Source organism: Dama dama, chromosome 16, assembly GCF_033118175.1.
Source record: "Dama dama isolate Ldn47 chromosome 16, ASM3311817v1, whole genome shotgun sequence".
Classification (NCBI taxonomy): Eukaryota; Metazoa; Chordata; class Mammalia; order Artiodactyla; family Cervidae; genus Dama; species Dama dama.
In genome coordinates, this window is record NC_083696.1 from 20,768,858 (window position 1) to 20,913,036 (window position 144,179).

Below are 144,179 nucleotides of genomic sequence, written 5' to 3' on the forward strand. Positions count from 1 at the left end.
ACTCTCAATCTTGTTTTGATGCTGCTGTTTGTCTTGCTGATTTTGCCATTAGGACCAATTTCAGGTTCCCGTCCACTTTTCAGGACACGTCCATCACTCCTTACTTGATCTCCTGTGGGGCCACCCAAACTGCCCCTGCTATCATGTCACTTTACCGCCCTCCATATTCTCCAGCTGTGTCTCCTCCCACCTTCTATAGACAGGTCTGCCTCCAGGCTCCAGCTCTTCTTCTCCCTGTCGCCTCTGCAACTCACTGTTCTGTGCCTGCCTTCACTTACTGCTGGGCAGACACCGCTCCACAATCCTGCCATGGGTCCAAAGGGCCATAGGGGCTCAAGTTTCTGCAGAAATATGCAATTGCTTTAAGCTTTTTGTGGGAAAAAAAATTGCATTTGTCTATCAACAGTGCAGAAACTTGCTTGACTTTTTATTTTTTTTTTGCATGTAAAAAAGCCTCAGTGTCATCCTAAGAGTATGATTTTTGCTGTTCTTTCTTACCACCACATTTCCCCCTAATCATACTGAATACTGGCATATTTAAGAAGCTGTAAAAAATTTCCTATTAAGAATGCAAATTGAGAGTCCACGGGTACATCTGATCTCTGATTTGTAAAGACCTTGGGATGATACACTTTCTAGTTCATCTTAGAACAAAATGAATGATCTATTTCCTGCAGGAAAATGAAAAGCAAACAATCATCCTATACCTCTTATGCATTTCACTTTCTTGTTGCTTCTCGAAAGAACATACATCACTTATAGCGTATGAAGGCAGAAATATACAAAAGTACTGACCTGGTTTCTTTACATTTTGTTTGGTTTGGTTTAGCATAGTTCTGATTTGAGTAAATCAGAACCAATACTGAGGGTTCTCACTGGAGGCTACTGCAACATCCTCCAAGGTAAGAAGCATTAGAATATTTAAGGATGCAACAAAAGAATAAAATTCTCATCACTTCCTGTCCCACTTCCAATTATCATTCTAGCACCTCCTAACCTGACTGTCTAAATCTAAAAGAACAAAGCAATCAAGCTGGAGGTTCTAGACAAAGACAATTGCCCTCTCCTACCCCCAAATAGGTATATCTCTGAGGATTTGTCAATTCTCCAAAGAAGTAAAAAACTGGAGGAAAAGATCCATCTTTCAAGCCCCCAAACCATGTTCACTGTAAATATGCAAATATCAGAGGCAGATGTCTGAATGGTGAGGTCAGTTTACTGCTTCATCCCATGAGAACTGACATGGGTTTCATCCCGCTGAGTTTCTTTCAACGTAAACCATAAACAGACAAGCAAGCAAGTGCCACCACCTGGCATTGACAGTGTGAGGATGAAGTTTTAACCTGCTCAGATGGTTCTGTGGATAGACAGCTGCCAGCATCATTTCCTTTCTCAATGTGGAGGGAAGAAAGTGCGCTCTCAGCATTCTCCCCTTCCCTATTTCCCCTAGTGTGACATGCCATATGGAAACTGTCAAGCTCAGCGCTGCACTGCTTGGGGTGACCAAGTAATGATGCAGGGCTCCTGTGTGCCGGGGCAGACAATGATTAAACGCAGGAAGAGAGAGTTTCTGTACTAAAGCACTGAAATTACTGCTAACAACACTGTTTGTATTTGAAGCTGTTCATCCGAGATATTTTTAGATGAGAATAGTAGCCAAACTCCCAAGTTCCAAAATTACATCTTATGGAAATGGAACCCAATACTAAATTAATAAGGACTGCATAAGTGGCAAATCTTAGCTAAATGTTATTTATAAAATTGGGCTTATATTTCCGCCTATTACCCACCTTCAAATTCTATGTGTGGAACAACTGTTGCCTATATATGTAAATATAAATAAAGCTATATATGCACATGCTTCATAATATAGAAATAACAGTGTCTGAAAAGTTGTCCTTACCACCATGAGTGCCTTTGTGGGATGAAGTCAGTGTTAAGCTAACATGCAGATAGAGTGGTCAAACAGGACTGTAAAACTGCCTTATCTTTGAGCATGATTATCAATTTATTAAGTAGAAACTAATGGTAAGTGCAGAATATTAGATTTCAGTTGATATGACACTTGAAGCCCGCACCTCATATTTCTCTACAAAAACTGTAGCTCACAAGGCAAATATCATTCTCAGAGAGAATTGACAGGATGGCCACCAGAGATTCTGCAACAGAAATGATCTCCTTATCACAGAATATAGAGAGACAGAGTGTGTACATGGGGGCACAGAAATGCCAAATTATTTCCTGAGCTTAAATTTGTTTAAATAAAGCACCTTATAAAGTTGGAAAGGAGAAGTTAAAGTAAAGCTGAATGTATTTTAAAGCATTGTTTGAGTGCATAAGTTCTATTCATTTCTCCTACTATAAAGACTTTCTAATATTTGAGTGTCCTTCTAAATGTATCTTTATTAGTGTTGGGTTGGGTTGGCAGACACTTTTAAATGACATGGTTCAGTCCAGCCTAGAAGAGGACAGCTCACGCATTCAGCACCGCTCTGTGGTCAGGGAAAATCAGAAAGTCACGATGTACCATTTTTATAACTGTGCAATTAAGGTTCTACCACCTAGTACCTGAATTTTCATTAAGTTAATAACAGTGCTTCACAGTTTTTCTGTCTTACCAAAATAAATAAAATCCATCCCTTGGACTGCACAGAGATCAAATCCAGTCAATCCTAAAGGAAATCAACTTTAAATATTCATTGGAAGCACTAATGCTGAAGCTGAAGCTCCAATACTTTAGCCACCTGATAGGAAAAGCCAACTCATTGGAAAAGACCCCAGTGCTGGAAAAGATTGAGAACAGGAAGAGAAGGGGGTGACAGAGGATGATATGGTTGGATGGTACCACCAAAACAATGGACCTGAGTTTGAGCAAACTGTAGGAGATAGTGATGGACAGGGAAGCCTGGAATGCTTCAGTCCATGCGGATGCAAAGAGTCAGACACAACTTAACAACTACAACGTAAAATGCCAGAGTAGCATCAACAGAATATTGACAAACTATATCGAATCGCATAGATCATTTAACATAGTTTAGGTACACAAATGCAGGTACAACATAAAAACACTTTCCCCCAAATATCTCACGACACAAGCTCCAACATATTTTTATTAAAGGAATCAACTGCTGAAGAGATAGGTTTATGAATACATCAGTTATATGGGAATTCCATGGCATGTAAGCCAAGCAGTAAGTAGCATTACTAAACTAGGAAAATGGAGTCAGGTTATGAAAATATGGAAACAGATGTTCTGATGGTGCTAAGAGATTAATTTACTCTTAACAATATCTAAATATCTTAGCTTTTATTTTTATTTTTTAAATAACCTGAGTTGTATGTGTGTATGTGTTTAGAGCACTTGGGAAATACAGAAATTTTTTTTAAAAAAAAAAGGAAAATAAAAATCACTCATTAGTCCACCACTAATCATGTTTGGATATATCTCATCCCAGATACAGAGAAGGCACTGGCACCCCACTCCGGTGCTCTTGCCTGGAGAATCGCATGGCCAGAGGAGCCTGGTAGGCTGCAGTCCATGGGGTCGCTAAGAGTCGGACACAACTGAGCGACTTCACTTTCACTGCTCATTTTCATGCATTGGAGAAGGAAATGGCAACCCACTCCAGTGTTCCTGCCTGGAGAATCCCAGGGATGGCGGAGCCTGGTGGCGGCCGTCTATGGGGTCGCACAGAGTCGGACACGACTGAAGCGACTTAGCAGCAGCAGCAACATCCCAGATATCTGAGCTATAGTGCACATACTTTAAGGGGCACCATCTAACAATACAGTATAAATATTCTCTCAAAATATCATTTTTAATAATACTATAAATCATGTAACCTAATTCCATGATTGATCACTTACATTGCTTCTAATATTTTATTTAGTAACTGCCAAAAGACCATTTTAGGACCAGGGCTCTTAATAATACATAACCATTTCTATAAGGTTAGTTCCATAAAGTTGTATTCCTGGATCTAAAAAGATAAAAATTTAAAGGCTTTTATCAAAATGTTTTTCATTATAGGAACACATGAACATAATTTATCAAAAGGCAAAAGGCTCTTTTACCTTCTTCCCTGACTCCAATCTACAGATTATCCTTCAGATGTAACCAGTGTAGACAATTTCTTATTTATTCTTCCAGAAGCTTTATATTCATACACAGAAATACATGCAATTTACTCATACACCCTGCCTCTGATGGCTCAGATGGTAAAGAATCTGCCTGCAATGTGGGAGACCCAGGTTCAATCCTTGGGTTGGGAAGATCCCCTAGAGAAGGGAATGGTCACCCACTCCAGTATTCTTGCCTGGAGAATCCCATGGACAGAGAAGCCGGAGGGGGCTACATTTCATGGGGTCGAACACAACTGAGTCAAGAGTCGGACACAACTAGGCAACTAACACTGTGTCATTAAACAAACGGAAGCCTGTTATATCTTAGCAACATATCTTGGAGATCAGTGCCTATATCGCTTCTTCTTCAATCCTTTGAATGATTTCATTAGATTTGGTTGCCTGGATATAATAGAACTTACTAAAAAATGGTCCCCATTGATGCATATTTCCATCACTTGATTTTTACTGTTACAAACAATGATACCACATCCTTGTACAAGTATTTTGCAAACTTGCATAGATGTTTCAGTACAGAGGGAATCTGTTCAGTAAATTGATATACATATATGCCTTTTAATTTTGCTAGACATCATCATATTGCCTTTTCTAAATGGTTATTTTTATTTACATTTCTTAGCAACACTATGATGCAACCTTTTAATCCTTGCTGAGCTAAAAGCTAAGACACCACATTATTTTTACTGTATTTTCATTTGTATTGCTTTAATTATGAGTGAGATTAATCACTTGAACCTTAAATTCTAAATTCCAAGTGAATCATCATATGGATTCTGAAGACTAGGGAAAATCTTGCCCTTGTTGTTCTTCAACTAATTTGCTAGCTAAGAAACTGTTTTGTTATTTATGTCCTTCCCTTCACATGCATAGTCTCCTGCTTTTACATATGATAATTTAAAGCAGCAGCAAAAGCTGTTGTGTCTTGGCACTGTTAACAATGGCCAAACTGTTTACATGTTTGGGATGCTTTGCTGGGAGAATCACTGAACAGTTTTCCCACCTGTCCTACCCCAAAGCAGAGTTGCCCAGCAGCACATAACAACCACGGGCATGTGCCAAGAGTTCAAAATAGCTTTGAAAGTGCTGCCACAAGCACATCACCCAGTTACAGGTATTACACATGGCTAGCTGATTATGATTAAAACTCACTAAAATATTGGGTAGTACTCAAATTTGCAAAACCACACCAAAAAAAAAGAATTAGCCAAAAATGTTCACAGTGATTTTGCCTGGGTAATAGGATTGACTATTACTAAATTACTCTTAATCTTTCTGTGGAAATGGTAAAAAATCAACACCAAGTGCTCTGTGCTGGAATCTCCTACATATATCCTTTGAAGAACATACTAGAAGGATTACTACAAATTCATAATAACCATTGAGTCAGTGAGTATATTTGAATACTTTCTGTGAAGCTATGATCATGCTCTAGGCCAGAAGTATATATGGCAGCACCACAGTACATATCTACATGAGAAATGATTAACAAAGTCAACAGAGAGAAGAGAACAAAATGTTGATTTAAAGGCAACATCTACACCCTTGAGAAAGTCAAGGTTTCCATTTCTTTACTGCAAAATGATGACATTAAGTTAAAATAGATGAAAGTTTCTAAACTTTATTTTTTTGGTCTCAGGACCCCATTACACTCTTAAAAATTATCGAGGACTGAAAAGAGCTTTTATTTTGTGAGTTATCTCAATCAATTTTACTATGTTAGTAATTAAAACTGAGAAATTTTAAAACTATTTATTAGTTCAAGAGTAACATTAAAAACACCAATGCAGGTTAACATAAAAACATATTACTGAAAAATAATGAGATTTTTCAAACCAGAAAACAATTGTAAAAGCAACTCTCCTACATTTCTGCATATCTCTTTCCTGTCTGGTAAGTGGAAGACAGCTGGATTCTCTCTTCTTTGTCTACATTCCATCTGTTGTGATAACACATGCCATGTAGCCTCTGGGAAACTGACTGAACGCTAGTGAGAGTAGAGAGACAGGTAGCATCTTAGTATTATTACAAAAAAGATTTTTACCTTGCAAAGGTCTTATGGATCCATGAATGAGAAGTTTTTTAAGGTTTCATACAGTTCTGACATGTATGACTGTACGATTTTCCTCATTTTAAAAATGCCAGAATGAAAAATACAGAAAAAAACTACAGCAAACTAAGGTCTAACAGGAAAAATCATAGCAAAGACAGGAAATTTTTCTCTAAGCTTTGGTCTTCTGGAATTTGCTCTTTCTTAAAATTTATCTGACCTTTCAGAAAAGGAAAGTCATCTGTACATTACAAATCTCCAACTTAATGACCAACTAAGATTTTATTTTGTTCTATATGTCTGTGTGGGTGGGGTAAGGTGCTATAAAAAGTACAAAAAATGTTAATTAGCCCTAAAACTGAACCAGAGGCAGGAATTGTGTGTGTGTGTGCACAAAAGCATGTGAATATTCAGACTTTATGTATAGGGTTTACCTTAGTCATTTCATAAACAGATGAGATCTTTCTGCGTAGAAAATAATCCTAGTGACTAGTCATTTCCTCTACAGATGGAATTTCTATAATAAAAGAATTCTGGTGCCCAGTGGGGTTTTTAGACATATATTACACTAAATATCTCAGGCTTAGGTTGAAATGAATGCATTAAATACATTTTTAATCATCACCTATGTTAAAAGTAATAGTAAAGCCCTATAAAGCTGACTGGATCACCCAAACGCAGGCATTAAGAAGCACGTTCATTTAAAGTATCTGTGAGTTAATAATAAACAGTTTTGCTTCATGTTGAATGAATGTACTAATCCTTATAAAATGAGTAGATTCTGGCAAAATAGTCCATACAAAGCTTTTCGAGACAGAATGGCAGGAGAAGAGGTGAGCAGGAAGTGCGCTCACATCATTTCCCCCACTGAGACTATATCTGAAATAAAATTCAAAGCTTCAAAAAGGCATTTTAAAAACTCAGGGTTTTAAGGATACATTCTGGTTTCTCAAACTCAAATGGTGCCTTGCAAAATAAACATGTCTTTCATATAGAGTTCATTGCCAGTCTCCACTCCTTATTAGGAAATGTTGAGTACTTAATTTATGAAATTCATGTATGTGATTCAGTTTACTCATAAGTAAAATGAGGATAAAATGAATAGTGCCCATCAATCTCAACAGGATTATTTGGGGGTCAAATAAAACAATGCATATAAAAAGCTTTTAGCAGAGTTCCCAGTCCAAACTAAGCTCTCAATAAATGAAAGCTCTAGTGAGGTTGATTCTTTCTCTTTTTTAAAATGCTACTTGGAAATATAGATCCACGGATACATGGAAATCTGAGCTTACACTGCAAATACAGCAAAGGATGGCCTTTCCAAAAACAGGCATTGGGACAACTAGTTATTCATAGGAAATTTAAATTAAATTTGTCCCATCTCATATCATACACCAAAATTAATTCCAAGTGAATTAAAGAAAAATGCAAAAGGTAACATTCTACATATCTTAGAGGACATTACAGAAGAATATTTTATGAGCCAAGGTAGTAAATGTTTTCTTAAATGTGACACAAATGGTTGACCATTAGAAGAGTTAAATTTGACTACAGGGGAAAAAAAAACAAAAAAGCTTTTTCCAACATAAAAATATTTTTAAATGCACTGAAATTCAAACCACAAGTTGAGAGAAAATAGTTACCACAAACTACTAACAATTCAATATAAAGAGTACCAACAAATCAATAAGAAAAAGATAATCAAGTAAAAAAAATAGGCATAACATGTAATGAGGCACTTCAGAGTAGGGAATCCAAATCGTGGATAAATGTATTAAATAAAAATTACCCTCTTTTGTAATCAGGAAAATACAAATTAAAACCATAATGCAGTACCGTTTATAACCACTAGATTGGCAAATATTAAAAAGTTGAGCAATATCAAGTGTTGGCTAGGATGTGTAGGAATTAGAAAATTCACATGCTGTTAGTGGATATGTCAATTTATCTTCCCCATTGAAGAAAATAATTAGAAATGATCTAGTAAAACTAAAGATGTGAATTATTCATAATGCAAAATTTTCCCTTAAATACTTGCACTTTCACACAAGGACACATATAAAAGGATGTTCATAGGATTGTTGTTTGTAATAACAACAGGAAAGAAAAAGACATGGAATACTTAACAGCACTGAAGATGGGTGAATTCTGTTCATACAGAACAACATGAAATATAATTAAGTTATAGGAATATTATGGTAAAAAGAAGTAAAATCTAAGAACATATAGAATATGACTTCATTACTGTCAAGTTAGAGTATCAAAAAATAGGCAAAATTTACTTATGATCACTAGATTCCACCGACATTTGGTCATCTGATGAGAAGAGCTGACTCACTGGGAAAGACCATGATGCTGGGAAAGATTGAGGGCAGGAGGAGAAGAAGGTGACAGAGGATGAGATGGTTGGATGGCATCACTGACTCAAAGGACATGAGTTTGAGTCACTTCTGGGAAATAGTGAAGGATAGGGAAGCCTGGTGTGCAGTAGTTCATGGTGTCGCAAAGGATTGGGCATGACCTAGTGACTGAACAATAACAACATCATTAACTGTTTTCTAAAGAGAAGTACAGACAGTGTCATAGAACCTGGCAGCACCCTAATATTATCATGGATGATGTCCAGAGCAGCTGTAGGACGCTGATCTGTTTAGGCCTTCACAGCTTCTATACTGCCCTTTACGGTTTACACAGCACCTTCACATCAAGGTTCCCTTAATATTGTGATCTTTACAACATGACTCTACACAGGAGTAAAAAGAGGCCCAGAAAGGGTCACATAGCTATCTGAGTAGCAAACTATGATTTCAGCCCACAGCCTTGTCTTCTAACTCTGAGGTCACCCTTTCACACTGCCTGAAAGTTAGCTTGACTAGAGGATTCTGCAGTCCACAAACAGGAGAAGAAGTCCATAAACCAGAATGAATGTGGTCCCCATTCATTTCCAACATCACCGCTCTAGAGATTAGCTAGTTCTATTAATAGTCTGAGCTATGTAAATGGATCTAGTCCTAAGGTGGATAGAAGTGAAGGCTGTGCTATGATCCAGAGACACCTTAAGAAGAAACTTCAGACCAAAGCAGGCTGGGAACATTTGCAGTAAGCAAGAGTGTTAGGAGAGCAGCATTCCCAGAGGATGTTTATTCTCTTCCCAAAGGCTAGTGAAACAAAACACAAATTGTTGTAATGATTTATGATTTATGTATCAGGCCAGGAGACAAAAGCCCAATTGCTCTCCAGCCTGTTTTGAGCCTGTCTTCCAGTTTTCAGGACTTTTAGGAAATAGAAAGGATCTTGTGATTTCCAAAGTAAATATTAGGTGTAGCTTAACTGTTTAATTTATGGTGTAGGGTGGGATTTTAAAAAAATGTTCAGGGGAACTGCATTATAATGATATTTTCTTGTATTTCCCCTAAACAAAAATCTACTTTGGTATCATCTTTATCCATAGGGTGACCGAACTTCCCAGTGTGTCTGGGAAATTCTGGTCTACGCTTGATATCCTGGCATAATTACTAATGGCCCCTGCCTTCATTAACAAAGAGTCCCAAGTTGGACAGTAAGGGCTTATCCAAGACTCATTTATACATGTTATTTATTTCATTCAACAAGTATCTATCAAATACCTACTCAGGCCAGGTTCCATGGTTTAGGTCAGGAATACAAATGGAATAAACCTTTGCAAGATGTTTATCATCTAAGCCAACCCATAGTCCATGAATGGATCAACTGATTGACTTAATCATCCATTCATCAATTAAATAGGTCTCCCTCAACAAATATTTATTGCCTCCATCCAAAACCTGGAAATACAGTGGTATACAGATAAAAGTTTTTCCTACTTTCATCAAGTGTATTAGCTCACTTTATAATGGAAAAGGCAATTTCCATCAAATTCCATTCAAATTCCATCACAACTAGAAATGTGATAAGTGAGAAAGGGTGATATTCTATAAACAGCATTGAAGAGGTAATGGTGTTATTCTCTTTGGGGCAAATAATGCTCTTGTATTTGGAAATATTCTTTAAACAGCCTATGGCCTGGTTTTAAAAGAAGTTTTAAAAAGGGGCCTTAGTTTTCTCTTTAGTGTACCAATATACTTAGCTAATGGATTTATTCCATTAATATATTCAACAAATAGTTTTTTAGCATTAGCTTATAGGTATACAATGGCTTCCCTGGTGACTCAGATGGTAGAGTCTGCCTGCAATGTGGGAGACCTGGGTTCAATCCCTGCATCAGGAAGATCCCCTGGAGAAGGAAATGGCAACCCACTCCAGTATTCTTGCCTAGAAAATCCCATGAACGGAGGAGCCTGACAGGCTATAGTCCATGAGGTCACAAAGAATTGGATACAACTGAGCAACTAACACTTTCACTTTCATAAAATGGTAAAGAATATAGAAAAAAACTTTGCCCTTAAGGACTTTACAGTCTTGTGCATGGATTTGAACCACCTGGTTCATTCATATTTAAAGGGTCTGTAGATTTATCCTTTCATTTATTCATTCATTATTTATTCAACAAGATGGCTGTATGTCGAGTAGAGTATCCAATGAGAAATCTGGGGGAAAAGAACTATTAGTTTTTCCCCTTTTCCCTCCTTAAATTACCTCAAGGTATGCTCAGATCCTCACTAAGCGTATCAACCACTCTCCAGAGCTCATTCTGGAGCTGTCTGCAGCTGCACCCAGAGGTAACGTGTGGCAACAAAGACTCAGAAGCATTAACAGCAAGCACTGAGATGTTTTCTGAAAGAGACCAGATTTCCCTTATGAAGTACTCAGTATTGAGATACTAAATAAAAGAGTGATCTAACATGTCTAGAAAATCTAAGAACACCCAAATCATATTTTGATGGGGAAAAGGTATAATGTTACATAAGTCATCACTGAAGCATTAATCCAGTCTACATGCCCACACATTTTGCCTGAGAGAGGTCCTAACCTTGATAAATCCTCAAAGAGATTCATGATGGCCATCACCATCTTTTACTGCACAAGAAAATCAAGAGCCATTGATAAAAAATAAAATAAACATAAACTAATAACACAAAGCAATATGTAAATGTAATAAAGGGATGCACAAAGTGCCTACAGCAAGCTAAGCAGAACACAGCAATGGGGAAAAGAATGTGCATTTCTTAAGGTTGAATTCACTTGCACATACTTTTTAGTACACACAAGTATTGCCCAGTGGCTCAAAGAGTAGGTTTGGGAATCAAGCAGACCCGTGTTCAAACCCTACTCCACCACTATTTAGCTATGTAACTTTGGGTGAATTACTTTGCATCACTAAATTCAGCTCTCTCAGCTACAGAATGAGTGAAATAATAATCCTAATTGTGGGCTCTAACTGTATCCTAGTGAGACAGGCCAGGACCTGGGACCATTTGCTGCAGTGCTGCAGTGTTTATACCTGGACAAACCTCTCCTCTGGCAACAAAACAGAAAGAAACTATATGGGAGGGAAAATAACTGCGTGCAGTGCAGTTGGGCAACTTCTGGACAAAAGACACAAAAAGACCAAAAAATCCCTACTACCACTTCAGAAGAGCTAGGAGCAAAAACAGGGTGTTGAGCATGCCCCTTGCACTCAACACCACCAGAGGGGTGGGCAAAACACCTAATCCACCCCTCAGGCCAGACTCTTGGACACATCCCTACCCTCATCCCATATAAGGAACAAGGGTGCTCTCCCTCAGGGAGAGAGCAAGCAAGGGAACCTGTTGTTTTTTCTTGCTCCCCTTGCTACAGCAGTGGCCCAAATAAAGCCTTGACTGAGTTTCTCGTCTGGGCTCTAGTCAATTCCTATTGATGGGGAAGGCCAAGAACCTTGATCAGTATCACTAGGAGTCTTAAGAATGGAGTCCTAACTGTGAGGATTAAATGCTAAATAAGAACTTGGAAAAGCACCTGGTTACTCAATGTGCTTAATAAATGTGAGCTACAACCAAAACTACACACACACACACACACACACACACACACAAAGAGAAAATTCTCTGACAAACCATCTTTTAAGTCCATCCCATGTATTATCACAATATAGTTCCTTAAAATTTCTTAAATGCTAGTGTACAAAAATGTGTATTCCAAAATACATCTCCATAATAACTGTAGTGTTTTCAGGGTTTGAGAGCAATGAGGTTTTATTTTAAGCTGATAAGCTGAGCAAAGTGTGAGGAATTGAAGGGTGGAGGACTTATACAGAGGTGAAAAGCTCAAATAATACCTTGAAATGCAATCTTATGCTTTTTCATAAATAAAAATAAAATGAGTAGAAGATAAAACCTAACTCTTTCTTCTTTCCGGGGTCCTGCCTTTAATCTGCTCAGTCTCATTAGCCTGCCTTTGCGTGGAGATGAGGACGGTTTTGCATTGCAAAATAGTCCCTGTCACCACAAAGGTGAGATCTTCTCATCTTCTCAGTTGCTCTGTGCCATTGGCTTTGAGTCAGACTGCTTTATCTTTCTACCTTGCTAGGTCCTAAATTTAGTTGGGGATCCATATTAATAAGCCACTTTTTGTCAGTCTCACATTTTTCTAGACATTGCACATATGAAAAAATGCTAACCGTGCAACTCTCATAAAAGAAGTAATGAGACCCTCTGACCAGGTGTGATAAAAGAGAAAGGAGTAATCAGCCACCATATTTCCCCCAAGCTCATGTCTCCTTCTCATTTTACCGCAATATTTTGAGGAACAAATAATTACCCGTCCCAGTGATTAGATTGAGGAAGCAATTTATTATAGGTCATTAGCAAAAGATGCTCTTTGGATTCCATGCAGCACAGGCTCCTCAGCTGCCTCGGGGCGGGAGAAGAGGAGGGGCATTGCCTAACAAGCCATATTTTTTTAGTGTATTTGCATTTTATGGTGGTTTTTTCTCCCCATCAGAATTAGTTTTTCTTGCTGTGTAATATATGTCAGAAGTCAGAAACCAAATCCTTTTTCCTAGTCAATGTGTAGGTCATAAATGTCTACTGAGTGTCTCATTTCAGGATCGCAGACAAAAAGAGAAGCAAACACAAATAATGTGGGGCTGGAAAAGACTTCACTGATGATCTAATAATTTGACTTCCTCCAGCATCATGAGTTTTATTGTTGCTGTTGATGGGTTTGTCTGTTTGAACACTTACCCTGTACCAGGCACTGTGCTACGCAGTTTACATGGCGTGTCTCTTTAAATACTCACACAAAACCACCCCACAAGTGTACTATTTTTTGACTTATGTTACAGGAAATTGAGGCTTAGAGAGATTAAGCAACTTATCCAGGGTCAAAGAACTAGAAAACAACACCTTCAGGATTTCAACCCAGGACTGAGCAATGCCAGAGCCTGCCCTTGTAACAAGCATTTCAAGGACAGTCTTTAAATTGTCATTCACAGAGCAAAACAGAAACTACCAAGCTCTTTTTCTCTCACAGTCAAGACTGCCTCAGCATTTTTCATATTTTGAAGCCCATAGACTCAAATTCATGAACCAAAGCCACAAAAGCATCTGGTGGCACAGCCAGGATGGAATGTGAGTCTCCCTCTTGAACCACCCACTCTCAATCCAGGACTGTCTGTAAATCATTGAAATGAAATGAATTTCCCCCGACTTTTAAAAGAACTTGATGTTTCATGGGGTCACACGATTCTGCATCCCTCTACCTTTCCAGTATTCCACCTGATTTTCTTTTGTTTCAGTCTCTTCATTTGCCGACCCCTCAAATGCTGATGATCCTGGGCAGCCCCCTCTCTGGCCTCTATGCTCTTTTCACCAAAGCCTGGCCATTCCCATGAGTGTAGTTAGCACTGACTATTCATTTCCAAATTTCTATCTTTGACCTGGATTATCTCCTGAGCTTCAGCCCCAAGTGTACAACATCACCTTCTGAATGCTGAAGATGCACCCAAGTTGACAGTGTCTAATAGCAAATACATCATTCTTTCCAGTCCATTCTCCATATTCCCGGTCTCACCCATTCATTTCACCTGAGACTCATGACCCACCAGTGCACAGGTCCACAAGTCCTATGGACTTTCATCTCCTAAAATTGATCCTAATTTTGTCCCTTATTTTCCACTGCATTTTTTTTTATAGTTGAAGACCTCATTGTCTGTTGTAAATAGATGTTGCAGCAGATTTCCTGCTCCCTTTCCAGTCTATCTCCCATTCAGGCTCCAAAGTCCTATTTCTGAACATAAACCCATCACATTAATTCTCTACCTAAATCCAATTCATCGGTTTTTGTATCACTTACTGGGAGAAAAAAATCATCAAGTTCCATATCATGGACCATAAGGATCTCCACGATCTGATCCCTTGGGAAACCCTCTAGCCTCAGCCCCTGCAAACCACATGATATTTTATTCCAGAAATCTCAGACTACTTTTGGTTCCCCAAACACACCAAGCTATTTTGTTTTATGCCTTTTCTTAATCTGTGCTCTCTTACAGAATGACCTTCACCACCTACCTCCTCTTGTTAGCCTAGAGAATTCATAATCAGCTTTTGTTAAAAAAAAAAAAAAAAAAAGCCTATAGTATTAAGTATTCCCACGTGGTCTCCAATCCAAACACTAGCCACGCCCCACCCTACTTAGCTTCTGAGATCAGATGAGAAGGGACTCATTCTGGGTGGTATAGCCATAGACCTAACCAGCACTTAAAACAGACCTAAGCGGTCATCTTCCACTCCCTTCTCCTCTAGCAGCTTCTGCTACGAATGTAGCTATTGTTTCTTGTGCATCTTTGTTCCCTGGACATTCATTGCTGCATTTCTCATAATGCACAGTAATTATTTGTACAGATGCCTGACTAGTCATATGAGTGCCTTCAGATGTAAAACATACACACATCTTCTAGATGTTCTATCTACTCAGATGGTAATCACATTCATTCAGATATTCCTCATATTTACACACGTTTATTTAGATGTTTCTGCACATACATCGAGGTTCACTTATGTTCCCTACATAAGTGGCTCGTATAGTTGCCACAGTGTTTGTTCAGGTGACATATATGTCCCTTATACACATGTGTTCACTTAGATCTGTCATGTGTCCATGTACCACTAACCAGCTCACTGAAATGCTATACATAAGTGTTACACATCATTAAAACAGTAGTTCTTAGAATGTGTTTCCTAGGCCAGCAGCACCAGGATCACATTGATGCGTATCCTTGGACCTGACCCCAGATCTTCTGATTCAGAAATTCTTGGGACAAGTTCCTGGCAATGTGAGCTTAACATTGTCCTACAGATGATCCTGGCATATGCTCCAGTTTGAGACCTGTCAATTTAGGTGTTATGCATCCTCATTCAGATGTTCTATTTGCCTGCTCAGATCACATCCTCACTAATGCAGGTGACACATACCTTCACTAAAATGATACACACATTAGCTTGTTAGAAAACATATTCATTTAAGTAGCAAAGAGTTCAAACATTACACATTGATATTCAGATCATGCATGAGCTAGTTCAGAAAGTCATACCTGAGACATCACAAAACCTCATCAGATAGTACATGTGTTTGCTGAGATGACACACATGTTCACTGCACTGTTAAAAAATATTTACCTAAATCTTTCATATGTTAAACTATTTATTCTGATCTTCCATAGTCATGTGTTTATTTAGATGTCCCCTACCCTATTTCAAATAATATACAAATTCACTCCAATCTTACACATGGTCATACATGTTTCACAATGCACAGAGATCTTTTACAAGCCCATTCTGATGTTAAAGGAGCTTATTCAGCTCACACATGCTCACTCACATGTTCACAGGGCCATTCAGTTGTATGCTCACTCATTGAGGAACTGCCCTCACATCCTGTATGCACTGCTAACCAACCCCTGCTAGAGATGAAGGGGATCTACTGCTCTAGCCACTTCCCATGTTGAGGGCGGTACCTTCTTTAGAAAGTTTCCCATTTACTTGTCTCCTATGGCACCCGGCCTCTCTCCTGATGCTGTTTCTGTGTCACTCCCTATGAATACTCTGCTGGCCCATCAGTTGCCTCAGAGTTTGATCACCCTGTGATCTCAGGGTTGCCCAAGTACACCACTGTTTACACTGTATTTATATCTGATTTTCATACTCAAATACCCTCATCAACTTGGGAAAAGTTGTTCCAGCAACTGTCAGCCTTTCAGTGGGTTTAAATGTGCTTTTAACCACATCTTCTGTCACCTTTAGCAATCCAGTTAAATATCTTCAGGGCTTTCCAAGTTCCTTCATTTCAGAGAGCTTTTGATTGGTTCCACTTCATAATTTTATCATTGTCTGGGCCACAATCAATAAGAGAGGCTAAAGCAATGATACTGGCTCAACATTCAAAACAAAGAGTAATGATGGAACACTTATCATGAACTCAACCTCCTTTTGTGGCTCAGAAATATTTCTGTACATGTCTGAAGTGTTTTCTGCTCCAATTTGCAGAGAAAGAGCTATTTTATGCTTGAAATCAGAATGATACTAATTTGAATCTTGGTTCCACCACTTATCGGCTACATGATCTTGCGAGAGTCATGTAATATTTCAGAGGCATAGTTCCCTCACCTGTATGATGATCATGATGTTTATGTTTTATGACTGGCACATAGCCTTTGATCAAGGAAAGTTAGCTTTAAAAAAGATTGTGTTGTAAGTCAAATAATGGGAAGAATCATGCTTTCCCACAGTGAAGTTACCATGGCACATGTAGGTAAGTTTGGGATTGAGAGGTGAGCTCCACTTAAATAGGCAAACCCATCACAGACTCAGGAAAGATCCAGTCCAGGTACCGTGAAGGCAGCTGTGAGGACAATGCTCAGAAGCCAGCAGACAAGGAATATTTATGAAGGGACTATGAGACTGATAAACCTCCTATCAGGGGCACTGGGACAGGGGAGATGCACAGGAGTCTCAGTTATACGAGGTTTTGCTGAAATAAAATCTTGGAATAGGGACTAAGTCAGCAGTTTAGTCCCACTGACTGAGGCACATGAGGGTAGAGGAAGAGGGAATAGCGAGCTTAGAAAATTGGGTACACGTGGGTAATCCTAGAATGGACAATTTCAAGGTCTGAGAAAGGAATAGAAAGCTCAATAAACAGAGACTATGCTGTGGGCTTAGTCACTCAGTCATGTCTGACTCTTTGCTATCCCATGGACTGTAGTCTGCCAGGCTCCTCTGTCCATGGGGCTTCTCCAGGTCAGAATACTGGAATGGGTTGCCATGCCCTCCTCCAGGGGATCTTCCCAACCCAAGGATCGAACCTAGATCTCCCACATTGCAGGCGGATTCTTTACCATCTGAGCCACTAGGGAAGCCCAAACACAGATTATAGACACCACATAATCTGTTCAGACACCACACTCTGGAACAGATGAGCTGCAAAGCCACTGACAACATGGCTTGTAACTCATGGTCAGTACTTGGGCCTGACACTACCACTCATTGGGGTGGAGGGCTGGGGCTTCTTGAAACGTCCTACCTTAATAGAAGATTGTTTAATTGGAGGATATCCTGAGAAAACCTTAATTGAAAAAGAAACATGTACCCCAATGTTCACTGCAGTACTGTTTACAACAGCCAGGACATGGACACAAGATGTGGACAATGGACACTAGATGTCCATTGACAGATGAGTGGATAGAGAATATATTACGGAATATTACTCAGCCATAGAAGGAATTAATTTGAGTCAGTTCTGGTGAGGCAGATGAACCTAGAGCCTGTCATACAGAGTGAAGTAAGTCAGAAAGAGAAATAGCAGATTATTTTACAGTTGAGATAGATTGAAGCCTTCCGGGATGTCTTTAGTGAGCTGAGAAAACTATAGAAGCAAGGAAATGGGGTTCACATTGGTGACAGAAGGGCTGCTAGAGTGGGCTTCACACTTCCATATACATTTAAGTCTCAAAGCAGTGCCTATTAGCCAAAAAGGTGACCAGGCTGTACACATTTACTCCTTAAGTAGGTAATGTGTGCTTAAACCTATTACCTTAAATAAGTAATATGCTCCAGGATAAGTAAGTATAAGTGGTTTCCCAGGTGGCACTAGTGGTAAAGAACCCACCTGCCAGTGCAGGAGACAAAAGAGATGCAGGTTCAATCCCTGGGCTGGGAAGATCCCCTGGACGCGGGCATGGCAACCTACCCCAGTATTCTTGCCTGGAGAATCCCATGGACAGAGGGGCCTGGTGGGCTACTGGTCCATAGGTTCACAAAGACTCAGACACGACTTAAGTGACTTCACACACACACACGTGTTTTCTAGTGAGATGGTATTTATAAATAAATTCATAAATAGAGAGCTACTAAAGGTTTTTGAGCAGCAGAATGACTTGAGTTGATCTGTCTTTTGAAACATCAATCTGGCTACAGTGTGAACACTGTCTGGAGGGAGGCAAAGCAGGAGGAAGAGAGTCCTACTAGAATATTCCAGCTGCAATTCAGATGGAAGATGATGATTTAGATAAAGAAGTAGAAGTAAGGATGGAGATGGGAGGACACATACCAAGGAGAGTTAAGACATAGGAAAAAAATAATGGGATTTGGTGATCACTTGAACAGTGAGTTGGAAAGAAAGGAAGGATGTCCTATCACACATTCAGAAAAACTGCAAGATTTAAGTGGAGGCCCCACTGCAGATGGAACAATGATCTACTCTGATATCCAGCCTTTGTTCAGGACTTCTCCCTTGATGAACAATCCAGAAACACAGACAGTGATTCAGAGATTCCATCATTCAAGCATTATGGAGCCTGACTGGAGCTTCTTCTGGGATGCTAAAGCAGCATTGCTGATCTAATGAAAGGAGATGGTCACAATATCCATTTCATTTAGCCAAGAAGGTGGAAGCACCGCCACAGCAGTGCACTTATGTATCAGATGAGTCAATGAATGGAAATTCTAAAGTTAAAGCAGATAGACCTAAGACAGAATACAAAATTGGTCGGTGGCTATGGTATACTTCCTGGATGTATCAAGACAGACAGGAAAGTAATTATGTGACATTTGAGTGGACAGAAGCTTGACATTCTCAAATTTCAAATCTCTGTCATAGCTGCCATGGCCAAAATAGTCAGTTTAAAATGTCAGGGCTACATATTAAGTGGGCACTCAATTGAGTGAATAAATCAATGAATGGGTTTCTCTGAAATATTAAATCTAGCTTCAAGATTTCCTGGTGATTACATTACCGTTCACATTTTCCACATGGGCTTGGAGACAGCATATTAATAACTGGGAGTGTTGATTAATGGATCAGTATTACCTTGAAGGGAAGTTTTAGTAGCATTCCCAGGTTTTGGTACAGAGCCCAATCCTGTTTAACATTTTCATCTAGTGTGGAGGAAAGCATAACAGGCACTCTTATCAAAATGACTGGGAACGTCCTTCTCTTCTTCCTTCTCTGTTCACTGTGATAATCAGAGTAGGTCTGATATTTAAGAGAAAAAAGAGAACTAGAGATCACCTAGTTGCTTTATATTATTTGGGAAATGAAGTGGGGGAAGGGAAGGGATGGAGAGGAAAGGAGAAGAAGGAAAGGGAGGAGGGAAAGGAAGAGCAGTGGGAAAACAGAAAGACCAGAGAAACAGGAAGCAGGACGGAGGAAGGAAAGAAAGAAAACAGAAAACGAGAGGAGGGAGGGGGAGGAAGGGAAGAGGAAAGGAAAATCAGGGAGAAGGAAGGAAAGGTAGGAAAAGGAAATTGATAGAGAAAGAAGCAAAAGAGCCATCAAACACAAACAGGATGGCGATTGTTGAAAGGAATGGAACTAAGACAAGAGTCCTGGGCAGGGGAGGAGAATCCCTAATACCTGCCCATAATTACATGAAAGGAGTCACTCCAAAGAGAGAATAATTTTATCATGTATTGCTGCAGAGGGCTGAGATGGGATAAATGGGAGGAATTTAAGAAGATGATTGTTGGTTTGGTACATGGAGAGTTTTCAAACAATCAAAACTGCTGAAAAACAGAACAAATTGAAATGTCATGAGCTACCAGTGACTGAAAAAGTCTGTTATCAGTCCAAGCCTCAGGGAAGGTGAATGAATTTCTGCCTGGTATCGAGACAGGTCCAGATGATCTTAAGAGTCTTATGTAGTTATCCTAATGTAGACAAACTCTTTAGTACTCCTGTTTTCCTGTTTTTATAGTAAGCTGCCCTAGCTAGCACTGTGAAGAGTACAGAAAAGAAGAAAGGGAGGGAAAAAGGAAGAAACTCAGAGGATAAAAGGAGAGGAATTCATTCATTTATTTATTCATCCATTCTTTTTTTTTTTTTTTCATTCAACAAATATTTATTGGTGGCTGAATGGGAATACAATGATAAGTCAAAATAGATAATTCCTATTCTTATGGAACATAGTCTATTAGTAAGATGAACATTAATTAAATATACCCTCTAATGAATGTATAAATACTGAGATAATGGCTCTAATATAAGAGTTTTTGAAGAAAATATAACATGAGAGTTTGGGAGAGGGGGATGGGGTGCATCTTAGACTACCATAAACCATAACAAAATATCACAGACTAGGTAGCTTACATGACAGACATTTTATCCTCACATTCTGGAGGTTGGGAGTTCAAGATCAATTCAGTATCTGGTGAAGACTCTCTTCCTAATTGCAGAGGGCTGTATTCACATGAAGCAGAGAGAAAGACAGCTTGATTTCTTCCTCTTCTCATAAGGACACTAATCCCATCATGGGCCCCACCCCTGAAGTGAAGTGAAGAAGTGAAGTCGCTCAGTCATGTCCGACTCTTTGCCACCCCTTGGACTATAGCCCACCAGGCTCCTCTGTCCATGGGATTTTCCAGGCAAGAATACTGGAGTGGGTTGCCAGTTCCTGCTCCAGGAGATCTTCCTGACCCAGGGATTGAACCCGAGTCTCCCACATTGCAGGCAGATGCTTTACCCTCTGAACCACCAGGGAAGTCTCCCCCATGACTTGTCAAAACCTAATTACCACACAAAGGCCCAATCACCACAGTTTAAAGTTTCAACATAGGGATGCAGAGACTTCACAGACACTTAATCTATAAAAGGGAGAGTCAAGAAAAGCTTCCCTGCAGAAGTGACCCCTGGGCTGAGATCTGAAGGACAGGTCTAGGCACAGGAATTCATTCCAAGGAGAGGGTACAGCATAGGCATTGTTCCTAAAGCATGATGGAGCAGGGTCCCTTGGCAGAACTGAAAGGCTAGTGTGCATGAATCACAGAAAAGAAGAGAGAGAGGCAGGATGAATTTCAAGAGGTAGGGCTGGACCAAGAAAGGATGCTTTATTTGATAAAGGCCCATGTTGATTTTTTTTTAACTCAACAAATTTATATTGAGAATTTAATATATGTGAAGCACCAGCTAGGCACTAAAAATACAGCAGGGATGGTAAGCAAGATAGATATGACGCTCACAATGTCAAAATAGTATTGCTGATACAGGGAAGTAGGGACACATAATATCCAGAGGATGGGGAACAGCAAAAGACTTCCTAAAGGAAGTAAGGTTTTAAGTGGGACCTGAAAGAGAAATAAAGTAGACTTCAGGATAGTGAAAACTGAAACACATAACTGTTATTGCAGTTTTAAGGGCCTGCATTTTGGGAGACCTGGGTTCGATCCCAGGGTTGGGAAGATCTCCTGGAGAAGGAAATGGCAACCCACTCCAGTATTCTTGCCTGGAGAATCCCACGGACGGAGGAACCTGGTAGGCTACAGTCCATGGGGTCGCAAAGAATCGGACATGACTGAGCGACTTCACTTTCACTTTCTTTCTTATGCATACCCGGGGGCTTCCAAGGTAGCTCAGTGGTAGAGAATCTGCCTGCCAATGCAGGAGATGCGGGTTCAATCCCTGAGTCTGGAAGATTTCCAGGAGAAGAAAATGGCTACCCACTCCAGAATTCTTGTCTGGAGAATTCCATGGACAGAGGAGCCTGGAAGCCTGTAGCCCATAGGGTTTCAAAGAGTTGGACATGACTCACAGACTAAAAACAACAAAAAGTGTAGACCTGGAGGCAAGAAAGAATACATTGCATTGGATGAAGATGACAGAAGTTCAGGAGTAGCTAACTTCTGACTTCTACATATGTCATTAACATGTGTAGTAACTTACCTGCCATGTACAGGTGATCATCTAGGAAGTGAGAGTTAAAAAGTTTAAAAAGGAAGAAGAAGAAATAGACCTAGTACACAACCATAAAGAGCTCCAGAATTTAGGGGATGGGAGAGAGAAAGAAGCAGGTGGAGCTGAGAAGGAGCAGCCAATGAGAACGGAAGAAAACAAGAGAGGCACTGTCATGCAAAGCAGATTTAGAATATTTTTCAAGATGGAAAGTTGGGACATAAATATGCATTACTGTTTACCAGGGCAAGGAAAATAAAAACTGAAATGAACACTCAATTCAGTGGGAAGGAGGCCACCAGCATTCTAGAAAAAGCAGATACAGAGGAGTGGTAGGAGTGGAAGCCAGATTGTGGTGGGTTGAGGGTAGCTGAACATGAGTGTAACAACCCATAAGAAAATGCACACTCTCAAATCAAAGCATACACACACATCATTTTTCATCTTTTAAATTGGCAAACATGAAATCTCTTTTCATTTGTTAAATTTTGCCCAGTCCTTGTGAACATGCAGGAGAATAAGGACTCCTACATCATACTCACAAAGACTGTTCACCTTGTGTGATGGCTTGAATTATGTCTCCCCTGGGCTTCCCTTGTGGCTCAGCTGGTAAAGAATCTGCCTGCAATGCGGGAGACCTGGGCTTGATTCTTGGGTTCGGAAGATCCCCTGGAGAAGGGAACAGCTACCCACCCCAGTATTCTGGCCTGGAGAATTCCATGGACTCTATAGTCCATGGGGTCACAAAGAGACACAACTGAGCGACTTTCACTTTCCGCTAAAAAGCTGAGTCAAGTCTTAACCACCATTTCCTCAGAATGTGACCTTATTTGGAAAGAGGATCTTTGTAGCTTTAACCAAATTAAGATGAGGTAATTAGGATGGGCCCTAATCCAATGACTGCTGGCTGTCCTTATAAAAGAGGACATCTGAACACAGTGGCACACAGAAGGAAGACCATGTGAAGAGATACAGGGAGACATAGGGAGAATTACACAGCCACAAACCAAGAAATGTCCTGGGTTACCAGAAGCTGGAACAGTCAAGAAAGGATCCCTTGTCTATAGGTTTCAGAATGAGCATGGATCTGCCAGCACCTTGATTTAGGACTTCCAGTCTCCAGTACTGTAAAAAAATACATTTTTCTTGTTCTAAAACATCCAGTTTGTGGCACCTTGCTATAGCATCCTCAGCAAGCTAATACATCTTACAAACTATCTTCTCCAAGGGCAGTCTAGAAATATGTATCAGACAGACTGCTTAATAGGAAGGATCATTGTAATACACATAATAATGGAATATCAGGAACCACTTAGGTCAAAAATAAGAAACTGGCTGACTAAATCACAGGTTCCTTACCTGGAAATAACACCATATGTTAAATACTTAAAATACTGCTCTAGAAAAAAACTAATGATATGGAAAAATTTTCACACATTTGTATATGAAAAAACAGGCTATATAAGGTCCATTATTACTCCAACTTTGTACTTCGTGTGTACATTATGAACGATAATGGTGAGCATTAGAGGAGAGAGAAAGAGAACTCAATTTGCCACCCCCAAATACACTTCTTTGGTAGAAGAATTATTTTAGGCTGCTAAGGTTTAAGAAACAGCAGACACGGGAAAACCTCTAAAACCTGAGTAGAAGTTACCCTCCTGTATGAGACTTTTACATTCATAAGGGAATCCAGTTGCAAGGATTCCTTCCTCTCAGGACTAGCAAGAGAAGGGTGGCTAACTCTCTAGAGATTCTTATCAATGGAGAAGGCAAGGACTTAGATCTGCATGCCCACCATACCCCTCTCACTTGTTACTGTGTCTTTCCTTGTAAACTCTCTCCCCATTAACAGCCCCCAACCCACCCCAACCTCTTTCTTTTGTCTTAAGCTGAAAATAGTATTGAAGGTGATGGCTTGGGCCATTTCAGGGAGTTACTCAGTTCTCCTGTATATCTCCATGTAGACAGGAGGTGTTATTAAACTTCTGTTTGTTTTTTCTTCTGTTAATCTGTCTTTCATTGTGGGGAGGAGGAGTCTCAATCAAGAACCTAAAAAGGTAGAGGGAAAATTATTTATCTCCTCTACAAGATCACAGTGATTTTTGTTTTCTTAATGTTTTTCTGATCATTCCACAGTAAACATAATCATGAAAATACTAATAATACCTTTCAAAACATATGTAACTAAGCTAATATACTTAATAATAATTATTTGGTTAACAAAAATAATGATACTCTTTCTCTCTATGTTTCAGCTCCATCATTCACTGTTCTTCACAAGTCCCTTGACTTTTTAAGCCTCAGTTTAATCACCTGTAAAGCAAGAATAAGAACTTTTTCACTTGGTTGTTGAAAAGACTGAAGAGATGATAGACATAAAACACATTAGCACAATGCCTGGCAAATACTAAGTAATCAATAAATGTTAATGCCTGGCTTTTACAATTAGTTTACTAGGAATCAAAGATCTATGCCACTTTCCAGGAAAGGCAGATCCCTGTGGGTTTTAAATGTTCACCATTTGGAATCACTGTAAGATGTCAAAGTATTTGTTTCATCAGCTGAATACTAACACTCAGGGATCAGTAAGCTAGCACAGCAAATTCCAGCAGTTCTTTTGTGTTCACCCTATGACTTTCCTATAAAATTTAAAATTTCAACATAAAGACATTTCTAGAGAAGAAATGATAAAAGCCTAAGCAGGTTACAAATGCTTGATTACTGTGACAGCAGAAATATCACTGCAAGCCATTTCCCATGTAACCCTTGCTATACTTCCTCAAAGCATTTACATGGGGAGAGCAATACGAAGTGTCTTTTTGCTCACATAGAATTCAACAATGGAAAAGTGTATTGCTGGTTACTTAAGAAGGCTTCCCAGGTGGCTCCATGGTAACGAATGCACCTGCCAATGCAAGGAGATGCAGGAGACATGGATTCAGTCCCTGGGTTGGGAAGATACCTTGGAGAAGGAACTGGCAACCCACTCCAGTATTCTTGCCTGGAGAATCCCAGGGACACAGGAGTCTGGCGGACTACAGCCCATAGGGTCACAAAGAGCTGGACATGACTGAGCACATATGCAGGATTACTTAAGATGGTCTGATATAATCATTGTGAAAATTAGCAGTAGCTCAATGTTACAGAAGAAAATGCTGTGTTTCATTTAAAAAAAAAAAAGTGAGTGATAAGCAAGATATAGATATTTTGATTCTTTTCACTCCTTACTCTTTCCTCCTGGCTGTTTCACTCACCTACCCTTAGGCCTATCTGATTCCCACAAGTGGAGAATAGATAGTCATTTCACAAGCAAATCAATGCTTTCTTGGTCCTCAAAGTCACCTTCTTTAACTGGCTGCATCTGCAGTAATCCAACAGCAATTCCTTGAAGTTTCTTGTCATCTCTAAATTTAATCATTAATCATTTCCATGGGGTTCAGGACGGGAAGATTGAAGGCAGGGGAATTTAGACGCTTCAGTTCTCATTTCAAATGTTAGTAAGGATCCTCTTCTGAGGCTTACTTGAAAAGCCAGGCATATGTATCCCCAGGCAAATACTCTGAGTTGACAAAGACTTGGCCATAAGCTGCGCTCTCTGCTTAATGTCAGCCTCTCAGAGACAGAGATGAATCAGACTCTGTTATTGATGAGTCAAATTTCAGATAAAAGGAGTGACAAATCATTTCATTTGTGGAAGAATGATTTACCTCAGAGAACAGTAACTAGACAATTCTGATAAAAATAATACCAAAGAGTTCCTTCTCACTTGGAGAATAGATTAGTCCATGTTCAGGAACACTGATGGGTTAATTTCTCTCTCTCCACTTCCCAGACAATCCAGTAAGTAAGACCTTAGAGGATTATTTACATGACATGTATTGACACTCCACATTAGTGTAAATGTGGTTTTCTGTTCATTATGCCACATTTTCTGAGAACAAAGAACAAGTAAATTCAACCTAGTCTAAGTGGATTTTAGAGGACCATTGAAAAGAGACCTGAAGTCACAAAGCCAGAGTAAATAAAAGTGAAACCTGGAGCAGAACAAATATTTATTCTAGATTTACAAGCAAGACTTCTTGAGATAGAAACAGATGTGAGTTTTTAATCTCTTTTCCTTTTTGTTTTTTTTCCTAACAGTTTCTGTGTTTCTGGGTCTCCTGAGTTACATGCATGAGATTTTTAGTAGGAAAATGAAGATAAGGATAAGAAAAGACCAACAGTATGAAAAAAAAAAAAATAAAAGAAAACAGGCATATTAAATTATATTTCCAATTAAAACTTCCCTTCTCAAATGAAGGGTGTGCCCGCAAAACTTCACTTACTAGATTTTCTAAGAATTTTCTATCATCATAAATAACAGGAACCTATTCTTGAATGTGTCCAGATTTGCACAAGCCCTGTTCTTCATGAGATAACATTTAAATTAGTCACCAAAGCCTCTGAACACTGTGGGTATAGACTTTTGTGTGTGCCAAGTAGTCCAAGAAGGAGTGTGGGCACTTGCTTGGGGATTTGTGACTACTGGCCTACTGAGTGTGACTCTAACAAAAGTATATGAAGGGTATCCACACTTCTGATCTACTCTGCAAATTAAACCTCTGATAACAGCAACAAACCTTCTTGAGTCAGAATCTAAGATTTCTATGAGTATGGTTGATATGCTGATGCACAGCCCAAATCACCTTCCAGGGAAGATTTATTGCCCAAGTGATCTGCAAACAACCTCCAGCTGTTAGTACCTTCAGGGTCTCTTCAGCCATGGAGAGCTACCTGGCCCCGGGGCACACTCTTCATAGAGAAGCTGACATCGGGATATTGAGCAAGATGGGGGAAAAGGCCCCAGCCACTTTGACCCATTACAGGAGAATTTGAAAGGAAATATCTATTTCAGACTTGCCTGCAGGATTGGCTAAGACTTTGTCAGACATATATGGCAGTTTTTGACCTTTTCCCCTTGTCCAATCTTGCTTTCTCCCAATTCTTTCATAGGTGTTGATCCCTAATAAATCTCTTACACTCCAAATTTGATCTTAATATATCTGCTTCCAGAGAATCTAAGCCATGACATACATTGAGTACCCAAATGTAAATGTTCTCAGGTATTCAAGAAAACAAGTAGACACATTAATATTAACTGATTAAAAGACAAATCACACATGATTAGCTTTTTAAAAAAATCTAACACTCTTTCATAATAGAACACTCAACAAAATAGCAATAAAAGTGAACTTCCTCAACCTGATAAAAGGCATCTATAAAACATCCATAGCTAACATCATACTCCACGGTCACCGACTGATAATTTTCTGCTTAAGATCAGGGAAAGCAAATACTCTCACTACTTTTAGACAATATTATACTGGAGAGTCTAGCCAGAACAATTAGGCAAGAAAATGAGTAAGAAACATTGAGATTAGAGAGAAAGAAATAAAAGTATATCTATTTTCAAATGACATGATTTTGTATATACAAAACCCTAAGGTGTCAACAAAAATACCATTAAAACTAACCAGCAGATTCAGCAAAGTTGCAGAGTACAAGAGCAATATACAAAAATAAGTTTTACTTCTATACACTGGTAGTGAACTATCCAAAATTAGAATTAAGAAAACAATTTTTATTAGCATCAAAAAGAATAAAATATTTAATAATAGAGTAACAGAAGTATAAAATTTATACTCTGAAAACTAAAAAAAAATTGTTGAAAGAAATTAAAGTAAATAAATAGAAACATATTCCAATATTTATTAATCTGAAAACATATTAAGATTCATGCTGTTCTGTTTACAGTAACTAGGACATGGAAGCAACATAGATGTCCATCAGCAGACAAATGGATAAGAAAAGTGTGGTACATACACACAATGGAATATTACTCAGCTATTAAAAAGAACACATTTGAGTCAGTTCTAATGAGGTAGATGAAATTGGAGCCTATTATACAGAGTTAAGGAAGTCAGAAAGAAAAATACCAATACAGTATATTAACACATATATATGGAATTTAGAAAGATGGTAGCAACAACCCTATATGTGAGACAGTAAAACAGACACAGATGTACAGAACAGACTTTTGGATTCTGTGGGAGAAGGTGAGGGTGGGATGATTTGAGAGAATAGCATTGATACTTGTATATTACCATATGTGAAATAGATGACCAGTGCAAGTTCGATGCATGAAACAGGGCACTCAAAGCCGGTGCACTGGGACAACCCAGAGGGATGGGATGGGGAGGGAGGTGGGAGGGGGTTTCAGGATGGGGGGACACATGTACACCTGTGGCTGATTCATGTCAATGTATGGCAACAACCACCATAATTATAAAGTAATTAGCCTCCAATTAAAATAAAAAATTTTTTAAAAATTAATGCTGTTAATATGGCATTACTCCCCAAAGTGATTTAATGCAATCACTATCAAACACTGTCAAAATTCAATCAGTGAGCAAAATAATATAATGCAATCACTAACGAAATCCTAGGTGACTGCCTTGCAAAAATTTACAAACTGATCCTGAAATTTATATGGAAATGTAAGGGGCCCAGAATATACAAAACAACATTGAAAAAGTTGGAAGACACACATTTCCCAATTTCAAATCTTATGACAAAGCTATAGAAATCAAGACAGTGTAGTATTGGCATAAAAATGGACTTAAAGATCAATAGAATAGAACTAAAAGTCTAGATATAACCACTTGCACTTATGGTTAGTTCTTTTTTGACAAGGGTGCCAAGACTATTCCATGGAAAAGAGAACTGTGTTTTTAAAAAACTGTGTAGGAACAAATCAATATCCATATTTCTTGGACCCAACACCAAAAGCACAAGCAACAAAAGAAAAAAAATAAATTCGTCATCTTCAAAATTAAAAGCTTTTGGACTTTAAAGAATAAGAAAATGAAAAGATAATCTACAAAATGGAAAAAATATTTCTAGATAATATAACTGATGAGACATAATAGAAAATATAAAAACCCAATAAAAAGACCATCCAATTTACAAATGGACAAGGAATCTAAATAGGTATCTCTATGAAGAAGATATTTAAATGGCCAATAAGTACATAAAAAGATGCTCAATATTATCAACCATAAGGGAAATAAAAACAAAAACCACAATGAGATACACCTTCATAACCATTAGGAAAACATGTCATAAAACAAGAGCTGGTGAGGTTACAGCAAAACTGGAACCTTCATACTTTACTACTGGTAATGTAAAATGAAGTGGCTACTTTATAAAACAGTTTGGAAATTCCTCAAAATATTAAATATAAAGTTTCCACATTACCCAACAAATTCATTCCTAGGTATATATGCAAGAGAAATGAAAACATACATCTACACAAAAAGTTGTACATGGAATGTTCACAGCACTGTTACTCTTAATAGCCAAAATGTGGAAACAATTCAAATATCTATCAGCTGATGAACAGAAAAATAGAATGTGGTATATCCATATAATGGGCTATTATTTGGCAATAAAGGTGAATTTTTCATGTATCTACAACATAGATGGTCCTTGAAAATATGCTAGTGGAAGAAGTCAATCACAAAAGGCATGTGTAATATGAACCCATTTATGTCTAGAAATGGGTCTAGAATAGGCCAATCTAATGAGATAGGAACCCAAGGCCTAGGGAGTGGGACCACTGAGGGAGAAATGAGGGGTAACTGCTAATACAGGGACAGGGCTTCTTTTAGAGTTGGTGATAATGTTTTACAATAGATTGTGGTTGTGGTTATACAACTCTGTGAATACAATAAAAGCCATTAACTTTGAATGGTGAATTGCTTAGCACATGAATTACATCTGAATAAAGATTTTTCTTTTTTCCATTTATTTTTATTAGTTGGAGGCTAATTACTTCACAATATTGTAGTGGTTTTTGCCATACATTGACATGAATCAGCCATGGATTTACATGTGTTCCCCATCCCGATCCCCCCTCCCACCTCCCTCTCCATCCCATCCCTCTGGGTCTTCCCAGTGCACCAGCCCTGGGCACTTGTCTCATGCATCCAACCTGGGCTGGTGATCTGTTTCACCCTTGATAATATACATGTTTCGATGCTGTTCTCTCGAAACATCCCACCCTCACCTTCTCCCACAGAGTCCAAAAGTCTGTTCTGTATTTCTGTGTCTCTTTTTCTGTTTTGCATATAGGGTTATCGTTACCATCTTTCTAACATTCTAAAGAACACAGCGAGCAATAGAAAGTATGGAAGACGTTCACAGGATATGTTCAGGATGTGTTTTATGTTCCCTGAATACTGAGAAGGTAATAATACCCTTCGAGTTCAGATCCAGATGAAGATGGAGCCAATAAAGCCATGCTGGTCCACTTCCAATGAGAGAAGGGGACCACTCAGAAGCCAGAGTAAGTTCTGGAGACAATCTAAAGAAGTGAGTCCACATACTATTATATATAAAACAGGTAACTAATAAGAACCTACTGTAGAGCCCAGGGAACTCTACTCAATACGCCGTAATGACCTTTATGGGAAAAGAATCTGATTCATTTTGTTGTACAGCAGAAACTAACACAACTTGTCTATTACACTCCAATAAAAATTAATTGAAAAAATAAAAAATAAAGAAGTGAGTCAACTTTATAGGCTGCCCCAGTACCTCCAGCATCTCCTCCTTTTAAAAGCTAGCCCAGCTTCCCCTCCTTTAAGAGTCCTGTCTTTGACCCTCTGAGAAACACCAGAATCCATTTCCTAACAGCTTTCAGGCAAAAGCACGTTAATTATGACTTTGACTTCAGTTTCAAACAGTAACTGAATTTTTTTTCTTATCAAAAATTTTCTCCAATTCCCATAGTATCCTTTTGCCTTTTAATTTCAACTTAACTGTCTGGTTTTGCATACCCATGTCTCTGTGTTTAAGCTTATGAGCATAGGTGCCTTTATCCAGCTGTGTGCTCTCCAGATGGATTCCACTCGTTCATCATTGATTTTCTACCTCCTTCACCTCCCTTCCTGGGTTCACAGGCAACCCAATGAATTAATCAAGTCACTTTTAGTCCTAAGTGGTAGAAATCCCTTAACCTACCTCTGGCTAAAAGAGAAAGGGAAATAACTTGGAAGGATAGTCTAGAGTATTAATTTCTGTAACTGAAGAAATTACTGAACAAATTGTAGGAACAGTACCACTGGGCCTTCGGGAGGATTAGAACTGGGGATAGGAATGCCATTTGGACTTTCCATGACGCTATCTCTTGCCATTCTCATGACAGTGGCATCCTTCAAAGCAGAGCAGGGCCACCAGCAGTTCCTAAGCCTCCATATCAAAGTTTCCATATCACAGAGGTAAAGACCCTATGTTTTAATTTTAATGTGAAAAATCACAGACAAAACATAATACTGGTCAAGAAATCAGAATATAGCTAGCCCATGAGTTGCAAAGTAATGCCAGAGCTAATCCAACCCAGAGAGAGGTTCTGCTCATGTGACAGGAGTTTTTGTTGTTAATGCTGTTTAATTTGAACATCTCCACTTGGCCTCCGTCACACTCACTGATGTCATACTGCATGGCTTCTCCAATTGATTGAGTTGGTAGGCCAGTTTGGAATGAATTTATTAATGACAAACATTGGGCCATTTTCACCTCCCTATCCTCACGGACATAGGAGCCTAGCAGGCTGCAGTCCATGGGATCGAAAGAGTTGGACATGACTGAGTGACTAAGCACAGCACTTGCTCAGTCCCCAGACCAATCCCTGGACATAGTACCTCAAAGAAATTATTGGATCAAAAACTGAGCTGGCTTGTAAAGAGGCCAATGGAACATTGCAAACTTGTAAAGAGGCCAATGGAACGTTGCAAAGTGAGTTGCCATATTCTGTACCAGAAAAATATGACTCCCTGAAGGAGATGTTCAAAATGGCAGAGTAAGAAAACATGACACTCATTCTCCCCCACGAACACATCAAAAACACAGCTACTGCGGAACAATTTACACTGAAAACTAACTGGATCATGTGGAAGCAACCCAAGTGTCCAACAACAAATGGCCACAGAAGATGTGAGATAAATATATATATACTATACACACACACACACACACACATACACAACAGTACATTACTTAGCCATAGAAAAGAATAAAATTCTGCCATATGCAGCAAGGTAGATGGACCTGGAGAATCTTATGCTTAATGAAGTAAGATAAAGAAAGATAAGTACTGGATGATATCACTTACAAGTGGAATCTAAAAAACAAATGAACGTATAAAGCAAAATGGAAAGAGACTCACAGACACATTAATAAGAAACAAACTAGTGGCTGCCAGTGGGGCAGAGGAAGGGAGGAGGAGGAGCAAGATAGAGGTATGGGATTAAGAGATATAAACTACTATGCAAAAAACAGATGAGCAACAGGAAGGACATACTGTACAGCACAGGGAATTATAGTCATTATGTTTTAATCACTTTTAGTGGAGTATAACCTGTAAAAACACTGAATCACCATGTCGTACACCTGAAACTAATATTATAAAACAACTATACTTCAATTAAAAAAACAAAAGATGACTCCTATGAAGCTCTGATTTTTCCACACTTTTCCTTATTAACATAAGCCAGATGGTTTTTTTTCCTGTAAACTTGGTATAATAATAATAATAATATCAACCTCATAGTATATTGTGTTTATTTGGTCTGGGTCTGCAGAGAGTCAGTTCAGTCACTCAGTCATGTCCAGCTCTTTGCAACACCACGGACTGCAGCACACCAGGCTTCCCTGTCCATCACCAACTCCTGGAGCTTGCTCAGACTCATGTCAGTGATGCCATCCAACCATCTCATCCACTGTCATCCCCTTCTCCTCCTGCCTTCAATCTTTCCCAGCATTTTCAAATGAGTCAATTCTTCACATCAGGTGGCCAAAGTATTGGAGCTTCAGCTTCAGCACCAGTAGTCCTTCCAATGAATACTCAGAACTGACTAGTTTGATCTTGCAGTCCAAGGGACTCTTAAGAGTCTTCTCCAACACCACCATTCAGAAGCATCGGTTCTTTGGTGCTCAGTTTTCTTTATGGCCCAACTCTCACATCCACACATGACTGCTAGAAAAACCATTTGTCAGCAAAGTAATGTCTCTGCTTTTTAATATGCAGAGTAGCATTTAATAAAATAGGTCATTAACATTGCTCTCATTGCCATTGTCATCATTATGGCCATTCAGCTTTCACTGTTTCACTGCCCCATCCAAGTGGATCAAGTGACATACGACTAAGTTTTAATCCTTCTCTCCCATGGTAGGAATTGTCATTGTGTACTGCACACAGCATCCCCAACCCTCCCAAATTACAAAATTTAGGAAAGAGAAAAGACCCTAGTAGGTCCCCAAGGCATGGCACAGACAGTTACTCCTTCAAGAACTGGGACGACCTGAGCATTTCTATCAAATTTTCCCTGTTTCAACAGCCTCCAGGCATCCCATACAGGAAGCTCTGAGTCAAAGTCCCCTTGTGTGCAAAGCTTAAAATGGGTTTCATTATCAGTACTGTAGAGATGCCTTTAAAACAGCTATTCAGGGCAAACACAATTTATCGTCTATGTTCCTTAGTTATTAGATCTACAGATTGGGGGACATTAAAACTGCATCTTCCTTACGGGCCAACTGTAAAGATTAATTAGGTGACATCAGCCAAGTGGAGTTCTCTTGTGAAGTACACATAAATATACTCCCTCGTGTTATTACAAGGCCTGGAAATATTCTTTCTCTCCGTTATTTAAGATAATGAATCTGATCATTAATAGGTAAACAGATGAAGGAATAGACCTTTGTATTCAACATGGCATTCCTCAATCAAACAGTCTCCTTTAAAAAAGACAATGGCATCTGTACTAAAGATGCTGCGTGCTGGGCAATCAGCTGTCTTAAGGGGCCACTTCTTCATAATGTGGATGTAGCTTCCAACACCATTTTGATGCCATCTTTTATTAAAGATCTACCTTGAGGAGGCAATTGATTTTTGTTAGTCCCTGGAGTAAATGCTTAAAGGCAGCTTCATCGTATTTACGAGGTTCCTATTCCTTTATGAAATGCATTTGATTTGATACACGGGGAAAAAAGAAAAGCTTTCATTTACTAAGTGCTATTCTTTTCACAGTCAATTTTGCATTACTTTAGTTTTTTTTAAATGTAGGAAACCCAGTTCTGCATCACAGACCCTTGGAATCCTATTTATTTTTCTAGCTCTTTTTAAAAAAATACTCCCTTCAAGTCTCAAAATGGATCAGCTAGATAGTTCTGATAATTTTCCATGTGTCTATTACTTTGTACAACTACTCCTGTGAATATTTGGACATTTTAAAATATTTTCGTTAAAAACAATATATTTCAGGATTTTTATTGCTCTCTCAACAGTATCAGTGTTCACTGCCTGTTGAGATTGGACACAGGTAAGGAAGAAGTTAGTTGCTCAGTTGTGTCCAACTCTTTGGGACACCATGGACTGTAACCTGCCAGGTCCTCTGTCCACGGAATTCTCTAGGCAAGAATACTGGAGTGGGTTTTCATTCCCTTCTCCAGGGGAGCTTCCCAAGCCAGGGATCGAACCCAGGTCTCCTGCATTCCAGGCAGATTCTTTACCTTCTACGCCACCAGAGAAGCAGTCTTGTAAATGGGACTTTGAACTTTTGAAGATTCCCCAAGCTTCTTCCATGGGCCTTATAAGGATCTGGTGTGTGATAAGATAAATGTTAGGTGAACACTCCATAAAGCAAGATTTATTTTCTAGTCTGTGCTGTGGATGGAGAAGGAAATGGCAATCCACTCCAGTATTTTTGCCTGGAGAGTCTCATGGACTGAGGAGCCTGGGGAACTACTGTCCATGGGGTCGCAAAGCGTCAGACATGACTGAAGTGACAGCACGCAGTGTGCTGTGGAACCACGCTTACACAGGTCTTTCACTAGATTCTGCAGGAGAGCAGGCTGAGCTGTCTTGCTTTTGCTCACCCCAAGTCTCTTTTAAAATATCTTTTCTCACCTTTCCACCTAATGATGGTCCCAGTCTTTCTCTGAATAGTAGTAACAGTGAAAATAATTATGGCAGTGACAGGAGCTCTTTGCTTACTTTTGTTCATTTAATCATCACAGCAGTCTTTGGAGAAATACAAACATCATTCTCATTTTACAAATAAGGAGGCTGAGGTTAAAGGAGATTAACTAGTTTGGCCAAAGTTGCTCACACACATCTGGACCCAGCGTCTCACTCCAAAACCCATACTCTTTACTCCTGCACAATACTGCCTTTGGAATCTTGGAATCAGAATGTCCTGGCCAAATAAATAAGTGTTGCACCAGTGCTGGCCTTCCAAATTCAAAACCAGAAAAGGCAAGGAATGGCCAAGCTTCCAGTACAAAGCAGTAAATAATAACTTTATTTTCTTGAGTTTGACTGTGCAGCTAAACATAAACCCAACTCAATTTTGTGACGCAGCTAGGATTGCTTTCTCCCTGCAGCACTGGTTTCACAGTACACGGGGACACACACACCTGAAGGGAACTTCACGTGGGTGAATCAAGCTCTGTAATTCTTTCATCGAAAAAAACAAAAGCTTTCCTGCTCACCACCCCACCCCAACCCTCAAAGTAAGAAAGAAAAGAAAAATCACCAGAAAATGTTCTGATGAAATTATGTTTGTAAGTAAAAGGAAGGATAACAGAAAAATAAAAATAAAAGGCAGATCAGGTAAACCTCAAGGCTCTGTGAAAGTAGGGAGGTAATCAACCACTCTCCAACCACAACCACTTCTCAAACAGCAAATTATAAAATATGTTATTTTGTTAGGTTGTACATGGCATTTTTGACAGCAGCTGCTAGAGTCCCCTCCTCCCCTCTACCCTCCTCACTGAGTCACTGCCCATCTGGCAGCAGCTATGCCCACCACTTTCAAAAATGATGCCCAGGTACTAATTGGAAGCAAGCAACCTGATCTCAGGACCAACTCTGCAATATCCAAATATGCATCAATGAGAGCATTGCATTTGGTTAAAACTGCAGATATTTCTTAATCCCGACAAAGAGAAGAGTGTGCTTGCTCCTGTGCTAATTGCCGCGCCTTACAAAGGAACGCCAGCCAAGTTAAGATCAATGCTTATGCTAGGAGTTCTTTGTCAACTCAGCTACTCGAAAGCTTCAGCGGATTCCCCTGATAACCCATTTCAACATCCCACACACTCAGGAGATTTTATTATCTAATCTCCATTCCCCTTTCTGAAATTTAAATATATTCCTGTTCATCTTGTCTTAAGCAGAAATAGATTTGGACCAAATGTAACACAGAGGGGAAACATTTTTTTTTAATCTAAACATACTGTATCTATTTCTGCTTTCTAATGGGGAAGTGTAGGGGTAGAGGTGCCATAATTCATGTAACTCTCCAATCATTCCAATCCAATTCAGAGACTAGAGGAAAGCAAATAAGTTTAAAAGCACTTGTGATTTTAAATGGTAAATTAAACACAGGCATTTAATTCTGATCCCTCTCAAATCCTATACAATTTCAAGAATTACATTTTTAATGCATGAACTCACAAAGGAAAATGGGAGAGGAAATGACAAAACAAAATGTTGAGGGCTAGAAAGTAGATGAATAGGTGGAAACTGACTTAGACTCAAAAAAGCACAATTCTAAATCAGCAGCAAAGAAAGGCAAGAACAGTCTGTTTTTCACGGCAGAACTCCCAGTGGCTCAGGAATCAATGGCACCAAATACTTCTGGAAGGGGTAGGGAAGATGAGGCTAACAACAGGAAGATCTGTGAACAGAGTGCTTAAGAAGCAGTTGGCTCCCCAAAGTCTTTGGCAATTCCTCCTCCATCCTAGCAGAATCCTGGAGCTTTAATCTCAGGAAGGGTAATAGAGGGTCCCTGAATTAGGGAACCAGGCCCAGTTGAGACTTGGGTCCCATCCTGAAAACAGCGTAATGACAGAGCATAGATTTACTGAATGTTCAGACCTCAGTCCTTTTCTACATCTACACAATTCGCAGAGGTTGGCAGCCAGGTAGGAGAATGGAAGAGTCTTTCCTGGGGATTGTAACCAAAAAGAAAATTCTAAAGACATTGACATCAGAAGTTCCCAAAGAAAGGAGTTCAACCAATTACCCTATAGTGAAGACCAGAGTCAACAAATATCTTTTAGTGCCCAGAGCTTCCAAATAGATTCACATTAAAATAAAACCAAACCACCAGATAGAATGGAGAAAATGGAGACGAAATCATCAGTAAAATAATTCAAGAAAATTCCCTACATATGAAAGACATGAATCTCAGATTTGAAGTTCTGACCACTTAACGGTTGAAAAGATATACACACCTAGGCATTTGACAGTGAAATTTTTCTTCCCCTAGAATTCTGAAATTTCTAGTGGAAGTAAAAAATGCTGGAGACTCCCAGAGAGAAAAAAAAAAGTTTTCATACAAAGAATTAAGAATCCGAATGTCACTGGAAATGAAAAGACAATGGTGTAATACTTTTAAAGTGCTAAGGAAATAGTGACTTTTAATCTGGAAATCTTCAAACATCCAACGTCCAACTACCATTAGACAGTGCAAGGATAAAAGACAATTTCAGACATGAAAATTCTAGAAAATAAAAAACAAAAACAACTCACCTCTCATGCACCCTTTCTTGGGAAGTGAGAAATGTGCTCCTCCAAAACAAAGTAAGAAAGAGTAAGTCATGAAACTCAGGAAATGGAGTCCTACACAGGAAAACTGGGTCCAACATTTGAAAGGAGAGAAGAGAAAGCTCAGGATGACAGAGAGGAATGATGACAGTGATGAATGCATGCCACCTGTCTAGAGTCACCAGACCAGACTGAGGTAGGTCAGAAGACTCCAGGAGAGATTTCTGCAAGAATGTAAGATGGGAATCTTGCCTAAAAAGAAAGAAAGTGCCACGGGGAAATTTACTCCAAAACACGGAAAGTAGATGTCCTTGGGAAGGTAGAAGAGGACAACATTCTGTCTGAGTCTCAAGGAGAGGGGGAACACAAGCAGAAAAGGAAAGCATGGCTTTCTCTCACAATGTCTGTGAGATTTGGAGGAAGCACTTCTTGGGGCTTAGTCTGTCTGACTGACACCAACAGGGTGTGTGAGATTCATGCCTTCAATGAAGGAGACTTATCTGGTCTAACTAGGAAGCTGGCAGAGCCAAGAAGGCATATTCCAAAAGGCAAAACCTCTAGTAATGGGAGACAGTATAGGTATACATGTGGAATTTATGGCACAAATAACCTCATGTGACTTTACTAAGCATATCACAAGAAAGAAAGTAGAGTAGAAAAGAAGGGAAAATGGCTGATGTAAGTGGTGGTTGAAAAGATTTGTTCTAAAATAGTCTTGGATCATCCCTTGAAGACTCTGTAAATATTCAGAGGGACTTCATGGTACAAAGGTTAAGTCCTCATTCTAGGAAGCATGTTTTACACACACACACATCCCCTACCAAATCTGGGCTGGTATCCAGAGTAAAACAGACAACGTATTAATTTACAACTGTTCTAATTCTATTTCACTGCGAAAGCCAATTGTTTGTTTCAACTAGAAAATCTGCCCAACTTAAGACATTAGTATCCAAAGACAACTGATAATGGGTTTGCATTTCCGCAAGTGTGTTTGAATTTCCGTTATCTGACATCTCACAGTAGGGAATTACTATTTGCATTTCCAGGTACCTGACATCTGGAATTCAGGCATGAGATTGAACACAATTATCTTTCACAATAAAAGTAAACAGAGCTCAGCATGAATCTGCTAATTGTTCTTTCCTGCTGAGCTAGTTTTTAGTCAGAATAGACACATAAAAGACTTAAGTACCAATCTGTCCATTCTCCTCACAAAGGCCAAAGTTATCTTCTCAAAGCCTGCGTGCGTGCAAAGTCACTTCAGTCGTGTCCGACTCTTTGCCATACTATGGACTGTAGCCCACGAGGCTCCTCTGTCCATGGGATTCTCCAGGCAAAAATACGGGAGTGGGTTGCCATTTCTTCCTCCAGGGCACCTTTCCAATCCAGGGACTGAACCTGTGTCTCTCACGTCTCCTGCACTGCCAGGCAGGTTCTTTACCGCTGGTGTCACCTGGGAAGCCTACATCACATTATTTCCTTCCACTTAAAACCCTCCCATGGAGAATAAAACACAAATTACTTATCATGGCAAAAAAGGCTCTAGATTGGTGGGTCCTGGGTTTGCGCACACGTCACTAGGAGGGCTAGTTAAAACTCAGAATGCCAGGCTCTTCCCCCAGGTTCTGATGCAGGAGGTCTGGGATGGGACCTGAGAATCTGCATTACTCACAGATTTTTCTGGTGATACTAATGCTATTGGTCTGGGGACCCCACTTTGAGAACCATAGTTCTCCCTGCTCAGTTCCCCATGAAATCTCTAGCTCTATGTCTTAATACTCTCCTTCTTGGATATTCTACTTCAGCCACTCCAGTCTTTCTGACCCTCAACACCTCATACTTGTCCCAGGCCAAGGTATCTGCACTTATGGTTCTCTCTGCCCAAATTCATTCTTTCCTTGATCTTCATCTTCTCAGAAAAGCCTTCTTAACCACCTTAGCTAAAGGAACTCTCTACCACTCTCCACCCACACCATTGTCCTATTTTACCGTCTTGTCATTGGTACTTATTTCTATCTGAAAGTGAAGTGGCTCAGCCATGTCCAACTCTTTGCCACCCCAGGGACTATAGTCTGCCAGGCTACTCTGCCCACGGGATTTTCCAGGCGAGAATACTGCAGTGGGTTGCCATTTTCTTCTCCAGGGGATCTTCCCAACCTAGGGATCAAATCTGGGTCTCACACACTGCAGGCAGACCCTTTACCATCTGAGCCACCAGGGAAGCCATTTCTCTCTGAAGGTATGTGATAATTATTTGCTCATTATCTGTCTTCTCTACACAGAGTAAGTTCTATGTGGACAGGGACCTCTTTTGGTTTATCTGTAGCGCTTGGAGGCAAACAATAAGTGATTTTTGGATGAACAAATAAATCTAAGAAAGAGACCAGATCTGTGGTTTGAGTTTTCTAGTCAAAGAAGACTTTTACTACTAGTCAGCCAGACATCTGATAACTCTCCATCAGGGGTATTTCCAACACTCTCATCCAAAAACCTTTTGTTACCATGTCATCTGTAATTAGAAAATTTATTCCACACATCATTTTTAATTAGAAAATTGGACCAGGAGGTATAATTTAGTACAAAATCAGTGGAATGTCATTTCTGCTAAGCCAGAATACAGTAATATAAGCCTTATTCTAAGAAAAAAAATCAACCTATTTTATAAAAAGAGGAAAGGTATTATAAACAAACTAAACATATTTTAACATGTATCAAAATTAAAATTTATTTTGATGTGAGGCTACATCTCTGATCCCAGGCATCTATCCCCTGACAAATCACCAAAACTGTGAATCTAGAAAATAAAATAATAATTTTCAACATAAAAAATTCAAGAGCCATTTGAGCAATTCAGTTGTCAAACTAAACAAAAAACATAAAACTTCATTTCTCTTAGACACTGGATTATTTAACAACTGTCTATTCCCCTGGCTCTTACAAAAATCTTGATTTTTACATCATTTGAGTGGCTTTTCACAATTGTTGACCATTATCTTTAGGAGACAGCTAATGTTTGTTTCAAATTCAGTGGTTCACAGTAAGTGATCGCCCTTAATTTCTTTGGTTGGAATGAGAAGGAAAACACTGCACTTTAGAATCAAATCACTGCTGGGGGTTTTTAACAGCACTTCATAAACTTCTGTCTGAAAACTTCCACCCCCATAGTCATTGTAACAAGTGCATTTCTATTATGTGGACTTCTTTCTGGGTAATTACTTGATAATTAGCCCAATACTTGCCCCACAGAGTATCTAAACATAACTCACTCTTCTCTTGCTGTCCTGCTAAATGTTACAGAATACCTACCATGGTGATAGTCAGTGGGTACTTAATGAATGAATCACCAATATAGCAACCAAAGAGAACAGGAGAATTATGTCATATTTAGAGAAAGGAAACCTGTTGTTACCATGACCATGATCTCAGAAAAAATATTTTCTCCAAGAATAGACATAACCTTGGGGGGACGGGATAGTCAAGGAGTTTGGGATTGACAGCACATGCTGCTATATTTAAAACTGAGAACCAATAAGGACCTACTGTATAGCCAGGGAACTCTGCCCAATATCGTGTGTGAGCATGTATGTTAGTCGCTCAGTCATGTCCAACTCTTTGCGATCCCATGGTCTGGGGCCCACCAGGCTCCTATGTCCATAGGATTTTCCAGGCAAGAATATTGGAGTGAGTTGCCATTCCCTTCTCCAGGGGATCTTCCAGACTCAGGGATCGAACCTAGGTCTTCCACATTGCAGGCAGACTCTTAACCATCTGAGCCCAATATTATGCAACAACTGAAATGGGAAATGATTTTGAAAAATAGATACATGTATGTCTATAATTGAACCACTTTGCTATACACCTGGAACTATCAAAACATTGTGAATCAATGATACTCCAATATAAAATAAAAAGTAAAAAAAAGAATAGACAGAGCCTTGATATATATTCAAGTCCCATCACTTCACGGCAAATAGATGGGGAAACAATGGAAACAGTGACAGACTTTATTCTGGGGGGCTCCAAATCACTAGAGATGGTGACTGCAGCCATGAAATTAAAAGACGCTTGCTCCTTGGAAGAAAAGCTATGACCAACCTAGACAGCATATTAAAAAGCAGAGACATTACCTTGCCAACAACAGTCCATCTAAGTCAAAGCTTTGGTTTTTCCAGTAGTCATGTATGGATATAAGAGTTGGACTTACTCCAACTAAGTGCCGAAGAATTGATGCTTTTGAACTGTGGTGTTGGAGAAGACTCTTGAGAGTCCCTTGGACTGCAAGGAGATTCAACCAGTCAATCCTAAAGGAAATCATTCCTGAATATTCATTGGAAAGACTGATGCTGAAGCTGAAACTCCTTTGGCCATCTGATGTGATGAAATGACTCATTGGAAAAGACCCTGATGCTGGGAAAGATTGAAGGCAGGAGGAGAAGGGGATAACAGAGGATGAGATGGTTGGATGGCATCACTGACTCAATGGACATGAGTTTGAGCAAGCTTTGGGAGTCGGTGATGGACAGAGAAGCCTGGTGTGCTGCAGTCCATTGGGTAGCAAAGAGTCGGACATGACTGAGCAACTGAACTGAACTGATATTTATTCAAAGAAAGGAACATTTGTGGACCTGTTACTGCCAATGGGTTATCATATGATATGGCAAAATAGTCATTAATTTGCTGGGTCATCTTGGGCAAGCTGCTTCATCTCTCTGGAACTCACTTTTCTTGGGGGTGAAATTAGAGAGTTAAGGTAATTAATGAGATCCAAATACTAGATACATTTCCAACTCTTTCCAAGTAAAAGGAAAAATGCTATATGCCAATGTCATACTTGACTTCTATAATAGCTAATCACCTAAACTGAAACATGAGCATTCACAAAGCATCAAGCTAATGTCTTACATTAATTGATCCATGAAGACACTGGATGTCACGTTCAGTTCCTGATACATAAATATACCACCTAATGCTTCACAACTGAACAAAGACTTGAACCTTAGAGCCACAGTTTATTGCTATGGGCAAGGCCTGGAATCATACTTTGCTTGCATGATCTTTCCAAGTTTCATTTCTTTGGGACAGAAATTATACAGGTGACCTCAAGATCATTTCCTTTTATATTTTGAGATTTTTATGGTGTATGTGTTTAGAATACCATGACATGATAATAGGATTTTAATATTCATGGTCTCATTGTCTGTCTCCATAAATCAGATTCATATAGATTAGCACCGTCTGCTACATACACTGTCTGGAGACCCACGAAACATGAGCCAGGGCATGGAAATCTGTGTAAGGAACAACTTTTAAGTCAGAAGGAGTGAAACAGATCAATCTACTTTTATTTGTCAGGCTGAATACATTGTAAAGATTAAGCCAAACAAAAGTCAAGTGTGACAAGGATTTTAACTGGAGAATATGGTAGATTGCCATCATCAAAGCCCATAGGAAAAGACAAGGCTAATCTTATTAAGGCTATCTGGGTACACGGCAACAACCAGCCCCAAGAAACCCACGGTTCTCCAATCAATTTCTCCGCCAAGGGAACTTAGTTTATTCAGGCTAATGAACTGAGAAGGAAGACACAGGACTGGAAATAATATCTAAGTATTATTTTAAAACCAAAAATGTAAATGATCCAGGTTGTATATAACCAATAGGTTGATTCATTCTTAATGAAACATGCAAATTTTCCTTTGCAAGCAGCCCTGAGAAGTTGCCAACTGAAGAGAGCTTTTTCCCGGATTAGTGGCCTTTTGCATAACACCCTTCAGGATATAGTCATTGAAATGAAATGCATGCTGTGCGCAGCTGCCTCAATCTGTGCAACAGATCGGCTGCAAAGCAAATTTCAGCTAAGACTCCTGCACTGTGAGCTACTACTGAATTGGAAGTCCCTTTGAGAAATAACCTAACAAAATCAGACTTGTAAAGTATCACCATACTATACCAGCATGCTAAGATTTATTACTTGGTGTCTAGTTCACATGACCTAGACCCATCCCTCCCTAACTCTTTGCTATAGCCACATAATAATAGCAGCTACCCTTTATTTCCAGGAACTAAACGCTGTACTGGGTACATCACTTAGGTTTTCTCCACAATCCTCAGAACAATCTGTCAAGATACAGACATAAGCAAAAGGTTTTCCCCACTGTGTTCACGCATTGTTTATCCTTTAATAATCCAGTAAGTGAAGTGAAGTAAAAGTTGCTCAGTCGTGTCCGACTCTTTGAGATCCCATGGACTGTAGCCCGCCGGACTCCTCTGTCCATGAAATTCTCCAGGCAAGGATACTGGAGTGGGTTGCCATTCCCTTCTCCAGGGGATCTTCCCAACCCAGGGTTCGAATCTGGGTTTCCTGCATTACAGGCAGATTCTTTACCATCTGAGGCGATATACCTAAACCTCACGGATTTGGGTGCATGCTTTCTTAAACTTTTCACTCACAGTACACATTGATGGTTAACTTACTTTCTTTAATAAAACAAAGGAGAATAAATAGCTTTCATATTGATGCAAGAGCCTCTTCTCTGTGAATCTTTTCACGAGTTGCTACAACACTGTCTCCTCAAACAGAAGGGATGTGAGAGACCTCTCTTCACCAGCCTCTACTCCCTTAGCGCAGGGTATCATTGTCACCAAACCAGTTTTTCTGTCTTTAGTCTTTAACTTCCCCATACCCAACGTTCACTAGCTAAACAGAGGCCAGGTGGTCTTTCTAAAATCAACAGAAAATTAGATCTTGTCTTTTATCCACTTAAAGTCCTGAAAAGAGTCTTTGTGCATGTCACAGTCAAGTTCTAGTTAAAGTCAGCATGACCTGCTCAGCCTTTCATAATTTGCTGCTGCTGCTGCTGCTGCTGCTTAGCTACTCAGTTGTATTTGACTTTCTGAGGCTCCCATGGACTGTAGCCCGCCAGGCTCCTCTGTCCATGGAATTTTCCAGGCAAGAATACAGGAGTGGGTTGCCATTTCCTTCTCCAGGGAAATTCCCGACCCAGGGATGGAACCTGTGGTCTCTTGCATTTTCTGCATTGGCAGGCAGATGCTTTACCACTAGTGCCTCCTGGAAAGCTTGATTAATGCATCAACTCAACAAATATGTAGGAAGCAGCTTTTTGAAGTGCCAGGTACTGTTTTCAGTGCTGAAGGATGCTCTAGCAAACACCAAACAAAATCTGGGCACTTGCTGAGCTTGCATTCCAGTGTGGATCAGGTAGTAAATACAGACGAAAGTTAAATATATCATTTAGCATGTTAGATAATTACAAGTTCATGGAAAAAAAAAAAGGTAAAGCAAATAATGGCATCTTGGAGTGCAAATTTGCAAGAAAGATTACAGTTTAAATGAGGTGATCGAGGCAGGCCTTTACTGAAAGGGACAGAGGATCATTTGAGGTGATAGAGCCATGCAGACAGAAAAGGTGACCAATGACTAGTACTGGGGCAGAAGCATGTCTGGTCTGTATGAAAAAGTTGATCTTATAATCTACTTCTAGTTCCCAAGTGCACCCTTCTTCCTCTTCCGGGCATATGAATCCATCTGTCTAGAATGCCCTTCCCTTCCTCTTTCTCTATAGAACTCCTCCTCATGCTTTAGGGGTTGGCTGGGCACTGCGGCTCTTTTAAACCTCAGTGTGCATACAAATCACCTGATGTGGAACCTGGCAAACGGCATTTCTAACAGACTTCCTGGTTTCTAAGAGATGGTGCTAATGCTGATCATCATGGGCCACAGGAGTAGCCAGTCATGGAGCGTGGGTCTAGGTCGGTGGTTCTCAGCCATGGGTCCTAGTGGAACCACCAGGAGAACTTTTAAAGACCTCCCTTCTCCACAACAAAGCCACATCAGACCAGTTGAATCAGAAACTGTTAAGACTGGGCTTCAGGAAATAGTAGGTTATCAAGTCTCCAGGTGTTCAGCGTTCAGGCAGGTTGAGAATCTGCGGTGTCATGAAAATCTCTTCCAAGTCAGAAACCTATCATTCGGTTGGCCAGGTCTCTGCAGACAGGGCATCACTGATACTGCCTGGGCGAGACACGGACATGGCCATCCTAGGCACAAGTCTGTAATACAGTGGTTTTGATCATGAGCTCTAGAAATAACAGGTGTGGGTTCATAACCCAGCTCTGTTACTTGACCTTGAGCAGAAGCACATTATGTAGAAAACAAATTTATGGTTACCAAGGAGGAAAGGGGAGGGAGGGATAGACTGGGAGATTGGGACTGACATATATTCACTACCATAGATAAAACAGGTAACTAATAAGAACCTACTGTATAGCACAGGGAACTTTACTCAATACCCTGTAAAGACTCCTATGGGAAAAAATTTTTTAAAAAAGAGTGGATATATGTATAGCTGATTCACCATGCTATATATACAGTAGAAACTAACACAATATTGTAAATCAACTATATATGTTCCAATAAAAATTTTGAAAAAGATTAATATGAAAAAAAGATGCTTTACCTCTTGCAGCTTCAATTTCTTCATCTCTAAAATGAAAGTCACTGTATCTAACATGTTGGACTATTAAAGGATTTAAAAAGGTGATTATACCCAGTACTTTGCAGGTGCCAGTAACTTGGGGCTGCTGTTGATATTAAACATGGGATTTTGCAGCACTAAAGCTTTTTTTAAAAAAACAAAGATGCTAGTTCGTCTTCTTGCTTTTCCTCCTGAAGAGCATCCACATGGAAAATAACAACAGCCACCAGGGAAGCCAGGATCAGCTTAAGTGCCATCAGGGGAACTCTTTCCAGTAGTTAATTTCCTCCTCTGTCCTCAGCTCCCAAAGCTATTCTGGGATGAAACCACTGTTTTACTTTATGAAACATTTGCCTGTTATAACAAATGGGAATTCTAAGCGGGCTTTTGGCAAACAGACTCTTTATTCCTATCCCCTGTCACCCTTGTTGATAGTAAGCAAAGTTGATACACTCACTAGGAATAACGTTCTTGTCTGTTTTCGTTTGCTAGCACTGGATTATAGTTCTGATTGCTTTACATGCATCAAATGCTCTCTTGGTGGAAACTGCAACAGCAATGAAATCATTACAGTGGTTCCACCTAATTAGTAAGCCACGAGAACACTTGTCTCTTGGTGTTTGGGGAAGGGATCATGGAGACAGGGAGGCCAGGTTTCCATTTATTCAGAGCTACGGGCACCCTGAGAAGCAAGAGCATTTCCCCTACATTTTGTTGATGAATCTCACCCACAGCAAATGTCTGAATGTAAGAGCAGTCCTCAAATTCTGCCCCTCCCCACGACACCAGGCCTGGATAGCAAGTTTTCAGAAAAAAGTTATGGAAAATTTGACCACAAATTTAGGTCTGTCAAAACGATCAATAACGGTTTAACTTCCTGCCCCAAAAGACCCCTGTTTAAGACACCCACACGGAGACCCATCTGCTCAGTTCACCCTCCTCTGCTTTCATGCATACACGGGTGTACACATCTCCAGTCTTGACTTTACTCACATTGGGATGTTCCCTTTGCTCTCCCTCACATCAAAAATGTGAGGATTATTTTCCCCTGGAAATAATATTATTAATATGGTTGGACTTAGTAATATTAGTAGTACAATTAATCCAGCTGATGTATGTTAAATGTTTAAAATAGTGACTTGTATACAGTATGTGAGATACATGTTTGGCATTAATATAACTATAAATTATTGTTATTAAAATAGGTCAGGTATGCTATACTTTATAAAGGCTTTTGGGGGCCGACCTCTATTTTAGATACCTTTAAATAAAAATTTAATACATTCTAAGCACAGAGCATTATGTTATAAGCACACTGCATGCTTTACCTTAGTTAATTCTCCCAGCTACCCTATAAACAAAGATGGTGCTATTATTCCTCATGTAAACAGTAAAGAGACTGAAGCTCAGGAGGTTAAGGAACTTAAAGTCACATAGCTGGTATGTGCCAGAGACAGGATTCACACACATGGCTATTCTGTCCTTGAGTCTCTTCTCGTACTCATGATGCTCAGCATCTTAATAGAACAATGTTTGGTCTTCCTTATCCATTTTTGCTATTCTCAACCCAAAACTAGCAAGCTCATCAGAAACAAGCAAAGCGGAAACTTCCTTGGTGGCCCAGTGGTTAAGAATCTGCCTTCCAATGCAGGGCACGCGAGTTTGATCCCTGGTCAGGGAACTAGGGTCCCACACACCATGGAGCGGGTAAACCTGTGTGCTGCAACTAGACAGCCTGTGTCAAGCAACTACTGAGGCTGCACGCTATGGAGCTCGTACTCTGCAATGAGACTAGCCATGTGCCACAAGTAGAGAAAGTCTATGCCCCACAACAAAGAGCCTGGGCACAACAACAAAGACCCATTGCAGTCAAAAATGTTTTTAAAAAGAAAACATTAGAAAAAAAAGACTCAAGGTAAGTGTAGAGAACTTTAATAGTCTAGAAGAGTCTAAGGAGACATGACAAGCAAATGCTAAGTGCAATTCTGGCACAGAAAACAGACATTAAGTAAAAACTGAAGAAATCTAAATCAAATATGGACTTTAGTGACTATTAATGTACCACCAAGATCAAGCCAGTCAATCCTAAGGGAAATCAACCCTGAATATTCATTGGAAGGACTGATGTTGAAGCTGAAGCTCCAAGACTTTGACCACTTGATACGAAGAGCCAACTCATTGGAGAAGACCCAGATGCTGGGAAAGATTGAAGGCAGGAAGAGAAGAAGACAACAGAGGATGAGATGGTTGGATGGCATCACTGACTCAATGGATATGAGTTTGAGCAAGCTCCAGGAGATGGTGAAGGAGAGGGAAGCCTAATGTGCTGCAATCAACGGGGTCGCAAAGAGTCAGACCTAACTGAGCAACTGAACAACAATGTAACACTATTGAGTCATCAACTGTGACAAATATACCAAAGTCATGTTAACAATAGGGGAAACTGGATGTAAGTTATACAAGAACTCTCTGTACTATTCTTACAACTTGTCTGTGAATATAAAACTCTTCTTTAAATAAAATGTTTACTTTTTAAAAGTCAATAAACCCTTGCTCAAGGTTATACTTGGAATGATATAATTTTTCCAACTATAAGTAAGTTCTCATAGTAAAAGGATTACATTACTTTGATAAATGTGCATTTTGGAGCTTGGCGCAATATAGCAGTTTATATGTTTTCTAATCCAAATTACCCACCTTCTAAAACATCCCAATGAGTATGTTCAGGGAGATGGTTATAAACCAGGATCCCAGAACTCATGGTAATTCTTCCCTGTGGAATTTTGACCAGAATAAAGAATGTTTGACTCACTGCTTAGGGGTTAAAAAAAAAAAAAAAAAAGCTTTTAATGAAAACAGAAAATGTGTTATGTAGGATATGAAGGCTGGGAATCCAAGACCAATTATTGTGAGAAAAGCTCTTTTCCACAAATGTGCTGAAGCAACATTAAGGATCAGTGCAGCCTAATTCTAATGGTATAAAAAGCAGCGAGCACTCAATTCAATGTCAGTGTGTTCATAATATGATACAATACCCTACAGAGGAGGCACTTTTCAAATTGGATGTCCTGAATGCATACACATCTTAAAGAGGTCTGTGCAGGAAGAAAGTTAAGTGCCATGGAATTCCTTGGTGGCCTGTGTAAAAAGTAGGATGAATGAGAAAGGCTAGTCATAATAATGCCTTAAAATACTCTGCAAAGTTCAAGGATTCTATTTATTCCTTCCTGGTCAGAGAGGTAGTTTAAAAATATGTCCACCAATTCATTGGCATGCCTCCTATCCAGAGATGGTCTCTTTGTTCTCTAAGCTTGAACCCATATGCTTCAAATAACAGCATACAGTGGGAAGGGATACAATCTCCCAAAGCTAGGTCATAAACACCACAGTACTTCTGTTTTATTCACAAGAATACTTTACCTCGAAACCTTCAGCCTCTAGGCCTGCTGTGGTCCCACTGTCATTCTAGCTCCACTGTTTAACCATAACCACATGAGAAAGTCTGAGCCAGAATAATTTGGTCAAATGGTTATGACCTAAATTTTTGACCTACAAGAATGTGTGAAAGGTGATAAAAATTACTGCTGATGTTTTAATTCTCTAAATTCTGATCTATTATATAGCAATAGCTAACTGGAATATTCAATTAATGATTGTTCAAGAAAGAGGTGGGTTAATATAAAGTGTTGTATCAAACTTGGCCATAGACTCATAAATACCTAAATCTATATTAAGGATAAGTAAAGGGTTTTAGTTTAATATGTAATGATTAACTGATTACCCAGAGCCTCCACCCTAATTTAGAAAATACTTATTAAGTATTTTCTAAAATGCTTAATATATTACTAATATATTAGTAATATATACTAATATATACTAATTAAGCATATATTATATGTGAGGCACAGTGGCAGACATTAGGAATTCAATGATGTAAAAGACAAACATATACATGATTTCATAGAGCTTATACTCTAGTGAGAGAAACAAACAAAAGCAAGTAAATAAATAAATGACTATCAATTATGATAAGTGCTATAAAGAAAACCAGCAAAGTGCATGGGACAATCCTACTTTTGACAGGCAGGTAAGAAAAGTCTCTCTGATAAAAAGACATTGAAGATAAGACCTAAAGGTAAGGAAATAACTGGTCCTGTTAAGAACAGTAGAAATATTCCTGGAAGAGGAACACCATGGGCAAAGGCCCTGGGGTAGAAATATGGCTGGAGCTTAATGTGTAAGAGGAGAGTGGAAGAGATAAGTGTTTCATCAGAGAATGCCCCTCTGTGTTGCAGAGTTGTTTGGGGGAAGTGGTTTTCGAGTAAGAGATTTTATTTCTCAACCTTATCTCCTGCATGCAAGCATAATCACGTGACTGGTCCCTGGTTCAAAGAATTTAGTTGGGACTACCGCAACTAATCATGGCCCATTCAAATCCTCCACCCTCTTTGCTTAAGTGCCAGTTGGATGTTAATACCCAGGGTGTTGATGAGAACCAAATGTGAAGATACCACATCACTATCAACTGAGCCCTGTGACTGCATGGAGCAAAGACCCATCCTCTCTTCCTCTCTCTACCCACTGGATTTACGAGTAAATACATCTCCACTGGTATTAAGCTTGAGAGCCCAAACTTGACCTTTAGAGCAGTGAGTATTCTCTTAACTGAAAGAAGGCAGAGTGAGACAAGATTCCACTGGAATTTGTCATGAGAGGTTGGAAGAAATGCTGAGGAATTTGATTTTTACTCTGTGAGCACTGAGAACCCATTATTGTATGCAGGGTAATGAGATGACCTGGTTTATGTATTAAGAGCACTCTGGTCTCTGTGGAGATTGAATTGGAAGGCAGAAGAGTAAAACTACTGTGTTGGGTTATTACAAAGGTCAACATCAAGTAAAAACATGGAAACCTCATGTCCTGTCATCTGAGAACTCTCAGCTTGGTCCAGGAAAATGAGAATTTCTTTTAAATGGAAAGGAATCACCATCCAGTTCAAGAGGGTGATTTGTACATGACCTAGCAGCTTTTAGATTTTCTGGAACTCTTAATAAGCACATGTTTTAGAAAACATAATCTACTCATATACCATTTTTCCAGCTAAAGAAAGTTTACATCGGGCTTCTCACCACTTGAGATAATGTGTAAAATGATTGACTGAGGCCACACAGAGACAGTGTGATCTGTATCAAGCCAAACCATATGTTACTGCTCCTAAAATCAAACTCTAAGTATGACCTAAGACTCTACAGCAAATTAAGATACCATCATTCAGTTCAGTTCAGTTCAGTTCAGTTGCTCAGCCATGTCCAACTCTTTGTGACCCCATGGACTGCAGCACACCAGGCTTCCCTGTCCATCACCAACTCCCACTGACCATCACTATGGTCATCACTATGAGCATATGACCATCACATATGGCATATGACCATCACTATGAGGAATGAAAAAGTCTGGTGGACACAATGAAGAATAAATATTCAAGTAAAGGATACTTCCCAACACAAGCCTAGTTGGAACAGAGAAGACTGAATATCTTAGTTGGCTGGGAGGGTGTGTAATGGGGAAAAGGAGACAGAATCAGAGGACCAAGAGTTGCCTGAGCACAAGTTTATCCAGGCAAAGAAACATGATGTCATATGATAATATAGGCTCTTTTATTTCTTTGCCTTCTCTTACAATTGCTGTCTACTGGACCTAACTTTCATTAGAATCTTTTCTGAGAAAGAATCTTTGGTCAAACACAAAGTTCATATGATTTTAGCTATCTTTCATGAGTTAATACTCCCAATGTGCTGTTACAATTTGTCAAAAGATACTCTAAACATGTTTCCCAAAGTGGAATGGTTAAATCAGAGTCTGAAACCACAGAGTCTAAAATATGTAAAACATACTATTCCTATCATCTAGCAAAGTATTTGTTGCTTTTTATGTTTAAATCTTAAATGTAAAGTCTATCGAAAGGCTTCTTATTCCGAAAAACTCAGGGTTACCAATGTTAAAGAAATTTAAGCCTCTACGAGCCCTCAGAAATGCTAAACTGAAATAAATTCAGGCATCACTGAGTCCAATCTACACATTATCTGAAAAAAATATACATGTATATTTAAATTATCTTCTTTCAGAGAACATCTGTCAGCTTGAAGGGACTTTTGTTGTTATATTGTGGTAAAATTTTAATGTGGTCTTTGAGATCTACATGAAATCCTCAAGTTTTATGAAGGAAACTACACACAACATACACACATCAAAGCTTGTCATAACTGTGAGTGCTCCAGAAATACCGGAGAGAGGCAGAATATGATTGACAGCTAGGAACTGTGTACTGGCTTTTACTCACTCTAGCTTTGACCCATGCGATTACATGGACCCAAAGGACAAATATGCAGCTGTTCACAAACATTCAAAGTGATTCCCAAATGACATGACAGTTCTCATCCTTCCTGATGAATCTAGACTGAAGTCAGCCATACAGTAATTCTTGATCTTCTCACTTGAAAATTTCATTCAGATGTGAGAGGAGCTCTCATCCAATCATTTAGGAGATTATCATCCTCAAGTAGCTTACACTGATTTCTAGAGACACTGACCAATCACTGGTTCATCCAATCCACAAACATTATTGTCTTCACTATGTACTGGTTATGATACTGGGGACCCTACATAAATATGACATTATCCTTACCCTTGAGAACAGAACGATCTTTATGACAATGCAGTATGTGTTTAGGGAACACAGACAAGGGACAGTCAACTCTGCCTGAAAGACCTCAGGCTTCAGTAGTCAAATGAATTCATCTTAACATGAATTCTCATATTTCGCTTGGAGTATCTTCCCTTGGAGACCCCAATCTTGGGGAAACCCATCCCTTAATATTTCTAAGAGCCTCTAGGGGGCATTGCATGCAATCTTTCGATTCTCCACCAGCCCTCTATGTTCACTGGTTATCACAGCCTGCCTTAGGCTCTGTCACTGGTAGGCAAGGGCGCGTCAGTGTTTCTGAGACACCACGTGGAGGAGGTTCCACTCGCCCATTCAGCTCCATACTCTACGGCCCAGTCATCTAAGCAGCTTAAAGTTTCTGCCCGTGGTCTCTTTCTCCATTGAGCTCATTCTCAGAGCCAGTGACCATAACTGACACCCACTGCCTTGACCTCCTACCCGTTCCCTTATATTTTATTTGCATTCAAATGATACATGTATTCTGCCACTTGCTCTTTTCCACTACTAGTATTTTTAATGCAGTATACTGACAGATGAACAGTAGGCCGTGTCCTTTAATATCTTTGCATCCCTCTGTATGAATACACTGCTTACTCTCCAGAGTGAGTGCCCAGCTACTCCCTGCGAGAACACCAGTTCTCCCACAACCCTGCCAATCCTAGAAATGATCAATTTGGTTTCTATCAATATGATAGGTGAAAAATGGAATGTCGTTATTTATTCCCTGATGAGTAGAGAAGTTGAGCACTATATTGAACATGTCTTATCTGTGTCCTTCATCTCTCAACCTTGCTTGCTCCCTCATTCTGCTTCTGCTGTAGCAGCAGCAAAGGGACCTCGCATGCCCAGTTTCTGCTGTTGTTTAGTCACTAAGGCGTGTCCAACTTTTGTGTGACTCCATCGACTGTAGCCCACTAGGCTCCTCTGTCCATCGGATTTCCCAGGCAAGAATACTGAAGTGGGTAGCCATTCCCTTCTCTAGGCAATCTTCCTGACCCAGGGATCAAACCCAGGTCTCCTGCATTGCATATGAATTCTCTACTGGATTTGTGGTTTTGGAACTGGACAGTGACTCTGTTCCCCAATTATATATATTCTCAGTGCCTGAAATACCACTGATACAATCCTACTGCTTTGAAATTAACTTGTTTATAAATGTTCTGGCACAATAAGCTCTAATGTGGTTGTGAAGATTAGATGAGAAAATTGCAGTGTGGGATTTAGACTCTAGGAATGTTAGGGGCTCCGGGAGGTAGGAGAGGGTTTCTGAAGGTTTAAAGAGGAAGACATCAGCAATAGAATTCACCTACTTCATTATTTTTATTTAGGATAACACCTTCTAAAACTCCTAAGAGAAATCATTCCTTTGCACAAGTTAGTATATCTACTACAATCACACAAAAAGGTACACACACACAAACATACACATACCTTCTCTCTCCTTCTTTTTTTAGTTCAGAGAATACAAAAAGAAACTTCATCCCAGTCTGTGTGAATTACTGCAAATCCAAAAGAAGAACTCAAAATAATTAATTGTGTCAACTGTTTAAAATGTGACCTGTGCTTCATAATCAAGATGTCTGACTGAGCTGTTCTTTAAATCAGGTGTCAGAAGCATATCCTGCAGCCAAAATCTCCAATTACTGAAAGCCTCCCCCAGAAAAAAATCGCAACCTGTGCTACAAGTTATATCTTCATCAAAATGTTACTTTTAAAAAGATGTTTTAATTGCAAGTTAATAGGATAAAGAGTTCAAAAGAATACTTTGCACTGGCTAGAAATCTGCTTCTGGTTTCAATGAAGAATCAAGATCCAAGAATGGCAAAATGAGATCATGGAGTTATAAATATGAGGCCACAGAGTAACACTATTTTTTTAAGTGGATACTTGAATGTGTCCATTCAAAGGCATGCAGGCTTAATCAGGGTATCACCTACTTTGGGAAGTTCCTACATTACTCCCAACATTTTGGGAACTTCTTCTACTGTCCTCTGTATCTCTTCGATGGTGACACTGAGATACTGGTGTTGGTTTTGAGAAAGAGTCAAAAGCAGGTCAGAGCCTGGTTTGGTAAATCAGATGAGGTTATGGGATGGAGAAGCATCACTTTTTGGTAATGAAGGGCGGTTGGTTATAAATTGATGAAAATGACTTTCCTACACTCTATAAACTGACCCTGGGGGAAATTCACCCAGGGGAATGTTCAAAATGTTTTAAGAAATGACAGTGTTATTAGAATAAATATAATAAACTCTAAAGTGACTACTTTATAGAGAACACACAGTGAGACATGTGAGGTCCCTCCAAGTTTGCTATAGAGTGGAGCACTTGTATTCAGTACATAATTTTAATGCAGTTTAAATAAAATAAAATGTGATAAGGATGATCTAAATTCATATACATTTTAAATCTCATTACTTTATAGTTATACTGCATATCCCCTCCATGTAATTGGTGGAAGCATTTTATACACACTGAATTCAAAAGTCTTCTGCAGAAAGGTGGCTGATGAATTACCAGATCTTTAATTCATAAATTTAACTTGTTACACTCATTTGGTTTATTGTGTATAACACACACAAACCCCGAATGAGTCACATAAACTATTTTTTACTCATAAAAACATGCCAAAACCTTCTAAGAGAGTTGCTTTTGTCTCTTTTTAGAGTGCTCATTCTTCAGTGTGTATAAACAAGCAAATGCTTTGATATTCAAATTAATGAAAGCAGTGGAAATGAGAAATGAATCCATCTGAAAATCATATGCTTCCATTTGATGCATATTAATGAAACGCTTGCACACAAAAAAGTTGAGAAGCTATCTACCTCACATGCAATGAAAAACTCCCTTGCAGGTAAAACAAAATGGTTATTTTACAGTTAATCATAACACCTAAATCTTAGTTCTGCCAGTCCCAGAACAGCAAGTGGCTAGAAGCATGGACTTTGAGGTCAGGGAGAAACGGATTTAAACTCTGACGCAGCTGCTTGTTAGCTGTGTAACTTTGAGCAAGTTAATTAAGGTCTTTTGAGCCTTACTTTATTCATCAATAATATGGAAATAATAGCAATACTCATTTCACAAAGTAATTTTAAGAAGTAAATAAAAGAGTGCATGTAACTTTCTTAACATAGTACCTGAGACTGAATTAGTTTTTAATAGGATTATATTGAGTAACTGCTTTTTTCTGTGCATCAGTTTTCTCTCCTATAAAATAGAACCTTGCCTAGTTAATCAGTAAGAAATAGGTGATGTAGAAAATTAAAGGAAAAATTGTTATGCAGTGTAGATATTGCAAAATAAAAAACGCTATTTTGCCTGCATTACAAAGAACAATAAAATGCCTTATTTCTCTTGCCAGTATAGACTGAACAACTGTTTGCATCTCCTCTGGCAGCAATAGGTGTTTGGTAATTTCACCTTGAGGTGGCTGAGTTTTGCCAGGCTGCCCCGACAGATGGGATCCTGGTTGGTAGACTAAACCAAATTTCAGCAGTTCCTATCCTGACTACTCAGGAGGAACTGCAAGCAATGACACTAGCCACACCCTCAGAGTCTCACTCAAGTAGGCCTGGTGGTCCCCACAAGATACTGCGTGTGTGCTCACCATGCCTCTTTTAGCTCCTGTCATCATGTGGCACATGGATTCTCTCTCTCCTACCCAGCTCTCCTGTAACACCTAGGCTGGTGAGGAAAGGGGAAGCCGACACAAACGACCAGTGGTCAGAAGGGAGTCCAGAGCCTACCTATGCTAGATGTCAACACAAACGCATTCCTTTAGCTCAGATGGTAAAGAATCTGCCTGCAATGCAGGAGACCCAGTTTCAGTCCCTGGGTCAGGAAGATCCTCTGGAGAAGGGAATGACAACCCACTCCAATATTCTTGCCTGGAGAACCCCATGGACAGAGGACCCCCCAGTCCATTGGGGTCACAAAGAGTCAGACAGGATTGAGCAACCCTTGCTGGAGAGACCCCCAGAAAGTTTTCACCAAGGCCTGAACCAATTCCTGGCAGTTCTGTGCACCATGGAGGAATTCTGAAATTGATTTCTTTCCCAGGATCTTATGAAAAAAAGAGAGGTGGGTCGCCTCTGCTCTTGTATCCCCAAACCTATCTTTTCTTTTTCATTCTTCACCTGGACTCTGTTTGGAGGAGTAAGGAGTAAAGACCTGTCCTCAGTAAAGCTCTTCTTGTTTTCCTCCACCTCTCCTCTTCACAAAACATGTGTGGAATATAAAACAAAAGTGCTGAGAAAGTAAGAACAGTCCCTGTCATCTCCCCCACCCCAGGGCCTGGGCACTCTGGCTAGTGGAAAAGAGGATTGTCACCTTGGAGAGGTGAAGTGGGTCAGGCTTTTGTACTGTAATACATGGGGTTATTATTCCTCTGCAGTGTCTTTTTAATGTATCTGGAATCTTTCTTCTTTTCCGTATTCTAGCTAAATAATTCTGCTTCTTCTCTTTTTCTCTTTTCCTCAGTTAACTGAGCAAGAGTGCATATGGCCCAAAGGAAAACAAAGAGGGAACTTGAGATTTGGGATCTTCAAATTTCTTTCTAAATATCCTGACAAGTAATCAGGGAGGAAAAGGAAGAAGGGATTAAACTGGATATTTGTCTCTGGGATAATCTGAGCACAAGAGATTAAGGACAAAAGTGCTGTGACCCTGTCTGGTATGACATTTACCAGACTCTGTTTCTTCTTAACTGAGCCCAGAAGCAATGGTGGCCACCATCAGTGTGGCGCTTCCGCAGCTGGGCACTGAGTCATGTAGTGAAGAGCTGCATGACCCCTCAGAGACAAGACTAAGAGATCTTCAGTGACCCCAAGGCATCTGTCAAAGTAAAATTTTACCAGCCTTAGAAATCCTCAAAATCAAAAGGAGACTAGGGTACTATAAGGATCTATCATAGATCTATTTCAGATAGTCCTTAGAATCATGGACAGAAATTGTGACTTGTTGTTCATTTAATCCTAGTTGGGAAGTTCAGATACATATGGGTGGGAATAAGATCTTGGCTCTACTTGGCAAATAGGGAACCTGATGTCCCAAATCAAACTGGCTCCCTGGGCCCTCCATCAAGTTCTCCTGACACTAAAAGTTGACCTCAGAATCTGCAGATGACCTGGGAATGGCTTCAATTTGAAGGTGCCTTTGTCTTAGACACAGAGGATGCTGTGGGTACAGCCTGGTCCAGTCTGATACAGACACATGACCAGAAAGAAGAACTATGAACAGAAGTAACCCAAGACAGTGCTTTTGAAATACCAGGATAAAGAAGAGATATTAAAAACAGTCTCAAGTTACATGTTTCTGAGGAATGACTAACACTTCTATGGGAATATATAATCCTGTGGGTCAAGTACCCAATACACACTTTCAGAGGAATTAGAAATGTTTCATCTATAAAAAATAATCCAGAGAGGGAACTGAAAGCCATTTCTCCTAGCCAAAACTATCAAAATAAGACCAATGAGTAAAAGTTATAGACAGAAAGATTTTAGACATTTTAAATAAAATGTTTTAATAACTGAAAAATAGAACAGGTTACCTTTGGAGCATATATAATAATATGATTAAGAGAATAGTTTTGAGGGTCAGAAATCCATGGACTTGAATCCTAATGTCTAAAATGTACTAGTCATGTTACTCAACTTTTGGGGGCCTCTGTCTTCTCATCTGAAGACTGTGGATAATAACAGTACATACTTCCCCAAAATATTGAAGAATTAATGAGATAAAACATATAAGGCACTTACAGAATCTGACACTTTAAGAAGATTTGATAAATGAAAGCTATTACTGTTACTGCCTTTGTGTTAATAACTGGTGTAAAGTAGACATTGCCAACTACAAATGGAGGACACAGATAGCTTTTACATCATATAACCACATAATGTTTGTTTCTAAGCAAATGTATATCAAGCAAACAATAACTTTAAGTTGACAGCCCAAAAGAAAGGAAGTTAATTGTGTCCATTGGCAAGAGAATGCTCAAAATGAGTAAGTCTGTTCACTGCACCTCTCCATCCTGCCCATGTAACGTGGAACTATGTAGCCCAGCACAATAAACCAGACAGATCAATAAAGTTTAGACAAGAATTCCCACATGAGGTAATGCAGGGAAAAAAATCCCCATCAAATTGGATTATGACATAAAGGGTCTCTGTGTGCATGTTGAAAATATATATAAGTGATTTTATATGACCTGAAGCGGAAGACCAACGGCTAGTGATTACATAAATAATGGAGCAGGAAGATAGCAACAATATTTAAGGCCACTCAAGACAATAAGTAAGCACAAAGCCGCCATTTGACAGTGTCTAACCCAATTCTATAAGGAATTAGCTAATATTCTAATTTAGTTGAAACACTTGACAAAACTGCTTTTAGAAAGACAAACACAACCATCTCAACTGGAGAATTAAAGGTAACACCTGTCTGGAATGAAATAAGAACTTCTAACACATTTAGGTCTATTATTTGGTTTCCAAAGATTGTCTTTATTAGATAGGTATCAAAAGGATGCTTCCTGGATTAGCATAGGAGAGGAAGGACTAATAAATTTAGATCTTTTCATTATTAGCATAAAAACTCAAAAGCAAACTAATGTTAAGATGATCTTGTAACAGAATGCAGATCCTTCAAGGGAAATTGCACTTGACCGTATTCAGAGTGTGGAAAGACCTGTTCCAATAATAACCTCTTTATCCAATTGTTCAGTTCAGTTCAGTCACCTAGTCCAATTGTTGGTTCCAACTAAAAGGAACTCCTAATCCTAGACTGAACTGATGAGCTCAGGTTAAGTAGTCCACATGGAGCCTTTTGCTTATGAAACGGCTATGCTGTTACCAAGAGGCAGAGAAGCAATTGCCTCTGCTCTACTCCCGCCACAGACCATCTCACCTTCAGACTCACAGCAGGGCCAGGTTCCTGCTGTTTCAGCTCCTAATGGCCTTCCTCAGTGACCATTCTGTCTGCTTCACTTTGAGCTGACACAGCAAATGCGCACGAAGAGGTCTGCAGCATAACAGAAGTCAGAGAGTTGAAACAAAGAAGGCTCCTGATATTTATTTATATGCTTGTCTGTAATTCTCTCCATCCATTGAAGGTCAAGGATTTCAGTGGCTGGCACCAGGGAAAGGCATTGGAAGAAATGAATTTTCAATACCCTCAGAGATCACAGGGCACTGGATAATAAGCAGCAAGTCTTTGTGAAGAACAAATCCTGTCTAAAAGAGGGCTACTGGGTTTCTGCAAAGTACAGCTGAAGACAGGTAGGAAGGCCTAATCAGAATATTACCCCAGACTCCAGTAAACCGAAACCATTGTCGATTCTGTTCCAATTGACTATGTCATCAGCACACTTCAGAGTGCTATTGGGACGATTTTCTAAGAGGTCAAAGGTTATGTCCAAAGAAATGAATGCATAAAAAGGGGTTCCAGAAATTACCTTGTGAAGCTGAAGACTTGGTGAAAGCCAGGTAATAGAAATCAGGCTACTAGGAGGATTAACTTTCGTCAGGAAATTTTGATTCAACATGGATGAGAACATTGAAACTAATGATTTTTTTTTGCATTGAAACATAATGTAAATAGGGTTTGATACTTCCTTTTCTAGAAATTATCTGAAGTAGCAGAAGCTGTCATATGTTTCTGGTTTCTTCTAGAATGAAATTCTGTCTTCTTGGTCAGATACACAAGGGCATTTATAAGCAAGTCCCTCATGACCCTTTAATCTGCATCTTTTCACTACAACTTCCAAATCTTTTACCCCAGCCAGATATAAGTACTTCTTTTGTATTCATTGATTCACTTATTGATTCATACACTCATTCATTTATTCAATATGCACAGAGAATTTCATTTATTTACCTAAACAAGCTTGTAAGATGGGTAGAGTGTTATTATTTCGCTTACAGCAGGGATGTGGCTGCTCTGCTACATCAGCTTAACTGCAGAAAGACATGGAGATTCCACAAAGTACATAAAAAATTCAAGGGATTTTTGTTGTGGAATTGACTTGGTCTGATTTTTACTTTGGAAAGATAACTCTAGGGGTATTAGAGTGGGTGGGTTGTGGTAGGGTAAGTGATAGTGGACACAGAGGATATTGTAATAATCCAAGCAAGGAGAATAACCACACCATAAATTAATCCTATGATGATGGGGAAACACGGGGTCAATTTGAAAGACCTTTGGGGGTAAAGTACTGGAGGGCTAGATGACTGATCAAAAAGTCAGGGAAGTGAGGGAGAGAGGGAAGTTCTGAGAGGAGAAGTAGGTCAAGTGATTGGATAACAGTGATGCCATGAACTGAAAAGGGCAGTTAGGAAAAGCAGGTTTTCCTGGGAGAAAATGCATTCTTTCATGCCTTCTAGTTTAAGTACCATGTGACATCCAAGCTGAGATGCCATCAAGCTGTTCAACACAAGAAGCTGGGCTCATCTGAGGGGAAACATCAAAAATGAATTAATAGAAAGTTTTTATTTTGTTCTGTTTCTATCCTGCCCTTTTACTTTCATCTGAATGATCAAAGCCTCTAAGTGCTAATATCTTTTTAACACCAACTTATACCTATTTTGTGAGATAATAAACACCAACAACTGTTGGGTGAGTCAATTGGTACAGTCTTCTGGGGGGAGGGGGGTTGCTGCTGAGCAAAATGAGTCTCAGTTAACAGTGTATCCACCCACGTAGTAGATTTATTTTTAAGCCATAAGGGTTTGCAACTCCTCCCATCATAGAGCAGAATCTACCCCTAGAAGCTGGAATTGGCCATAGAGCTTGTTTTGGCCAATGGGACAGTAGAGAACGTTATACAAACAAGGACTGAAAAGTATTTTCAGCACCACATTGGAGTTTGCCCTGTCACTGCTGGGAAACCTTCCACTACCAAGTGAACAAGCTCAAGTCAGTTTCTCACAGGAAGAATGACAATGTTGAGAGAAGCCCCAGCCACCAAGTCACCTCACCCATCTCAGCTCGGCCACTACTGACAACCGGGCTCAGGTCATTCTTTACTGCGCAGGGCTGTCCTGAGCACTGTACGGTGTTCACCAGAAATTCTAGCCTCTACCCAACTAGATACAATTAGCACCATTCCACCCCCTGTTGTATTTGCCAAAAATATTTCCAGACATTGCTAAATGTCCCCTGGGGGGCAAAGTCACTACCCTTTGACTAGACTAACCACCACTTGTCTAGACTATACTAATCATCATATGGATATATTCAAGACATAGCTTTTTATAATAACAGCAAGCAACATTTATTATATGCTTATACATTATGTCATATGTACTAGGTAAATATTTTACATAGATTATGTCATTTAATCCTTCCCATAGGCATAAGAAGTGGATATTATTAATAATTGCATTTTACAGTTTAGGCAATTGAAGTAAAGAAAGGTTAAATATTACCCCCAAGTTCACCCAGGTAGTAAGTAATGAACCAGGGATTTAACTCAGGCAGTCTCTTCCTGGTATGACTGCTTAACAACCATTTGGAGCCAAGCCATTCAATTCTGACTTTTCATTAGGTAGTAAAACAGGTTATAAAAGAATATGTATACTGTGATATTGTTTTACTTTTTAGAATAAGGAGTACTGTAAGTAGGCATAAAGAAAGCCTGCAAGGACATACACCAAAATGTGAATCATAGTTATCACCATCTGGGTGCTGGAATTACTTTTACTCTTTCTGTAACTCTAAATTAAAAAATAAACATCTACCTCTCTTCAAGGAGGTACACAGTGAATGGAAAAGACTAACACGTGTATATAATAACTATAAAGCAAGAACCAAAAGGACCTCCCTGATGGTCCAGTGTTTAAGAATTCATCTTCCAGTGCAGGGGACGCAGGTTCTATCTGCCCAGGGAACTAAGACCCCATGGGCTGCAGGGCAACTGAGCCCTCTGGCTGCGACGACTGATCCCACGTGCCAAAACTAGAGAGTCCATGTGCTACAAACTATAGAGCCCACACACTCTGGAGTTCACGCATCACAACTAGAGAGAAGCCTGCGTGCCAGGACAGAGAGACCATGTGCCACAGCAAAAGATCCCACATGCCTCAACTAAGACCCAACACAGCCACACAAATAAAAATAAATAGTAGTGGTGAATACTATGGCCAGAACTTCCAACAAAAGAAGACATACAGATGGCTAACAAACACATGAAAAGATGCTCAACATCACTCATTATTAGAGAAATGCAAATCAAAACCACAATGAGGTACCATTACACGCCAGTCAGGATGGCTGCTATCCAAAAGTCTACAAGCAATAAATGCTGGAGAGGGTGTGGAGAAAAGGGAACCCTCTTACACTGTTGGTGGGAATGCAAACTAGTACAGCCGCTATGGAAAACAGTGTGGAGATTTCTTAAAAAACTGGAAATAGAACTGCCATGTGACCCAGCAATCCCACTTCTGGGCATACACACTGAGGAAACCAGATCTGAAAGAGACACGTGCACCCCAGTGTTCATCGCAGCACTGTTTATAATAGCCAGGACATGGAAGCAACCTAGATGCCCATCAGCAGATGAATGGATAAGGAAGCTGTGGTACATATACACCATGGAATATTACTCAGCCATTAAAAAGAATTCATTTGAACCAGTCCTAATGAGATGGATGAAGCTGGAGCCCATTATACAGAGTGAAGTAAGCCAGAAAGATAAAGAACATTACAGCATACTGACACATGTATATGGAATTTAGAAAGGTGATAACGATAACCCTATATGCAGAACAGAAAAAGACACACAGAAATACAGAACAGACTTTTGAACTTTGTGGGAGAATGTGAGGGTGGGATATTTCAAAAGAACAGCATGTATACTATCTATGGTGAAACAGATCACCAGCCCAGGTGGGATGCACGAGACAAGTGCTCCGGCCTGGTGCACTGGGAAGAACCAGAGGAATCGGGTGGAGAGGGAGGTGGGAGGGGGGATCGGGATGGGGAATACGTGTAAATCTATGGCTGATTCATATCAAGGTATGACAAAACCCACTGGAAAAAAAAAAAATAATAATAATAAAAAAAATTAAAAAAAAAAAAAAAATAAATAGATGCACACACTTAAAAGAAAAAAGAAAAAATAGGGGAACAACAGCAAAAGAACAAAAATGAAATGAGCACTTAAGAAGAGAATAAAACAAGAACATTAAGTACAGAATGATTGTTTCTGATTGGGAGCATCTGAGAAGGTTCAGGAAGATTTTAGAAAGTTCTACATAAGAGGGGCATAGGACACAAAAGGTTGAACACGTGGAGAAGGAATGTGCAGGGCATGCTTGTGAAAATGCTGGAAGTCTTACGCAGCTTGAGCAGGCAGGAGATAAGCTGAGGAAGAAGTTCAGGGCCTAACCCTGAAGGATACGGAGTCCCAGAATGAAGGGGCTGGATTTCATGATGAGCTACTGAAAACAGTTGAGGAACGGGGTGACATGACTAGAGATGAATTATCTATACAACAGATCAGACATGAGTACTTACAATGAATTAGAGGGAGCGGAGATAAGAGGCCAATTAAGATATGAGTGAAAAAGTATATTCAAAAATAATGACAGCTCTAATTAGGACAACAGTAAAACCAGAAAGGAGGCAAGGAGCACTATGTAAAGCAGAGAAAGGAAGTTCATCAACATCAGCATTTGAGGGAAGACACGAGTAAGATAAGCTAAAAAGCAGGCTGAAAATAAGAAACCACAGAGACAAAAGGGCAAACCAGGAAAGGACAGGAAAGGAAGCCATGGGAGGAGACAAAGTAAATTCACAGAGACAGTAGGGCTTGAGTGAAACTGATTGACAAAGAGAAGGCTAAAGCGTCCAGGAAAGTGGTAACAGATGGATGGACAGTGAGATGAAAGGTTGAGGCTGTGGTCACACGGGTGTTTCCGAATTTCACATTTTAGAAGTGCAGTTGGTCTAATTTGTCGAGACTCAATCAATACCACCATTCATAAGCATCAGTTTGGACCAATTTTGACTCATAATGTTCTTATTGATTTAGTACTACCAATAGAGAAGCAAGCTCCACTGCATGCTCTCTCTTCATTCTGAGATCCTCCTCTACTCCACTCCACCAAACTTCAAAGTATTCTCACAGCACCCTCCATCTCTGACACTACCCCTTCACTTTCGTTTCCTCTTGAACCTTCCAGAAAACCAGCACCTACTCAATTGGAATATCTTCCTCACACATATCAGGATATCAAAAATGAGACCCAAGTCTTACTTGGAGAGTTCAAATACACGTAGTTTTCATCTTAAAAATTCATGACTTGACTGTGTTTAAAATACAACCTGATCCGTGACTTTCTTCCACCTTGCAGAATAGACATAAATTCTCTCAGTACATGAGTCTTTTGCCAAAAAAGACATTGAAAAGGGTTCAAATCTTATATCTTAATCAAGACTCTTACTAGAAGCATCGCTTTTTAATATATATACATAAATATATACATATATACATATGGTTATTTTTTAATACAAAAATTGGGGTTTATATTAATAATACCCATCATTTGAGAAAAAGTACACCATGGTCATTAAGATTTCCAACTTTGGAGCCAACCCACTAGAGTTTAAATCTTAGCTCTATCACTAAGTGTTTATGTGTCTTAGAAGTCCTTTAACCTCTCTCTGTTTTATTTTCTCAACTGTAAATGGATAGCAGGACATTTGAATGAAATTACACATGCAACCCAGAAGAGTAACTTGCATACAGTAAACAATATATATGTTTTAGCTAATATTAATAATTTTTTTCTTCTACTTGCAAAAGGATAAAGGCTATTACTCCAGATGAATAAACATAAAACCACATTTTTCAAAGAGGCAAAATGGCATATTCCAATATGTTTAGTGTTCCATAATTTATTCAAGGCCCCACTGATAAGCATTCAGATGTGTTTCCATATTTTATCTACTAAATGCTATATTTTTGCACATACATACCCTTAAAAATGCATGCCCTTCTCTCCTTAGGATATCTTCTCCAAAGTCAGATTACTGAGTGACAAGGAGGGTGCATTTTCAGTCTTGAGAATATTTACCAATTAAGTTCTAAAACTGTTGTAGTCATTCACACAACCATCAGCAGTGTACAAAGTGTTTTCACACACACACACACACACATGCCACTTGAATAAAAACAATATTTAAAAATTTTACCAGTCTGATGGCTTCAAAATTGTATCTTGTCTTGATTTTTACTTGCTTTTCTCCATCAACTAGTGAAACTGAACTTCCCTTGATATTGTTATTGGCCATTTGCATTGTGTCTTTTAGGACTTTCTTCTTTGTACCCTTTGCTCGTTTTACTATTGTTTATTTATTATTATTTTGTAGTGCTCTTAAGCTGTATGCTTATTATCCACTGCATGCCATGTGTACTACTAGGATTTTCCTGTCTTTCAAGGTTTTAGCATCCAAGTATTAAAGAAGAGTGACTCTTTAGACAGTGGTTCTGAATCAAAATCTTTCCTGGCCTCTGAGGATTTGTGGCTACTGAAGTACGAGCTTTCAGTGCAAATGCATTAGGAGATACGCTTCCTACCATATAATCAATGTTTCTAAGAACCTCCCTGAAGTAAGATAGCACCACATCACCTTTGTTCTTTACTTTAAGAAGTATAAACCTTTTCCTGAAAAGGGATACCTGGTTCATTCATTGTCTCATCATGAGCCCCATCACTCCAGGACAGCCTTGCATCCCAAAGCACTGTGTTCTCCGATGCTTTATAGGAATATAGCAGACTCAGTAAGGAGTGTGTACCCCGAAGGTTCTAGGATCCCTGCATTTCTCCATTAGTTTAGGGTGGGCCTGGTGCATCTTACCTCAGACACTCACTAGATCAAGGATCATGCTATCTCATGTCTACTTATTTTGTCTTTTCAATGAAATGGTAAGCTGAGTTGTCATTTTTCACTTTGCTTTTCAGGAGCCCTGATGTTTTCTTGGACACAGAACAAGGCTATTTGGCACTTCTCCCTGTGAGTAATGATCTATTTATGGACCTGTTTCTCTGGCCCATTTCTCCCAACACAGTTCTCGAGAAACAGAAAAAGAATGAGTGAAACTGGGCCAAATGGCTTCCCGAGCAAGAAAATGGCAAAGAAGATGAAGGGACAGGTGATTCACTCAGTCAGTCAACAGATATTAACTAAGTCTCCTCCATGGAACAGCCCGGGTGCCCACCTACCAAGACTCACCTAAGCTTTAGGAAAGATTCACTTCCTAAAGATCTTAGTAACATCTTAGTCAAAATCAGGAGCCTTAGAAAAAGAAACACACAAGAGTCATTAAAAGTAGTGAGAAGAAAAACAAGTGGCAGGGCTACTCCGAGATAGTACAATCTTCAAGACAAACTACAGTGCAAATGTATTTGGAGACAGAATTAGCATACAGCATGACCAAGGTAAAGCATTCACCTGCAATGCAGGAGACATGGATTTGATTCCTGGGTCTGGAAGACCCCACTGGAGTAGGAAATGGCAACCCACTCCAGTATTCTTGCCTGGAAATTCCAAGGACAGAGGAATCTGGCAGGCTACAGTCCACGGGGTTGCAAAGAGTCAGATGCAACTGGGAGCAGGCAGATGCATGACCATTATAAACATATATATTTTTTAAAAGCACAAGTACTGGACATTGAATGGTGAGGAAATCCCATGAGAGCAGCTTCGTGTTGGCTACAATCTACAAGGGCGATTAAAAAAGAACAGAGAGTGAAACTGAAGTTGACACCATCATAGGAGTAAGTGGAGACTGATAAGCCTGATGAAGGACAGGAACGGTGTGTTCCTGATATAAACCATGGAATGGACCCCATGGATAGGCAGAGCAGGATGGAAGACATATATCCACACACTGCCCAAAAGACAACTTGATTGATCCAGTGCTCAGATACATGCTTAGCCTTCTCTTTGTGATGTCATTTCTCAAAGAAATGGAGGAGCTCATTAAGTGGACTCTAACTTATTCTGATCAACAGTGATGCACAGCCAGGGAAATAGCCTCAAAAGAGGAACATGAGAGTTTACCATCACCAAGGAAGACTACTCTAATGATCCCAAAGAAGAGAGGAGCAGAATCCCTTAATCTGAAACTCTAGAAATGGTTTAAAGGACTAGGTATACATATGTGAGAGAAGAGGAGTCTCAAGAGTAAGGATATGACTCAGAAAACTATAAATGATTTTGCTTGGGAAAGAAAGGTGAGTTATCACCATCTAGAGACACCAGGGTGACTATCCAAGTTTTCAAGAAGCTCCGTTTTGAAGATCATATATGAAAAGGGATGCATATGTAAGATAAACACATTAAAATAAAATAATTACAAGGATTTGTAAGAAAGTAACAGCAAGGATAAACTAAGGGAACTAAGGATTGAAAAAATTAGGGAAGAAAATTGGGGTGGGGTATTGGCTTTGGTAAGAATTAGAGAGGGCTTCCCAGGTGGCACAGTGGTAAAGAATTTGCCTACCAATGCAGGAGATCAATACAGGAGACACAGGTTTGATCCCTGGGTTGAGAAGATCCCCTGGAGGAGGAAATGGCAACCCATTCTTGCCTGAAAAAAATTCCATGGACAGAGGAGCCTGGTTGGCTACAGTCCATGGGTTTGCAAAGAGTAGGACATGCCTGAGCAATTGAGCACACAAAAATAAGAGAGGTGACGAATATGGGTGGAGAAGAGAAAAGACAAAAAAATGGAACTTGTTTCTTTTGCTGCCCTGAGTGGGGGTAGACACTTCAGAGTTGTCTGGGGGAGGGCTCAGAGTCATATGTCAAGAATCAGCAGCAGAGGTTGTATAACACAGCTAGGAAGTAGAAGGAAATGTGTGAAAAGCAGCAGAGAAAAGGGGCAGAGGACCAGGAAGAGGTCAGAGGAGAAACTTTCCTGGGTGAGGTCCATATGGAGCAACTGATTAGGTGAAGTCTGTGTAGCAGGCTGTCAACGCTATGCATGTATAAACACCAACATGCTTAAGAATGTATATGTTAGATATTGTAGGAGTAAACCAGTGTTGCAAGAGCTGTGATTCTTCATTCATTTTTAACTTGTCAGAATCTGATGGGAGCTGCTGCTATTTTGTCCAAGAATAAGGATAAGAGAAGGCAATTGACATTTATTGAGAATGAACAATATGCCAGAAGATTTACAGAAAGCTCAGATACTCCTTTCGGTAATCATATGAAATAGGTATTATTAGCCCATTTTTAGATGAGGAAATTGAAGGTCAGGGAGGTTAAATATCTTGGCCATGTCAAAGACAGGAAAGCAGAACTGAAAACCATCTACTGGACCCCAGATTTCATGCTCCACTCATTACTAAACTATGTCTCTGGGGGCGGTAAAAGGATACCATACTTTTGAAGAATCAAGCGGCATAATCACTTACCACATACACAGCTTTAGGGCAAGTCTTTTATCTGACCCTATCTTGCTAAAATATGCTTCCCAAGAGCATCATTTGGAATCTCTAACCCAGCACATTTTTTTGGCTCATCCTTTCTCTTCCCAACGTCCAACTAAATTGCTCCATTAGACAACAGCTTCCAGCTCTCAGCTCAGGGTAGTCCCATTCACTCACAACTCTTTTGGTTCACTTATTCACTTACTCTTCTATTTTATTCACCCCTTCATCAAATATGTACTGTGTACTCAAACATGTCTACTTACGAAAGAAAAGGAATGTGTTAAGTTTCAGCTGTTGCCAGTCATCAAAACCTCAATCAGCCTGTCCAGGTCTTACCTATTCACCCAACTGAATTTTCCTGGTGATTTTCATCAAAACGATTTTGATTTCTCCAGCTCTATAGTGGTAAAGGCCACACGACCCTTACTTTGTTACTGAACCTGATTCTTTCATATCACACAGCCTTATCTAGCAAAGCTTCTGCTTCACATCCTAGGTTCATGTGAAATAGCCAATTCCTTCTGGATCAGCTCAGACCCACTCTTCCCTTATCCTTTCCATTTTTCTTTTCTGCAAGTAGCCCCTCCCTCTAGCCACCTACTTTTTTAAAATCAAGGATGAGAGCCTTTTCAACTCTTCTGGATAATCTCAGACACACAGCATTTTAAAATGGGGACACAGTAAACATAAAGCTTAATAGTTTTAGGGAAGCAATTTGGGGCTAAACTAGGTGCAGTGATTCCCCGTATGAATGCCAAATGTGTACTCTGTTTACAATAAAACACTTCTGAGTCATACCAAAGAGAAACACATCTGATCTTAGGATAATTTATATCCTCAGCCAGCACATGTATTTCCATCTGATTCATACTACCTGCTTTGATTTTCAATTGCCAAATGAATAGGAAAAATTGAGCCCTGCATGCTGGGAAGAGTTACTTCATTTCCCTTCATTACCAATAAAACCATGGCTGATGGAGCTGAATTAGAAATAATGTATTAATAAATGAACACTTTTTACAAAATTTTTGAGTTTACCTTCTCATAAATTATCCCCAAACAATTCTTTATGAGTTATGTTTGTCCTTATTTAAAGCAATTAAATCTAGAGAGATTAAGAAAACTCAGGTTATATAGCAAGTAAAGTCATGTAGTCAAGGCTAAAAACTCAGAACTTTTGATTGAAATCTCATACTTTCTGCCACATTCCACCATTTCCAAATGATCTTTACATCGCCTCTCAGGCGCTGGGGGTGGGGTGGGCTGCAAAGCTGAATGGGGAAGGAAGTGGGAGTCATGCAGTAAAGACTGCAGCAAGGGCTGTCTCTAATGGGAAAGATGGTAGACAAGACAATTGCAATGGAAAGGTAGCTCTGGAGAAGACGACTCACAGCCTGGGAAACTGTCAGAGGAGAAAGTATCCTGGGTGAAGTCCATACGGAAGAACTGTTAAGGTGAAGTTCATGTCTCATCTAAAATAATGGAATGATTATTCATTTTAACTCACATTTTAACAATGTTTAAATAATTTTGATTTATAAAATATTACCTGAGAAATTATAATTTTATAAAACTCTTTTTGGTCAAAAGTTTAATCACTGAAGTTACAACCATTTCCTAAACTCAAATCAAGAAATCATTCATTCATTAATTCATTTTGGCTGCCTGGGTCTTAGTTGTGGCATGTGGGACCTAATTTCCTGACCAGAGATCAAACCCAGGTTCTCTGCACCCAGGAGTGCAGAATCTTAAAGGCCACTGGACCACAAGGGAAGTTCCAAGATAGAATTCTTTTGAAGGAAAAGAAAAGTTCTCATTTATTCCTGTGGTTCTGGATGTTCAGAAACAAGTTTTCTTGAAAGTTGAATCTACCTTAAAGGTAACTTACCATTATTTTTAGGAGAATTCCATGGATAGAGGAGCCTAGTGGGCTACAGTCCATAGGGTCACAGAGTCAGACACAACTGAAGTGACTTAGCACAAACACACACACAGAGTGGATCTAACATCAGGGAAACAAAAATGAGGAAAATTTTTGTTGTTCAGTCGCTAAGTCATGTCTGACTCTTTGCAACCTCATGAACTACAGCACACCAGGTTTCCCTGTCCTTCACTATTGCCTGGAGTTTGCTCAAACTCATGTCCATTGAGTCAGTGATGCCATCCAACCATCTCATCCTCTGTCATTCCCGTCTATCCTGCCCTCAGTCTTTCCAAGCATCAGGGTCTTTTCCAATGAGTCAACTCTTCACACCAGGTGGCCAAAATATTGGAACTTCATCAGTCCTTCCAATGAATATTCAGAGTTGATTTCCTTTAGGATTGACTGGTTTCATCTCCTTGCTGTCCAAGGGACTCTCAAGAATCTTCTCCAGCACCACAGTTCGAAAGCATCAATTCTTTGGCACTCAGAAAAACTTGGTGAGTAGATATTTTTTGTTGTTGTTATTGAAGGATGTGATGGGCCAGAAAAAAATGCCTAGACAGAAAGGTGGCCCAAAATGCTTTGTAGGGGAACAATAGGAAACATAAGCCCTGGTCTCATTAATTGTCCACTTGGATCCACCAACAACAAAGAGTCTTGAATTCAAGGAAAAGGCAGAGGAACAGAGATTTATCGCAAAGGCAAGATCTGAGAGGAAGAGAGGGGAAAGATCCCCTCTTGGTGAAAAACTGGGAAATTTTCTCTCCCAGATGCCCTATTAGAAAAGGCACCAGTGATGTGACAAATTCTGATTTATTCTCCAGTGACTTCATCCTTCTTATAACTCTAGGCAATCAGTTCACCCAGTTCTGAATGTTTAGATTTCTCTTCCTTCAATTTTTTTCCTATAAATTCTATTTTCTCCATGTATAAAGGTATAGACTTTAGGTTTTTATCACTGGCCTCAAGACTGACTTGCGCTGATGACTTATACACAAGAACATCCTGTAAAAGTGACTAAAGCCCCTTCTCTTTCACAGAGTTAAACTTTCCAAGGATGCTACATTTCCTTTCGATTAGTTTTGGTGAGCTTCTTCTATATAGTTGATATTTAAGTGAGTGAAAACTTCTGCTCAAAGCAAAAGAGTTATAAAAAAAAAAAAAAAAATCCAACTATAGTTCTCTAAGGAAATCCACTGAGATCAAGACCTGGGTTGGAGTGTTCAGGCAAGGCTGTCACACCATTTACAGCTTCTCCAGGAGAACCCCAGGACAAATTTGGGGCAATCCTGTCCTTCACGAAGCTGCCTCTGGCTGCTGTACCCCAGATCACACAAATGAAACAAACCACATAGAACACTTGTCAGCATTGCACCCAGAACCAAATCCACCTCTGAAGTGAGAAGTAACTTCACATTTAAAGATGCCAAGATAACAAGACTTCCTACACAAAAGTAACATTTGTTCAATAGTGGGTCACATATAGAGGTGAGAAGGTTCACATGCTAAATGTTTGCAGTTTTCCAAATTTATTTTCCTGATAAGTATACGATGTGTGGTCCAGCTTGCTCATTTTGTTGGAGCATTACACAAATGACCTTCTATGTAAAATCAAGCTGGATTTCTTGGGCATCATTTAATTTCATCTTCTTCCACATGAGCTCTACCCCTTAGCCTGGCCATCTGGCCCCATGCAGCTAAAGGGAGGCAGAATTTGGCTCAATCTGTTTAATATTTCAAGTTGTCTGCAGTGAAATGATCCCTTTCCTGCTGGAGTAAGCTCAATGGCATGTGCCCATGTCTGAAAGTCAGTAGTAGAAACTGTGATGCCTTCACCTTATTCAGAGCAATCCTCTGTGACCAGCCCCAGACCTGGGCCTCACTTCCCACCAACATTCCCAGATCTGCCCAGGTGTGGGTTTCTGGGACCATCTCACATTTTTAGATGTTATTATCACTCTCCTGCCTTTTGGACTGGGTGATTTCTACTGGTTTCTTAGATCCACTCTCAAGATGCTAATTATTCTTTATATTTTAATTCATTTATTCAATAAAGTTCAATTAAATTTATAGAGTGTCACAGGCATTCCTGGGGATATAAAAATAGACAAAATGTAGAGAATGCCTCATCTTATGGCACTTACATTCTAGTATGAGACAGACCACAAACAGATAAACAAGTAAACACATACAAAAAGCAAGGTGGTGATCAATACTAACGAAGAGATATAAAGCAGAGTAAAGAATTAGAGATGAATGGGCTGGGTATTCTAGACAAATTGACCAGGAAAGGCCTATTTGATGACATATGAGCAGGTGGATGAAGTAGAGAGAAAGCCTGCAAAGCAGGCATTCCAGACTAAGCTAACAGCAAGTGCAAAGATCCTGCGATGAAAGTATGTTTGGGGGTCTGATGCACATTAAGGTTACATTCTCTGCCTCAGCTCTCAGGATCCTGGCCAACCACAGCTCAGATCTGATCAGCTTCTATCCTGAGTACCTCCATTATGGTCATCAACATGGGGAAGGAATGGAGCCCTGGTGCTGAAAAACAAAGGCTGGACAGCTTCTCATCATATGGTGTGAAATGGAAGACCCAAGCACTGAGTGAGCAACTGGATTCTTGCCATCCACACCTCAGGTTCTATGAGTCTATGCAGCATTCAACCATGTCGACATCTAGATACAGGTAAGGAAAGTGAGACTTAAAACACACAGTTAACCAAGACTGATAAATAATGTAGTCTTCATGTTTGGGAAAGGCATACATTTTCATCAGTCCTCAAGCATTTCCATGAAAGTAGAATAATGCAAAGAGGGCTGACACTTTTTTTTAAAGCAGGGCTTCAGTGTATGAACCGAATCCCTCAACTTTCCCACCTCTTGCTATTCTTCAGAATTCCACGGAAGGTAATATTCTGACAAAGACTTGACAACGTTAGGGAGTTACTTGCATAATGAGTCATATTTTCAGATGCTTGGTTTAAGTCTTACTTAAAAAAAAAAGATTAAAATGTTATGTGATAACCCAATAAAGCTTTATATCTAAGTGGTTCTGAAGGCTATGTCAGTTACATGTCTTGTATATCATAAATAATGAAAAATAGTAGCTGCAATTTCCTTAGTCAATATTATGTTCTAAACTCTGTGTTCAAGCAAGCAATTTATTTATTCCTTACAAAATCTCTTTGAGGGCGTACTTTTATTATTTCCATCTCACAGACGAGAGAGCTGAGATTTAGAGAGACAAAAGGATTGGCCTGACATCACAACTTTGGTGAATGGTAGAGCTGGGACTAACACCCAGGTCCCTCTGACCTCATAGTCCAAGCTGTTAACCCACCACGTGACCCGCCTCCACAGCAGGGAAGGCTAACTAGAGAATTCATGCCCCTATCAGGGAGAAAAATCATCAGGTAATAAAAGGAAGAATTCATACCTTGATTAAAGTTGGCAGGTAAAATGCACTTATTTTGGAACTCATTCCTTAAAGTTCAAGATGGCAAGAAGCAAAACTAAAAGTTAAACCTCTGCTAAAATGTGTATAGAAGAACACTCTCTTTAGGTAATGTGGGCATCATCTCAATATGGTCAGACTGCTACCTAACTTCAAAGTGTTACTAAAATGGGAGACGATCAGGCTGTTGAAGAGGAGAAGATGGAGCTTAGGCAGGGGCTAGACGGGCAGGCAGGAAGTGAGGATGGGGAAGCAGTATCTGCAGCAGCTTGAGGGTGACAATACTGACATAAAGCATGAGTTTCAATTTACTAGAGATTCACTGGTCAAGCTAGTGTTTGTGAAGTAAGTTCCTGCATTCCCTTTTCCAGATGTGAGGGTTGTTTTGCAGTCAGGTCTGATGTGACTTTGGCCACCTGATGCAAAGAGCCAACTCATTAGAAAAGACTCTGATGCTGGGAAAGATTGAAGGCAGGAGGATAACGGGATGATAGAGGATGAAATCGTTGGATGGCATCACTGACTCAATGGACATGAGTTTGAGCAAGCTCCAGGAGATGGTGAAGGACAGAGAAGCCTGGTGTGCTGCAGTCCACGGGGTCGCAAAGAGTCGGACATGACTAAGCGACTGAACAACAACTGATGTCAGGTATTAAGCACTGGCTTAATAGGTTACAAACCAGCCTGTCATCCCAGCCTCTCCAGTCGTCAGCTGTGGGACCTTGGACGAGTCCCTTAACCTCAATGGACCTCAGCATTCTCAACCGGAAAAACTGAAAACAATTGAAGTAGACTATCCCTTCCAGCAATTCTGTGAATCAAGGAGAGTTTATAGCTGCTGCCATTCATTAAGTTCAAATGAAGTCCCCTCATTATCTTATCTCTTGCTAGATAGACGGTGAGCTCCAGAAAAGCACATAGTATAATTTGGTGGCTCCCAGAAGGACCTCAGACAATATTTGCTCCTTGACTGTATCTAAAAATTACATGAGGACAGGTTTCCCAGGTGGTACTAGTGGTAAAGAATCCACCTGCCAACGCAGGACACATAAGAGACATGGGTTTGATCCCTGGGTCAGGGAAGATCCCCTGGAGGAGGGCATGCCCTAGATAGGAGGGCATCAATCCAGTTTTCTTGCCTGAAGAATCCCGTAGACAGAGAAGCCTGGTGGGCTACAGTCCACAGGGTTGTAAAGAGTCAGACACAACTGAAGCGACTTAGCACACACAGGTGACCAAAGGACCATAGGATAGATCAGCTGAGCTCTATTTTAGGATGAAAAGCAGCATTTATCCTAGTCATACAACAGAAATGTTTACCAAATATGAACTTCCCCGGTGGCTCAGACGGTAAAGCGTCTGCGTACAATGCGGGAGACCTGGGTTCAATGCCTGGGTTGGGAAGATCTGGAGAAGGAAATGGCAACCCCCTCCAGTATTCTTGCCTGGAAAATCCCATGGATGGAGGAACCTGGTACGCTACAGTCCATGGGGTCGCAAAGAGTTGGACACGACTGAGCAACATTTACTACTTACTACTACTATTAACCTAAAGTAAGTGCTTTCATTTGAAATTGTAACTAAAAGTAAATATAAAAGAATATGTAAAGTATAACTCCACCTTTCTTTTTTTTAAAAAAAAGAGTAACATATACAAATGTAATTGGACCAAAAATGGAGGAACATACAGTAAACAACTGGCAGTGGTTTTCTGGGGAAGAGGTTGGGGCAGAAATACGACTGATCTTTACTTTCTACACCATGCATTTCATTACATTTACATTTTGTATAACATTGCAGTACATATATAATTGGTTTAGTTTTTTGATTTCTAAAATACTCTAATTGTTCCAAAACAACCTGGCCATGAATTGTGTCACATGCTAGGAGTCAGCCCACATAAAACACTAAACCCAGAAGATTCTCTCAAACACAGAGATACTGCCTTACATTTACACTGAGGGAAAAAACCAAAGAGATAGTGTTCTCTTCCAGTTAATACAAGTGTGAATGAAAAGGTCTTACGTTTTTTGTTTTTTGGTTTTTTTTTTCAGTTTCTGTGACCCCCGGGAGAGAAGGCTGCGGGCTGATTATTAGAGCATTTGAGTGTGTGAGTTTGCCTGGAAGCGATAGCTAGCGCAGACGGGGAGATGTGAATAAGGATAAAGCATGCTCTGCTCCTAGAGCTCCACATGGAACAGCATTACTCTCAACCAGATTTTATTTCTTGTTAATTATATCAGATTCCACTTGATTGAGGATTTCATTTAATTTAAAATGTTGGGGGTGAGGGTCACTGCTCCATGCTACTCATCAGAAACATCGATTAGAAAAGCACCCCAGAAACCCTTGACCGTCAGCTGTGCAATACACTACCCCTCATCGTGACAGATGTGCTCAGTAATTATGATCACCTTTTTTCATCAGTCTGTGTCTGGGAGCATTTCTGGAACACTTGATGCTGTAATACCCAAAGAAAAAGCCCTCTCTGACATAATGGAGGTAAAATAAAATGTGTGCTTTCATGTCATGTAAAAATTTATGATATTCACACAAAGTTGGGTATTTATTTCCTATGTGTATGCATCTCTGCTTTCTGTTGTTATTGATGAATGGGGAAAGATAAATGTACCATAGACGGAAGAAATAATAGCAGGGATAGGAGCGGACTGCTGATTTCCCATTCAGCAAACCCATATGAACTGCCAAAGCCCTGAACCTCAGGCTGTGGTGAAGACAGGAGGTGATAAGGGGACCTGTCACCCCAAGCCCTGGAGAAGCAGGATGAAGTGGGATGAGTGTCATCTATGAACTCACATCTGGGCTTTGAATCCAGCTCTAGCTTAAGAGCTTGGACATGCTAACTCACTTTTCTGAGTCTTGGTTTCCTTAGCTGTCACATGGAGATATGAATACCTATTTTAGCCTGCTGTCAAAATTACTGAAATAATATATGTAAAGTCCCTTCTACACTTGAAAGTAGCATAGGTGGTACTTAGCAGATATCTCCCTCAAAATTTCTCTCTTTTTCTCCTTTCCATTAATGTTTCTTTTCCTTCCTTTCCTATTTTGGGGACAGAAATGGCCAATTTTTTAGCCTTCTAACCTTAAATCTTCAAAACAGACCAACAGTACCATAAGCCAAGACTCACCAAGTTGATGAGAAGAATAATTTTCTTCTTCCATCTTGTGTCTTCAGAAACTTGAGAAATATAGACATATATAAACAACCACATGCATAAACTTATAAATGAAGACAATCTCTACATTGTCCCTTGGTTCTGAGACAGATAAATAGACATTCAATAGATAGAGAATCTTTCAACTTTTATTTTTTCCTTTCGGCCTTGCTTTTATGCTGTAAATGTAACATTTACTAATAAGCAGATCAGCCAGGTCATGAAATGTTTCTTAAAGCTCATTCCACCATGTTAAATGATGTTTCCTTTGATATTTTTGTGCTTTCCACAGTGAAACTGCATTCTTACACCAATAATGAAGGCCCAGAAGTGGAAAGAACAGAGTTGGAATTAGGGTGAGGTCGGAAAGGTCCTCACATGAGGCACAAATTTTAAAGGGATGTCCAAAAACTCAGTAATGAAAACAAACAGTATTTAGTGCAATATTTTTAAAAATTAAATTAATGCAAAAAAATATATAATGAACAAGACTGCAAATTTTGAAATAAAGACAGGAACAAACCCTGCAATTACATGACTGCCTCCCTCAGCTCACCCTGATCTAGGACCTGGGCAGACGCTGCATCTGAAATCAGGAGCTGGGTGTTCTAGTCCTGGTTCTCACACTACTGAGCTCTGGCGAGTCACTGAAACTCTCCGGTTCTCAATGTCATTTTGTTTCACTTAAGAGTCTGATTAGAAGATTTTCAGTGAACTGCAGAACTTGAAAATTCTATCATTTTCTCTAACATGAAGCTGCATTATTGGGGCATCAGAAATGACTCAAGCCAAGATTCATTCACTGTCACTCATTCAATCCAAAATGAATTAAAATCAATCCAATCAATTGCTATGTGACAAGCCCTATGTGAGGTGCTGAAAATACAAAGGTAAGGACCAGAGAAATATGTAGGACAGGAAGCCGATTCTAGTGCTAAAAGGTCAAGACAACCTTTCCTAACTTCCAAAGGAGTTAGGCAGGGAAAGTAAAGGAGAAAATTCCAGCAAGAGAGAACAGCACAGCAAAAGACCTGACGGTGAAAAAGAAAAATCTCAGTTGGGTAACTGTTTTAAGTTTAATCTGAGTGAAACATAAATAGGATGGATGAAACAGGAAAACAAAAATCAGTCTTTGATTACGGAGCAAAAACAATATTTGGCAAGAGGCGCAGGTTCCATTCCTGAGTTGGGAAGATCGCTTAGAATAGAAAATGGCAACTCACTCCAGTATCCTTGCCTGGAAAACTCCAAGGACAGAGGAGTCTGGTGGGCTACAGTCTATGGGGTTGCAAAGAGCCTGACACAACTAAACAGAATACAAGTACAACAACCACAACATAAAGAGCACCAGGCAGCGGTCAGACCTAAGTTCTAGTCACTGCCCTGTTGCCAACTAGCTAGAAGACAGGGCTTCCATATCCACTGGAGATTCTATTTTAGAACACAGTACAGACTTTTCTGTGAAGAAAAAAGGCTTTTAATTCCCAAAGAATGATGCAAACCTCACATCTGACATGTTTAGTTTACACCCCCCAGTACCAAAGCAGTGCTGTAATTAATACATGTAGTCACTTCCCTGAAAACAATTTCCTAAACAGCTAAGCATCTGTTGTGTGCTGCCTATGAGCCTGAAGAATATGAGGACCAGCCTAAAGGCAAGCAAACTTTTACCTTCCCCAGATAGGCATGAGGAGGAGGCACCTAGGCAAATGTTACAGGCATACATGCTGACACCTACTCTACCTAGGAGCTAGTCTGCTCCTGCCACACTCATGTTGGCTGATTTAATTCCTACACTGAGGTAAATAGGATTACAGCCAGCTAGTTATAAACCAACCAAAATAATTTTTTAAACAAATGCTGTGGCACACAGTCTGAAGTCCTGAGTATAAAGTCAAAACTTTGCTTTTAACCTGACTGTTGTCACACATAAAACCTACCATTTATTGAGCACGTACAAATACTAACTCATATAATCCCCACAATTCTATGCGATGGGTTAAGATGGTTATCTCCATCTGAAGTGCAAGAGTAATTTGAGGCATATAGATATAAACTGTGTGCCCAAAGCAGAGACATCACTTTGCCAACAAAGGTCTGTCTAGTCAAAGCTATGGTTTTTCCAGTAGTCACAGACAGATTTGAGAGTTGGACCATAAAGAAGGCTGAGCGCCAAAGAATTGATGCTTTTGAACTGTGCTGCTGGAGAAAGCTCTTGAGAGTCCCTTGGACTGCAATGAGATCCAACCAGTCAATCCAAAAGGAAATCAATCCTGAATATTCATTGGAAGGACTGATGCTAAAGCTGAAGCTCCAGTAATTTGGCTACTTGATGCAGAGCCAACTCATTGGAAAAGACCCTGATGCTGGAAAAGACTGAAGGCAGGAGGAGAAGGGAATGACAGAGAACAAAATGGTTGGAGAGCATCACCAATTCAATGGACATGAGTTTCAGCAAGCTCCAGGACATAGTGAAGGATAGGGAAACCTACAGCCAATGGGGTCACAAAAAGTCAGACACAACTTATTGACTGAACAACAACAGAGCCAAAATTGAAATAGAAGCTGTCTAGCTCCAGAGTCTGTGCTCTTAGCCACTGTGCTACATAAACAAGGTTTGTCTGACCCAGGGGATTGAACCCATATCTCCTGCATCTCCTGCTTTGACAGACAGGTTCTTAACCACCATCACAGCCTGGGAAGCCTTTATTCCACAGCATCAGTTGCTAATTACAGTAACTTAGCTGCTGTTCATCTCTGTATCTACACTCCAGCACCCTATGCTCAAGCCACACAGGATGGCTCAGAGTTTCACTAACTCATCAGGCACACTCAAACATTTCCTCTGCCAGGATGTCCTTTTCATCCTTCCCTACCTCGTAAAGACTATCCATTTTTCAAAAATATCTCCAAAACCATCTGGTTAAATTCCATAGAGGAAGAAAAAAAGTCACTTGCATGTCTATACTATTACTACTTAATTTACCCTATAACAGTCAATCAGATTGCATCATAGTTAGCTAAATACCTGTTTCCCCATCCTTGAAAGCTGGAACTATTTTTTACTTCCATGTGTTTCTCTTCCTCCAGGCTCCTGCACATAAGTGCTGATCTGTGTTTTCTGAATGTTGAGAAAAGCCAGGAGGAAGGATGGAGTATATGGCATGCATGTTGAGAGCTCACAGGACAGTAAAAACCTACCTTACTCTCCAATTACTTCACGTGTGTTAATCTTGTATTGACAACTAGATTATAAATGTTTTAAGGGCCAGAAAGATGCTATACATTTTTATATAAACTCCATTGCTAAATAAGGGATAGGTGGTTAGTAAATACTAGAAAATAGAATCTGAATATAATCAAAATGAGTTAAACTTGCAGATGTACTAACAGGAAATATATCATAAAGGGAGAAAATAGAGCTCTAGGATAAAGCAAAAAAAAAAATAATAATCTTAATCTTTTCTTGCCAAGATTTACAATGTAAATGATGTGACTATTCACCATGAAATAAAAAGGGACATAAGCTGACAATTATATTTAAACCCCTACTATGTCAATTTCAACTTAAAAATATTTCTGGAAAGGTCTTCACTAGTTGTTTGAAAAAAGAAAAAAAAAAACTTCAGAATTCTATCTTACTGAATGCTTTTTAAAAAATTATAAAAGCGAAGCTGTTTTAATAATACACATCCATTTCCAATTCCTCTTTCCCCCCCCCTTTCTCAAAAAGTTCACCTTTGGCAATATTGACTTTTGAGCCAAGGTGCTCTCATAAGTGAACTTCCTTAATTAACCTTATGTATATCAGGCTTTCTCCCACTTCAAAGAAGTTACAAAATGCTTAAAATTTTAAAAGTTCCCCAAAGCAGCAGAGAGACAGCCTCTACAACTCATCTTAAAGTGAAGAGAACTCTCTGGCAACCCACAGTCACAGGAACTAGATTTGAGCTTCTGGTGTTTTCTTCTATCAGCATCAGCTTGGCTTCCAGGCTCCCCCCGCAACACACAGTCTTCTACAAATCCAAGCTCTCTTAAGTAGAGATTCCGCCCCACTGCAATACACCGGTCTCTCCATCCCATCTTCCAGGTATGAACAAAATGTCAAAATAGAGAACTGCACATGGCATTTTCTAGACTTACAGAACTAATCTGTGGTTGTGCTCAGGGTTAGCTAAGGAACAGTCAAGTTTTCTATGCTCCAGATGTGACATTCTGGAAATCTCCAGAGTCCCACCAGATGAATAAAAGCCATCAACCACAGAAGAGAAGGGGTATAGGAATTCAGTGAAGACTGCAGGGGTACTTTGCTTCCCACAAGACCTCTTCCTGCCTCAACTGGCCTCTAGTCACTCCTCTCCTAAATAGCCATCATCTGTCCCTCTTGCAAACCCCTTTGTCCCAGTCCTGGACCCCTTGTACGCTGACCAGTCTCGCCTGTTTCCAAGGACCATTAGATTTGAGGCTCTTCCCCGGTACCAGCAGGCGCTCTGCCCTCTGAGACCCCGCCCCAATGGAAATGGCATTTTAGGGAACCCTTCGCTGGGACCTGTTCCCAGGACTGAAGGGATTATTCAGAAGGGCTCCTGTCCACCAGCTCGATATAAGGACTGCAGAGAATCTCTCCCAAGAAAGAGGTTAAAAGGGAATATGGTATCCCCACAAAGAAAAATAACCCAGAATCCTCCACATACTCCACATGTGTGGGTCATAAAACCCCCGGGCAAAAATAAAGCCCCAGCTTCCCCCGCCTGCAGCCCCCACCACAGCAGCCCAGCCCGGCTCCCAGCACCGCCGCCTGGGTGTGCGTGAAGACACTCTCCCTGGGGAGGAGAGATCCTCGCGCCCAGCGCTTCCAGGAGGTGATTACCGCAAGCCTTTTAGTAACTCATCATTCATCCCCGCGCTGACCCAAGCCTCACCCCGGTGCCGGTGGCACATTGGTGCTGAACGAGAAAGCCAAATGCTGCCCCTTCAATTCTCCAGGTGACACCGCCTCCCTCTCCCGCACCCCCCCCCCCCCGCCCCGCGCCCAAATACGAGGCGCCGAGGGTGCGGGAAGGGGGAGAAGGAAAGGATGACAGGTGCCCACGCCTGAGGGAAAATCAAAGGCAAACGCTTACAGCAGGGGTGAGAAATCCCAACCCCGCCCGGCGGGAGGACTTGGCACCAGCTACCTGCTGGGCGCCCCCGCCCGCCTGCCGGCTCCCGTGCAGCCCAGAACGCAGCCGGGAGGATGCCACGGGACGGAGGGAGCCTCCACGCCCCCTTTGTCTCCACGTTCCCCAAATGACAGGGGACGAAAGTTTATGAGCAGCGACGGTGTCGCTTTCCACTGGGTCAATCTGACACCTCGTAGGAGGCGACCCTTTCTGGGATCGCCCTCTCCCCCTGCACCGCCCCAGAGCTGCCTTCATCTGCACCTTGATGCCCGCAAGCCGGGCTTGCGCCACCTGCGCCGCTGTGTCCGGCAGGAACCTGATCTGCCCCCATGGACGTCCAGAAGCGGCCCCGCGGCTGCGGGCACCCCACTCACCTCTCCCGGCAGAGTCTCCTCCCTTGCGCCCTACTGGGCCGTCCGGCTCCGGCTCCCGCGAGCGAGGCGCATTCAGGCAGCTGGAGACACGCTGCTCCCCGAGCTCTGCTGCATTCCGCCTGCGTGGGAGATCCAACCAGCGAGCGCGCGGCGCGGGCGTGTACGAGTGTGTGTTTGTGCGAGTGTGTGTGTGAGAGAGTGCGTGCGCGCGCGCGCGGGAGGGGGTTGGTGGGGGAGCGCGGGATCACCGATCCCCCTCGGCGGCGCCCATCCCACGCTCTGCCTACTCCTCCGCCTCCTCCTCGAGCTGCGGCTTGCACCGGGTCCAGGTTTCAGGATCTCCTGTTTGTTTAATGAAAGGCAGAAGCAAAAGGCTGGCCAGGGAGGGGGCGCGCCGGGCTGCGCATGCTCAGAGGGGGACCCTGTGCACTCACTCCCCGGCGCAGCCAGAGCGCGAAGAGCGAGCTGGCGGCCGGCGGAGGCGAGCTCGCCTGCGTCTCCGGAGCCGCCGGGGGCTCGGCGGGGTTCCCAGGAGGCGACTGGGAAACCCAACCGCAAAGATGCGCCCTGCGTGGGGACTCCCTGGAGCACGCCGTGCGGGAGGCCGGCGGCGGGATCCCGACCCGCCCTAGGAGACAGCTTCAGCTCCGAGTCCTCGCGACGCCTGGCTCTCCTCTCCGTGTATTTTTAGCGCTTGCCCGGGGTTCCCGTGGACCGATCAGCAGCCTCTGCGTGGCGGAGCTCCGGGTGCGTGTAGTCGGGGGAACCACGCGCAGCTGGTCGAACCTGAACTAAAACGGGATTCCTGACCCATGCATCTTTTTCTCCCCCTCGCCCAACTTTCAACCTGTGAAGGGCAGGAAAAAGGCAGCTGTCCACTCGGGTCCCAGGACTGGTTCGCTGGAGGGGAGGGCGGGGGTTGGGGTACACCAAACCCTCTTCCCAGAACAAAGCGGACGTGGAAGGAAGGTGAGTCTTGGAGGGCTCCATGCTCAGCCTCCCGTGGTGACAGGGTTAGATGGAGGAGACATTTGCTCTACTGAAGAAGGCCAAAAGAACAATAGAGCCATTGTCCCCTCGCCTCGAATGCCAAAGCGCCAAAGCAGTTCTTCGCAAGTGGGAATTCTGGCTGCTTGGTAAAGTGGAAGAACTGTCACAGCAAACAAAGTCCAGTAAGAGAACCTGAGCCCGCAGGCGACGGCGCAGTAACCTGAGGCCAGGGCAAATACTGGCTGAGAGGCTTTGCGAATAGAGTGGAAACTCTTTCTGGTGAGATAGTTCTATGAGCAAAACAGGACAGTGGTCAGCGACCCTGTCCAGAGCTTCCATTTTCAACTTCCTCCGTGTTTGATCACCTGTCTTTTCCCCCATTTTCTCTCCTAAGAGAAGAAAAGCCATCCCAAGCAGGGAACTCCCTGTAAAGATATTATGACCTCCTTTTTGTTCAGTTTTGGTCCCTCCAGAAAAAGACTACCTTTTGGTCACTCCAGTGCTGCAGGGATAGAAGACTGCCTTCTCTGTGCAAATCTTTTCCAAGCTTTCATTAAAGAGCACCTCTGAGCACTTCTACTATGCAGTGCTGGGCTCGCAGATGCCTTCCTGCTGAACTCTGACCCCTGTCCCATTCATCTTCCCAATAATAATGCCAAGTGACACTAGAACAGAAGGAAAATTAGATAACACCCTAGGGCACACCCGGAGGAGAGAAAACAGCATGTCTAAATAGCACCAACAAAAGCCAAGTTTAGGAGAAAAGACACAGAAAAAGGGAAATAAGGCTGAGAAAGAGGAAGGTTTTAAAAAGTGAAAGGGCCCTGAATATTAGTGACTGGTTCCTTCTCTCCATAGCTCCCTTGAAGGGGGCAGAACTGCAGCATCTCTTTGCCTGAAGAACAGTGAGTCTGAGTCTCTAAGCACAATGAAGGGGAGATCAGGTTCTTCTGAAAAGCCTCGACAGTGAGTCTGAGTCTCTAACCACCAGATAGGGGACATCAGGTTCTTCTGAAAAGCAGCACGGTCCTTAGGGTGAAGCTCTCAAAGAATTAGGAGCTCCTTCTTCCAAGCCTGGTTTTTCTCAGGCCTTCCCCCTGGCACCAAGCTTCGTGGAAAGCATCCAAGCCAGATCTGCTTGTTACCACTCTCCCTTCAGAACAGTGAATAGTTCACCAGAATTTCAAGGTGTTGGCAGTGGCAGGGACCTGAGGCAGGAAATCGGGCCCTGCCTTGGCATTGTGTAAGCCCCAGGGGAGCGAGGGCTCTGAATCCAAGCACCTGGAACAGAGAGGTGGGGTGGGGGTGGGTGCAGGTCTCAACTCCAGAGGCTCTGTCAGTAAGAGAGTACGGAGGCCCTCCCGCCAACAACAGTGAGTGTCCAGGGCTGCCTGACGAAGGAGCACTGTCTCCTTTGTCTGAGCCTGGCCTTGGGTGAAGAGCAAAGGGACGCCTCTCCCCCTTGATGCCCAGGGTCATTGTCATCGCCACCTCAAAGCTCCAACAAGGTCAAGGAGACGTTATCAATTGCAAATCAGGTGGAATCCCTCCTGGTACGGCTATAGAAGGGTGAAGTACAATCCAGGAGGAGATGTTTACTGCTTGTGGAGAGTGGGGGAAGCCCCTGGGGACACTGAGTAAGATGATGTACCTAAGACACTAACACAGTGCCCACTGCATAGCAACTCTTTGTAGCTTCTATGAATTTGATTGTTAACATTTTCATTATTAGGATTTTTTTTTAATAAAGCTGAGGAGGTCCCCTCCCACCCCCGCATGCTTAAACAACTAGAATAGATGAAAGCCAAATGCCTTGCAGTTTTCCTTGTGACTTACTTCCTTCTCCCCTTCACACATCTCCCTGAGCACCGATGCATTCAAATCCATGAAACGAAAAGTGTGATGTACAGTTGTGTGGCCATGTGAATCATGAATAACCCTAACCCTCACCCTCCACACTCAGGTTCAGGTCTAAGTGGGAGACAGCATGGGCGTACAATAAGGCACACCCCCCAGCACTTTTTGCCATTCACACCTTACAAGGATTAAGGACCCCTCCTGCTTGGCAGTCAGGGTCTCTGGCTATAAGGCCCCATGGACAGTAGCTCACCAGGCACTGTATTTTCACCTTTTTTTTTTTAACCTTCCTTCTAATTTTAGCTATCTAATGTGTTACTCCTCCTAGGTAACAGAATGCCCGGAGCCAATTAATATGCACACATCTGCAGATGGTTTTGAAAGAAATAATGGTCAGAATATCAGAGGCTGCAGGTATTTTCAGTGCTCCTTAAATTCAGATTTTAGACTTAGCATTCATCACCCTACCTAGTGGACGATTCCTAAACTTTGCACCTCTCTGCATCAACAAACAAGTCTAATGGCCTCACCTCCTATGTCAGCAAAATAACCCAGTATTGTTGCCTGGCTTTGTACAATGTTTTTTTTCTTTTTTTTTTTTGGAGAGCTAGCTATTAAATTTTTAAGAGAACTAGCTTTTCAGAATATCCACTGGTTAAGAATCCAAGTTTTCAATGCAGGGGTCGCGGGTTTGATCCCTGGTCAGAAAACTAAGATGCTGCACAGCCAAAAAATAAATTAAAAAAAATTAGAATTCTCATATGCATATTTGCTTCCCCAGTGGCTCAGTGGTAAAGAATCTGCTTGCCTATGCAGGAGATGCAAGAGATGTGGATTCAAGCCCTGGGTTGGGAAGAGCCCCCAGAGAAGGAAATGGCAACCCACTGCAGTATTCTTGCCTGGAAAATTCCTTGGACAGAGGCACCTGGCAGGCTATAGTCTATGGCATTGCAAAGAGCTGGATACAACTGAGCACACACATGCACAAAAATTCAAAATTAATAAAAGCCAGTAATAAAAACAATGTTTGAACATAAAGTTTTTCCAAACTATGGATGCTATAGTGATATCTCAGTTCTTAGAAAATCATACGGAAGTAATTCTATCAAGTTAGATATTGCTGAAATAATATAACAATTCTATGGTGATGCAATATGTTTATAAGTTGTCACACCTCTGAATACTATCTAATAATTACGAGACACAGCATTTGTATTTGCATTGTGTTCTAACTATAATCTTGGTTATTTTCAAATGCCACCATAATGGGACAAAAGAGTTATAATTTTTTCTTCTTGTAGAAATTTCATATTTATAGCAATCTTTTTTGGTTCAGTAAAAATGTTAAGCCATGACTCTAAGGGCTAAACTAGTGCTTATCATAAGAATCAAAATGTTTCTGGGAACATCAAAAACTATTATAAAACTATCCCTATAGCCCTTTCCAAATACTCTTATTGTCACTCTTAACACATCAAGTCGTTTTTTTATGTCTGACTTGCCCCCACTTAGGTTGGTTTGAGCCATTCAAGGGCAGAGGTTTATTCTTTTCTATACCCCGATGCCTCATGAAAGTAAGCAAGTGGTATATGTTCAGCAAATGTTTAAAGAGTGAATGAATAAATTTGCAGCCAAAAATAAACTTCTGTGACTAAAATGTTGACTTTGGAAAAAGACTCCCAAGTTCTGTGCCACTTGGTACTCCTCATAGATGATGAAGTCAAAAGACACAAATTTTTAAGATTTTGTGTATATGGTTATCTAAAAATGAAAGTTGAATGAGAAAGACAAAACGGCTTTCTGGAGATAGTTTCTATCCCCTTGGAAACACATACTGGCCAACCCAATACACCAAGTCCATTCTAATTTTCCTGGTTCAGAAACAGAATATATTGTTATTCAAAGGATAGCTTCGTGCTGACCAACTTAATCCAGCCAGAATAATATTCTACTTTTACTTTCCCCCTAAGTAGGATGAAATAGTTGAGGCAATAGTGCTTAGAACTCCTCTTCAAAAGAAATCATTCAAAATGTCAAAAGGCAACACTGTTAGCTATATCCCAATACAAAATAAAAAGTTTTTTTTTTAATGTGAAAAGGACCACCCCCAGGCACTCATCCCCAGCACTTCTATCATTACTGTCTTGAGCAAAAGGAACCAGCAAGTAGTTGGCTCTATTTTCATAAATAGGTACCTAAGGATGGGGAGCAGGTGGGGAAGGGGGAGACTAAACTATAAATAAAAGGTCTCAGCTCTGATCGCAACTCTCCTGAGCCAGGGATAGAAGAATATAGGGGACCAGGTGAATGCTGTCATAGTGGTTTTTTCTCTTGCATTCATATACCCAGTAAGAGTTTCCTGAGGATGGTCTCAGGCAGAAAGATCCCAAGACAGAAGCTGCAGTTCTTTACCACCTAGTCTCAGAAGCAACACACCATCACTTCTGCCATATCCATCACACAGCCTAGCCCAGCTACTCCCCTTGGATTATCTTCATTTAAGGGATTCCCTCTGATTCTTGCTGGGACCCTGACTGATACAGATTTCAAGCATTTGTTTTCCTATTTATGGACTCATCTCACCCACATTTTCTTGGGTGTCTCCAAGGCAAGAGGAGCCTGGCAGGCTACAGTCTATGGAGTCACACTGAAGTGACTGACTTGGGGGCAGAAGGAGAGGGGACGACAGAGGATGAGATGGCTGGATGGCATCACCAACTCGATGGACATGAGTTAGAGTAAACTCCCAGAGTTGGTGATAGACAGGGAGGCCTGGCGTGCTGTAATTCATGGGGACACAAGGAGTCGGACACGACTGAGCGACTGAACTGAACTGAACTGAAGTGACTGAAGTGTGAAGTGTGCACACAGCATAGCTCACCCACATTAAACCTAATGCTTGTTGCTACTTCATCAGCTCTGATTTATTCCCGCACACACCACTGATTTGTATTCTGAGTTACTACCTCATGTGGCCCAGCCCCCAGGATCCATGTACCTCTGTTGGAAATTCTACCTAGTTCTCCATGTCTTCACAAGCAGAACTGAGGTACCTATTGCCGATCCTCCTACTCTTTGCTTCGACCCCTGGTGACACCCTTGTCATCTGCTCCTCATCAAGAGCTGTTAGAATCATGACTCTGCCTCCCTTTGAATACTTCAGAAAGTCTAGATTCCACTTCTAGTGAGTCCTGTCTGCTGACCCTGTCCCACTCAGGTGAGGTTAATCTGCCAGCAAGTCTCTTCTTCAGTCTGTCCTAAACTGCCAACATGGACCCCTTAAATCTCAGTAATATTAGCAGCTTCATTTTTCTCATCTTTAAAATGAGAGGTTTGAATAAATTACTTGGTCATCATGTATTAATAGCCTAGTTCAGGGGTCAACAAACTTATTCTGAAAAGAACCAGATAGTATATATTTTAGGCTCTGAAGGCCATGCGATATCTGCTACCACTATTCCACTCTGCAGCCACAGACAGTGCTAAGAATGAGAGTGGCTATGTTCCAATCTTTTTCCTTTTTTTTACAAAACAGGTGGTGTGCTGATTTGGCCCACAAGATATAGTTTGCCAACCTTGAGTCTAGTGCTTCATTTTCTGCCCTTTGCAAGCAATGTGTTGGGTAGAAGAAACCTGAAGAATCCTGCTTCTTGCTCTGCCAGTAGGAAAATAATAAAAGTCATGAAACTGGTGCAGGAAATCTTAGTCCACTGGCAGTTGAGGGGCTCCTTGTCAGCGTGGCTTTCACACTATCTTAAGAACACACTAGAAAATTATTTTTTCCTTTTCTTTAAAGCAGTTGGCTATGTTTTCCACATGAAACAGCAGTGGCAATAGCAACTATACTATTTTTAGCCTAAAACTGATTTGTGCAGCCCTAGAAATTTAATGAGAGGAATATTTTAAAGGAAAATGAAAAAAACAATAATAGTGTGAGCACAATATTCCTGACTGTGAAAATAGGGCAGGTAAATACATTCTAATTATGACTAGACTAGCACCTTAAGAAAACTGCCTCTCCAAAGATTAAAAACTCAGCCCCAATAAACAGAATACCTTCTTAGGTAAGTCCCAGTACAGGAGCAATGCCTCTACTGAGTTGAACTTATAAAAATCTGGCTACTGGCTGAGTATTTTCACATATTCAGCCCAAAGTTATGACATTCGGCCTATCTAAAAATTTCACTCCCCCAAAGCAATCTACAGATTCAGTACAATCCCCGTCTGTATTAGTTTGCTGGGGCTACACACTGGGGGAGGAGGGCATGGTTAACAGAAATTTCTTTTCTCACACTTTTAAAAATCAAGGCATAGGCAGGGTTGGTTTCTTCTGAGGCCTTTATCCTTGGTTTTTAGACGGCCATCTTCTCCTTGGCTTCACACTGTCCTCCTTCTATACATGTCTGTGTCCCACTTTCCTCTTCTTATAAGAATAACAGTCATATTGGATTTGGGCCCACCCTAATAACCTCATTTTAAATTAATTACTTCTTTAAGCTCCAATCTCTAAATACAGTCACGTTCAGAGGTCCGGGGATGTGGAGTCAGAATTTCAATATGTGAACTTCTAGGTGACACAGTTCAGGCCAGAACACTATCAAAATCCTGGTGGTGTTTTTGCAGGTATAGAAAAATGTGTCCTAAAATTCATATGGAGTCTCAAGGGACACCAAATAGCCAAAATAACCTTGAAAAAGAACAAAGTTGGAGGTCCCATACTTACTGATTTCAAAACCAACCACAAAGTTATAGTAATCAAAATAGTGTGATACTGGCATAAAAACAGACATATACCCAATGGAATAGAACAGTGAGCCAGAAATCCTCAAATGTATGGTCAAATGATTTTCAACAAGGATATCAAGACTACTTAACTCAATGGGGAAGGGTGGTCTTTTCAACAGAGTGTCAGGAAAACTGAATAGCCACATGCAAAAGTTGGACCCTTACCTTATACTATGTATAGAATAAATTCAAAATGAATCAGAGACCTAACATAAGATCTAAAACTACCTGATAAGAGATTAATATTAAGGACATATAAAGAATTCCTACAGTTCAGCAACAACAAAACAACCCAATTCAAGAGTGGGCAAAGGAGTTGAACAGACATTTCTTCAAAAAAGATATTCAATATCCCATGCACCAATATTTCATATGCCAATATGCCCATGAAAAGGCACTCAACATTGCTAATCACTTGGGCAATGCAAATCAAAACCATAATGATAAAGATAATGCTTATAAGAAGTAACAGATAATACAGTGTGATTTTCACAGAGGAAAAAAACACAAGATACCACATCATACCCACTAAGATGGCTACTATCAAAAAGAAAAAAAAAAAACATAAATTAACAACTGGTGATAAGGATGTGGAGAAATTGGAACTCTTGTGCACTGCTGGTGGGAATATAACATGGTATAGCCACTATGAAAAACAGTATGGCAAGTCCTCATAAAATTAAAAATATCAATTATTATATGATCCAACAATTTCATTTTGGGTATATACCTGGGTTTGAGATTGGATTGGGTTTGGGATTGGAATGAAAACTGACCTTTTCCAGTCCTGTGGCCACTGCTGAGTTTTCCAAATTTGCTGGCATATTGAGTGCAGCACTTTCACAGCATCATCTTTCAGGATTTGAAATAGCTCAACTGGAATTCCATCACCTCCACTAGCTTTGTTCGTAGTGATGCTTTCTAAGGCCCACCTGACTTCACATTCCAGGATGTCTGGCTCTAGGTGAGTTATCACACCATCGTGATTATCTGGGTCATGAAGATCTTTTTTGTATAGTCCTTCTGTATATTCTTGCCACCTCTTCTTAATATCTTCTGCTTCTGTTAGGTCCATACCACTTCTGTCCTTTACTGAGACCATCTTGGCATGAAATGTTCCCTTGGTATCTCTAATCTTCTTGAAGAGATCTCTAGTCTTTCCCATTCTATTGTTTTCCTCTATTTCTTTGCACTGATCACTGAGGAAGGCTTTCTTATCTCTCCTTGCTATTCATTGGAACTCTGCATTCAAATGGGAATATCTTTCCTTTGCTCCTTTGCCTTTCACTTCTCTTCTTTTCACAGCTATTTGTAAGGCCTCCTCAGAAAGCCATTTTGCCTTCTTGCATTTCTTTTCCATGGGGATGGTCTTGCTCCCTGTCTCTTGTACAATGTCACGAACCTCCATCCATAGTTCATCAGGCACTCTGTCTATCAGATCTAGTCCCTTAAATCTATTTCTCACTTCAACTGTATAGTCATAAGAGATTTGATTTACATCATACCTGAATGGTCTAGTGGTTTTCCCTACTTTCTTCAGTTTAAGTCTGAATTTGGCAATAAGGAGTTCATGATCTGAGCCACAGTCAGCTCTGTCTTGTTTTTGTTCACTATATAGAGTTTCTCCATCTTTGGCTGCAAAGAATATAATCAATCTGATTTTGGTGTTGACCATCCAGTGATGTCCATGTGTAGACTCTTCTCTTGTGTTTGGAAGAGGGTGTTTGCTATGACCAGTGTGTTCTCTTGGCAAAACTCTATTAGCCTTTGCCCTGCTCATTCCATACTCCAAGGCAAATCTGCCTGTTACTCCAGGTGTTTCTTGACTTCCTACTTTTGCATTCCAGTCCCCTATGATGAAAAGGATATCCTTTTTGGGTGTTAGTTCTATAAGGTCTTGTAGGTCTTCATAGAACCGTTCGACTTCAGCTTCTTCAGTGTTACTGTTTGGGGCATAGACTTGGATTACCGTCGTATTGAATGGTTTGCCTTGGAAGAAAACAGAGATCATTCTGTCATTTTTGAGATTGCATCCAAGTACTGTGTTTCGGACTCTTGTTGACCATGATGGCTACTCCATTTCTTCTAAGGGATTCTTGCCCACAGTAGTAGATATAATGGTCATCTGAGTTAAATTCACCCATTCCAGTCCAATTTAGTTTGCTGATTCCTAGAATGTTGACATTCACTCTTGCCATCTCCTGTTTAACCACTTCCAATTTGCCTTGATTCACGGACCTAACATTCCAGGTTCCTGTGCAATATTGCTCTTTACAGCATTGGACCTTGCTTCTATCACCAGTCACATCCATAGCTGGGTGTTGTTTTTGCTTTGGCTCCACCCCTTCATTCTTTCTGGAGTTATTTCTCCACTGATCTCCATATATTTAACTTATATGCAGAGTACATCATGATAAACGCTGGGCTGGAAAAAGCACATGCTGGAATCAAGATTGACGGGAGAAATGTCAATAACCTCAGATATGCAGATGACACCACCCTTATGGCAGAAAGTGAAGAGGAACTAAAAAGCCTCTTGATGAAAGTGAAAGAGGAGAGTGGAAAAGTTGGCTTAAAGCTCAGCATTCAGAAAACTAAGATCATGGATTCTGGTCCCATCACCTCATGGGAAATAGATGGGGAAACAGTGTCAGACTTTATTTTTGGGGGGCTCCAAAATCACTGCAGATGGTGACTGCAGCCATGAAATTAAAAGACACTTACTCCTTGGAAGGAAAGTTATGACCAACCTAGATAGCATATTAAAAAGCAGACACATTACTTTGTCAACAAAGGTCCATCTAGTCAAGGCTGTGGTTTTTCCAGTGGTCATGTATGAATGTGAGAGTTGGAGTATAAAGAAAGCTGAGTGCCAAAGAATTGATGCTTTTGAACTATGGTGTTGGAGAAGACTCTTGAGAGTCCCTTGGACTGCAAGGAGATCCAACCAGTCCATCCTAAAGGAGATCAGTCCTGGGTGTTCATTGGAAGGACTGATGCTGAAGCTGAAACTCCAGTACTTTGGCCACCTCATGCGAAGAGTTGACTCATTGGAAAAGACCCTGATGCTGGGAGGGATTGGGGACAGGAGGAGAAGGGGACAGCAGAGGATGAGATGGTTGGATGGCATCACCGACTTGATGGACATGAGTTTGAGTAAACTCTGGGAGCTCGTGATAGACAGGGAGGCCTGGCGTGCTGCGATTCATGGGGTCTCAAAGAGTCGGACATGACTGAGTAACCGAACTGAACTGAACTGAACTGATATACCTGGGTATGTCATACTAGGTGTATACCTGGATAACATACCAGGTAAGATAGTCATTCACTCTTTCTTACTTTTATTTAACCAATATGTATTAAATGTTTGATGCCAATATAATCAGAAGATTTGATGTCAAGAATTCTAGATAGTGCTCTGAAGAAATTATACCTAATATTCTGTGTATTTATGTTAACTTTCAAATGACAAATGTATTTGTTAAATAACAATTCCATGAAAGGTATAAAGGAAATGCCTCAAGGACTTAGTTAAAAACAATCCCAAGGTCTTACTGGAATATTATAATGCAATCACATAAAAATTTTATTTTAACCATCTAACTATGATATAGGCATGAGTTATGACATCAAGCCACTTGATGAGACTTTTTAAGAGTATGTCTCTTAGTCCTCCTATAGGATTTTCCTATAGCCTTTATAACTGGTAAACGATACATTAACCCAGAAAAGTGCCTAGATCATTCTTCTGACTATGAAAATTCAGGAAGATCACTGAACTACACACAAACTGTAAAATATCTTCTGAAAATGTCAGTGATAATTAACATCACCATCAATAGCATCTGCAGATAATCACCATCCAAATGTCACCTTTAGTTTACTTTGCTTGGTAAACCAAAGATTCAGTGATGCTGACTATCTGTTATTTTGTCTTGCAGTATTCCCCCTTTGATCAGCAATGTTACCCATATTTCTTGTAAGAAATCACCATTCTTCAATTACTAATCCATGTGGGGGTTTGGGGGTGAAAAACCTTTCCAACTTTCAACCATGAGCATAGAAGCCCAGCCTAGTTAATCAGAATCTCCCACTGCTCTAGCCTTGTGATGTCTCAGAGATGGCAAATGGCAAGTGATTTCCATATCAGGAAAATTAGATTAAGACCTAGGACTTCTGCTGACAAGAAAGAAAAATGTCTCCTTTTACTGGGGATTCTAAGCACTTAAAAAGTTCTAAGTCTAGGAATGCCGGGAGAGAGACCTTCACATGTCTTTTAATTCCTAAACCTAGCCATGTCTTAAAGTATCACTGGACTTTTCGGTCACTTAATCAATAATGCATTTTTGCTTAAGGCATTCTAAATTAGATTTTCATTCCCTAGCCCCACTGAAAATGTCTTTATGGATACATGAATTATGGCATCTCTTTAAGTAATAATGACAAACAAGAGGGGAGGTAAGAAGATGGGAACAATTTTTAAGGATATCTCCTGGCCACACCGTGACTGAATTCAAGCTCTGATCATTTCAGGCAGCCTTCCACCCGTGAGCATACATCTTGTGTGTCCTCTTCCCCTTTTCTGAATCACCAGATTCCAAGGCTGGCACACTTCAAGGCTGACATCCACTGTGAGACAGATGGAGCTAAGGGGGGTAAGGCAGAGGCCAGGCGAACCCTGCCAACTCATTTGGCCCCAGGCCCAGCCCTTCTCTACAAGCACCACTGCCGTCAATACCCAGCTAAGGCGGGTCTGAGTTCTCCTGGCTGTCAGCTCTCCGGGACTCCAGAAGATGACAGTGGGGTTGGAGACTCTGAGTGCCTGGTGGGTATATGTGCCAGTCACAGCTCTGTGTGGTGGGACAGGTGTCCCTAGGCACTAAGGCAGGATGGCGTAGCCCCTATCCCAGAGGCTCCGGCACCACAGGGGTTGTCAGGGAAAGCGCCCCAAACAGCTGTCACCCCTCTGGCTGCCAGGCTGATCTGACTGGCTTGGTGGGTGTTCCCTCCTTCCCCACAGCCCCCCACAAGCATCAACTTTCCAGAGAAAGAGGAATACTCTCGTTGGTCCTTCACCCCAGGCTCATGTTTTATTCTGCACCCAGTGACCTGAAACATAGTCTGATTGTGTCACTCACTGGTTTAACTCTTCAGTGGCTTTCCCTGGCCTGATGTTCAAGGTCCTTCATGATCTTGACAGACTTCCTATTTATCAGCCTGCAAACTTGCTATTCACAATCCACCCAAATCTTCTTGTCACTTCACCATTCCAAGTATGTCAGGTGTCTCCCCCCAGTACCTCTTACATACTCTTCTGACTTTCTCCATCGAGTCTGCCTAACCCTAATTTGTCTCATCCAAAAGCTCCTCTGAATTTCCAAGGCAGGAAGGAGGAAGTAAAGTGTTCTTCCGCTGTGCTCTCGGAGTGCCGTGACTTGACCTCTAGGGCAGCACTTCTCACACTGCACTGCAGTTACACATTCATATCATTCATATTTGCGACTCCCTTTATAATCTGTGAGCAAACTTGAAGATGGGAATTATGGCTTTTACCTGGTATATATTAGGTGCTTAGCTTAGATTTGTTGAGCGAATATCTGACATATGAGCACCTGTGCTTCCCTACATCAGCAGATGCCTGATTCTTAAGGGGTATCTCATTGCAGGAAAAAAATTCTACTGTTTTCTTCTGCTCATCCATAGGAGTGCCTGATTTCAAGGGAATGTGGGTTGTGCTGGTCTGAACACAGAAGAAGCAGGAAGACTCTTGCCACTGTTTTCCTCCACTTGTTACTGGGTCTAATAGAAAAGAACTCTTGACTCTGGAGCATCCCACCTCCACCTTCACTGAACTAAATCACTTTTAGCTCTGTGCCCACTACCCAAACAGTTCTTCGTGACTGCGCACAGAACCTCAGGAAATGCAGCCCTGCTTTAGCACATCAGTGGTCCTGGTACCCTCCCGTGGCAAGTGGCTGCTGCACCGTCTCATGTCTACATGAATGACCATCAGCAGCATCAAGGGCAGTGGGGCTTCAGTGGCACCTGAGGCATTGGCTCAGTGTACTGGTTTTGTCACAAAGATTAGCATCTGTGCCAGTGATGGTGCTCAGCAGCAGCAGTGGTGATGTCAAGTCTCACTCTTCTAGTGTAATGATTTTCCCTCACCGACACCCAGAGTTAGGAAAATGGTTGTTTCTAAACTGTAGAGAAGAGAATCTTTTAATTTATACTTGTAATCCCATGTGATACACCATTACAAACTGAAGGAAGTCAGAGGAATACTGTTTGTTTGTTGTAAGTTCAGAGGATTCAATAAGCTGTGTTTGGCACCTACCATGTAGCAAATAGCATATTCTATTACTATTACCAAAGTTAAGCCCCATGCAGGCATAGACTTTCCAATTCACACACATATCATAGCACCTAACAGAGTGTTAGAGCCTCACAAAAGTCCTCAGTGGTGGGTTGGTCGGATTTGCACATTGCTAATGAAGAAAGGGTCACTGAGATTAGCCTGAGAGGGCTAGTTTGGAAAATTCTGTTGCACTGCTACCTTCCACAGCTTCTCTCATTAGAATTCTCCATTGGGGTGGGGGTGAGGAACAGCAGGGCACCTCCTCAGCAGAGTGCTTTTTGCCAATAATAGAGTCCTTTCCATAGTGGGAAACTCAGCAGAAAAATTAGGCTATCACCACTTTTTATTGTAGCTGACATATTTCACTTCACCACCGCCTGCACAAGATCTTTTTAAAAATGGAGAAACAAACACTTAATGACATTTTGCAAAGGAGTCTGATGTGAATCTGGGGTCTGATCAACTCTGGTTGAATAAATGGAGACTACATGGAGCAGTTCTGAATTTGTCAGCCTGTCCACATGTCAATTTCAATATGCATTTACTCACACTTCCTGTCAGTCTTCAAGGCCAGTCTACTTGAATGACTGGTGCATGGATGATCTATCATAAAATGGGCAACACATGTAAATGTCTGCAAATAAAGGATGAAAACAACAGACAATTCCTTACTGGCTTCCGGCCATCTGTATTCATCAAGGGGAAAAAACTAGCTCAACAGGCAACAACTGATCTGGTGTTCACTTGTTATGGCCTCTCATCAGACACCTGATTGACTGTGTCTCATGGTGCTAAGAACTATATGAGTTGCCAATGAGAAGAGAAGGTATTATTTTGTGAGAAATAGTAGATTTCTTCCCACCTATGTTTTGATAAATATTGTAATTTATGCTTCCATTTTAGAGGCTACAGGCTCCAATGTAACATATTAATGGAAGGCTTCTTTCCGAGAATAGGGGGAAACATATGGTAATGGATTGAATTGTGTTCTCCTCAGATTTGTAGAAATCCTAAACCCCAGTACCTCAGAATGTGACTTTATTTGGAAATAGGGTCATTGAAGGTGTAATTAATAAAGATAAGGTCATACTTTATTACTTCTATTCTTTCACAGCTATTTGTAAGGCCTCATCAGACAGCCATTTTGCTTTATTGCATTTCTTTTTCTTGGGGATGGTCTTGCTCCCTGTCTCCTGTACAATGTCACAAACCTCCATCCATAGTTCATCAGGCACTCTGTCTATCCGATCTAGTCCCTTAAATCTATTTCTCATTTCCACTGTATAATGTTACGGATTTGATTTAGGTCATATCTAAATGGTCTAGTGCTTTCCCCTACTTTCTTCAATTTCAGTCTGAATTTGGCAATAAGGAGTTCATGATCTGAGCCACAGTCAGCTCCCAGTCTTGTTTTTGCTGACTGTATAGAGCTTCTCCATCTTTGGCTGCAAAGAATATAATCAATCTGATTTCAGTGTTGGCCATCTGGTGATGTCCATGTGTAGAGTCTTCTCTTGTGTTGTTGGAAGAGGGTGTTTGCTATGACCAGTGTGTTCTCTTGGCAAAACTCTATTAGCCTTTGCCCTGCTTCATTCCATACTCCAAGGCCAAATTTGCCTGTATTCCAGGTGTTTCTTGACTTCCTACTTTTGCATTCCAGTCCCCTATAATGAAAAGGACATCTTTTTGGGGTGTTGATTCTAGAAGGTCTTATAGGTCTTCATAGAACCATTCAACTTCAGCTTCTTCAGCATTACTGGTCAGGGCATAGACTTGGATTACCATGATATTGAATGGTTTGCCTTGGAAGAAAATAGAGATCATTCTGTCATTTTTGAGACTGCATCCATGTACTGCATTTCGGACTCTTTTGTTGACTATGATGGCTACTCCATTTCTTCTAAGGGATTCTTGCCCACAGTAGTAGATATAATGGTCATCTGAGTTAAATTCTCCCATTCCAGTCCATTTTAGTTTGCTGATTCCTAAAATGTCAATGTTCACTCTTGCCATCTCCTGTTTGATGACTTCCAATTTGCATTGATTCATGGACCCAACATTCCGGGTTCCTATGCAATATTGCTGTTTACAGCATCAGACCTTGCTTACATCACCAGTCACATCCACAGCTGGCTGTTGTTTTTGTTTTGGCTCCATCTCTTCATTCTTTCTGGAGTTATTTCTCCACTGATCTCCAGTAGCATCTTGGGTACCTACTGACCTGGGGAGTTCATCTTTCAGTGTCCTATCTTTTTGCATTTTCATACTGTTCATGGGGTTCTCAAGGCAGGAATACTGAAGTGGTTTGCCATTCCCTTTAATTACTTAGTTAATTAGCTAATTAATTTATTTAACAAATAAATGTATTTAATAAATAATAATGTTTATTAAATTAATAAACAAATAATACATACTTTATGTAATTAATAAAGATAAGGCCATACTTTATTAATTGTAATTAATAAAGATAAGGGCTTCTCTGGTAGCTCAGCTGTTAAAGAATCCACCTGCAATGCAGGAGACCCTAGTTCAATTCCTGGGTTGGGAAGATCCCCTGGAGAAGGGAAAGGCTACCCACTCCAATATTCTGGCTTGGAGAATTCCATGGACTGTATAGTCCATGGGGTTGCAAAGAGTTGGACATGACTAAGCAACTTTCAGGGGGGAAAAAAAAAAGATCATACTAGAAGAGGGCAGGCCCCTAATTAAATATGACTGATGTCCTTATGACCAACCTAGACAGCATATTAAATAGCAGAGACATTACTTTGCCAACAAAGGTCCATCTAGTCAAAGCTATGGTTTTCCCAGTAGTCATGTATGGATGTGAGAGTTGGACTATAAAGAAAGCTGAGCGTCAAAGAATTGATGCTTTTGAACTGTGGTGTTGGAGAAGACTCTTGAGAGTCCCTTGGACTGCTAGGATATCAAACAGTCAATCCTAAATGAAATCAGTCTTGAATATTCATTGGAAGGACTGATGCTGAAGCTGAATCTCCAATACTTTGGCCACCTATGTGAAGAACTGACTCATTGGAAAAGACTCTGATGGTGGGAAAGATTGAAGGCGGGAGGAGAAGGAGATGACAGAGGATGAGATCATTGGATGGCATCACCAACTCAATGGACATAAGTTTGAGTAAGCTCCAGGAGTTGGTGATGGACAGGGAAGCCTGGCGTGCTGCAGTCCATAGGGTCACAAAGAGTTGGACATGAATGAGCGACTGAACTGATATCCTTATACAAAGGAGAAATTTAAACATAGAGACACCCACACAGAGGACACCATGTGAAAAGACAGGAGATACACTGCTACAAGCCAAGGAACTACCAAGCGAAGAGAGAAGCCCGAAACAGATTTCTCCCCGGAGCCTTCAGAGGTGCTATGAATATAATATGACCATTTTAACACCTTGATTTCAGACTTCTGGCCTCAGAACCGTGACACAATAAGTTTCTGTTGTTCTAAGCCATTCAGTTTATGGTATTTTGTTATGGCAGTCCTAGCAAACTAATACACCTATCAAACAATACATTGGGTTTTGGCCCATGGGATATAATGTGGAATCTGGATAAATAAAAGGAATAATTTGACTCTTACTACAAATTTTCTCCCATAATGCCACAGTCTGTACTATTGTGTTACACTTGTATGCATTCATGTTGAGGCACCTCCCAATGAAGAACGGTTATTGTGGGGAAAAGTTAATAAAATACAAACAAAAAGAGAACACCAATATTAAAGAAGATAGAAGGAAGGGCATCTGTTAGATACAAGGGTTAGTGAACTTTCTGGAACTGAGAACTTTTTCAAACTTTCCTGGATGTTTCCTGATTGCCTGAACAGAAAACAAAACACAGAAAGATCATGAAAAAATAGGAAGATAGGAAGAAAAGATAGGAAGTCTACTAGTTTCTCAGAGATATAAAGCTTTGGCTGATATTTTATTATTCTGTAAGTTATTACTGTCACGTGTATGACTATAATGGTTACATGAACAGTCAAATAAATGGCCAAACAGTAGTGTCTACTTACAGTGGGAAGCATGGTTCATGCCATCCTGTATGGATTTCATACACCCCAAGATGACCTTCTGCTGACTTAGGGGCAGAAAATTTTTATAATTTTTATAATCTATGCTCTACTAAGTGGGTATGTAAGTTGCTTGTTCAGTATCAATAATGTTATATTGATTAATTTAATAAGGAGTACTCTTACAAAAATCTAAAAAATGTAGGCCAAATACATTTTACACACAGTGTTAGTATGTGAAGTGACGTGAAGTGAAGTCGCTCGGTTGTGTCTGACTCTTTGTGACCCCGTGGACTGTAGCCTACCAGGCTCCTCCAATCATGGGATTCTCCAGGCAAGAATACTGGAGTGGGTTGCCATTTTCTTCTCCAGGGCATCTTCCCGACCAAGGGACTGAACCCAGGGATTGAACCCGGGTCTCCTGCATTGGAGGCAGACACTTTAACCTCTGAGCCACCAGGGAAGTCCTTTTAGTGTTAGTATAGAGAATGATAAACTTATTTGTTTAAAGCCAAATATCACTATGATCTCCTTTTGTAAAAGTGTTTCAAAAGTCATGACTTTGCCTTAGTGTCAATCTGTGGAAAAACGGGAATAAGACTACATCTGAGTATTTATGGGATGAATGTTTCCTCTCTCTTGTTCCATCCAAGGTTTATATAACTGTTTGGATCCAAACTGCAATCAGCATGTATTTATGCAGGCGAGGGGGCAGGATGGGGTTAATGACCACTTTATGCACAGGTATTACAGTATGACTATGCTAAAGCCTTTTACTGTGTGGACCATAAGAAACTGTGGAAAATTCTCAAACAGAAGGGAATACCAGACCACCTTACCTGTCTCCTAAGAAACCTGCATGTGGGTCAAGAAGCAACAGTTAAACCCAGGCATGAAACAATGGATTGGTTCAAAATAGGGAAAAGAGTATGACAAGGCTGTATATTGTCACCTTGTTTATTTAACTTCTATGCAGAGTACATCATGTGAAATCCAAGGCTGGATGAATCACAAGCTGGAATCAAGATAGCTGGGAAAAATATCAACAACCTCAGATATGCAGATAATACCACTCTAATGGCACGAGTGAAGAGGAACTAAAGAACCTCTTGATCAGGATGAAAGAGGAGACTGAAAAAGTTGGCATGAAACTCAACATAAGGAAAAATAAGATCATGGCATCCGGTCCCATCATTTCATGGCAAATAGAATGGAAAAAAGTGGAAGCAGTGACAGATTTTATTTTCTTGGGCTCCAAAATCACTGCAGACAATGACTGACTCAGTCATGAAATTAAAAGACACTTGCTCCTTGGAAGGAAAGTTACGACAAACCTAGAAAGTGTATTCAAAAGCAGACACATCACTTTGCCAACAAAGATCCATATCATCAAAGCTATGGTTTTTCCAGTAGTCATGTATGGATGTGAGAGTTAGACCATTAAGCAGGCTGAGAGCTGAAAAAGTGATGCTTTTGAACTGCAGTGCTGGAGAAGACCCTTGAGAGTCCCTTGGACTGCAAGGAGGTCGAATCAGTCGATCCTAAAGGAAATCAACCCTGAATATTCATTGGAAGGACAGATGCTGAAGCTTGATGCCCCAATACTTGGGCCACCTGACGTGAACAGCTGACTCGCTGGAAATGACTCTGATGCTGGGAAAGATTGAAAACAAAAGGAGAAAGGACGACAGAAGATGAGATGGTTAAATAGCATCATCGATTCAATGGACATGAATTTGGGCAAACTCTAGGAGATAGTGGAGGACAGAAGAGCACAGTGTTGTACAATCCATGAGGTTGCAAAGAGTTGGACGTGACTTAGCAACTGAACAACACCATTACAGCATAATGGAGAAGTTTCTTAAACATAGTTTGAAAGAAAATGTAGGAAGAAGGCTTTGAATTTTTCACTGTAAAGAACCACACTTGGTTCCATAGGAGTAGTCATCCCCTCTATGGAGCTGCTACGTGCATAGAGAGAATAATGTCAGAAAATTCATTTCCAAAATAAACAATACTCCTAAAGAAAGCAGTCAAGGACAGTTCAGGCTTTTTACTTCTTATTTTGTCAGTTTTAATGAGTGGGATTTGTACAGTGATGATTCATTTCTAAAACAAACATTACTTCTAAAGAAAGCGATGGACAGATTAGACTTTTTAATTCTTATTATGTTAACTTTAGTAGGTCAAATATTTATAGTGAAATATCACTTCATTATCATTTCAAATTTATTGACATAATTGTTCACATTCTCTTATTTCACGGTTAAAAATAATTTTGTCTAAGAAACTTTCCATTGGCTTCTGGAACCTCAAAAGTCTGATATAAACCCAATTTCTGTAGGAAATATATTTCCTGGAAATTAAAAAGAAATTGGTATTTTCTTTAAATTATTGCCCTGATACCTGCTATGATTCTTTTTTAAAATTATTGAAGTACAGTTGATTTACACTACTATATTAGTTTCAGGGGTATAGCAAAGTGATTCAGTTATGTATGTACATATATTTTCAGATTATCTTCATTTACAGGTTATTACAAGATACTGAATATAGTTCCCTATATTATACAGTAATAATCTATTTTATGTGTAGTAGTTTGTATCTGTTAATTCCATACTCCTAATTTATTCTTTCCCTTTCTTTCCCACTTTCCTTTCCCTTTTGGTAATCAATCATAAGTCTGTTTTCTAGGTCTATAATTCACAATCACAGAAAACAAGCAGTGGTTCTTTTTTTTAATACCACTTGCCCCTTAATACCACCTCTCTACTTAAAAGTCTTTGTTTTCCTCGGTGTGTATGCCCAGAAGTGGGATTGCTGGGTCATATGGCAGTTCTATTTCCAGTTTTTTAAGAAATCTCCACACTGTTCTCCATAGCGGCTGTACTAGCTTGCATTCCCACCAACAGTGTAAGAGGGTTCCCTTTTCTCCACATCCTCTCCAGCATTTATTGCTTGTAGACTTTTGGATAGCAGCCATCCTGACTGGCGTGTAATGGTACCTCATTGTGGTTTTGATTTGCATTTCTCTGATAACGAGTGATGTTGAGCATCTTTTCATGTGTTTGTTAGCCATCTGTATGTCTTCTTTGGAGAAAGGTCTGTTTAGTTCACCCCAATGTTCATCGCAGCACTATTTATAATAGCCAGGACATGGAAGCAACCTAGATGCCCATCAGCAGACGAATGGATAAGGAAGCTGTGGTACATATACACCATGGAACATTACTCAGCCATTAAAAAGAATTCATTTGAATCAGTTCTAATGAGATGGATGAAACTGGAGCCCATTATACAGAGTGAAGTAAGCCAGAAAGATAAAGAACATTACAGCATACTAACACATATATATGGAATTTAGAAAGATGGTAACAATAACCCTATATGCAAAACAGAAAAAGAGACACAGATGTACAGAACAGAATTTTGGAATCTGTGGGAGAAGGCGAGGGTGGGATGTTTTGGGAGAACAGCATCGAAACATCTATATTATCAAGGGTGAAACAGATCACCAGCCCAGGCTGGATGCATGAGACAAGTGCTTGGGCCTGGTGCACTGGGAAGACCCAGAGGAATGGGGTGGAGAGGGAGCTGGGAGGGGGGATCGGGATGGGGAATACATGTAAATCCATGGCTGATTCATGTCAATGTATGACAAAAACCACTACAATATTGTAAAGTAATTAGCTTCCAACTAATAAAAATAAATGAAAAAAAGTCTATGTTTTGTTTAGTTATATAAAAAGCTCTTTTATCTTTATTTGATTGATTGATCTCCATTCTATTGTCTCAAATAAGTACATATTAGAAATTCAATATAAAGTCTATGTGATATTCTCTTTCACTTAACTTTCTTATGCTATTTTTTGTCTTTTGATAATATATTCTAGGAGAATGTTTCAACTTTTTCAGTTCCAAAATTCACTCTAGCTAAATCCATTCTTGCAGTCAATCTGTTGATTTTACTTTTGATTTAACTTTTAAAATTTGGTATGTTACTGATTTTTAAGATCTCTAACTGGACTCTTTTCATAATTATTTGTGCTTGTATTTCTATGAAAATATTAATTATACATATGTAAATGTATTTTCTCCATTGTTGTTTCTTTGGTAGTAGTTCCTTTGCTTGAATTTAGTGCCTAACTTTTACAGTACTGTTTTCTCTTCAAATGTTTGATGATTCTTGTTAGCTTGCTTCACATATAATTGATCATCTCTATTTATTCATCTATGGATACTTGGCATATAGTGCCTGCTTCTTGTGATGATGTTAAAGAGGAAGGATATACTTCAGGATGCAGTATATCAACAGTATCCCTCTTGTGTTTACCTGGCTACCGGAGTGATGCTGTGTCCTCTAGCCCAGATACCCATTTCCTGCTTGAGTCTATGGATAAATACATCTTGCCCAACATAAGTTGGTGATAGGGCAGGAACCAACCTGTTAGGTAGCTCTGAATGCTCTTTCCCAACCACCCAGGACTCCTCCAATTTTTTTACCCATTCTTTCTAAGCTTGGAGTACCCCCAGAAGCACGTGAGTCTTCCTTCTCTTGTATGTTTTGAGCTGCAGTTTTGTGCATCAATTCAGAGCAATATTTTCTTATTTATTTAATTATCTCTAGGTGGCTCAGAGGTTAAAGCGTCTGCCTGCCATGTGGGAAACCTGGGTTCAATCCCTGGGTCGGGAAGATCCCTTGGAGAAGGAAATGGCAACCCACTCCAGTATTCTTGCCTGGAGAATCCCATGGACGGAGGAGCCTGGTGGGCTACAGTCCACGGAGTCGCAAAGAGTCGGACATGACTGAGCGACTTAACTTAACTTAGCCTAGTGACACATTTTTCCTGTTTGCCAACACTCTATGGATTTATTATTTTCCATATCATATTTCAATTATTCCATGGATTTGGGTAGGAAATCCATATGTATGCCTCAGGTCAGTCTAGTGTCATGGTTCAGGTCCCCAGAAACATCTTTTAGTGATCCTGAGTTTTTTACCCTCACAGTGGAGCTAATGATGGAATCAGTTCAGTTCAGTCACTCAGTTGTATCTGACTCTTTGCAACCCCATGGACTGCAGCAAACCAGGCTTCCCTGTCCATCACCAACTCCCGGAGCTTGCTCAAACTCAAGTCCATTGAGTCGGTGACGCCATCCAACAATCTCATCCTCTGTCATCCCATTTTCCTCCTGCCTTCAATCCTCCCCAGCATGGGAGTCTTTTCCAGTGAGTCAGTTCTTCGCATCAGGTAGCCAAAGTATTGGAGTTTCAGCTTCAGCATCAGTCCTTCCAATGAATATTCGGGACTGATTTCCTTTAGGATTGACTGGTTTGATCTCCTTTATACTGTCAAACAAACATTCCAAAACTTAAGAAAAAATAAATCTATTTGGTAGATATTATCAGCCTCCTAATTTTATAAATAAGAAAAATGATACTTAGAGGCATCACCCAAGATCATATGTGATAGAGTTTGGTTTTAAACCAATATTTTTTATGATTTCAGAAAGACAATCACATTATATTTTGCCTCCTGGTATCTTCCAGAGATTTAGGAAAAGCACCTATTTAATGTACTACCTCCCAATTAATAGTGAATAATGGCTGTATTAACTTCCTATGACTGTCATTAAAAATATACCACAAGTATGATGGATTAAAACAACAGAAATGTATTCCCTCCCAGTTCTGCAGGACAGAAATCAGAAATCAAAGTGTCAGCATGGACATCCCCCTTTGGAGGCTCTAAGGCAGAATACATTTTTTGCATCTTTAAGTTTCTGGTGGCTGTCAGCAATCCCTGGCTCACGGCAGCATCTCTCTCTGGTCTATTCTGACATCACCTTCTCTGTGTATATATGTGCCTTCTACATTCTGTCTCAAATCTCTCTTTGCTGATTACATTTAGTATTTACACCCAGGTTATCCAGAATAAACTCTTGCCTCTCAATGTCCCTAACTAATTAAAGTCATATCATTTGCCACATAAGGTAATATTCAATATTTTTCCCAATAAGGTAATATTCACAGGTTCCAGGGATTAGAAAGTGAATTTACTTTTGGGGAGAAGAGGGCATTTTTTAAGCCCATCACAAGACAATCATAGTTCAGAACAGCATGCCTTTCAGCTTACGTATGCTTTTCTTTAGGTTGAAACCCATTTTCTCACTGGATTTCCTACATTGGCTCTCATGCTTAGTTCTGCAAGAGCTCAGTCTGTAAAATCAGCATCATATCATTAAGTTCTTGCCTATTTCGTGGGCATGTGGAGAAAGAAAATGAGACATGATGTATGCAGCACTTTCAGGATGGTATCATAGAGAGAACTTGTGTGTGTGTTGTAATTCGCTCAGTCATATCCATCTCTTTGTGATCCCATGGACTGTAAGCCTGTCAGGCTCCTCTGTTCATGGGATTTTCCCAGCCAGAATACTGGAGTGGGTTGTCATTTCCTCCTCCAAGAGATCTTCCCAACCCAGGGATTAAACCCATGTCTCTTGCAATTATTGCATTGGTTGTCAGGCTCTTTTCCAGTGTGTTATCCAGGAAGCCCCATAATGGATAGAATACATGGCCTAATTCTACATTCTAAGGTTTGGCATCAGACACTGGGATCATATTCTGAGTTCTGTCACTGATTAACTTAGGGATCTTTGTCTTTGCATTTCTGTATATATTTTTTAAAAATATAAAATACTTATTTTACAAGTTTGTGGTCATAATTAAATGAGATGACATATGTGAGTCTGCCTGCAATGTGGGAGACCTAGGTTCAATCCCTGGGCCAGGAAGGTCTCCTGGAGAAGGAAATGGCCACCCACTCCAGTATTCTTGTCTGGAGAATTCTATGGACAGATGAGCCTGGTGGGCTATAATCCATGGGATCAGAAAGAGTCGGACACAACTGAGTGACTAACACTTTCCCTTCACTTTTACTTTCAACGTATGTGAAAATGACTGGCATGCGGCCTGGCCCATAGTAAATTCACTCTCCCTGCCGAAAATGATCCCATATACACTCTGTATTGCTACAAGATGCTAATGCAGATAAGCTTAGATCAGCAGTTTTCACTTCAAGCAAGAAGGACAAACATAGATAATAACTATTTAAATAATTAATAGACTGGAACAAACCAGTCACTGATGCTATGCATGGGAAATAAGCATTCTCTGCCATGACCTAATTCACGTCCTTGGCCAATACAGTTTCCTTTCTTTGTTCCAGGGAAGATTAACAACATTGTACAGAAAAGGCCTAGTCAGGGCCTGGCAAAGTGTAGCTCAGTAAATTGCAGTTATTGCTACTAAAGTTATTATCATTTCCTTGCATTCAAGAAGACACTCCTGGCAGTATTAGTATTCATATATAGGAGCAAATAAGAGTGTGATTCAAAGGTCTAATAAATAATCCGAAATTCATTTCATAGTAGCTCTATTCCCCCTTACATCTCTGACTAAATGACTCTATTCATTAGTTCTACAGACTGGTAACATGAAGCTTATGGATTTAATTCCTAGGTGACCTTTTACCCACAACCTCTTGTATCACAGACTGAAGCCCCGACATCAGGAAGAGATTTCATAAATGGGGGCCTTAGACCAAAAGGGCTCAATGAGGAGCTGTTCTTAGTATTTAACACACCCCCCACTCTAATTTCCACCATTTAACTGGTGTTTCTCACAGATTCATTCTCTGTATTTCCATTTTCGGGGGAGGGGTGGGAGGGAGAAGGTTTCCTGGGGAATCTTGTACAGTCCGATGCACTCAGCTATATCCCATGACCTTCAGATGTATGGCTCCAGCTCCAGCCTGGCCTGTTATCCTCTCTCTCCCCCTCTCACCTGCTTCAGGCAGCCACAGCCTCCAGCCACATCGGGCTCTCTGTGGGTCCCCCTGAAGACTCTCTCATCAGATTTAAGGGGCGGTCACTCCTCTTCTCATGGCCCTCTGGGTTCAGTGCAGTGAGAGTCAAGAGAAGCAGTCAGGGGATGACATGTGGGGGACACAAAGCCTCCCTTGGACCCGGCAAATCTTCTAAAGTGACTTCAGCTCTTGGGGCGCTTTTCTGACCTATTGATGGCTTACTGCTGGACCTTCCTGACCACAGTTCTCTTGACCTGGCAGGGGATCTCCATCAGCTGGCCATCACAAATGCCCTTCTGTGTTTAGTGTTTTACCCTCAACTTCTGTCGGCTGAGATCCCCCGTATATCTGGCAGATACTCTTTTGGGCAGAGTCTTTTTAAATGACCCCAGGCCAACATTCTGATGATGGACATGAATCCATCCTTCTCCTTGGGATCTTGGGATCTTTACCCTGCTACTGAAGGGAGCAGCACTGCTTTCAAAGGCAGCCCTGCTCTGACTCCATGAGCAGCTTCAGATAGCATCTGTCTGGCTTGTATTCTCAGGCATGGAGCAGACATCAGTCCCCAGTGTCTAAGTGTAAGGAAGAATCTTCCCCTTCATGATACCTGAGGTGAGGGAAATACAGTCCTCCCATGCATCCTTACCCCTATAGGTGAGGTAAATATCAGGTCTAAACAAAGAAATTTTCACAAAATTCTCTGTAATCTTCAATAAACTTCCCCTCTTATAGTCTCAATATGTGTGAGTTGTTTAACAAGTTCTATAAAACCACTCACCTCAGAATAGACTATCTATTGTCTAAATGCCTTGGTTAAAAGCTATAGAGGATACATCCCATGTTAATATCTTTTTTTGAAGGAGTTTTACAAGGTAACCTTCATGTTTCCCCTTCTAATCCATCACGTCACCATCTGGTAACTACAAAGGTAAAATCCTACCACTATTGCTACTTAATAAATTTATGTGTCATAATACTTATCCAGCTTCAGGTCACACATACAGACTCTTAAATAGAAGGAATATTGATTTTTTAATTTTATAAGTCACAATCTCATCAGTTGTGTTCTAATCAAACAGCAGGATGGAAATAACTGGGGCTGGATAAACAAGTAACTGAGTTAATTATGGACTTGCTCATTTTAAAGAAACATTAAATCATGAAGGATTATGCACAGCTGGGTAATTGTTCCTGATCTTAATTTCTAGAATATAGAGCTTGGAGAACTGAGACCTCCCCAGTTTGCATAACTCACCTGCAAAGGAAATGAGCCACGCTGGTCTCAGCTTCCTTCTCCATCTCTGCATTCCTCCTTCTCCTGATATATGGGATTCCTTTCACCCGACTTGCATTGTCAGCCCCACTGTCAGCCCCATTTCCAGGTATGAGAAGTGTACTCATTTCCTATTGATGCTGTAACAAACTGCCACAGACTTGGAAGTGAAGTGAAGTGAAAGCTGCTCAGTCATGTCCAACTCTTTGCAAACCCATGGACTGTACAGTCCATGGAATTCTCCAGGCCAGAATACTGGAGTGTATAAGATAAGAAGCCTTTATTTTCTCCAGGGGTTCTTCCCAACCCAGGGATCAAACCCAAGTCTCCCGCATTACAGGCAGATTCTTTACCACAGACTTAGTGGCTTAAAACAATACACATCTGTCCTTTCATCAGAAATCCAAAATGGGTCTCACTGGGTAAAATCAAGTCTCCCTTTGGAAGAACCTAACAGAGGATACAATTTCTTACATCTTTCAACTTCTAAAGGCTGCCAGAATTCCTTGTCTTGTGGCCCCCATCCATCTTTAAAGCCAGATTGGCCAATCAACTCTTTCTCACGTTGCATAATTCCAATTTCTGCTTCTGCAGTCATGTTTCTGACTGACTCTTCTGCCTTTCTTTTCCACATTGAAAGACCCCTGTGATTACACTGGATTAACTCAAGGTCCTCTCCTTATCTTCAGGTTAGCTGGTTAGCAATCTCAATCCTATCTGCAACCTTAACTTCCCTTCACCAGTAACAAAGTATATTCATAGGATCTGAAGATGAGAAGGGGGACCTCCTTGGCCAGGGCATTATTCTGCCTACCACACAAGTAATCCCACAGTGGAACAGAGGTTACCTGAAACCCTCTTTGTCTTCCCCTCCCACCAAGGAAGCAGGTGGCTAACTTCAGCTGCTCTCTTGACCCTGGTGTCATGGCCAGTACCTAACCCATAATCCCAGGCACTAAGCAAGAACAAAATCATATGCCTGTTTCTGTAAATACAATGTTATAGGAGCCCACAGTCACACCCGTTCACTTATATATTGTCTCTGTTTCATGCTATAATAGAAGAGTAGAGGAGTGACAACAAAGACTATATGGCCCACAAAGTCTAAAATATTTATCATCTGGCCCTGAGAAGTTTGCAGATCCCAATATAAAAAGAAGCTCTCTTTCTCTCTTTGATTTATTCTTACTCCTAGATTATAGCCTTTCATGGTTCCTTAAAGTCAAGTATGTAGACCAGGGCCTCCTGACTTGGGCAGACAATGAAATTCATTTTTCACATCACCAGCCCTGTTTATCTGCCATAAACTCTGATCAATTTCTCAAGCTCTAGACTAACACTTTCAGAATCAGCAAGTTTGATGAGAAAAGCAATTTGCTTCCTTTCCAGAACTTGTTTCCTGAAAACCCTTTCTATTTTAGTAGCTATCTAATGTCTTCAAATAAATACTATTTATATTTCATCTAGCTTCTCTAGTTGTTCTCAGCAAGAAGACTGATCCAAACAATCTGGCCCAGTATAACCAAAAACATATTTTCAGTGCTTGTTATTGCATTTTTGTTGTCTCCAAATCCTTATTATATTATTCATATTCCTTTATATCTTGTTCTTTCTTTTGTGTTGACCTTATGATTTCTTTATTGCTTATAGCTTCTTTATAGCTTTCTTTATTGCACTCTGTCTCTTAAGGACTATGCTTTCTTGCTTTCTAATGAAGAAGATGGGTTTTATGAAACACTCTTCTGAATCCTACAGTTAATTACTGTCTCAGATAAACTTACCCTTGACTCTTCAAAATAAAATTTATTTCTCCTTGTTTTATATTAATTTACCACAGCCCCTATTTATTTAGTTTTGTTTCTATCTCTTTATCTTCTAACTAGGTAAAGTCTATCCAGATTTGATAAATTGGTCACTTTTAGCCCTGCTTCTCAAAAAAAAAAAAAACTCAACAAATCTGCTAATCAGATTTATCCTCAACTAGAGGGCACAATTGGAGAAGGCAATGGCATCCCAATCCAGTACTCTTGCCTGGAAAATCCCATGGATGGAGGAGCCTGGTAGGCTGCAGTCCATGGGGTTACGAAGAGTCGGACACCACTGAGCAACTTCACTTTCACTTTTCACTTTCATGCACTGGAGAAGGAAATGGCAGCCCACCCCAGTATTCTTGCCTGTAGATTCCCAGGGACGGGAGCCTGGTGGGCTGCCGTCTATGGGGTTGCACAGAGTTGGACATGACTGACATGACTTAGCAGTAGCAGAGGGCACAATGAGGCAGAGTTTGCATTCCAAGCCAAATTTTCCAGTAATTTCCATCATCTTCTGATGTATCTTTGCTCTATTTATACAAAATATCCTATCCCGACTGTTTCATTCTTTCTGATGCTGAACTGAAAGAATTTAAACTTTAGAACTTAAAAATCCCTTCCAAAGCATTTACTGGGACTAAGGTTCTTACATCTCTCACTTTTTACTTTTTCTGAGTAAATGTACAACGGTGAGGTATATAGTATTTTAGCCATCACACAGAGAAGCACTCATAATCAGGAACAACGGTAAGTCTCCTGACTCACTGGCCTCGCTGCTGGTCCCCTATCTCAGGAGACAGAAGGAAGGAGAAGTACAAAATTTCTTCTCAACTTCTTTGACTGGATCTCTTTCAAGAGGTGAAGCCTGAATAGGTTCTTTCTCAATCCTATTCTGCCCTGTCTTTTGTATTACCTTGAAACTTGTTTTTATATTTATATTCCCATTTTGGAACTCTATTTAGGAACAGTGAATTAAAGGTCAGGGTCTACTAGCAGTAAAAGTTGTACAGAATTGCATTGTGCTGTTACCCAGGACTGGCCTATTCCCTTGATTTCATGCAGCTGTATGTTTTTCATAAATATTCTTAGGCTTTCCAGATTCAAAGAGATGACATGGTTTGTGAAGTGAGTCACAAAAATGCAAACTGGCATCAACATAAATTCATGGCATAAATTAAACTTTTTCTTAAGAATTACTGATTTGTGACGTGGTATCTGGGGATTCGGTACAGTCAAGGATTACTTCTACAAGAGGTACTATTATCATTATTGTTCAGTCACTAAGTCGAATCCATTAGTGAGTTACAAGAGTGGATATTTCTACTTGTACAATTGCATTTGGATGTTCTGGTGTCCAATAAATAATGTTGTACAGTGGAAGCAGTCAGAAGGCCTGACTTTGAATCCTCTCTTCTACGTTTCAACTATGTGACTTTGAGCAACGCAACCTGAATCTCTTTCCTCTTGCATAAAATGAGAATGATAATCATAAAACAACTTTACCTACTTCACTGGTTCAGTAAGAAAAATAATTTATAGGAGATGCAGAAGAAATTTGGAAATTATTATCATGTTTTAAGTTATATTTATTTTTAAACTATTTCAGAATGAAAACTGAGAACTACTCCTTGACAGCGTTAAATTTGAATGACAAATATCCCTGTTAATCTCTAATTATCCATTCATTCCAGAACTGACATAGAAAATCTGTAATATTTATTTTCTACATGATCACAAGAGAGTTCCAGGGTGAAGAGAACAGCCTATGAGTGATGAAGCTGGTTTAAACTTTAAAGGTAAATGCATCCTCCCTTCTCCTAGTGACATGTTAGAAATCAACAAGGAACACATTGCTTGTTCATCTTCAGTTGTCTCCCGTGCATTCCCTGGCAATGAACCTTCAGGCAACTTAGGGAAAACTCAAACCAAGACACTAAGGTTAAAAATCAAACCAAAACACAAACAAACAAAAAATACCAAGCGCTATACCATGAGAAATCAATTTCAGATTTTTGCTTTCAGTTATATTCCAAGGAATTTCATACCAGGCATCAAAGGTTAAGGGCCCCTTCTTCCTTCCCTCCCATCTTCCCTCCCTTCCTTTCTTCCTTCGTTTTCTCCTACAGGAGAATTAGAAACAAGCATTCTTCCTGCTAATGGAAGAGACTCAACCCTGAAAATGCAGGCCCCCGTTAAAACCACAGAACAGACTTCAGTAGATTACTGACTAGAATTAAAGACTTCTCTGTCTTTCAGAGGGAAATACCACTAACCCAGGAGCAAGACTTCGATAATTTGCAAACACAGGAAAAGGAGGGAGGGCAATCCTGAAAGAATTTCTTTTGTCCCGATAGTATCAGGACTGAAGGGCAGTGCATCCATTTATTATAATAACACTGTGAAATTCATAGTAAGTGGGTTGTTATTTTTAAATACAAACTTATTTATAATATGCTTTTTGAAAATCTGGTGTAACCCTACTCTGTCAAAAAGTTAGAAATTGTCTTTAGAAAAAGCTTTGTAAACATTTACTCAGTTTTTACTGGCATTTGTGGTTGTAAACTTGCTTAGCTGAAGTGTTATGGTTAATAAAATTAGCAGTAAAAACTTCTGATTCCTCTATTTCCTCTTAAATCTCATCATGCACACATGGAATACTCATTTGAACCTCCAAATAAAATGACTCCTGTTGCAAAACCTTGTTATCCATTCTTATTTTTAATGTTATTTGTTACTGGATGACTTTCCTGGACATCAAAAAATACACAATAAAGATGTAAATAATTAAAAAGTACAAAAGAATATGGGCTTCCCCTGTGGCTCAGACAGTAAAGAATCTGCCTGCAATGCAGGATACCAAGGAGATATGAGGTTCAATTCCTGGGTTGGGAAGATCCTCTGGAGTAGGAAATGGCAACCCATCCAGTATTCTTGCCTGGGAATCCCCAAGGAGTCCATGGAGTTGCAAAAGATAGGACAGGACTGAGAGACTACCAACAATAACAACATAAGCATATAACAAAGAAAAAATATTCATAATCTGACTGTCTAGAAACAATTATTGTTTAATATCTTGAATTTTTTTCAGGCACACATATATATCTGTATCTATATATCTATATCCATATATAAGCACACACAAACCCAGAGGTTGTTTTGCAATATTTGGTGATATTGTATTCTCAGTTTTATTTTCCTTCATACTTAAAACTTCATAAACATTATCCATGTAATTAAGTATTATTAAAAAATACATTTAATTCATAAGAAGCACTCATCATATAAATATAGTATCTAATCAATCCTCAATCGTACATTTTAATTGTTTTCAAGCTTTTCTGGTTATAAATAATGCTATGACTAGCACCTATGTATCTAAATCATTGTGATCATCTTTGATTAAGTTTCCTAGAACTTAGGAATTATTAGGCCAAAATATAAGAATATTTTAAAAAATCTTGGATCATGTGACCAAGTTATTTTGAAGAAAGGTCATACTGATTTTCATTTCAATAACAGGATATTAGAATACTTTTAAAATTATATCTGCCACTGCATTTAGTTTAAACCTTTAAAAAGTCTGCATTTATTAATTGATAAGTGAAAGAGCATGTTATTATTTTACTATGTATTCATGAATTATTAATAATGATATGCTTTTTCTGGGCATGTATTGATAATATCTTTTAGAATGTCTATTCATCTTCTTTGCCAATTTTGTCTATTGTTTGGTATTGTTCTATTTTTTCTGGGCTTCATAAATGCAAGGATTTTAAAATATATCTGTATTGTTTCCTAAAAATCTTTTCTCAATTTGGCAAGAATATTTTGTATTTGTTTACTTTAAGCTCATAACTTTTGTATAGTTAATATTTTCTACTGTTTTTGTACATAATGTTCTCAGATGCTCAGTTGTGTCCAACTCTTTGTGACCCCATGGACAGTAGCCTACCAGGTTCCTCTGTCCATGGGATTCTCCAGGCAAGGATACTGGAATGTGGGTGCCATTTCCTCCTCCAGGGGATCTTCCCAAGCCAGGGATCAAACCCAGGTCTCCTGCACTGCAAGCGGATTCTTTACCATCTGAGCCATTAGGGAAGCCTAATATAATGTTCAAAATCACAGCTTTTTTTAAAAAAGAGGTAATTGATCTTATTGAGATATTACATGTTAAAATGTAAATGCCCTGCAGCTTAAGCTTCTTAGATATTAGGAGTATTTCTCTTGGAGACACAGCTCTGATTTCAAGTATTTCTCTTGGAGACACAGCTCTTGATTATGCAGCAGGAAAGACTGCTAATGACATTGTGATCTCTTTCAAACTCAATGCAACAGATATAGGAAATTACTATCTTTGGAACTATATTTGGGGTCAATGGAGAAGGAAATGGCAACCCACTCCAGTACTCTTGCCTGGAACATCCCACGGACGGAGGGTTACAATCCATGAGGTCACAAAGAGTCAGACATGACTGAGCGACTTCACTTTCTTTTCTTTCTTTGGGTTCAGCACTAAACATCACTGAATCTTCTTGTATCTTAATTTCCTCAGCCACAAAACAAAGATAAATATCTACCTTTTAGAACTGTAAGGACAACTAATCATTTGTAAAGCACAGAGCAAAGTAATGGCATTCAAGTCATATCTATGAGTGGTTCTCTTAATGTATTCAGGAAGGTGAAAGTCACCTGCTCTGCCTTCTTTTAAGGACAGACTTCAAGGCATGAGAGAAAACAAAAGCTTGCAGTAGGGAATGACAAATACTTGGCACAAGCACCACCCACCCTGGCTTTTGTGTCTATAGCAGACATTGCTAATTGAGCTCAGCACTTTTTCTCAATGACCAGCGACAAAATCCCAGTGTTTTCAACACAGAAGTCCAGGAAGTAACTCCTGACTAATTAGAGCTGACATGAGGCTTCCCTGGTGGTTCAGATGGTAAAGTATCTGCCTACAATGTGGGAGACCTGGGTTCAATCCCTGGGTCAGGAAGATCTCCTGGAGAAGGAAATGGCAACCCACTCCAGTACTCTTGCCTGGAAAATCCCATGGATGGAGGAGCCTGGTAGGCTACAGTCCATGGGGTCGCAAAGAGTCAGACATGACTGAGTGACTTCACATTCAAGATTAAAGCATTTTGCTATTAATAGTCCAGGACAAAGATCAGAAAACTTTTTCTGTAAAGAGCCAGAGAATAAATATTCTTAATTTTGTGTGCCATATGGTCTCTGCTGCATCTACTCAACTCTGCATTGCTAGTACAAAAGCAACCACAGACTATGTGGAAACAAATGGGGATGACTGTGGGTTCCAATAAAACTGCATTTACAATTGTAAGCAGTGGGCTCGATTTGGCTCATGGCCCAGCGTTTGCCAACCTCAAGTTTAGTCTCTCCTACTGTATCCCCTAATCAAGGGGAGTCACTATAACAGCAAATCCTGCAGAAATCATTTCAGGAGAGTCTGCAAAAGAATTATTTTGGTAGCCCAGCTAGGTGATGGATGCGGAAATGAACCAAAGACCTGAGGATTTCCTGTACCTAATTCTGTCTAAAATCCTGCTGAGTCCATTTTTCTCTCCAAGCTCAGAGACTGCAGAGGGGAGCCTCATTCCTCCTGGACCTCAGCTGATTCAGTGTGTCTGTTCCAGGCATTCGTGTTGATGTTAAAATGCACCAGCTGAGGTCTGGTCATTTACTATTAATGTTAGATTAACATTAATGTTAGGCAACACAGGTCTCTAACCTTGAGTTTGAAATTCCTTCCTGTTTACACTCATAATCCAAAAAGTCACTGGAGACTCCCACTGCCCCAGCAATTAGAGTAAGCCTCAGGTATTACCTCCCCCATAATCATGCAATGAAACTGAGTTACAGATACATATTACCAAAACCTCCTATCTCTTGGGGAACTCTCATGCTGAGTGCAATGTTACATTTTCTCCAACAGGGAGAAATATGGATGGTTGAATATGTGGTATTGGGCAAGTCATTTTACCTTCCAGAGCCACAATTTCCTCATTCATAAAATAGAGATAATAAAACCTTCCCTACCTATTCCATAGAATTTTATGAGACACAATGGGGTGTGTGTGTGTGTGTGTGTGTGTGTGTGTGTGTGTGTGTGTGTGTGTGTGTGTGTTTACTTAGGCTATGTGTCACAAAATCCACATCAACCATTAAAATCTTTTCCAGTCTAGTTTTCACACTGCCATTCACCTCCACCAACATCACCACGACTACAATCTGATAAACATTAGGGTTAATAACAGAGGAATGAATCTGCTAATGTAACTTTCACCCCCACATCAGAGATGTTTGTCCTGAGTGTCCTGCCTTCTTTGCTCATCAGTCTCTTGTAGCAAAGAGCATGTAAAGGTCTCCAGACGGATCCTGGCTTTCATTGCTTTTTGGCACTAAGACATTTCCAAATATTCAGCATTAGCAAATCAGACACATGTAAATTACTTAAATTCTACGTGTCTATGCCAAGGAAGGTGAAAATAAAATATTCTAAGACACAAAAATTTGACTCGGTGACTACTGTTAGGAAGTATTAGGTAAGAATTATTTACCATAATAGCTTTGATTTGGGAAGAAAGAGCCATTCAAATTCCACCCGAAGTCCCTTCAGAAAATGAGAAACTAAGAGCATTATAAAACCAAAGCTGCTGTTCTCCTACCAAAGTCCCTAAATTGCATGGGAATAGTGTCTGTGTGTATATATATGTGTATGTGTATATATATATATATATGATTTCCTGGAGAAATTAAAATTTGGCAGCATTTCCAGGAGACTCTAAAAACATTCATTTCAGAACAATATGCATTTTCTTCATACATGTATTTACCAAATGATTGTAAACACCTCACTTTTGGTATCAAAAGGGATTCATGACAATAGCTTTTCCCAAGATCGCTTAGTTCCTTTGTTCCTCAATTTCCCCACCTTACAAATCCTACTTTGTTCTTTGTAAAATAGGATTTACAAATATCTGCTTTCCTCCTTCACAAGGGTGTAAAAAAGGAGCAAATGGAATGATACCTATGAAGGAAGGTACTTTGAAGCTGAATGATCCATACAACCAAGCCCAGTAAACTTTCTAAGTTAAATAGGAAGCATGATCTCCTTGCAAGCAGCACTTGTCTCAAAATAATTTCCACAATGAAAAAATCAAATAACTCCCCTTTTATTATGTCTGCTTTTCCTCCCACTTAAGAGTCAGCTGCCTCTTATCAAACACAGTCTCTGCTGTTCAATGGTTTCCCTACTATTTACTCATAAGCTAATAAAGTGACCAGCTTTAATGTGAAAAACAGGACATATATCACTCTTCCAAAATATATCATGTTTATTCTTCACAGGGAGTTATGACTATAATTTGTATATATGTTTTAAAAACAACAGTATGCTTGGCTATTTTCCCAGTTAGGAAGAAATGCCTTTTCTGTTCAACTTCTTAGGTCAGAACTTGGGGGGTGGGGGCAACACTCCCAGAGGAGATTCAGCATCCCATTCTTCTGTTTAGGGGAATGCTGTTGAGTGTTCTGTACTGTGAAATGGAGGATTAGTCACACAAATTACTTAAGATGGGTCAGGTGAAGTGTCAAGGCAGACTGTATCGCTCCTGCCAGAGGGGTGAAGGCCACGTCTGTAGGGAGCCTCACAGGTATAACAAGGGTGCTAACATGGCGCCTCAGCAGCAGCCATCACTACAACTGTGAAGGACAGTCTGCCAGTGGAGCTCACACCCTGAAGCCTGGTCACAGAAAGTCTCAATCTGGCAGAGGACGGGCATTCCTTCGTATTGACCCCATGCTTCCATGAACATGCTCCAAACATGGAGCCCCCCTGGCCTCCACCCCAGTCCCCCTTGTCTCTCCACTCTCTGGGCTTCCCGCAGCCCTGCTCTCCTTTCAACCCCCAGGGTCGGAACTTCTGACTGGTCATCTCTCCTCTTCCTCATTTCCACTGCGGGCAGGCTAACTTTATGCACAGCTGCTTACAGGTTTTCCCTTTGCATTTCTGAAATGCTTTTCTCCTCTCAAAGAGCCTGGGTCTTACAGCTCAATAGCTTTGCCTTCCACAGCTATTTCTCTAAACTCGACTGCAAGAGTCAAATTTGGAAGACAAAAATTAAACAATTTCTCTTTCATAATAATCCAACCCTTTTCAAAGTAATGAGTGTCTCAGCAGAACTAGGGAAGGGTGATATATAGGACATGAGTGCGCTGTCATATTCCAATATATTATCTCTAGATATTAGCCAGTGCTCACTGCAGTCTTTCTGAACAGGCAGAAAGCCCAGACTGAGGTGACAGCCTTCTGATTTTCATCTCTTCTGCTCAAGGACTTGCTCACACACTAAGCTATTTCATCCCATTCATAAGGGGCTGAGAGAGCCAGGACTCACTGGCAGAGAGCCATTTTCTCTATTATCCAGTGAGTCAAGTAAGCAATATATTTCTGTGAGATACTATTTTAAGAGTTTTTCTGAAATCATGTCAAGGCACTTATTGGAAGTCATAATAAGATATAGACTATACATGTATTTCTCCTTGAATTAATGAGCAAGAGTAATTCCAAAGCAGACCACAAACAAAAAGCTACAGATTTAATGACACCCCCCACTTCATGGGGCTTCCCTGGTGGCTCAGATGGTAAAGAATGCACCTGCAATGCAGGAGACCTGGTTCAACCTCTGGGTTGGGAAGATCCCCTGGAGGGGGGCATGGCAACCTACTCCAGTGTTTTTGCCTAGAGAATCCCCAAGGACAGAGGGGCGGGCTACAGTCCATGGGGTTGTAGTCAGACACGACTGAGTGGCTAGGCACAAACACCCCACTACATACACATACCTTTCAAAGAATGCATCTCAAAGAATGTCACTTAAGCATAAAAAGATTTGGGAAACTCTCCAGAATAATAACAATACCTTCTCTTCATTAAGCATGTATTCCGCGCCAGTACTTCACATACGGTAACTCATTTAATTTACACAAAACTATAAAGTAAATACCCCTCTCCCACATTTTACTAACTAGAAAACTGAGACTCCGCAAGATTAAACAACTTGCCCAATTTCATACAGCCAGTTAATATGGGAGTCGGAATTCAAGCCCTGATTTATCCAACTCAAAAATATACTCATGCACTTTCCTGGTGGCCAGTGGTAAAGAATCCTCCTGCCAAAGCAGAGTACACAGGTTCAACCCCTGATCAGGGAAGATCCCACATGCATGGGGTAACTAAGACCATGTGCCATAACTACTGAGCCCAGGCTTTATGGCCCACATGTGTGCAAGCACTAAAGCCCACACACACCTAGAGACCATGCTCTACAACAAGAGAAGTCACTGCAATGAGAATCCCACACACCACAACCAGAGAGTAGGCCCTGTTCACCAGAACTAGAGAAAAGCCCATGCAGCATCAAAGACCCAGTGCAGCCAAAAATACATACACACATACATACATACATACATTTTTTTTTAAAACTATACTCACAGTCAACTACAGAGCTGTTTGTCAATACAGATGCTCACCCTTCTCTAGTGATTGCAGTTGACTAAGTCCTGGGGTGCAGTCACCATGCAGGTTAAGATCCCATAAGAACTATAAGACTACAGTTCTAGACTACCTCAGCTTAGAATTCTGAGTTCTGCTCTTGGTAGTTTTGTGATCCTGGGAGATTTACTTAACTTCCCCTGTGCCTCCCTTTCCTCATCTTTAAAGGAGTTGTTGTTGTTTAGTCGCTAAGTCGTATCCAACTCTTTGCAGCCCCATGGACTGCAGCATGCCAGGCTCCCCTAACCTTCACTATCTCCCAGAGTTTACTCAGATTCATGTCTTCATTGAGTAAATGATACTATCTAATCATCTCTGCTTTAAAGCAGTGAGGGAGACAACTGTGATACCATCTTCCCCATCAGGTCCTTCTGAGGACTAAATGAGTCAGCAGATGTAATTAACTTAGAATGGTATCTTGACATCTGAACACAGTTACTATTATTACGATTAATCTGGTGCACTATTGATCAGATCTTCTATTATTCAGTGCGTCATGTTACACAGTGTATTTGTGTGAGATACCATTTCAGATCTGAGGATAACTGAGCCACATTCTTTTTCTGACTTAAGATGAATCCACGGAAGTAAACATCTGCTATTGCTGCTGAGTCACGTCAGTTGTGTCCGACTCTGTGCGACCCCATAGACGGCAGCCTACCAGGCTCCCATCCCTGGGATTCTCCAGGCAAGAATACTGGAGTGGGTTGCCATTTCCTTCTCCAGTGCATGAAAGTGAAGAGTGAAAGTGAAGTCACTCAGCCGTGTCCGACTCTTAGTGACCCCATAGACTGTAGCTTACCAGGCTCCTCCGTCCATGGGATTTTCCGGGCAAGAGTACTGGAGTGGGGTGCCATTGCCTTCTCCAGTAAACATCACATACAAAAATCTCTCACCTTTTTACACTGCAAATTTGATATTAAGAAATCTTATGAACTAGATACAGCTGAAGAACATATTTTCAGTTGTGCTATAACAGAGAAACATAGAAAATTACTTTTAATTTTAAGAAAAAGCAAGAATTTTACTGCACAGCAAGAATATTAACTGAGGGTGAAGGCAAGCAGAGAACCAGAACTCAGGGATGAGCATAGGAATAAGATCATAATTCTTTAAGACAGTTTATTTTCAGAGCAGTCATAGGTTCACAGCAAAATGAAGAGGAGTGCATGAAGATTTCCCTTACACCACATGCCCTAACACTTCTATAACCAACCCATTATCAGTATCTTCCACCAGAATGCTACATTTGACAACTGACAAACCAACATCAACACATCAGGATCACCTAAAGACCACAGTTTACCTTGGGGCTCACTCTTGGTGTCATCCATTCTATGGGTCTGTATTCATGGAATGACATGAATCCACATTAGAGTATCATATGATTTTCACTGCCCTGAACGTCCTCTGTGCTCTAGCTATTCATCCCTCTTAAACCCCCAACCCCTGGAAACCACCCATCTTTTTACTGTCTCCATAGTTTTGCCTTTCCCAGAACATCATATAGTTGGAATCATATATTATATAGTCTTTCAGATTGCTTTCTTTCACTTAGTAATATGCATTTAAGATTCCGTCATGTCTTTTCATGGCAGAATAGCTCCTTATTTCTTTTTAGCACTGAATAATATTCCATTATCTGGATGTACCAGTTTATCTATCCATTTCACCTAATGAAAAACATCTGTGCTGCTTTCAAGTTTTGGCAATTATGGCTAAAGTTGCTATAAACATCCATGTGAGGTTTCTGTGTGGATGTAAATTTTCAACTCCTTGGGATAAAAATCAAGGAGCACAATTTCTCAATTTTATGGTAAGAATATGCTTAGCTTCGGAAGAAACCATCAAACTGTCTTCCAAGTGACAACATTTTCCATTTCCAAGAAGCAATGAATTAGTTTCAGTCACTCCACATTTTCACCAGCATTTGGTTGGTGTTTCAGATTTTGGGTATTCATTCTAATGAATATGTGGCAGTATCAGTTTGTATCAACCTGATAACATATAATGTCAAGCATTTTTTTTCGTATGCTCATTTGCCATCTGTATATCTTCTTTGGCTTCTATTAAGATCTTTGGCCTGTTTTTTTTAGTTTGGTTATGTGTTTTCTTATTATGGAGTTTTAAAAGTTGTTTTGTATATTTTGGATAGTAGTCCTTTATCATATGTATCTTTGGCAAATATTTTCTTTCAGTCTGTGACTTGTCTTCTCATTCTCTTAACACTGCCTTTCACAGAGAAGAAGTTTTAATTTTAAAGAAGTCTAGCTTATCTATCAATTATTTCTTTCATAAATCATGTGTATGTGTTTGGTGTTGTATTTTAAAAGTCATCACCACAGTCAAGGTCATTAAGCTTTTCTCCCATGTTATCTTTTGGGGGTTCTATAGTTTTGCATCTTACATTTAGCCCTGTGATCCATTTTGAGTGAATTTTTGTGAAGGGTGTAAGATTCATGCCTAGATTTATATTGTTGTATGCATGTCCAGATGTTCCAGCACCATTTGTTGAAAAGACTATATTTGCTCCATTGTGTTGCCTTTGTTCTTTTGTCAAACATCAGTTGGCTATGTTTATGTGGGTCTATTTCTGAGCTCTCTATTCTGTTCCATTGATCTATTTATCTAGAACAATTATTTGTTCACTAGACTGTGAGATATAAAGTAACTTTGTAAAACTAATGATTCAAATTTTCCAAATTTGCAGACTCATCCTTGTTAAAGGCCAACCATTTACTTTTTTTCAAATTGTTAATTTAGAATACAACCTACTGGTTATCTGTGAAAACATAAGTACAGTTCACGCAGCTCAAAATTAGTATAGGTTCATGTACAGTAAATATATTCCTTTTCATATTCTAAGTCTACTTCACAATTGCAATTATTACATTTTGCCCTTAAACTCTACTTTATTCTTAAACCCCATTAACTAAATGTATTTTGTAAAAGAATGTTATTTATTTCTTGATTAATTTTGATTATAGCATAACTATTAAACATTATCAAAAATACTTGCTTTTAATTCACATGTAGAACTTTTATACCTTATTTGAACTATACTTTTTGCTATTCGATTCTTGTAATTAAATGCATTCTTAAATTCACAACCAACAATTAATGTTTCTAACCCAAACTTTTTAAACTAAATGTATATTTTTTGGCAACCAAATCCATTCTATTACTAATTATTGTTGTATTCAGTTTTAAGCTTTCAATTATATTTGCACTCTATTTCAAGCATTCAACTTTTCAGTGAAAATTTTACAGCTATAAAATGTATATATCCTCCTTCAGTGTCTCCATTTTCTACTTCTGTGGTACCATTAGTCATCCTTAGGATAGGATTCTTATTAAGGAAAGAAACATGTAGACAATGGAAATACCAGAGTAAAAATAAGGATTGTGATGCAAAACAACATGCTTATGAATTATTTTCAGTTAACACTCATAATAACATAGTGCCCTATATGCTGACAACCTCAGAACTTATCAAAGAACATGTATGTTGGCTGAAATCTGACCCTTTTGGGGACTGTATAGTTTCTCTTAGAAACTAAACAACTACACTGTACTTAAAACTTTTTGTTAAATGGACTGGTAGGTAATTTTATAGACTATGTACTAGGTCACAAATTTTGCACACTGTAATATTTCAGAGTTCTAAAGCATGTGATTCAGGCACATGCCAGTTTATGTCATTGAAAAAATTAGTGAATTATTGATATGATATTTACTGATGAGGAAATTATTAGTATTCCATGTAGTGCTTGAAACCTAAACTTAAAAAAAAAAAAAAGACTAAGATCTATCCATTGAGATATTATAAATTAAACTACAATATGACAAAAATATGGTATGTTAGGGACCAAATGTTTGTGTCTTCCCAAAATTCATAGGTTAGAGCCCTAATTCCCAGTGTGGCATCAGGAGGTGGGGCTTTTAGGTGAAGTGAAAGTCGCTCAGTCGTGTCTGACTCTTTGCAACCCCATGGGCTGTAGTCCATGGAGTTCTCCAGGCCAGAATACTGGAGTGGGTAGCCTTTCCCTTCTCCAAGGAATCTTCCCAGGGAATAGAACCCAGGTCTCCTGCATTGCAGGCAGATTCTTTACCAGCTGAGCCACAAGGGAAGCCCAAGAAAACTGGAGTGGGTAGCCTATCCCTTCTCCAGCGGATCTTCCCAACCCAGGAATCCAACTGGGGTCTCCTGCATTGCAGGCAGATTCTTTACCAATTGAGTTATCAAGGAAGCCCAAGCGGCTTTTAGGTGGTATTAATAATTAGGTTTAGGGCTTCCCTGGTGGCTCAGATGGTAAAGAATCTGTCTGCAATGTGAGAGACCTGGGTTTTATCGCTGCGTTGGGAAGATCCCCTAGAGAAGGAAATGGCAACCCATGCCGGTATTCTAGCCTGGAGAATCCCATGGACAAAGGAGCCTGGCGGGCTACAGTCCATAGGGTCACAAAGAGTCAGACCTGACCGAGCAACTTTCACTTTCAATAATTAGGTTTAGATGAGAGCATGAGCAAAGAAGCCCCATCATGGGATTAGTGCCCTGACAAGAAGAGGAAGGTACAGTGTCTCATACCTCAGGGCTTCCTCTCTTCACCTTGTGTGGTTACAGCAAAGACCAGAAGAGGGTTCACACTCTGAACCAAATCGACCGACACCTCGATCTAGGTCCTCCCAGCCTCCAGAAATGTTAGAAATAAATGCCTGTTGTTTAAGCCAATCTTGGTACGTAGTTGCTTCCCTGGTTGCTCAGATGGTAGAGAATCCGCCTGCAATGAGGGAGACCTGGGTTTGATCCCTGGGTTGGGAAAATCCCCTGGAGGAGGACATGGCAACCCACTCAATATTCTCACCTGTAGAATACCCATGGACAGAGGTGGGCTACAGTCCATGGGGTTGCAAAGAGTCGGACATGACTGAGTGACTAAGCCCACACATGATACTTATAGTAGCCTGGACAGACTAAGACAGTGTGAAGTTAAGATCTGCTTCTATCTATTACATTAACCTTTATTGTGTGCCTATCAGTGTGCAGAGGTCTGAGTACCCTAAAAACAAATAGGAAATATCCCTTCAATCAAGATGCTCACCATCCAGTCACGAAGACATCCATGTTCACAATTATTACTCTGTTTGGGAGGTTTAATTACAGAACTCTGGACAAATTACTCTGGGTGCAAGGAAAATAAAGTGGCAAACTGCTTGGGACAGAATAGTGTACACAAAGAATGAGAAAGTTCTCCAAGCAGAGAACAGAAAAGAGGCCTTTCAGAAAGAAGGAAGATCACGTGAAAATCTGGGGTCTGGTGGAACAGCTTGAGCTTGGAGAATCACACATGATTTCACATGGTTGTCAGGGAAGGTATGATGTTTGGGGAATAGAAGCCACTGAGCCCATAAAGGCACATTCAGTTCAGTTCAGTTCAGTTGCTCAGTCGTGTCCGACTCTTTGCGACCCCATGAATCGCAGCACTCCAGGCCTCCCTGTCCATCACCAACTCCTGGAGTTTACTCAAACTCATGCCCATTGAGTTGGTGATGCCATCCAGCCATCTCATCCTCTGTCGTCCCCTTCTCCTCCTGCCCCCAATCCCTCCCAGCATCAGGGGGAGTTTTAACCATGCTAAATAGGTTGCATTTCATCCTGGGGGCAAAAAGAAGCCATTTAAAGGTATCTACAAGATAAGTCAGGGATTTGTTTTAAATGCATGACTGTGGTAGCCATTCTTCTTTAATGAGAACACTTAGTCACTATAATTTCCTAACTGTCCATTACCAGGCAGGATGTACTCTCGGTGGGCACTCGATAGGCAGTGTCAATCAACCAAGTGAGAGTGGCCTTGGGTCAAACTGTTCTAATATAAAACCTAATTGTCCGGATATTTCTATGTATGTGTGTATCTGGGTAAGCCTTGTTTCTCACTCATAAATTAATGCACTAATTTGGGAACATTCAGTGTAAACTTACTATTGGAACCTGGAGGGCCCCACAAGTATAAAGGTCCCTCCATGTCCCCTGCCTCTTGTTTGGAGTAAATCTGAAATCTTCCAGGTTTCCCTAGTCAGAAAAAGAGAAAGCTCAAGCAGTGAATGATTAGGACCACAGAGTCACAGACTCACTATCTGATGCACACTCCTGAGTTGTTTTTCAGAGATTATGACAGCCCTCAGCAGGAAACCCCTTTGCCTTGTCACTTTAGCAAAACTACATTGTAATTAAACTAAAACCCAGGCACCCTCATGCTCTGCTCACCTCTGACCCAAGCACACTTTTCAAATCTTTTGATCACACAATATGTTGACTAACCTGTTGATTCTTTTCATAGATCAAAGAAGTAGAAATGAAGAATAACTAATGAACAGGTGACCAGATCTCTTCCCTAGCTTGCCCTTCAGTATGGTGAACAAACTGTGTGAAGAAGATAGCATCTAAAGAAAGATCACAAGAATTTGACAAATATGCATGCAGATGGGGATGGCAATGACTCTGACCCCCTATATCTCAGTGATGAACTAAAATTACTTCCCCTTTTCCCTTTAAAACTTTCATGGCCGACTATTTACAATAGCCAGGACATGGAAGCAACCTAAATGTCCATCAACAAATGAACGGATAAAGAAGTTGCTGTACATGTATATAATGAATGTTACTCAGCCATAAAAAGGAACTAAACTGAGTCAGTTGTAGTGAGGTGGGTGAATGCAGAGCCTGTTACACAGAGTTAAGTCAGAAAGAGAGAAACAAATACTGTATATTAGCGCATATATATGAATCCAGAAAAATAGTACTAATGAGCCCATGTGCAGGGCATGAATGCAGACATAGAGACCAGACTTGTGGACACAGTCAGGGAAGGAAAGGGTGGGGCCAACTGAGAGAGTAGCATTGATACATATGTTACCATGTGTAAAACATACTAGTGGGAAGTTGCTATAATGACAAGGGAAGCTCAACCAGGGGCTCTGTGATGATCTAGAGGGGTGCGATAGGGGAGGCAGTGGGAGGGAGACTCTAGAGGAAAGGGATATATGTAATCTTATGTCTGATTCATGTTGTTGTACAGTAGAAACCAACAGAAAATTGTAAAGCAATTACCCTCCAATTAAAAACAAAAATTTAAAGAAAACTTTCATGGCCAAGCAGAATCTTCAGATTTTGTTTCAGGGGGCCACAAGTCTGCCTTCTCCCTGATTGCTTTTTGACTAAAACTAATTTCCTTTCCACCAACAACGGCCTCTTGGATACTGAGTTTTGAAGGGTGAGCAGCCAGACCTAGTTCAGTAACACTATGAGACATGTACTGTAATATTAATACATGCTGGAGACACAGGACAGACAAAACAAAATTCCTGACAAACTGTCCAGGATTCCTTCATTTATTCATTCACTCAGTGGTCTTCTTAAAGATATCTTAATGCCTGACATGTTCTAGTTACTATTTCAGGAAACATACTGACAACAGGCAATCTAATTACCATGTGGTACATGCTATGATGGCATAAAAGCAGAATGAAATAGGAGAGAATTGGGCAGTTCTGAAAAGTTTGCTAGTGGGATATGAACTTGGTCTCTGTACAGCCTGGTGACATTGGAAGGACATGGTCAGGATTGCATTTTAAGAAGATCACTCTGGATCTCTATGGAGCCTGTGGAGAATAAACTAGACTGAGGAAAGGTGGAGAACAAACCAGAAGCAGAGAGACCAGTTCTCTTCAATGGCTTTCTTCCCAATAGCTAGCACAAGGCCTGGCCCACAGTCAGTGTTCAACAAACCAAGCATGGAGTTTGGTTTGAGTCAAACAGAGTCAAATAGCCCCTGTTTATTGGCTCTACAACCACCCATTCAGCTGTATTTAAAGAAGCCAGCCAGAAGTTTCTAATAAACTGTCTATAAGGTTAAACCGTTGGCATGTTCTCTTGAAGCCCTAGGCTAGCTATTTTCTGTTCCCAAACCTGTTGGTCGATGTTCCCTTGGGGATCTCTAAGTAACAATGGCTAATCTCATAAAATATAAATCAATCTAGCTTTTTTCTCTCCTTGGCAATATGCATATTGCAATGACTAATTTATTATTTTATTGCCTAATTCAAAATGTCCTGGACAAAATCAGAAGGTCTACTTGACTATAAAGCCTTTATGTAAAAGAGCAGCATGATCTTTAGGAAAGAACACAGGATTTGGGTGCTCAAGATCCAAGTTCTACTTTTGGCTTTGTCTCTTAATGGTTCTATGACAAATAAATTATAATCTTTCTGAGTTTAAATTTTCTCACTAGCAAAATGAGCATAACAATACCTAAATCATGTGGTGGCAAAGATTAAATGATATCACTTATGCACCAAGTACTTTGTACAATCTATGAACTACATAAATAGAAGTCATTGAAATTATAACAAAAATAATTTGGAAAATCACTGTACTTTATCAATGTCAGAACCAACGGGCCCCTGTTTCTTGACAATGTATATAGTAACTTTTTTTCTCAGTAGCATGGTTTATCCAGAATCAAAAATTTATTTAAACTGAGACTCTAAAGGGGTGGCCTAATAGAGTCACAGAGAAACATAAGCGCTATGAATACACTGATTTCACACTCCCAGGGGCCACCCTGGTCTCCCTGGTTAAGCCACACCCTGAGTAAGATCAATAAGTTGTTTGCCTAAGGAAAGACTCCAGTATCAGGTCCACAGAGAACAGAAAATGTAGACTCTGTAGAAGAATCACACCACAGGAAACAGAAGAAAATCTTTATGGGAGTGAAGTCCCTTACAGGCTCCTCTGTCTATGGGATTCTTCAGGCAAGAATTCTGGAGTGGGTTGCCATTTCCTCCTTCAGGGGATCTTCCTGTATCGAGGCTAAATGCTGAATGTGAGAGAGGGTTGAGAGAGAAAGGAATAGGTGAAAGCCATGATGCTTTGGGGAAATATTAGCCTTAGCTCACAAACGGAAAACAATCCATAAAAACAAAGAGAACTCTTCACCTTCATGGCCTAATTCTGCATCAATTTCTAATTCACAAAAATTTACATTTTCACAATTTGCACTTATTATTGTCAGAATCATTATGCTCAACGCTACAAGTGGACTGAGTCTATAATCTGCACTCTCTGTCCAACAGCTCTCATTCACTTCTCAGAGCCTAACTAGCTAAGCTAAGGGCAGTTAAATGCTCCTGGAGAAGCTGTCAGAAATTCCTCAACACTATCTTGAGAGAGGCATATGCTCCAGTTGCCAATCATAGCTCAGTCAGTAAAGAATCTGCCTGCAACGCAGGAGACCCAGGTTCGATTCCTGGGTTGGGAAGATCCCCTGGAGAAGGATATGGCAGCCCACTCCAGTATTATTGCCTGGAGAATCCGACGGACAGAGAAGCCTGGCAGGTTACCGTCCATGGGGTTGAAAGAGTCGGACATGGCTTAGCGACTAAAGAGAGAGAGAGATGCTTATGTAAAAAAATTCATATTTTATATATATATATATATATATATGTATATATATATATACACACACACACATATATATATTTATAGTGTTATTTTCCATAGACATATAAAACACACACATACATAAAATATTTATAGTGCTATTTTCCATAATTAAATATAGTTCTTAGTCCACCCCCAAGAGACACATTTGATAGTCTGTCCCTGGGGAAGGCATATATTTCTGGCTGAGGAATGCCCATATTGAACCACCACTGCATGTACAGTTCCAGGCTCAGTGTATCCTCTATGGACCTTGCCTCCAAAGTCTCTTGCAGATTTTTCAAAACAGCTTCTATGACCTGTGAGAATCAACTAGTAATTTGGAAACTATCAAAAATCATTTTTGAATGTGGACAGTTTGGCAGATGATCACACTAGAAGAATAAACTCAAGAATGCTTTTGGCACGGACAATAGTATTTCTCCCCATCATGATCGCTTTGTAAACACATCTAAGCACATTCACGGGAGTGCTTAAAAAAGAAGTAAATAAGCCAGACTCTGCACCTTTTCAAAAGTTATTTTCTAGTTATGAAATGAATGTAAGCCACTAATAATTCAATAGGATGATATTAAAGTGTTTTTCAAGAATTTAGAAATAAAATTCACATACAATGGATATGAATAATCAATGATGGAAGTGAGCCAGAAGAATGCATGTGAAAGAAGCAGATATAAATTGGGAATAAACATGGGGACACAAATTTGGATTGGTATACTATTCAGTAAGTTGAAATCTAATTAACTGCATGTGAAGAGTAGGGTCAGCATAATGCATGAAAAGGGGAAATACTAAGACCAGAAGTTGCCTGTGTTTTGTTCAGCGCTGTCCAGGCCAAGGAGCCCAAGCTTTCTGCTCACTGTGGAGCTGATTTCTGCTGTGGGGAGGGGTGATTTATTGCCTTTCCCCAAAACCATGATAAAATATCTCTCAAGACTAGCCACCTTCATTTGCTGGACTCAGGCGAGGCAAGAGACCTTCTGATAACACCCGAAGGTGACAGCCTGAGGGTTGACCAAGACCAGGCAGCCTCTAAGATAATGCCCTTCATAAAGCCGCAGCCCGTCTTCTAGCAAAGCCACCCTTTCTGCATACAAATTATGGCTATGGTTAGAGACCTAAAATTATAGAAGATTATTCAGAAAATCAAAATCACTTAAACTCACAACCCAGAGACAATCACTGTTAACATGTTGGCGTATTTCACCTGAACTATTTTTTCTTTTCTTTTTTTTTTAACATAACTGAGGTCAAACATTATATTTAGTTTTTCATTCTGCTTTGCTATTAGGCATTGCAACTTATTTTCTGAAGTGTTTAAAGTATCCATAAATATAACCATTAAAATTGTATAAAATATCAAGTGATTTTTTGCTGTGCTAAATTAATCCTCTATTAGAGGATGGCCTCCAATTCGGGCGGCCTCTAATTGTTTTCTTCTTTTGTGAAGAATACTATAATATGCACAGAAATGCAAAAGGCTTAGTCTCTATTGGGGATTATTTCCTTGATTCAAGTCCTCACTGTTGACTTTAAAGCTTACTGAGCTTCCAGTTTCTAAATCTAACTGCCCACTGGACTTCTTCACTTGAAATTTAACAAGGCCCAAGCAGAGCGGTGCTGAGGGTAAGCCCACCTCTGGCCTTAACCTAGGCACGCTGATGTGTTTTCTGTTGCAGGAGAAATCTGTCCTCAAGCACAAGCCAGGCAGGTGCTGGCAGTGGAAACCAACAGCGATTGATGGGAGTGGGGACTGGGGAAGAGGGAGGGAGCCGCCCTCACCACGAGCCTTTAAAACCTGGGCATAAGAATCTTGATTATGTAAGCTTCAACACAATTCAGAGCCTTGTCACACTTCACCCTATTTGAAAAGCTCTCATTTGTAAGCTCCTCCATTACCTTATCAATCTTCAGGAGAGTCCTGCCTCTGAGGGAGCTTCTAATATCAACCCTATTTTCCTGAGGCTCAGGAAAGTCAAGCGCCTTGTCTGAAGTCAGACATGTAATAAGCGATAAAACCGCATTCAGTCCAGTTCTGTTGATTCTAAGTTTATAATATTTCCATTTCACTGTGATGTCTCCTCTCCAGTAGTTATGTCGGGGTGGATGGGAAAACACAATAGGCTTCTAGGGCTTTTATTATTCTCCTTGAATGTGTTTGTGAAGCAGTGGTGGCAAGCATCAATCTGAAATTCTAAACAAACACAGTTTAAAATCCCACGTGGACTATTTTGCACACCAACCCACCTGAGACCCCCTGTTTGAGTGATGAAGGAAGCAGCTGGAGATGTGCAGCGGTTATGGGAGATTATATATGTTCTGGGAACTCGGGGTCCAAGCACTTCACTATCTATAATTGAAAATGTACTGAAGCAAATGGAAGTCTGCGATCCCATGTGTATTTTATCAGATACTTTGGACATTAAAGGAATTCCTGGGAAATTATAAATTGAAACACTTGTCACGTTGTCATAACGGGGAGAAAAAAAAATCATACTTACACTTTGGAAAGAAAAGAATAAATTGCCCGTAAAATAATTCGTAATAGATTCGCAGCTAGAACTGGTTATGAGAGAGTAGTGTGGTATAAAAGATAAGAAATAGAATTCCAAAAATGCATGGAATCATTGCTAATTCTTTATATAGGAGCAAGAATAATTGTACAGAGACAGTTAATTCTATTGCCTGAACTGCAAGAGGAAGACAATTATAAGACAGCATTACTTAAGACACACGAGGGAGAAATAGAGGAACTGTATTTTTCTCTTTATTTCTAATTCTATAAGAAGGAAATTCCATTCAAAGCAAAATCACATTGTTCTCACAATAAAAAGCACTAAAAAGATAAAATTCATGCCCTCATTTTCTCATTTCATGATAAGAGGGATGCTTCAGACAGAGACTCTAAGGATCAGTTTTAGTAAAACATACAGGTACATTATTTAATTAAGTGCTATAAAGATATTTCCAGATAAGGTGGTAGCAAAGGCTGCCTTTCCCCAATCTCCCAAGGAAATGTACAAAAAGGATCCATAAATAAGAAAATGGGAATGGGTCCCTGGGAGAGAATAGCACTAAATGAACCAGGTTGATGGAACCTATTGAAAACTGACATGGGCTGGGTTACTGAGAAGTAGCATACCTGGAAAGCAAATGAAAGAAAGCTCCCAGCTTGGAGGGTAAGAGTGTGAGGACAATAGCAGACAGAGGAGGTCGTGGGAAATGGACCACCAGAAGCATTTTGTGGACTGGTAGCCAGGGACCAATACTGAAGACCACAACAGAAATGTGGACAAGTAGAAATGAATAAAACAGAGAAGTGGGTTTGCTTGTGATGTGATGTCTGTATAGTATGTGTGTGCACTCACGTGTATTGAAGGGAAGAATCCATGGAAATCTAGCTTGTAACAGTGGTTTTAAAAAATTGAAGTCAAATCCTTGGCTAGAGCTGATGATCTAGTTCCCCTACCCACCCTCTTTGTTCTTCCTTCCTATCTTCATCTAAGTGAAACGAAAGTCGCTCAGTCATGTCCGACTCTTTGCGACCCCATAGACTATAGTCCATGGAATTCTCCAGGCCAGAATACTGAAGTGGGGAGCCGTTCCCTTCTCCAGAGGATCTTCCCAACCCAGGGATCCAATGTGGGTCTCCCACATTGCAGGCAGATTCTTTACCAGCTGAGCCACAAGGGAAGCCCTTGTGGCTTCTAAAGTTTCTTCTGCATCTAAAGTTTCATCTGTAAAAACTGTAGACAGGAACACACAGCATCTCTGATAGACCTTCCTGAATTTCATTCCCGACAGTGGGCAAGCATAGAGTGAGACACTGAAGCTGTGAAAAACTTCTGCTGTTCAAATAAAGGGGGGGATTGGCAGGCATTTTTCCTTTTTTATGCTGTCTTCATCATGTTTTGATGTCAGAGTTAGCCTTTAAAATGGATTGAACACCTTTATCCACAAATAGAAACAGTTTAACTAGCATAGAAATAACCCATTTAACCCAGACCACCTGACCTGCCTCCTAAGAAATTTGTATGCAGGTCAAGAAACAAGAGTTAGAACTGGACATGGAACAACAGACTGGTTCCAAATCTAGAAAGGTGTACGTCAAGGCTGTATATTCTCATCTTGCTTATTTAGCTTATATGCAGAGTACATCATGAGAAACGCTAGGCTGGATGAAGCACAAGTTGGAATTAAGATTTCTGGGAGAAATATCAATCACCTCAGATATGCAGATGACACTACCCTTATGGCAGAAAGCAAAGAAGAACTGAAGAATCTCTTGATGAAAGTGAAAGAAGGGAGTATAAAAGTAGGCTTAAAACTCAACATTCAGAAAACTAAGATCATGGCATCTGGTCCCATCACTTCATGGCAAATAGATGGGGAAACAATGGAAACAGTAAGAGACTTTTTTTTGGGGGGCTCCAAAATCACTGCAGATGGAGACTACAGCCATGAAATTAAAAGACACTTGCTCCTTGGAAGAAAAACTATGACAAACCTAGACAGCATATTGAAAAGCAGAGACATTACTTTGCTGACAAAGGTTCATCTAGTCAAAGCTATGGTTTTTCCAGTAGTCATGTATGAATGTGAGAGTTGGACTATAAAGAAAGCTGAGCACCTAAGAATTGATCCTTTTGAACTGTGGTGTTGGAGAAGACTCTTAACAGTCCCTTGGACTGCAAGGACATCAAACCAGTCCATCCTAAGGATCAGTCCTGAATATTTATTGGAAGGACTGATGCTGAAGCTGAAACTCCAATACTTTGGCCACCTAATGCAAAGCACTAACTCATTTGGAAAAGACCCTGATGCTGGGAAAGACTGAGGCGGAAGGAGAAGGGACGACAGAGGATGAGATGGTTTGATAGCATCACCAACTCAATGGACATGAGTTTGAGCAATGTGCAGGAGTTGGTGATGGACAGGGAAGCCTGGCGTGCTGTAGTCCATGGGGTGGCAAAGAGTAAGACACGATTGAGCAACTGAACTGAAACTGAACTCATTTAAAAGATTGGCTAAAACTCAATATGAAAAAAGAAAAATCTAGGACCAGAGGAGAGACTCTTGGACAATCTTTCACAAGTTTCCTTCTTTTTACTGAGTCCTTTACACTTATATTTTATAAAATCATACAGGACATCTTCAAAAATTCTGTAGAAATAGTAACAGGACTATTTTAAAATTTTTGCTCTGACACTGAATCTCAGCTTTGGAGGCCCAACCCCACAGCACATCACACACTAATTATTTGGCAGGGGAATGTAAAATAATTGGCAGAAAAGATTTTGGAAAGATTTTTAATTTCTTATTGTAATTAAAAGTGGATAATATATTCATATAATTCAAAAGATTTGAAAATGTACTCATGAATATTCTCCATACTTTTGCCCCCAAGCTACTTGGTTCCATTACAAAGACACAATTGATTTATTGTGTATCATTAAATGATTTGTAAAATTTTAGTTTCTGGCTAAATAATACTACATTTAGTCTCACAGTTTTAAAAATCTCAAGGACCATTTCCTAAAGACATTAAAGCTTTTGCTCTTGTCTCACAGTTCTATCACCTTTACATTCCCCTCTTCCATGAAAGAATGTTGGAAGGTTGTAGAAATGGGCATTTGTGATTGTGGGAGGCTAACAAGATATACAGGACTTACAGGGCTTCCATTCTTCCCAGAGTAAGCACTAGTTAACTGTGCTTTCTTGTAGGCTATTCAAAGGAGTGTGCATTTCATGGTTCAACTATACAAAGATAATATGAGTATGGTTATATGTGGACTGTAGCCTGCCAAGCTCCTCTGGCCATGGAATTCCCCAGGCAAGAATACTGGAGTGGATTGCCATTCCCTTCTCCAGGGGATCTTCCTCACCCAGGGATCGAACCTGGGTCTCCCTCACTGCAGGCAGATTCTTTACTGTCTGAGCCACTGGGGAAGCCATATGTATATATGTGTGGATCTCTTAAGATCTCCTTGGATATAATTCCAGGCATTTTTCAATGCATTTACATATGTACCACATATATAGTGATATGTATACATACAATAATATATGGATTCATTTTCTAGGACCTGGAGCACTGCCTGCTGAAGAGAAACCAGAGGTGCCATCTATCCTGGGCAAGGAGGGATCAACGGAGGCTGTCTAGAATTGAAACAAAGATTACTGAAGCTGATTGGAAAATGTGATCATCCCAGTCTAAGGCCAGTCATCTCTTGTGTTTCTATAGCTCAGCTCAGTTGCACAAGCGCCGCCACACTGAAAAGTGCTCATTTGTGTTAAAAGTAACAATGCATTCCAAAGGCAGTTGAGATCTGCAGGCGGAGTTGTGACAGCTGTATCTCACTGTTCAAAGGCAGCTTCCCAGAGGCGCCTGGCCACCTGCCCCCTCAGCCAGAGTGATGAACTGCACAAACTGTTCCTGGTGCTGCATCCACTGTTCCTGAATCTGAAGGCATCCGTGCTCCCTTGGAGGTGTGCCTCTCCCTCCTTCATTCATAAAGAAAGTCTCCTGATAAAGTCGTGGTGATGTCAGGGTATTCTGTGACTTTAAAGCACTTTGTAAGTATTAAATGCTAAAACTTGGAGTGGTAGAAGAAAAGGAACGGAAGGCCAAGAGCCCAGTGCTCAGCTATAGTTCTGATGGCAGCAGGAACACTGTCACCAAACATACCTGCCTGACACAGAACACAAGGCAAGCTTGTACTAAATTCAATCATATTCATGGAAGTTCAACTAGTTTTGTACTTGCCCAGAACTATTAATATTCTTATCTAATAACTAGATGAAAAGTTGACACTCATGTAAAGACAAAATAACCTGCTTGCAGAGATAAACAGGGCTTTTCTGGTGGCCCAGCGGTAAAGAGGAGAAGGCAATGGCAACCCACCCCAGTACTCTCGCCTGGAAAATCCCATGGACGGAGGAGCCTGGTAGGCTGCAGTCAGTCCATGGGGTCTCTAGGAGTCGGACGACTGAGCGACTTCCCTTTCACTTTCCTGCATTGGAGAAGGAAATGGCAACCCACTCCAGTGTTCTTGCCTGAAGAATCCCAGGGATGGGGGAGCCTGGTAGGCTGCAGTCTATGGGGTCACACAGAGTCGGACACGACTGAAGCGACTTAGCAGCAGCAGCGGTAAAGAACCTGCCTACCAATGGAGAAAGCTTGGGTTCAATTCCTGGGTTGGGAAGATCCCCTGGAAAAGGAAACAGCAACCCATTCCAGTATTCTTACCTGGGATATCCCATGGACAGAGAGGAGCCTGGCGGGCTATAGTCCATGGGGTCGTAAAAGAGTAGGACACAACTTAGCCACTAAATAACAACAACAAGAGACAAAGGAGTTTGGTTATTCTGAAAATGATGATGATATTTTTCTCCCCAACTGTCACATTAAACAAGAAACAAAATTATACCAATACCACTAAAAGGAGAAAAAAACAGTATGATCCAAGAATAAGCTCCAGAGAGATATTCTGTTCCTTGAGAAACCCGGTAGGAGGAAAATAGTAGGTGATAAGAAACACCAAAGGCTTGGAGAACTGACTGCAGCATCTTCAGAGATCTCAGCAACTACCACTACAAGGCAGTGAACGGGGGAAAAGGCTTTGGAAAAACATAAAACTTCCGAGTCAGAAACAAAGATTATAGGTCTACTTTCAGTTTCACCATAGGTAGTAATCATTTACATTTAGAACAACTACAGAAGAGGTGATTGTGATGGTGAATACACCTGTGCCATTTAACACCAGGTTCGAGACAGAATAAATATGCAGTAAGTGATAGTGGTCATTAAATATATATTATTACAGTTAATGGCAAAAAAAAAAAAAAGTAGACTAAAGTTGAGGGCAAACTACTGTAGAAATTCAGCACACAACAGGTTCTATTTTTAGTGAGTTAAGGACAATGGTACACCCTCTTCAAGCAACACAAGAGACAACTTTACACATGGACATCACCAGATGGGCAATACTGAATACAGATTGATTATATTCCTTGCAGCCAAAAATGGAGAAACTCTATATAGTCAGCAAAAAAAAAAGACTTGGAGCTGATTGTAGCTCAGATCATGAGCTCCTTATTGCAAAATTCAGGCTTAAATTGAAGAAAATAGGGAAAACCACTAGGCCATTCAGCTATAACCTAAATCAAATCCCTTATGATTATACAGTGGAGGTGAAAAATAGATTCAAGGGATTAGACCTGGGAGAGAGTGTGTCTGCACCAGTCAGAATGGCTGCTATCCAAAAGTCTACAAGCAATAAATGCTGGTGAGGGTGTGGAGAAAAGGGAACCCTCTTACACTGTTGGTGGGAATGCAAATTAGTACAGCCACTATGGAGAACAGTGTGGCGATTCCTTAAAAAACTGGATATAGAACTGCTATATGACCTAGCAATCCTACTCCTGGGCATACACACCGAGGAAACCAGATCTGAAAGAGACACGTGCACCCCAATGTTCATTGCAGCACTGATTATAATAGCCAGGACATGGAAGCAACCTAGATGTCCATCAGCAGATGAATGGATAAGGAAGCTGTGGTACATATACACCATGGAATATTACTCAGCCATTAAAAAGAATTCATTTGAATCAGTTCTAATGAGATGGATGAAACTGGAGCCCATTATACAGAGTGAAGTAAGCCAGAAAGATAAAGACCAATACAGTATACTAATGCATATATATGGAATTTAAAAAGATGGTCATGATAACCCTATATGCAAAACAGAAAAAGAGACACAGATGTACAGAACAGACTTTTGGACTCTGTAGGAGAAGACAAGGGTGGGATGTTCTGAGAGAATAGCATTGAAACAAGTATACTATCAAGGGTGAAGCAGATCACCAGCCCAGGTTGGATGCATGAGACAAGTGCTCGGGGCTGGTGCACTGGGAAGACCCAAAGAGATCGGGTGGAGAGGGAGGTGGGAGCGGGTATTGGGATGGGGAATACATGTAAATCCATGGCTGATTCATGTCAATGTATGGCAAAAACCACTATAATATTGTAAAGTAATTAGCCTCCAACTAATAAAAATAAATGGAAAAAAAAAATCCTGCACTACACACATGCATCCTTACAAACCAAAAAAAACAAAAAGAGAGAGAGAGAGTGTGTCTGAAGAAATATGGATGGAGGTGCATAACACTCTACAGGAGGTGACCACCAAAACCAGTCCCAAGAAAAAGGAATGCAAGAAGGCAAAGGGTTGTTTGAGAAGGCCCTACAAATAGCTGAGGAAAGAACAGAAGTGAAAGGCAAAGGCAAAAGGGAAAGATACACCCAACTGAATGTAGAGTTCCAGAGAAAGCAAGGAGACGTAAGAAAGCCTTCTTATGTTAACAATGCAAAAAAAAAAAAAAAAAATACAGGGGAAAACAATAGAATAGGAAAGACTAGAGATCTCTTCAAGAAAATTGGAGCTACCAAGGGAACATCTTGTGCAAGGATGGGCACAATGAAGGACGGAAATGACAAGGACCCAAAAGAAGCAGAAGATATTAAGAAGAAGTGGCAAGAATATACAGAAGAACTACACAAAAAAAGTCTTAATGACCCAGATAACCATCATGGTGTGGTCACTCACCTAGAACCAGACATCCTGTAGTGCAAAGTCAAGTGGGCCTTAGGAAGTATTACAAGAACAAACCTAATGGAGACGGTGGAATTCCAGTTGAGCTGCTTTAAATCCTAAAAAATGATGCTGTTAAAGTGCTGCACTCAATGTGCTAGCAAGTTTGGAAAATTCACTGGCCACAGGACTGGAAAAGGTCAGTTTTCATTCCAGTCCCAAAGAAGGGCAAAGCCAAAGAAGGTTCAAACTACCATATAATTGCACACAGTTCACACGGTAGCAAGGTAAGCCTCAAAATTCTTCAAGCTAGGCTTGAGCAGTACATCAACTGAGAACTTCCAGATGTACAAGCTGGATTTAGACAAGGCAGAGGAGCCAGAGATCAAATTACCAACATCCACTGGATCAAAGAGAAAGCAAAGGAACTCCAGAAAAACATCTACTTCTGCTTCATTGACTACACTAAAGTCTTTGAGTGTGTGGATCACATCAAATTGTGGAAAATTCTTAAAGAGATGGGAATACCAGACCACCTTACCTTTGAAACCTGTATGCAGGTCAAGAAGCAACAGTTAGAACTGGACATGGAACAACAGACTAGTACAAAATTGGGAAAAGGAGTACATCAAGGCTGTATATTGTCACCTTGCTTATTTAACTTATATGCCAAATACATCATGCAAAATGCTAGGCTAGATGAATCACAAGCTGGAATCAAAATTGCTGGAACAAATATCAACAACCTCAGATATGCAGATGATATAACTCTAATGGCAGAAAGCAAAGAGGAACTAAGGAGCCTTTTGATGAAGGTGAAAGAAGAGAGTGAAGAATCTGGCTTTATACTCAACATTCAAAAAACTAGGATCATGGCATCTGGTCCCATAACTTCATGGCAAATAGATGGGAAAAAATGGAAACAGTGACAGATTTTATTTTTCGGGACTCCAAAATCAATGCAGACAGTGATGCTAGCATGCTGCAGTCCATGGTGTCACCAATGGTCAGACACAACTTAGTGACTGAAAACCATCAACAGCAAAGGACAATGGTGATGATGTACTCTAAAATAGAGAAGGGCTAAAAATATTAGACAGAGTGAAAGAAAGATGAAATCGTTTCTATATCAGATTTTAATATTCAGTGATTTTAACAATCTCCACTCTGGCAACTACCATGGTGAGAGTTCTTTCCATTCTATGGACAGACCACAAAACCAAGAACATTCTCTGTCCTCAGTTACAATGCAGTGGGCCCAGAGCAACCGACCTTCAAAATCAAGACTCAGACAGATCCTAATCACAGATTCTATCTTTGAGTGTTTGCTTTATCAAGAGATAAACCTCTGCATCTAGGTGATGCTTATTTTTTATTGGGCACCAAAATCACTGCAGATGGTGCCTGCAGCCATGAAATTAAAAGACACCTGCTCCTTGGAAGAAAAGCTAGGACAAACCTAGACAGCATATTAAAAAGCAAAGATGTCAATTTGCTGACAAAGGTCCATATAATCAAAGCTACGGTTTTTCCAGTAGTCATGTATGGATGTCAGAGTTGGACCATAAAGAAAGCTGAATGCCAAAGAATTGACGCTTTTGAACTGTAGTATTGGAGAAGACTCTTGAGAGTCCCTTGGACTGCAAGGAAATACAACCAGTCCATCCTAAAGGAGATCAGTCCTGGGTGTTCATTGGAAGGACTGATGCTGAAGCTGAAACTCCAATACTTTGGCCACTTATTTGAAAAGATCCTGATGCTGGGAAAGATTGAAGGCAGGAGGAGAAGGGGATGGCAGAGGATGAGATTGTTGGATGGCATCACCGAATCAATGGGCATGAGTTTGAGTGGACTCTGGGAGTTGGTGATGGACAGGGAGGCCTGGTGTGCTGTGAATCATGGGGTTGCAAAGAGTCAGACACGACTGAGCAACTGAACAACAACAGCAGCCCAACTAAGAGAATGAAACAAATCTTTGATTAAGGATATTGCAGGTTGTGAAATATGTTGATGTTTAAAAAGGATATTGTAATATAATACAGTTCTTTAAAATTTTATGTAAATATTCCTAAATTATTCTGTGATTACTTTCTTTGAAAATTAAGACAATGATGAAATTGTAAGAAATGTCTTCTCCTATTTGCCTTTCTTTTTAAGTATCATGTATTTTCTCATTTTCCAGCAGTTCAGTTCAGTCTGTCAGTCGTGTCCGACTCTTTATGAATACATGCCACTCTATGGCACATCTGTTGACTTATAAGAAATCCTCGAACATGGCCACTGCAATCCAAAACTGTACTTCCTTATTTGGGCCAAGTTTTAACTTTATCAAATTCACATCAAATTAATAGTACAGAATTTATCTGAAAAAAGTAAAAATTATTTTCTCTATTTTTTATTTTCATAAATCTTTATTAGCCTCCGTTAGACCAAAAAAAATTAGGGAAAACATTGAAGTTTCCAAAATGCTCCTAGATTTCTGTTGCTGTACAATATACACATTATTACTAAGTAGGAAATATATTCTGGCCCAATAACTATCCTGGGTACATAAATTTGTGTTCTTATTACAAAGAATACTGGGCTGACTAAAATATGAAAAACTTTTCTAAAACCAATAATCAAGCTTAAGGAGTCCTAGATATTTAAAAAGTGGCTTAGATGTTGAAGGAAATGGAATACTTAGGGTTGACCGTTGATCTCTTTGAACTGATTCATATTAAACATTTACTCTCTGACTTCCAGAAATTCAGGGATTTGAAAAGGGATTAGACACAGGTCCTGGTCTCAAGGAACTCACAGTATAATATGAAG